Source organism: Panulirus ornatus, chromosome 11, assembly GCF_036320965.1.
Source record: "Panulirus ornatus isolate Po-2019 chromosome 11, ASM3632096v1, whole genome shotgun sequence".
NCBI lineage: Eukaryota > Metazoa > Arthropoda > Malacostraca > Decapoda > Palinuridae > Panulirus > Panulirus ornatus.
This window is the reverse complement of record NC_092234.1, coordinates 58,918,358-59,039,348: the sequence shown is the minus strand read 5'-3', so window position 1 is coordinate 59,039,348 and position 120,991 is coordinate 58,918,358. Positions and strand designations below refer to the sequence as shown.

General features: G+C 41.3%; 2 protein-coding genes across 10 annotated transcripts; one reads left to right on the top strand and one right to left on the bottom strand.

The window, feature by feature from the left end:
* Positions 1-343: 343 nt before the first annotated feature.
* LOC139751579 (uncharacterized) lies at positions 344-119,492 on the bottom strand. 9 transcript variants are annotated; one of them, XM_071667164.1, is made up of 12 exons: positions 119,391-119,477; positions 118,558-118,603; positions 106,174-106,302; positions 94,468-94,602; positions 87,890-88,021; positions 86,791-86,905; positions 81,525-81,631; positions 63,456-63,579; positions 38,242-38,307; positions 24,839-24,989; positions 19,533-19,706; positions 344-5,746 (listed from the first exon to the last, which is right to left on the bottom strand). In XM_071667164.1, exons 3-12 carry the CDS (start codon positions 106,231-106,233, stop codon positions 5,701-5,703), a joined length of 1,110 nt encoding a protein of 369 aa, XP_071523265.1. In that variant the 5' UTR covers positions 106,234-106,302; positions 118,558-118,603; positions 119,391-119,477; the 3' UTR covers positions 344-5,700. The 9 variants fall into 9 exon arrangements, with proteins under 9 accessions (XP_071523265.1, XP_071523266.1, XP_071523267.1 ...); XM_071667165.1 differs by having other exon boundaries at positions 119,439-119,466; XM_071667166.1 differs by lacking the exon at positions 118,558-118,603 and having other exon boundaries at positions 119,439-119,492.
* On the top strand, positions 6,725-10,875 carry LOC139751581 (uncharacterized). The gene has a single exon (XM_071667173.1). The coding sequence runs from the start codon at positions 9,275-9,277 to the stop codon at positions 10,256-10,258; it is 984 nt and encodes a 327-aa protein (XP_071523274.1). The 5' UTR covers positions 6,725-9,274; the 3' UTR covers positions 10,259-10,875.
* Positions 119,493-120,991: the final 1,499 nt, after the last annotated feature.

The window sequence follows — 120,991 nt, the reverse complement described above, 5'->3', positions numbered from 1 at the left end:
ACATATACTCCTAAAATCTTCCACAAAGCATCTCTATCAACCCTATCATATGCCTTCTCCAGATCCATAAATGCTATATACAATTCCCTCTGTTTTTCTAAGTATTTCTCACATACATTCTACAAAGCAAACACATGATCCACAAATCCTCTACAACTTTTGAAACCACACTGCTCTTCCCCAGTCTGATGCTCTGTACGTGCCTTTACCCCTCAATCAATACCCTCCCATATAATTTCCCAGGAATACTCAACAAACTTATGCCTCTGTAATTTGAGCAATCACCTTTATCCCCATTGCCTTTGTATATTACTCATTTGAAAAGTTAAAAAAATTCAACAGGCTAAGTGTAGTACAGTATATTAAAAATAACAGTGTTTTTCTCTCTGAAAATTGCTACAAAATATACATGGTTAATTTGGAAATCACTAAATAAACAATTCAAGGAAGTTACAAACACATTACAATCTCATTCATTCAAGACAGGCACCTTAGCCTTCATGAAGCCATTCATTTATTTCTAATTCTGTGTACCCAAAAGAATGATAAAACTTTGATATTTTATGGAAGCATATGTACAAACGAGGTGACTCCTTCACACATCTGACTTTAAAACTATCATTTAGAATTCTTCAGCAAATCTGTTAAGTATTACTCTTGGGTATCTAATACTTGAAGGCATAAAGATGATGCATATCTACAGTTTTAGGGAAGATTCTTCATGCTTCATCCTACTGTGAAAGCAAGAGAAAACATCAAGATTTACAGGAAGATGAAAGACATGAAAATGTGTTTGTGAATAAAAATCTATTTTACACATATCTATATATATGAATCTATTTTGAAGAGCATCTCATAATATTGATAATAAAGACAGTAACATTACTGGTTAGGCAAATAATATACTGCTGATGTACTGATATATTCAGCTCCTGAAGTAACAATCATACAGAATTCACCCCATTAGGAAGTATTTCATGCATAGTTTAAATCTCTTATTAAAGTATCTCATCCTATAATCTAGTTTTCTCAGTCTCAAAGAATCATCAACATATGATCAAAGAATCATCAACATATGAAAAATAAGAACTCAAGAAAGTTTCATATCTACCACGTTTTTTCCTAATTAAGGCAAACTACTTTGGATCAGAATGAGTTTCTGTCAATCATCTAAACCAGGTGGCAAACAAATAACTGCATTTGGTGTTGAGTATTGGTTGTACAAGAAATAATGAAGATTTACAGTAAAATTTTTCAAATTAATACAAGCATTTAGAGAAAAAATTTATGAGGGACTTACTATGTGGTATTATCACCTATATCCAGCTAATATATATTTTTTACAAATAAATAATCATAGTATTAATTTAGTTGTACTCTATATATTCAAGCTCTTAAGTGTTCACCACAATTATTCCTAAGCAATTAATCTTTGGCACTTTTCCAATGACTCAGACAGGGAATGGGATGGACTACTGTGTTACTGGAGGAAGTAGAGGCAAAGGAAGCAGGAATAAGCTGTTTGAAATACTAAGCACTGAATAAACTGAACTGAGCTTGCACTCACAGCACTCTATATATATATATATATATATATATATATATATATATATATATATATATATATTTTTTTTTTTTTTTTTTACCATTCGCCATTTCCCACGCTAGCGAGGTAGCATTAAGAACAGAGGACTGGGCCTTTGTGGGATATCCTCACCTGGCCCCCCTCTGTTCCTCCTTTTGGAAAATCAAAAAAAAAAAAAAAAAAAAAAAAACGAGAGGGGAGGATTTCCAGCCCCCTGCTCCCTCCCCTTTTAGTCGCCTTCTACGACATGCAGGGAATACGTGGGAAGTATTCTTAATCCCCTATAAAACTCCAACAGCCAGGACCGAAACTGGGACCCCTGTGCAAGAGGCGAGAATGCTAACCACTAGGCTATGGGCCTGGCTTAATAGGAAATAACTATTCGAATAATAAGTACTCGAATACCCTTCATCTCATGTTGGTGAGCAACGGGGTCTACACCGGTCATTCCCAACAGGCGCACATAGCCAGCAGATAGCATTTTACCGAACCTAACTGTACAACGCGGAGGTATATGAATACGAACATAGTGCATAGAAACGCGAACCCTCATAGAACATACAAACCATTTCAATACACCCTCTTCTGCTCTCTCAATCACACTCTTTTTGTTAACACACATCTCTCTTACCCTTTCATTACTTACTCGATCAAACCCCCTCACACCACATATTGTTATCAAACATTTCATTTCCAACATATCCACCCTCCTCCGCACAACCCTATCTATAGCCCATGCCTCGCAACCATATAACATTGTTGGAACCACTATTCCTTCAAACATACCCATTTTTGCTCTCTGAGATAACGTTCTCGCCTTCCACACATTCTTCAATGCTTCTAGAACCTTTGCCCCCTTCCCCACCATGTGACTCACTTCCACTTCCATGGTTCCATTCGCTGCTAAATCCACTCCCAGATATCTAAAACACTTCACTTCCTCCAGTTTTTCTCCATTCAAATTTACCTCCCAATTCACTTGTCCCTCAACCCTTCTGTACCTAATAACCTTGCTCTTATTCACATTTACTCACAGCTTTCTTCTTTCACACACTTTACCAAACTCAGTCATCAGCTTCTGCAGTCTCTAACCCGAATCAGCCATCAGTGCTGTATCATCAGCAAACAACAACTGACTCACTTCCCAAGCCCTCTCATCCACAACAGACTGCATACTTGCCCCTCTCTCCAAAACCCTTGCATTCACCTCCCTAACAACCCCATCTATAAACAAATTAAACAACCATGGAGATATATATATATATATATATATATATATATATTTTTTTTTTTTTTTTTTTTTTTTTTTTTTTCATACTATTCGCTATTTCCCGCAATAGCGAGGTAGCGTTAAGAACAGAGGACTGGGCCTTTGAGGGAATATCCTCACCTGGACCTCTCCTCTGTTCCTTCTTTTGGAAAAAAAAAAAAAAAACGAGAGGGGAGGATTTCCAGCCCCCCGCTCCCTTCCCTTTTAGTCGCCTTCTACGACACGCAGGGAATACGTGGGAAGTATTCTTTCTCCCCTATCCCCAGGGAATATATATATATATATATATATATATATATATATATATATATATATATATATATATATATATATATATATATATATATACATTTTTTTTTTTTTTTCATACTATTCACTATTTCCCGCGATAGCGAGGTAGCGTTAAGAACAGAGGACTGGGCCTTTGAGGGAATATCCTCACCTGGACCTCTTCTCTGTTCCTTCTTTTGGAAAAAAAAAAAAAAAAAAAAAAAAAAAAAAAAAATATATATATATATATATATATATATATATATATATATATATATATATATATATATATATATATTTATTTATTTATTTAAATAAATATTTATTTATTTTGCTTTGTAGCTGTCTCCCACGTTTGTGAGGTAGCGCAAGGAAACAGACGAAAGAAATGGCCCAACCCACCCCCATACATATGTATATACATACACGTCCACACACGCAAAGATACATACCCATATATCTCAATGTACACATATATATACACACACAGACACATACATATATACAAATGCACACAATTCACACTGTCTGCCTTTATTCATTCCCATCGCCACCTCGCCACACATGGAATAACATCCCCCTCCCCCTCATGTGTGCGAGGTAGTGCTAGGAAAAGACAACAAAGGCCACATTCGTTCACACTCAGTCTCTAGCTGTCATGCAATATTGCCCGAAACCACAGCTCCCTTTCCACATCCAGGCCCCACAGAACTTTCCATGGTTTATCCCAGACGCTTCACATGCCCTGATTCACTCCATTGACAGCACGTCGACCCCGGTATACCGCATCGATCCAATTCACTCTATTCCTTGCAGGCCTTTCACCCTCCTGCATGTTCAGGCCCTGATCACTCAAAATCTTTTTCACTCCATCTTTCCACCTCCAATTTGGTATCCCACTTCTTGTTCCCTCCACCTCTGACATATATCCTCTTGGTCAATCTTTCCTCACTCATTCTCTCCATGTGACCAAACCATTTCAAAACACCCTCTTCTGCTCTCTCAACCACACTCTTCTTATTACCACACATCTCTCTTACCCTTTCATTACTTACTCGATCAAACCACCTCACACCACATACTGTCCTAAAACATCTCATTTCCAGCACAGCTACCCTCCTCCGCACAACTCTATCTATAGCCCATGCCTCACAACCATGTAACATTGTTGGAACCACTATTCCTTCAAACATACCTATTTTTGCTTTCCAAGATAATGTTCTCGACTTACATTTTTCAACACTCCTAAAACTTTCGCCCCCTCCCACACCCTATGACTCACTTTCACTTCCATGGTTCCACCCGCTGCCAAATTCACTCCCAGATATCTAAAACACTTCACTTCCTCCAGTTTTTCTCCATTCAAACTTACCTCCCAATTGACTTGTCCCTCAACCCTACAGTACCTAATAACCTTCATCTTATTCACATTTACTCTCAGCTTTCTTCTCTCACACACTTTACCAAATTCAGTCACCATCTTCTGCAGTTTCTCACCCGAATCAGCCACCAGCGCTGTATCATCAGTGAACAACAACTGACTTACTTCTCAAGCTCTCTCATCCAAAACAGACTGCATACTTGCCCTCTTTCCAAAACTCTTGCATTCACCTCCCTAGCAACCCCATCCATAAACAAATTAAACAATCATGGAGACATCATGCACCCCTGCCACAAACCAACATTCACTGAGAACCAACCACTTTCCTCTCTTCCTACTCGTACACATGCCTTACATCCTCGATAAAAACTTTTCACTGCTTCTAACAACTTGCCTCCCACACCATATATTCTTAATACCTTTCACAGAGCATCTCTATCAACTCTATCATATGCCTTCTCCAGATCCATAAATGCTAAATACAAATCCATTTGCTTTTCTAAGTATTTCTCACATACATTCTTCAACGCAAATACCTGATTCACACATCTTCTACCACTTCTGAAACCAAACTGCTCTTCCCCAATCTGATGCTCTGTACATGCCTTCATCCTCTAAATCAATACCCTTCCATGTAATTTCCCAGGAATACTCAACAAACTTATACCTCTGTAATTTGAACACTCATTTTATCCCCTTTGCCTTTTGTACAATGGCATTATGCAATCATTCTGCCAATCCTCAGGCACCTCACCATGAGTCATACATACATTAAATAACCTTATCAACCAGTCAACAATACAGTCACCCCCTTTTTTAATAAATTCCACTGCAACACCATCCAAACCCACTGCCTTGCTGGCTTTCATCTTCCACAAAGCTTTTGCTACCTCTTCTCTGTTTACTAAATCATTCTCCCTAACCCTCTCACTTTGCACACCACCTCGACCACCTCTGTTCTTGACACTACCTCGCTATCGCGGGAAATGGCGAATAGTATGAAAAAAAAAAAAATATATATATATATATATATATATATATATATATATATATATATATATATATATATATATATATATATATGTATAGTGAAAGAAAGGTACTTTTTTCTCTTGTATGTGTTTCAGCAGTTTTCTTTTTTCTTTATTGTTGTTGTTGTGGGCATCTTCAGACAATCAGCAACCATCCTGATTATTACTGTGTCCATGGCTGGAAACCAGTGGCTGGAGGGGTGGGATACCTGTAGCAAAATACAAACTTGTAACAATATATGGGAAAAGAAAAATAAAGGACTAATAAGAGGTTTATAGCTAAGATAAAGGTACAAAAATGTACTTTCCTTTTAATACCTACCTGTTTTGCCTGTCTTTATTAGGTCATGCGAGGAAGAGACAAAAAGACTTTTTTGCAAACACACAGTCTCTAACTCATATTAATACATAAGGTACTGAAACTTGACCCTCCCATTCACAACCAAGCCCCAAAAACTATCCTATGGTTTATCCTGACCATTTATATGCTCTAGTTCAGCCCATAAACAGCATGTCATCCCTTACATAGCACATCACTACAATTCCTTTTACTCAATACATGTCACTCAACCTCCTCAATTTCCAGACCTTAATATGCAAAAGCCTCATGGACTCCATTCTTCCATCTCCTTAGCCTCCTGTTCCCTTTCTCCCTCTGCTTCTAACAAATATATCCTCCTTGTCAGTTTCTCTTCACTCATCCTCTCCATATATCCAAACCATTTCAGCACACCTTAGTCAGCTTTTCCAGTCAGAGTACACTTACTACCACATCTCTCAATAACAATACACTTCTTACACGATCAACTCTCCTCGTGTCACAAGTCCTCAGACATCTTATTTCCAGTCGGTCCACCCTTTGCTTTTCCTTTGCATTTACAGCCAATGACTTGCATATATACAACCCTGTTGGGGCTACTATGCTTTCCAACATATATATCTCTGCTTTTATGGACACAGACCTCTCCTTTCACACAATCCTTAAAGTATCCATTACCTTCATCCACTTTTCCCTCATGTGACTCAATGCAGACCCCATTTCATCTCTGCTGTACCATATTGCTTTCCTGTTGTTCATATTAACCTGACTCTTCTTTTACATAATCTGCCACCAACCTCTCAAGTTTGTCTCTAAAAGTGTGCTACTACTGCAGCAGCATCCAAAAACAGCAAATGATTTACCTCCTAAATCCTCATCAACTTGACAGTGCACACCCACCCATTGCTCCATGACTGTCTCATCTACTTCTCAAACAACCTAGTGCTTACATGGATCTACAATCGTTTCTTCCTCTGTTATTTTTTGGAAAACAATACAGGGAAGGGTGATTTATAGCCCCCTGCTCCTACCTCTTTGAGTCACCTTCAACACAAAGGAAATACATGAACAATATTATTTCTTCCCTAACCCCAGAGGTAGTTGATGGGATATCTGATCACTACCTTGAGGAGGTTATGGTGAAGATTTGTAGAAGTTTTTGGATATGAAGAAACTATCATTAAGAAAGTGATAAGGGTGAGTGAGCATGGAAAAGGAACTTGTGTAAAGAAATACCACGAGAGATTTAGTGAAGAATGGCAAAAGGTGAGAATAATTGAGGCTAAGGGAGTGGGTGAGGAATGAGAGGTACTTAAGAAAGTAGTGTTTGCATATGCAAGAGATGTAGCATGTGGAAGGGTAATGATTAGTGGGATGAAGTAAAGTTGCTACTGAGAGAGAAAAGTGAGGCATTTGGGGGTTACTTACAGGGAAGGAGTGCAAATGATACGGAAATGTATTAGAGAACGAAACAGGTCAAAAGAAAGGTGTAAGGGATGTAAAAGAAGGCAAATAAGAGAATAAAAATTTGGAATGAAAAATAATGAGCAAAAGAAAGAAAACAAACAGGAGCATCAAAGAAGGAGGTAAAAGGGAAAGTGGTAACATGTAGCAATGAAGTGATTAGATGAAATGAGTATTTTGATGATGAGTATTTTGATGGACTTGAATGTTTGATGATATGGTGGCAGAGGTAGGGTGTTTAGGTTAGAGAAGTGCGCAACGTGAGAGAGTCATAGACAGTTGTTTGGTAAAGAGAAAAGAGGTGGTGAAAGCTTTATGCAAGATGAAAGGTGGCAAGGTGGCTCCAATGCATGGCATTAAAGTTGAATTTATTAAGAAATGGGGTGACTGGATGGCATTAAAGTTGAATTTATTAAGAAATGGGGTTACTGGATGGCATTAAAGTTGAATTTATTAAGATATAGGGTGACTGGATGGCATTGCAGTTGAATTTATTGAGAAAGGGAATGACTGTGTTGTTGACTAGTGGGGATTTTCAAATATGTATGAATTATGATGAGGTGCCTGAGGATTGGTGTAATGCATATACAGTGCCATTGTATAAAGGAAAGGTGAATAAAGGCGAGTGTTAAAATTACAGAGGTATAAGTTTTGAGTGTTCCTGGTATGTTGTATTGGAGAGTGGTGATTGAGAGGCTGAAGGCATCAGACTGGGGAGGAACAGTGTGGTTTCAGAGGATGTGTGGATTAGGTGTCTGCTTTAAAGGAGTGAAAAATACCTGAAGAAACACATGGATATGTATGTGGCATTTATGCATCTGGAGAAGGATATATTACAGAAGATAGAGATGCCTTGTGGAAGGACATGGTATGGGAGGAAAGCTATTAGAAGCAGACAAGTTTTTATCAACAGTGTAAGGCATGTATATGAATAGGAAGAGGAGTGTGAGTGGTTCCAAGTGAAGGTCAGTCTGTGACAAGGGTGTTTGATTTCACCATTGCTGTTTGATTTGTTTATTGATAGGGCAGTGAGGGAGGTAAATGCAAGAGTCTTGGAGAGAGAGGCAAGTATGCAGTCTGTAGGGGATAAGAGGGCCTGGAAAGCATATCAGTTATTTGCTGATTATACAGAACTAGTGGCAGATTCAAAAGAGAAACTGCAAAAGTTGCTGACCAAGTTTGGAAAAGTGTGTGAAAGGAGGAAATTTGAGTAAATCTGAATAAAAACATGGCTCTTAGGCAAAGCAGGGTTGATGAACAGGTTAGTTGGGATGTGAGTATGAATGGAAAAGAATAGAGGAAAAGAGGTGTTTTAGATACCTGAGAGTAGATATGGCAGGGAATAGACCCATGAAAGTGAAAGTGAATCACAGGGTTTACATGAGTTTACATGAAAAAGACAAACAACAGGAGGCCTGACTGGCCCAAAACTGGGTTGTCTCAAAAAAAGTTTAACTTGACAAGAAAATGTAACTCTGCTCAGCAGTTTTTAAGCTCTCACCAACGCCTTGCTGCTGCACATTAGCCTTCTAGTGTCCCTGTTACTGCTGTCATTTATACAGTTCATTTCTAGCATTTTTCTTAGAATATACTTGACATTATAAAACATTCGTCTAAATGACTTTTGAAGGTATTAATAGCCTTAGCATTCACTACATGTGATGGTAACTTATCCCAGTGCTCAACACACCTATAGGAAAAGAAGCTTTTTTCCCCACATCCGTACTACATCTTTTAGCTTCTGAGTTTTATTCCATTTTTCCTGGTAAGAGTATTTTCTTGTATTTTGAAAAGATGTTCATGATTTATTTTATCAAACTTGTCTAGAATTTTGAACACTTGAATTAAGTCACCACGAAGTCTATGTTTTTTAAGGGAGAAGAGATCCAATCATTTCAGCACACGTTCCTTGCCTTCTACCTCATGGGATGAGGCATCTGCGCCGCCCTGGAACATGGTGATGGTCGCTTTGGCTGCTTTACGTGGTGATGTGGAGAAATTGAAGGAGGAAAGGAACTTAGGCCCCAGTCGGGGGGCTGATGACGCCGCGGCGGCCGCCGATGTAAACATTGGCCTTTCTAGCCAGGTGGTGCCTCCCTCACGCTCGCCCATGGGTTTTTTGGGCTTTACTTCAGCTGAGCATTACCTTTCCAGTGATGATTGTGTCTCTCAGAATGACGGGCGGCCTTACAGTGTTCTCCTGCAGTGCGCCAGGGCTTACAGTCCTGTGGATGAGGTGTCTGATGGCACTGACCAGCATGTTGCCGATATGGTTAACCATGTATTTGCTCACGGCTTGCGAGAGGAGGAGTATAAGGAGATTTTGGAGGATGCTGCAGCCAAGAGGCCAGATAACTGTCATGCCTTAGCACCCGTGGATTGCAACTTGCAAGTTTTAGATGCACTGAAGACTGATGCCAAGAAGGCAGACTTCCGTTTGAAGGATGTTGGGAAAGACATTATTACGGCTGCCCCAATTCTGACTAAGTCACTCACAGTGCTTGACAAGATCGCCCAGACTAGCCAACCACATGTTGCCCAGGAAGTGGGCATGCTTAACGGTGCCCTGGCACTCCTGGGTCATGCTAATCACAAGAATAATGTGGCTTGCCGGTTCATCATCAAGCACGAAATTAACCACAAGTATGCTCACCTCTGTTCAGACAAGGTGCCCATGACTCGTCTTCTGTTTGGGGATGATGTCTCACTCTCAGCCAAGCACACTGAGGAGTCTGAAAAGTTAAGGAGTAAGATTGCTCCAAGGAAACCGCTCTCTACCTTGAAGTTTGGTCCTGGCAAGTTTAGGGGCTCTTCTGGGAGACTCCCATACAGGGGTTTTATGGCCAGGTTTCATCCATATGGCCAACGCACGCATGGTCCCCTGAGTGAGCACCGGCAATCCTTCTCACAGCAGGGTCCTGAGACAAAAAACTCCTGAGGCCGGGGTCACAATCCCTGGCAGTAACTGAGGTGAGTCATCCTTTTCAAGCTGGCAGACTTCACTATTTTGTACATGAGTGGCATGCTATTACCAGTGATCCAAATATTTTAGATATTATTTGCTGAAGTGGAGTATGTGTTTAATGTCGAGGAAAAGGAAATTGTCTGCCAGGAAATTGTACAGCTTTTGAGTCTGGGGGTTATCAAGGAGACCCAGAGACAGGAGGGGCAGATTCTTTCCCCTATTTTCTTAAGACGGAAGAAGGATGGTGGGTTTAGGATGATCCTTAATCTGGAAAAATTTAATAAATTTTTAGAGTACAAACACTTCAAGATTGAAAATTTTGAGCAGGCGATTCGTCTTGTTAACAGCGGTGTCTTCATGGCCTCTGTCGATTTGCGGCATGCCTATTATTCTGTTAAGACAGCTGAGGAGCAACAACGCTTTCTGTGTTTCAAGTGGCAAGGAAAAATTTATCAATTCACGTGTCTCCCTAATGGGGTTGCGGATGGTCCCCGTCTGTTCACTATATTAATGAAACCTGTTTTTGCTGTACTTAGAAAGGACATATCATCACGAGTTTCATTGATGATACTCTTATCTGTCACTGCACTTTTGATGGATGTTGTGAGAGTGTGCGTGCCACTGTTGACTTGCTCAAGAAGTTAGGTTTCTGTATTAACAAAAGCAAATCTGTCTTGGTCCCCACTAAGCGCTTGGAGTATTTGGGGAACATTATAGATTCTGAGACTATGACAGTAACATTACCTGATCGTAGGATACACAAGATACTACAATGCTGTGAGGAATTGTTACATAGAGACAGAGCCAAAATTCGGAATGTGGCCAGAGTTGTTGGGCTATTAGTTGCAGCCGTTCCAGCAGCAGAGATGGGGAAACTGCATTACAGGCGGTTAGAATGTGCTAAGATTGCTGCGTTAAGAGTCGCAAAAGGTAACTTTGACAAGTGGATGGTGGTCACTCATGAGATGAGATTGGACTTGCTTTGGTGGGTATCTCACATTGCACTGCAAAACACAGATTTTTCGGAAGGGTACAGAATTGGATCTGTATACTGATGCATCAAATTTAGGTTGGGGTGGCCACCTCAATCAACAAAAAGTTAATGGGAGATGGTCATTATCAGAATCTGCCTTGCACATTAATGCAAAGGAACTCAAAGCCATCTCCCTGCTAGTGCGCTCATTTGCATCTCTTCTCAAAGGACGACATGTTCGGGTGTTTTGTGATAACACGACGGCGGTGACCTATGTCAATGAAATGGGCGGCACACGGTCCTCACTGTGTAATGACATTTGCCGTGACCTTTGGGAGTGGTGTGCAGTGAATGATATCTGGCTTACCTGCTCTCATGTACCGGGTAAAGTCAGTCTCATGGCAGACGCTGCATCTCGGACATTCAATGACAGGCATGAGTGGAAATTGAATGAAGAACTCTTTAGGGCCCTCTCTGAAGTATTTGGGGTTCCGAGCATTGATCTCTTTGCTTCTAGACTGAATGCTCAAGTGACTCATTTCTGCTCCTGGAAACCTGACCCAGATGCAGAACATTTTGATGCCTTTTCTATCTGCTGGTAGCAGTTTGAACTAATCTACCTTTTCCCACCCTTTGCGCTGATTGCCAGGTTCTTTTCTTTCAAACTGTTCGCCATTTCCTGCATTAGCGAGGTAGCGTTAAGAACAGAGGACTGGGCCTTTGAGGGAATACCCTCACCTGGCCCAATTCTCTGTTCCTTCTTTTGGAAAAAAAAAAAAAAAGGGAGGATTTCCAGCCCCCCGCTCCCTCCCCTTTTAGTCGCCTTTTACGACACGCAGGGAATACGTGGGAAGTATTCTTTGTCCCCTATCCCCAGGGTGCCTACAGAAAATTCTAGCAGAGTCAGCGAAGGGGTGGATGGTATTGCCTCTCTGGCCATCCCAGCCCTGGATGGGGACTCTACTCACTTTGCTGGTCAAGGAACCACGGCTGATTCCGAGGGGGGCACACGTCTTGCGTCACCCATCGACGGAGGAGGAACACCCCATTCTCCGACACACCCGACTGATGGCTTGCCTCTTATCTGGCAACGTCTGCGAGACAGAGGCATTTCTCAGGCAGGTACGGACATCATCCTTGCCTCCTGGAGACCTGCAACTGCGGGGCAGTACCAGCCACATATTAACAGGTGGTTACAGTTTTGTGGTAGCCGGAAAATCGATCCCTTTGCTCCCACTGTAACTAATATTGTGAATTTTCTGTCTGTCACTTTCCACAGAGGTGTTAGTTATACTTCAATCAACACTGCCAGGGGTGCACTCTCCTCCCTGGGGATTACTGTGGATGGTTGCAGTGCAGGCAGCCATCCTCTTGTCACCAGGTTCTTAAAGGGAGTTTTTAACTTGTGGCCGTCTGTCCCTAGGTATACAAGAACTTGGGATGTTCAGCAGGTGCTACAGCATCTGCGTGCCATGGATCCTTTGTCCTCCCTCTCTTTAAAGGATTTAACACTGAAGCTTGTGATGTTGATGGCACTTACGCAGGCTGCCAGAATACAAACTTTGCTTTGTTTGTTGCTGAAGAATATTAGTTTTAGGCAGGCTTCTGTTTGTGTTTGGTTAGGGGAAACTATTAAACAGTGCAGGCCAAAGTTCAATGTGCAGGTTTGTGACCTTTAAAGCATATTCTACTGACATTAGATTGTGTGTGTGTGAAACTCTGAAAATGTATATTGCTAGGACAGAGGAGTTCAGAAATTCTGCACATCAAGAGAATGGGAAGTTACTCCTAAGTTTTATCAAGCCCCACAAGCATGTAACGAGGGACACTGTTGCAAGGTGGATTCGAACAGTGCTTTCTCTGTCGGGCATAGACTCCAGCCAGTATTCAGCGGGCAGTGTTCGGCCTGCAGCTGCATCGAAAGCCAAAGCCATGGCTCTACCGATTGGACACATCATGGCAAGGGCTGGGTGGTCCAGGGCTGCCACTTTTGCCAAGTTTTATGACAAGGAGATTGTCCCGAGTCACGATCCTTTCCAAGATGCTGTCCTTCAAAAGTCTGTTCATTTTGTTTGCATAGATGTTGTCTCTTGTCACCTGGTCCATGGCTATGTAAATTTCTTACTATATTGCAGTTGGTTACTGCTTGTATTATTTCTCCTCTCTGCATGTCTACAGTACGACACCCATATGGCTTCAAAACCTCATGGGAAAGCGACCTCTAGCAGAGGTGTGATTTGCTGACGTAAAATTAATGAAGTACATGAGACTTACCGTAGGTCAGTTGAAATGTGCTTCAAATTTTATGAAGCAAATCACCTCTGCTAGAAGGGAGCTTTCACATGCCCACCTCTCCCACCCTACGCTCTGTAGCGTCTTGTGGCTTACATATTTCTAGCAGTGCAAAATGTTCAGTTACTTTCATGTGGTTGGTTGTACTCTTTAAAGTCGGGTGGCGTGAAGCGGCAAAGCGTATCTCATGTGAAAGCTCCCTTCTAGCAGAGGTGATTTGCTTCATAAAATTCGAAGCACATTTCAACTGACCTACGGTAAGTCTCATGTACTTCATTAATTATGCAGTCTGTTGGGGATGAAAGGGCCTGGGAAAAGTCAGTTGCTGTTCCTGCCAATGATACAGCACTGGTGGCTGCTTCAAGTGAGTAACTGCAGAAGTTGGTGACTGAGTTTGGAAAAGTGTGTGAAAGGAGAAAGCTGAGAGTAAATGTGAATAAGAGCAAGGTTACTAGGTTCAGCAGGGTTGAAGGGCAATTTAATTGTGATGTAAGTTTGAATGGAGAAAGGTCGGGGAAGTGAAGTGTTTTAGATATCTGGGAGTGGACTTGGCAGTGAATAGAACCATGAAAGCAGAAGCGAGTCACAGAGTTGGGAGGGGCAAAGGTTCTTGGAGCGATGAAGAATGTGTGGAAGGAGAGACTGTTATATCAGAGAGCAAAATGGGTATGTTTGAAGGAATAGTAGTTCCAACAATGTTATAGGGGTTGTGAGGCACAGGCTACAGATAGGGTTGTGTGGAGAAGGGTGGACGTGTTGGAAATTAAATGTTTGTGGACAATATGTGGTATGAGGTGGTTTGATTGAGTAAGAAATGAAAGGGTAAGAGAGATGTATTTAAAATAAAATGAGTGTGGTTGAGAGAGTAGAAGAGGGTGTGTTGAAATGGTTTGGCCATATGAATGAGTGAGGAAAGGTTGACGGAGAGGATATATATGTCAGAGGTGGAGGGGACAAGGAGAAGCGGGAGACCATATTGGAAGGTGGAAGGATGGAGTGAAAAAGATTTTGAATGATTGGGGCCTGAACATACAAGAGGATGAGGTGTTCAAGGAATAGAGTGAACTGGAACAATGTGGTATACTGGAGTTGACTTGCTGTCAGTGGACTGAACTAGGGTATGTGAAATGTCAGGGGTAAACTATGGAAAGGTCTGTGGGACCTGGATGTGGAGAGGAAGCTCCATTTTAAGAGCATTACACATGACAACTAGAGACTGAGTGTGAATGAATGTGGCTTTTTTTGTCTTTTCCATGCGCTACCTTGCTGAAGTGGGGGGCAATGATGCTGTTTCCTGTGGTGAATAATGTTCGTAAGACAAGAGAACAAACGGGAACATTGGTGAAGGGGGCAATGGGAGAAATAATTACAGGCAGTGATGAAGTGAGGAACTGGAGTGAGTATTTTGAAAGTTTGTTGAATGTCTTTGATGAAAGAGAGACAGATGTAGGTGTTTTGGTTGGGGTGGTGTGTGAAGTGAGAGGGTCAGCGAGAATGGTTTGGTTAAGATAGAAGAGGTAGTGAAAGCTTTGCAGATGAAATCTGGCAAAGCAGTGGGTTTGGATGGCACTGTAGTTAAATTTGTTAAGAAAGTGGGATGACTGTGTTTTTGATTGGTTGGTAAGAATATTCATTGTATGTATGGATCATGGTGAAGTGGCTGAGGATTGGCAGAATGCATGCATAGTGCCATTGCATAAAGGCAAAGGGGATAAAGGTGAGTGTTTGAACTACAGAGGCCTAAGTTCGCTGAGTATTCCTGGAAATTATACGGGAGGGTATTGACTGAGAGGGTGTAGGTATGTACAGAGCATCAGATGGGGGAAGAGCAGTGTGGTTTCAGAAGTGGTAGAGGATGTGGGGATCAGGTGTTTGCTCTGAAGAATGTGTGAGAAATCCTTAGAAAAACAGATGAAACTGTATGTAGCAGTTATGGCTCTGGAGATGGCATATGATATGGTCGATAGAGATGCTTTGTGGAAGGTCTTTAGAGTATATAGTGTGGGAGGTAAGCTGCTAGAAGCAGTGAAAAGTTTTCACCAAGGATGTAAGGCTTGTGTATGAGTAGGAAGAGGGGAGAGTGATTGGTTCCCAGTGAAGGTCAGTCTGCATCAGGGGTGTGTGATGTCCCCATAGTTTTTTAATTTGTTTAAGGATGGAGTAATTAAGGAGGTAAATGCAAGAGTCTTGGAGAAGGGGGTGAGTATGCAGTCTGTTGGGAATGAGAGGGCCTTGGAAGCGAGTCAGTTGTTGTTCGCCAGTGATACAGCTCTGGTGGCTGATTCAAGTATGAAACTGCAGAAGTTGGTGGCTGAGTTTGGAAAAGTGTGTGAAAGGAGAAAGTTGAGAGTAAATGTGAATGAGAGAAAGGTTATCAGGTTCAGTAAGGTTGAGGGACAAGTTAATTGGTATGTAAGTTTGAATATAGAAAAATTGGAGGAAGTCGAGTGTTTTACATATCTGGGAGTGGAATTAGCAGCTAATGGAACCATGGAAGTTGAAGTGAGGTACAGAGTGGGAGAGGGGGCGAAGGTTTTTGGAGCGATGAAGAATGTCTGGAAGGAGAGATGGTTATTGCGGAGAGCAAAAATGGGTATGTTTGCAGGAAAAGTAGTTCCAACAATGTTATGTGGTTGAGGCATGGGCTATTGATAGGGTTGTACAGAGAAGGGTAGATGTGTAGGAAATGAAATGTTTGAGGACAATGTGTGTTGTGAGTTGGTTTCACTGAGTAAGTAATGAAAGGGTAAGAGAGATGTGTGGAAATACAAAGAGTGGGTGAGAGAGCAGAGGATGGTGTGTTGAAATAGTTTAAACATATGCAGAGAATGAATAAGGAAAGATTGGCAAAAGAGGATATATGCATCAGAGGTGGAGGGAACAAGAAGTGGGAGACCAAATTGGAGGTGGAAGGACAGAGTGAAAAAGATTTTGAGTGATCAGGGTTTTAATATACAGGAGAGTGAGAGGTTTGCAAGGAATAGAGTGAACTGTAATGATGTGGTATACTGTGGTCGAAGTGCTATGAACAGACTGAACCAGGGTATGCGAAACGTCTGGGGTAAACCATGGAAAGGTCTGTGGGTCATGGATGTGGATAGGGAGCTGTAGCTTTGGTGCATTAAACATGGCAGCTAGAGACTGAGTGTGAAGTAACATGGCCTTTCTGTCTGTTTTCCTGGCGCTACCTTGCTGATGCAGGGGGTAGAGATGCTGTTACCTGAGGGATGAAGTAGTGCCAGAAATGTTTGAAGGCAAGCATGTATGAATATGTACATGTATATATATATCTACATGTCTATGTATGTATATGTGCACATATGGGCATTTATGTATATATATGCGTATAGGAGTGGATAGTCCATTCTTCGTCTGTTTCCTGGTGCTACCTTGCTGACATGGAAAACAGCGATCAAGTATAATAAAAAAAAAAATATAGAATATATTCTATTTCTTTTTTCATTCATATTCTCCATTTCCCGCATTAGTAAGATAGCATTAAGAACAGAGGACTGAGCCTTAGAGGGAATATCCTTACTTAGCCCCTTGTTCCTTTTTTTTTTGAAAAGTAAAAAACGGGAGGGGAGGATTTCCAGCCCCCCACTCCCTCCCCTTTTAGTCGCCTTCTACAATACACAAGGAATACGAAGGAAGTATTCTTTCTCCCCTATCCCAGGGATAATATATATACCCTTTTCAAAGCCAGGTATCCAATATATTGATCAGCCATATAGGGAAGGATGAACAGCTTGATTGACTGCAGCCCAACTGCCACAGCCAGGATTCAAACCTATGTGGGCTTGACCCACTAACCCTTAACTCTACTCCCCATGCAACTTACATGCAACTTTTCTTAAATGTACTTCTGATCACTATTCCCTTTCAACAAATAGCTAACAGCTTTTCTTTGTCTTCATTTAAACCAGGGACCCCTAATCCCAATACTATTCCCTAAACTGCCATTTCACTCACCCTTGCATTTAGAACCCTTGGCATTATAATTTGACTTCTTGCATCACAAATACATAAGCACTCAGTCAGCTCCTCCCAAATGCATTCCTTTCTTCTTAACACTTCTCACTTCCAAGTGATAGGCACTAACAACAAACCATCTCTCAATGTCTACTTGTATTCTAACACACACCAACCCCAAACTCACTTCCTTGCGCTCTCTGACAGTTCCACGTCATTTCTCATTAGGGATGTTGTTCCTTACTTTGCTCTTGTTCTTTCACCCAAGAATTTACCCCCTGAATATTCCTAAACAACTCTACCCTCTTTCTCTTCTACAATGTCTGTTTTCATGAAAGCAAGAACATCCAGGTTTCTCTCTTCAGACTCATCACTTATCTCTCCATCTTTTTCAACTTGATTATAACCATGCTTATATAGATTTGCAAGCCTAAGGATTCATGGTCAAAATTCTTGCTTGGCTTCTTGTCTTCCTACTTTTAGTAAGTGATAAAACAAGAAAGAAGAATGTCCAAACCCTCTTTTCTGCCCCTCTAAGTTGCTTTCGAAACATTCGAGAATGTGGGTTATCTTCTTTTACATTTATCACCAAGCTTAAAACAATGTGCATACATTCACTGGGCAAAGTGATTTACATGGGAAAATCTGACAATGGTATTTTTCTTCTTTTCATGACAAAGGCTACAGTTATAGACAAAAGTCCTCATCATGGCCAGGCTTTGAATGACAAAAAGGGGACAGGAAGAAAACAGATGAAAAAGAAATGTTCAAAAAAATAAATAAAAAGAGCATAAGATAATGACAGTGATGATAAGAGATAAAGAAAGGGAGGATAAGTGTATGATGTTTGCAATCAGATGTAATAAGACTAGCAATCCTGACAAAGATGGTAAAAGATGATACAAGGTATCTCTTCAACAATCTTAAGTCAGGATTGTGGTTCTTCTTTGAGTTGGTGGGTGTTGTCTGTAACCTACTACCTGCTAGTGAGCAATTCTAAAAAACAACCTTAGAGTGGGTTATGAAATTCAAAATATGATACAAATGCATCCCTCTTCATTTTCAGTGAAAATACAGCCTTTATGTAGTAATTAACAAAATATGCAGATGTGGCTGTTCTTTCAAATGAACCAAAAGAGGAGTCTGGTAGAACAGTACACCACAGTGAAAATGTGTATTGGTAGAACAGTACACCACACTGAAAATGTGTATAGGAGGATGATGTTGCAAGAAATTAAAAGAACATAATGTTATTGTTCTTCAGATACACAGACAGTTCCAAGTTGATATGAGAATGATTGAAAAATTAAATGTACTCAATAAATTCAAGTATTTGGGAGTGATTATCAATGAAGTTATATAGAGGTGCATCAAGAGTTCTGCTGACTGAGGGATAATTTATGTGGTTTCCCAAGTACCTGTGTATGATGGAGTGCTTGTTCTATCTCTTAAGTATGGACATCAAAACTTTGTTTTCCTAGTTCCAGACACTGAAAAGGTAAGAGCAGTTGGAACTTAGCATACTACGAAATCATGAAAAGATAGTGAATAATGTGAAAGAAAGGGACAGAGCTAATAGCTTTCTACAATGGTATGGAAATGTACACATATAATATCACAGGTAGGTAAGGAAGATCTATAGCAGTGTGGTTGTATGTATAAGGAAAAAGGTGGACCCCAAGGAGATGGTGGGATTCTCTGAAGTAACTTCTGAAGGCTAAATGTGTTTCATATGAAAATGAAAATCTGACAAAATGGTTTTATCGTAAGCAGAGGCATTTTGTTTATGAGGGTGGGAGTGCTGATGGCAAAGCAGGTTTCCCATGGTAAGTATTAAAGTGAACACAGACATCATGAATCAAGAATTGTCCTTATAATGAGGAAGAATTTGCTCACTTTTTCAAAATGCACATAAGCTGGGAATATATGACATTAAGCTGGAAGGTCATTTGCACTTTATCTACCCCATATAAATGGAAATGGAGTTAAGATAACACAGAATTTTCAAACCTGACTGTTGGTCTTGGTCCAGAAGGTAATCCTGGTTGTGTGGTTTGTGAGGGTAAAGATGGAGGTGGACCAGAGCTATGTGGACCAGCTTGAATGGTGTAATTAGTAGGATACTGCTGAGCTGCAGGATACTGATGAGTGAACCCACCTGGTTGGCTACTGGGAACTCTATACCTGAAAAAAATCACAAGGCTCAAAAAATATAGGTTCATCATTACTCCAAAGGAGATTGTGTATTCCTAACAACTCACAGAAAACAAGATGAATTTGTCATTTTGAAAATACATTTGGCAATAAGCTGACAGAGTATTTATCCTGCTGCTTCAATTAACAAACATTTTCATGTTCAGCAAATGAGAAAGTTCATGTCTAAACAAACAATAAACATAAAATATATCCAAGAAAAGCATGTTTCATCTGTTCATCAGTGTTACGTACAAAATTTCCTTCCAGCATTACAATTCTCGCACCTCCCCACCCACATTCAGGATAATCCTTCGAAACACATTTTCCCATTCCACCCTTCTATCTTACATACAGTCTTGCTTTGCAAAGAATTTCAATGAACTAACTAGTCATAATAATATCACATTTTCTACACATCATCACTATATTCTATCATGAATTTATCATGAAATTCATTTGTATCACCAAGTCTAATTTCTCATTCTCACAGCCTATCCATTCTCTATACTCTAAACTCACATCTCAAAACTTTTGTACATGTACATGTAGGTGGAGTCTCTCAAAACCTTTGTAAAGGTTAGTGAAGTTTTGTAAAGTAGGTGGAGTCTGGAGTTTTGAAACTGCAGGAATGCATTAAGAGGTCTTTCTAAGTTAAATTTTCTTTGCTCTTTTCACTGCTTCTGTATGTACTTAATGGGTTTTGGGTAACCAAAGATTATTATACCTAAGTCTTTTTCCTCATTTACCTTTGGCAGTTGAACAAAAATTCATACTGTAGTTTGCCTTATTGTTTTTGCTACTAACATGCAAAACTTTGCATTTATCTATATTAAAATTCATTTACCACCTATGAGCCAAGTCATTGGTTTGTTTATGTCAGTATGAAGCTGTATATGTTCAAGTTCAATTGTACATTTATTTTCCAGCTTTGTATCCTTGAGAAATTTTCATATCTTGAAATGCTGCCCATTATACATATCATTGATTAATATTGGGAAGAGAACTGGTCCTTAAGGCACTTCACTTTTTACATCTAATCATACTGAGGCTTAACTATGAATCACAACTCTATTTCTTTTTTTGCTTCTTTCATTGTCCTCAGATAAAACTTATCAGGGCCTGCTGTTTTATGTTTTCATTCCATCTACTGCTGATAGTATGTTTCCAGCTTTTGAGTTAATCAAATCAGTTGAAGAATGTTCTCTATTGTCAATGATACTAGATTTGGGACATGCATTGTGTCTTCAATTGTAAATACAGATACAGAAAAAGTAATTAAAGATTTTTGCCAAGCCTTCATTATATTGTATCAAGTCACCATCTTAAATGATGTACCAACTGACTGGTTAATGACTCTCTTGCTTCTAATGTAACTGTAAAACTCTATAGGGTTTCCTTTGCTATTTTTAACAATATATGCTTCACATTAAAGTTCATTTCATTGTATAACTCTTTTACTTTCTCTAGGAAAATATACATAACTTACTGTATAATGTTTGCAATTAAGCTCTTTGAATGTCTTATGAGCTACTTTCTTAGAAAACAGACTTTTCATTTCACCATTCCATCACCTTGGCTTTGTTTTGGAAATAAACCATCTGTTACATATTTGCATGAATGTTCCCTGTACTGCTCTAAAGACTTTACTGAAGCTTTTCCAAGATATGTTCCTGTTGTTTTCATTGATCATACCGTCCGAGGTTTGCCCGTCAAGAGCAATACAAAGATCATTACAATTTGCATGTTTAAAATTGGGTATTTTTTTTGTGGCTGTCCTGTTGACCAACTTTACATGCAGAGTTGAAAGTGACCTCAAAAGTAATTTGTCAGTGATCATTTGTACCAAACTTTTCTCCAACTTCAACATTATTAATTACATCCTCATTTGTATTCTAAACTAAATCTAATATAGTCTCATCGTGAGTAGGTTTCTTGACCACTTAGATTCGGGCACTATTGAGCAAATTTAGGTCCACACCAAGAGCTACTAAAAAGGGACTCTTCCCATTTAAAAGCTGCATCTCCAGGCAGGAATACAGGGGAGACTCCTTTGGTGGAAGGAAACAAAGGACACATGTTAGAGGACCCTTCTTGAAATGTGTTGTGGTCACAAGTGGTGTGCCACTGAATGAATTGCCAAAAGTGGACTCTTCCCTGAATATTTACAAGGGGACCTAAAGAAAGTTTGAAGTTAGTCCAAAACATGTTTGATGAAATTCAATTTAAGTAAATGTAATGAGGATGGGACATAGGAAAATACAGCCCTGATATGAGTATCATCATGCAGGAGATCAGCTGCAAAAATCTGAGTGAAAAAGACTTGGGAGTCAACACCTTCTCTAACCTGTTGCCAAAGTCCCACCTTAGAAGAACAGTAAAGGGAACAACCTGTCTGCTGGTAAAACTTAAAAATGCATTCAAGCACAAGGATAAGGAAAGATTCAGCAAATTGTTCACATCCCACATCAGTACAACACTGCAATGCTTCTCAAGTTTTGTCACTGCACTTACAGCCAAAGAATTAACAGAAACATTCAAAGAAGGGTAACAAAGATGGTATAGAATCAAAAGAGCTGAGTTACAAGGAAAGGTTTGAAGCCTTAATTATGCCCATCATGAAAGAGAATAGTAAAGGGTGACCATTAGGTTTTCAAACCAATCTGATGAAGATAACAGTGAACAATTCTTCAACAGTACAAGGATAGAATTAAGCAAGAAAGTCATTAGAAAAGTTGTAAAAAAGTGTTTTATTGTATAAAAGAGGTATATGAATTGAACAGTCTGAACAATGAAACTGTAACTATGGAGAGCATACCAAAGTTTTACAAGTTGTTTGATAGTAAAGAAAATTCAAGTGATTGGAAATAAAGGAGACAAACTGTCAGATGGCAAATATTATAACTACATTAAAGTACATTAGAAAGGAAATATTCAGCAAGCTATTTACATCCTTTATTAGGCCAGAATTAGAACATATTCCTCAAGTTTGATCACCCTTAAAAAAGCCAAAGAATTAACAGAAAGTGTCCAGAGGTGGGTAACAAAGATGTAGCAGAATGAAAAGAGCTGAGTAATAGGGAAAGGTTTGAGGCCTTAATTCTGCCCACCATGGAGGAGAGAAGAGTAAGAGTGACATGTCACAATCTTTAAGTTTTTAAACTAGTCTGGTGAAGTCAACAGCAAATAGTTCTTTGACAGATTCAAGGATAGAACAACCCGAGACCTTAACATGAAATTGAGCAAGCAACTCATAAAAAGAAATGTAAAGAAGTATCTTAATAGTAAATGAGTGGTAAAGGAATGGATAAACTGAAAGATGAAATTATCAATGTGGGCAACATAGAAAAGTTTAAAAAGTTGCATGACAGCTGAAAAAATTAAAAAAAATGGGGCACCACAAGTGTAGAACTCCTCACACAATACAAAGAGATAAGTGCAAGTAGGTAATTACCAATGGTCTGTGGGACTCGGAAATTAATCTACCAAGGGAAAATGATATCACAGAAATACAGAAAATAGGAAACTACAGAGGGGTCTTAATGCATGAAAATGCAAAAACCTACTACATCTATGATACAAGGACTAAGCAGAAGCACAGTCTGGAACACAAAAAAAGAGAAAATGAAAGAAATCATACATTAGATCATCACTCTAAGGGGAGGAGAAATTAGACAAGTGTGTGGAAACATGTTGACCAAATAATTGAGTTACATGGCAATGAAAAAGAAAGTAAAAGAAAGGAATTATATTTGATGAAGAGGATTTATATAAAAATGAATGAAACTGAATCAAGGAAGCAGCTTACACAAGAGTAAAATTAAAATTTTCCTCTGGTACCTGAGATGGCAAGGTCAATTGGATGCCTTAATTGTGGCTATCTCATAAATTACATAGCTGGATCACACTACAGAAACCCTCCACTGACCACAAACCCATTGTGGTAACTCTATACCAAATCCATCCAACCTGTGCATCCACTAAATAAAACATACACAATCTGAAGGAAAGCAAATTGGCGAGCATTTACACAGTATGTCATTTAAGCTCCAAAACTTCACTCTAGATCACTTCCCATCCCTACATCATGCCATCTCAAGATATATCAACATTACCAGCCAAGCCAGCTAAAGGCACATGTAACATGGATAGATGAATAAATAGAATTCAAACTTCTCCCTTAAAAGTTGCATATCTCATTAAACAAACAAGCCAGCTCAGACAAAACCAATCACCATCAATACAAACCACATAAATCCAAACTCTAAACAACACCATCACCAACCTAATCACCAAAAGGCACACAGCAAACTGGCACTCCCTCCAGAACACAATGACCAGTAAAACCCATAGCATCTAACTCTGGTGCTTATCAAAGATCCCCCCCCCCCACACACCAACCTAGCCTTCATACATGAAGCATTTCTGACCCAATCAAAAGACATCCTCTCTCCCAAAGAACACAAACATACTGATGAAAACAAGTAAAAAATCAGCCACAGACCAATACATTTTTAAACAGGAAAGTCATTAAAAACTACACAAAATCCATCTTGAAAGAACTACTTACTCATCCTTCACTCCCAGTGACATGTTAACTAAAACCTTAAAGAAGTCTCCTACAACAGACCTGGCAATATATCAGACTTTTCACTCACCTTTCCTTAAAAAAGAAAAAAAAAATACAATAAACAAGATATATGATGAATAAAGGCATGGCAGATGAGAGAAACAACAACATCCAACAAAATAGTTGTGCAGTGATCACTACAAGCTAACCTTGCCAATCAGGGAAAAATCTTGTCATAGGTAGGAACATGTATGTAGGAGGGATTTGTGGGAAAAAAGTACTCTTACCACAAGCTGTAAGACATGCATCCACACTCTCCAACCCTCAGTTACATCCACACTCCCCTTCACATCTAAATCAGTAAGGGTTCAAGCAGATGTAAAGGTAATAATATATTTTTTGTGTATTTTCTTACTTTTGGTTTCTAATCTATAATTCAATAAAGTAAAAAAACACACACAATAATGGAATTTCTGGACCATGGCCACTATTTAAGGGTTAATGGATACAATACCTTACATTACATATAAATATATAAAAAGAGATACTTTACCCTTGGTATCCCCGGGAATACTGTGAAGTTTGGGTCTGTGGTACACTTTGGGACACACCAGTGGGTGTTCCAGGCAAACTGGTGGGTGGCATAGGATTCCGGGAAGGAATGCTGCTAACAACCTCAGATCCACCCCCAAGATAATGTTGACCTGAAAAGAAAAAAAAATCTTGCCAAAAGAAAAAACTTCAATTCCCCAGATTCTTCTGATCTTTTTTTTTTTTCTATCTTCCATATAATTCTGAAACCCCTTCTGAAACTTTTCCTTTCAATTCATTTTCAGTCTTGCATAAAGGTGTCAATGTCTTAAGAAATATCTCTTCCCTACTCTAATCCACAATCAATATTACTATATGAAGTTCATTATGAAAACATTATTTAATTTTTTGCACTCTTCTATTAGACAATTTCACACTGCACTTATGCCAGTAGTTAATTCTGCAGTCTCAAGACCCATTGCCTAGGGATCCTGCAGTCTGTAGGCCACATTCCATGTGAGAGCAGGATAAGGTGTGATCCTTCCAGATGAAAAAGACCTTGATCATTTAATCAAATTGTCCTTTTCACACTACAACGATGATAAAGCCTTTGCGAAGGTGCTTTCCAACTCATGGTCTACCCACTTGCAGGTATAGTCCAGGAATACCTGTGTGCCTATATAGGTATATACAGAGTCCACGAGAAATCCAGTCTGCCTCCCCTTATATTTTCAAAAGTGACGTTACATACATTTTAGTACTTAGTCATCTCTCCTTTGGCCTTGATAACCATCTGAAGATGTTTGGGGCATGGAATTAGCAAGGTTCCTAAAGTTTCTAGGTCCATGGGGTATTGATCTCCTTAAAGATGTGAAGCACTGATAAGGTGCTGCAGAAAGCAGCCACCTGCTTGTCCATTCTGAGCCCCTTGTGCACCTAGAAATCTCATGTTAAATCATATTTTCTTGCTTCTAAGCAAGACTTAAGACTTTCTCCTCCTCAGAAAGGTAAAACCCAACCATCCTGAAGTACAGGTGGAAGAAATAAAGCACATAGAAATAAAATTTCCAAAATGAAGTGGCAGCCAGAGGGAGTAAAGAAAGAATATCCTACCCTCAAGATAAAATGAGGCATACAAAGGCAGTTTGCCATTTCTCACACTGATAGTAACATTAGTCTTTATGAAAGTACCATATGTTTGTACCCACAATAAATCTTAGCCATGGTCTGCCTATGAAAATATTTGGGAGGCAATGTTTTTTGCGTACACTGAGATACACATACAAACTCCAAAGGAGTCCACTATCTCTCTACAACTGTAAGTTGTTCAGTGGTGGAGCTCCTGGAAATGGGGTGCTAGAGTATAACCAGGACCTTCTCAAGAAAGGAGACCTGGGGAATTGTAGATCCATGTATATATGAAATCTGGTAAGGTGGCAGGTTTGAATGATATTGCAGTGGAATTTATTAAAAAGGGGTGACTGTGTTGTTGGTTGGTTGGTAAGGATATCACTGTATGTATGGACCATGGTGAAGTGCCTGAGGATTGGCAGAACGCATGCATTGTGCCAATGTACAAAGGCTGAGGGGATAAAGGTGAGTGTTCAAACTACAGAGGTATATGTTTGTTGAGTATTCTTGGGAAATATGGGAGGGTATTGATTGAGAGGGGGAAGGCATGTACAGAGCATCAGACTGGGGAAGAGTAGTGTGGTTACTGAAGTGGTAGAGGACGTGTGGATCAGGTGTTGCTTTTAAGAATGTATGTGAAAAATAATTAGAAAAACTAAAGGATTTGTATGTAGCAATTGTGGAGAGTGACTGGTTTCCAGTGAATGTCACTCTGCAGCAGGGGTGTGTGTGATGTCCCCATGGTAATTTAATTTGTTTATGGATGGGGTGGTTAGGGAGGTAAATGCAAGAGTTTTGGAGAGAGGGGTGAGTATGCAGGCTGTTGTGGATGAAAGGGCTGATTCGTGTGAGAAACTGCAGAGGTTAGTGACTGAGTTTGGAAAAGTGTGTGAAAGGAGCAAGTTGAGAAAATGTGAATAAGAGTAGTATTGAGGAACAAGTTAACTGGGATGCAAGTTTGAATGGAGAAAAATTGGAGGAAGTGAAGTGTTTTAGATATCTAGCAGTGGATTTAGCAGCAGATGGAACTACAGAAGTGGAAGTGAGTTACAGGGTGGGGAAAGCGGTGAAGGTTCTGGGAGCGATGAAGAATGTGTGGACGGCGAGAACATTATCTCGGAGAGCAAAAATGGGTATGTTTGAAGAAATAGTAGTTCCAACAATGGTTACGAGGCATGGGCTATAGATAGGGTTGTACAAAGGAGGTTGGATGTTTTGGAAACGAAAAGTTTGAGGACAATATGTGGTCTGAGGTGGTTTGATTGAGTAAGTAATGAAAGGGTAAGAGACATGTGTCGAAATAAAAAGAGTATGGTTGAGAGAGCAGAAGAGGGTGTGTTGAAACGGTTTGGACATATGGAAGGAATGATTGAGGAAAGATTGACTAAGAGGATATATGTGTCAGAGGTGGAGGGAACAAGGAGAAGCGGGAGACCAAACTGGAGGTGGAAGGATGGAGTGAAAAAGATTTTGAGCGATCGGGGCCAGAACATACAGGAGGGTGAGAGGCGTGCAAGGAATAGAGGGAATTGGAACGGAGTGGAATATCGGGCTCGACGTGCTGTCACTGGACTGAACCAGGGCATGTGAAGTGTCAAGGGCAAACCATGGAAAGGTCTGTGGGGCCTAGATGTGGATAGGGAGCTGTGGTTTCGGTGCATTACACATGACAGCTAGAGACTAAGTGTGAACGAATGTGGCCTTTTTATCTATATTCCTGGTGCTGCCTCACTGAAGCAGGGGATAGCGATGCTGTTTTCCTGTGGGGTGGGGTAGCGACAGGAATGGATGAAAGCAAGCAAGTATGAATATGTACATATGTATGTATATAATGTCTGTGTATGTGTATGTTTATGTATGTATATGTTGATATGTGTAAGTATATGTGCGTAAGTGGGTGTTTATGTACATATATGTGTATATGAGTGGATGGACCATTCTTCATCTGTTTCCAGGCACTACCTCACTGATGCAGGAAACAGCAATTATGCATAACAAAAATATATAAAATACCCCAGGATGACTCTGTGTGAGAGTCCTGGTGTTACCCAGGACTTTTCTAAAGGCTGCTCTTCTTCCAGGGAACTGTAGACTTCTTTGGAGTGGTAAACTCTTCAACAAAACTGTACATACACTGAAGCAAGGCATATGAAATGGTTGGGGGAAATTATGGAAAGATCTGTGGGGCTTCATTGTGGACAGGGGTCTCTGGTTTTGGTGCATTATTTATGATGGCTAGAGAGAGGATGTTAATGATTGAGGCCATTTCTTCAACTGTTTCTGGTGGTATCTTGCTGACATGGGAAATGGCAAACATTTATGAAAAAAGAGGATATATCTGTTAGAGGTGGAGGGAACAAGGAGAAGCGGGAGACCAAACTGGAGGTGGAAGGATGAAGTGAAAAATATTTTGAGTGATTGAGGCCTGAGCTTTAGAGTGAAAATCCTCACTTGGCCCCCTTCTCTATTCCTTCTATTGGAAGAGTAAAAACTGGAGGAGGGGATTTTCAGCTCCCCACTCCCACCACTTTTAGTCGACTTCTATGACAAGCAGGGAATACATGAGAAGTATTCTTTTTCCCCTATCCCTGGGGATAGGGGAGATGCTATTTCATGTGTGGCAGGGTGTCGACGGGAATGGATGAAGGCAGCAAGTATGAATATGTACATGTGTATGTATACGTTGAAATGTATATGTATGTATATGTACGTGTGTGGGCGTTTATGTATATACATGTGTATGTGGGTGGTTTGGGCCATTCCTCATCTGTTTCCTTGCACTGCCTCACTAACATGGGAGATGGTGATTAAGCATAATAAAATAAATGTGAAGCGTCTAGGGTAAACCATGGAAAGTTCTGTGGGGCCTGGATGTGGAAAGGGAGCTGTGGTTTCGGTGCATTATTACATGACAGCTAGAGACTGAGTGTGAACGAATGTGGCCTTTGTTGTCTTTTCCTAGCACTACCTCGCACACATAAGGGGGGAGGGGGTTGTTATTTCATGTGTGGCGAGGTGGCGATGGGAATGAATAAGGACAGACTATGAATTATGTACTTGTGTATATATGTATATGTGTGTGTGTGTGTGTGTGTGTGTGTGTGTGTGTGTGTGTGTGTGTATATATATATATATATATATATATATATATATATATATATATATATATATATATATATATAAATATATATATATATATATATATATATACGTTGAGATGTATAGGTATGTATATTTTGCGTGTGTGGACGTGTATGTATATATATGTGTATGTGGGTGGGTTGGGCCATTCTTTCAACTGTTTCCTTGCGCTGCCTTGCTAACGCGGGAGACAGTGGCAAAGCAAAATAAATGAAATTTTTTTTCTTTTTTTTTTGCTTTGTCGCTGTCTCCCGCGTTTGCGAGGTAGCGCAAGGAAACAGACGAAAGAAATAGCCCAACCCACCCCCATACACATGTATATACATACGTCCACACACGCAAATATACATACCTACACAGCTTTCCATGGTTTACCCAAGACGCTTCACATGCCTTGATTCAATCCACTGACAGCACGTCAACCCCGGTATACCACATCGCTCCAATTCACTCTATTCCTTGCCCTCCTTTCACCCTCCCGCATGTTCAGGCCCCGATCACACAAAATCTTTTTCACTCCATCTTTCCACCTCCAATTTGGTCTCCCTCTTCTCCTCGTTCCCTCCACCTCCGACACATATATCCTCTTGGTCAATCTTTCCTCACTCATTCTCTCCATGTGCCCAAACCATTTCAAAACACCCTCTTCTGCTCTCTCAACCACGCTCTTTTTATTTCCACACATCTCTCTTACCCTTACGTTACTTACTCGATCAAACCACCTCACACCACACATTGTCCTCAAACATCTCATTTCCAGCACATCCATCCTCCTGCGCACAACTCTATCCATAGCCCACGCCTCGTAACCATACAACATTGTTGGAACCACTATTCCTTCAAACATACCCATTTTTGCTTTCCGAGATAATGTTATCGACTTCCACACATTCTTCAAGGCTCCCAGAATTTTCGCCCCCTCCCCCACCCTATGATCCACTTCCGCTTCCATGGTTCCATCCGCTGCCAGATCCACTCCCAGATATCTAAAACACTTCACTTCCTCCAGTTTTTCTCCATTCAAACTCACCTCCCAATTGACTTGACCCTCAACCCTACTGTACCTAATAACCTTGCTCTTATTCACATTTACTCTTAAATTATATATTTATATCTATATATAAATATGAGAATATAAATATAAATATAAATATAAATATAAATATGGGCATGAGAAGAAAGATCAAGAGAGGCAAGTGTTTTGGGAGCAGCTGAATGAGTGTGTTAGTGGTTTTGATGCACGAGACCGGGTCATAGTGATGGGTGATTTGAATGCAAAGGTGAGTAATGTGGCAGTTGAGGGAATAATTGGTATACATGGGGTGTTCAGTGTTGTAAATGGAAATGGTGAAGAGCTTGTAGATTTATGTGCTGAAAAAGGACTGATGATTGGGAATACCTGGTTTAAAAAGCGAGATATACATAAGTATACTTATGTAAGTAGGAGAGATGGCCAGAGAGCGTTATTGGATTACGTGTTAATTGACAGGCGTGCGAAAGAGAGACTTTTGGATGTTAATGTGCTGAGAGGTGCAACTGGAGGGATGTCTGATCATTATCTTGTGGAGGCTAAGGTGAAGATTTGTATGGGTTTTCAGAAAAGAAGAGTGACTGTTGGGGTGAAGAGGGTGGTGAGAGTAAGTGAGCTTGAGAAGGAGACCTGTGTGAGGAAGTACCAGGAGAGACTGAGTACAGAATGGAAAAAGGTGAGAACAATGGAAGTAAGGGGAGTGGGGGAGGAATGGGATGTATTTAGGGAATCAGTGATGGATTGCGCAAAAGATGCTTGTGGCATGAGAAGAGTGGGAGGTGGGTTGACTAGAAAGGGTAGTGAGTGGTGGGATGAAGAAGTAAGAGTATTAGTGAAAGAGAAGAGAGAGGCATTTGGACAATTTTTGCAGGGAAAAAATGCAATTGAGTGGGAGATGTATAAAAGAAAGAGACAGGAGGTCAAGAGAAAGGTGCAAGAGGTGAAAAAAAGGGCAAATGAGAGTTGGGGTGAGAGAGTATCATTAAATTTTAGGGAGAATAAAAAGATGTTCTGGAAGGAGGTAAATAAAGTGCGTAAGACAAGGGAGCAAATGGGAACTTCAGTGAAGGGCGCAAATGGGGAGGTGATAACAAGTAGTGGTGATGTGAGAAGGAGATGGAGTGAGTATTTTGAAGGTTTGTTGAATGTGTTTGATGATAGAGTGGCAGATATAGGGTGTTTTGGTTGAGGTGGTGTGCAAAGTGAGAGGGTTAGGGAAAATGATTTGGTAAACAGAGAAGAGGTAGTGAAAGCTTTGCGGAAGATGAAAGCCGGCAAGGCAGCAGGTTTGGATGGTATTGCAGTGGAATTTATTAAAAAAGGGGGTGACTGTATTGTTGACTGGTTGGTAAGGTTATTTAATGTATGTATGACTCATGGTGAGGTGCCTGAGGATTGGCGGAATGCGTGCATAGTGCCATTGTACAAAGGCAAAGGGGATAAGAGTGAGTGCTCAAATTACAGAGGTATAAGTTTGTTGAGTATTCCTGGTAAATTATATGGGAGGGTATTGATTGAGAGGGTGAAGGCATGTACAGAGCATCAGATTGGGGAAGAGCAGTGTGGTTTCAGAAGTGGTAGAGGATGTGTGGATCAGGTGTTTGCTTTGAAGAATGTATGTGAGAAATACTTAGAAAAGCAAATGGATTTGTATGTAGCATTTATGGATCTGGAGAAGGGATATGATAGAGTTGATAGAGATGCTCTGTGGAAGGTATTAAGAATATATGGTGTGGGAGGAAAGTTGTTAGAAGCAGTGAAAAGTTTTTATCGAGGATGTAAGGCATGTGTACGTGTAGGAAGAGAGGAAAGTGATTGGTTCTCAGTGAATGTAGGTTTGCGGCAGGGGTGTGTGATGTCTCCATGGTTGTTTAATTTGTTTATGGATGGGGTTGTTAGGGAGGTAAATGCAAGAGTTTTGGAAAGAGGGGCAAGTATGAAGTCTGTTGGGGATGAGAGAGCTTGGGAAGTGAGTCAGTTGTTGTTCGCTGATGATACAGCGCTGGTGGCTGATTCATGTGAGAAACTGCAGAAGCTGGTGACTGAGTTTGGAAAAGTGTGTGGAAGAAGAAAGTTAAGAGTAAATGTGAATAAGAGCAAGGTTATTAGGTACAGTAGGGTTGAGGGTCAAGTCAATTGGGAGGTGAGTTTGAATGGAGAAAAACTGGAGTAAGTGAAGTGTTTTAGATATCTGGGAGTGGATCTGGCAGCGGATGGAACCATGGAAGCGGAAGTGGATCATAGGGTGGGGGAGGGGGCGAAAATCCTGGGGGCCTTGAAAAATGTGTGGAAGTCGAGAACATTATCTCGGAAAGCAAAAATGGGTATGTTTGAAGGAATAGTGGTTCCAACAATGTTGTATGGTTGCGAGGCGTGGGCTATGGATAGAGTTGTGCGCAGGAGGATGGATGTGCTGGAAATGAGATGTTTGAGGACAATGTGTGGTGTGAGGTGGTTTGATCGAGTGAGTAACGTAAGGGTAAGAGAGATGTGTGGAAATAAAAAGAGCGTGGTTGAGAGAGCAGAAGAGGGTGTTTTGAAGTGGTTTGGGCACATGGAGAGGATGAGTGAGGAAAGATTGACCAAGAGGATATATGTGTCGGAGGTGAAGGGAACAAGGAGAAGAGGGAGACTAAATTGGAGGTGGAAAGATGGAGTGAAAAAGATTTTGTGTGATCGGGGCCTGAACATGCAGGAGGGTGAAAGGAGGGCAAGGAATAGAGTGAATTGGAGCGATGTGGTATACCGGGGTTGACGTGCTGTCAGTGGATTGAAGCAAGGCATGTGAAGCGTCTGGGGTAAACCATGGAAAGCTGTGTAGGTATGTATATTTGCGTGTGTGGACGTATGTATATACATGTGTATGGGGGGGGGCATTTCTTTCGTCTGTTTCCTTGCGCTACCTCGCAAACGCGGGAGACAGCGACAAAGTATAATGAAAAAAATAACATATATAAATACTCCCCTCCCATTTTAAATTTTCCAAAAAAGGAAACAGAGAAGGGGGGTCAGTGAGGATATTCCCTATAAGGCTCAGTCCTCAGTTCTTAACACTACCTCACTAAAGCGGGAAATGGCGAATTTGTATGAAAATATATGTGCAGTCTGTTGTGGATGAGAGGGCTTTTTCAGCACACAAATCCTCAAGCTCTTCACCATTTCCATTTACAATACTGAACACCCAATGTACACCAATTATACCCTTAACTGCCACATTATTCACCTTCACATTTAAATCACCCATCGCTAAAACCCAGTCTCGTGCATCAAAATTGCTGACACACTCACTCAGCTGCTCCCAAAACACTTGCATCTCATGATCTTTCTACTCATGACCAGGTGCAAAGGCACCAATAATCATCCAACTCTCTCCATCCACTTTCAGTTTTACCCATATCAATCTAGACTTTAATTTCTTACACTCAATCACATACTCCCACAACTCCTGCTTCAGAAGTAGTGCTACTCCTTCCTTAGCTTTTGTCCTCTCACCAACCCCTGACTTTAATCCCAAGACTTTCCCAAACAACTCTTCCCCTTTACCCTTGAGCTTTGTTTCACTCAGAGCCAGAACATCCAGGTTTCTCTCCTCAAACATACTACCTATCTCTCCTTTTTTCTCATTTCTGTTACATCCACACACATTGAGACACCCCAATCTGAGCCTTCAAGGAGGAGGAGCACTTCCGCTTGACTCCTTCTGTTACTCTTTTTAGAAATCTAAATACAAAGAGGGGGTTTCCAGCCCCCCTGCTCCTGCCCCCTTTAGTCACCTTCTACGACATGCGGGGAATACGTGGGAAGTATTCTTTCTCCCCTATAAAAATACTGTCTGACAGCATTTACCCATCATGATATGAATTTTCATCTTCTGTTATCTCGTCCACATCAGGGTCTAATACAATGCAAGAACTATAACTAACATTATTCCTGTGTCTTAAGTGGGTGGTGAGTGTTTTATGGGGAGGCGATCCATACACATTTTCAAACACAGTTAATGCATTATATTTTTACCATGTACCTAAGTAAACATATCAAGGAGTTATGGCTTCATTTGAAGCTTTTTTACATAGTTAACAGTCATCTAATGCATGAAGTGAATGAGTATGAATTTTGACACTTTTCATAGCTCATTTCTTCTCATATGTAATCAAATATGCTGTTTAAAAAGATGGTTTGGTTAGGGAAGGCATGCAAGTTAAAAATACAAAGCAACAATGAGTATATTGCATAATGCTTCATACATTCAAGAGAATGTTGCATTTTCATAATTTTCATTTTGCTAAGACAGAAAAATGAAAAAGAAAGAAGGATAATGCAATCTGTATTTTTCCTTCCTGAGGAATAAGGAAGAAGTTTATTCTGTTTAGAATCCTTCAAAGAAATAATTTACATACTTTATCAAGAAATATTTCAGCATTAAAGCCACAACTTTAAGCCTGGTTTCCATACATAGTAAACAAATGTCAAACTGCTGCCCTATTGATCAAGCTCTTAACTTTTATGGGGATGAGAAGGGAAGAGTGATTCCAAAATTGCGATTTCCTATCTCAAAACAATCTAAGAGCAATACCTAATTTTGCTAAAGCTTTTACAGAAACACCCTCATTATTTCAAAACTTTCCCCAAGCATTCACTGTTTAGGCCTTAAATTTGCCATGTTTGGGAAGGAAACACCAACATCCTCAAGAACTCAACCTACATAACTACCTCTATTCTGTGGATTTGTATTAGTGACAAGAGTTATATGATTTATCAGATACAGCTCACTCAAATTACAGAGGTATAAGTTTGTTGAGTATTCCTGGTAAATTATATGGGAGGATATTGATTGAGAGGGTGAAGGCATGTACAGAGCATCAGATTGGGGAAGAGCAGTGTGGTTTCAAAAGTGGTAGAGGATGTGTGGATCAGGTGTTTGCTTTGAAGAATGTATGTGAGAAATACTTAGAAAAGCAAATGGATTTGTATGTAGCATTTATGGATCTGGAGAAGGGATATGATAGAGTTGATAGAGATGCTCTGTGGAAGGTATTAAGAATATATGGTGTGGGAGGAAAGTTGTTAGAAGCAGTGAAAAGTTTTTATCGAGGATGTAAGGCATGTGTACGTGTAGGAAGAGAGGAAAGTGATTGGTTCTCAGTGAATGTAGGTTTGCGGCAGGGGTGTGTGATGTCTCCATGGTTGTTTAATTTGTTTATGGATGGGGTTGTTAGGGAGGTGAATGCAAGAGTTTTGGAAAGAGGGGCAAGTATGAAGTCTGTTGGGGATGAGAGAGCTTGGTAAGTGAGTCAGTTGTTGTTCGCTGATGATACAGCGCTAGTGGCTGATTCATGTGAGAAACTGCAGAAGCTGGTGACTGAGTTTGGTAAAGTGTGTGAAAGAAGAAAGTTAAGAGTAAATGTGAATAAGAGCAAGGTTATTAGGTACAGTAGGGTTGAGGGTCAAGTCAATTGGGAGGTGAGTTTGAATTGAGAAAAACTGGAGGAAGTGAAGTGTTTTAGATATCTGGGAGTGGATCTGGCAGCGGATGGAACCATGGAAGCGGAAGTGGATCATAGGGTGGGGGAGGGGGCGAAAATTCTGGGAGCCTTGAAGAATGTGTGGAAGTCGAGAACATTATCTCGGAAAGCAAAAATGGGTATGTTTGAAGGAATAGTGGTTCCAACAATGTTGTATGGTTGCGAGACGTGGGCTATGGATAGAGTTGTGCGCAGGAGGATGGATGTGCTGGAAATGAGATGTTTGAGGACAATATGTGGTGTGAGGTGGTTTGATCGAGTAAGTAACGTAAGGGTAAGAGAGATGTGTGGAAATAAAAAGAGCGTGGTTGAGAGAGCAGAAGAGGGTGTTTTGAAATGGTTCGGGCACATGGAGAGAATGAGTGAGGAAAGATTGACCAAGAGAATATATGTGTCGGAGGTGGAGGGAACGAGGAGAAGAGGGAGACCAAATTGGAGGTGGAAAGATGGAGTGAAAAAGATTTTGTGTGATCGGGGCCTGAACATGCAGGAGGGTGAAAGGAGGGCAAGGAATAGAGTGAATTGGAGAGATGTGGTATACCAGGGTTGACGTGCTGTCAGTGGATTGAATCAAGGCATGTGAAGCGTCTGGGGTAAACCATGGAAAGCTGTGTAGGTATGTATATTTGCGTGTGTGGACGTATGTATATACATGTGTATGGGGGTGGGTTGGGCCATTTCTTTCGTCTGTTTCCTTGCGCTACCTCGCAAACGCGGGAGACAGCGGAAAAAAAAAAAAGCTCACTGGCAAATGACAAAAGCTCTTCCTCCCATCTTCTAATGTTCCCTTTCTATTTTTTCAGTGTTGACTTTTATACAACAATTAGTGGTTGATGGCAGCACAAATGTAAAATAGAAAGCATGCATGAAAGACATCAACACCTTACATTTTGAGAGAACATGTAAGAATGATTAACTGTAGGCTGAAACAGAGTCCAGATTAATAGGATACAATAATGTGATGTCTCCATGGTTGTTTAATTTGTTTACGGATGGGGGTGTTAGGGAGGTGAATGCAAGAGTTTTGGAAAGGGGCAAGTATGCAGTCTGTTGCGGATGAGAGAGCTTGGAAAGTGAGTCAGTTGTTCGCTGATGATACAGCGCTGGTGGTTGATTCATGTGAGAAACTGCAGAAGCTGGTGACTGAGTTTGGTAAAGTGTGTGAAAGAAGAAAGTTGAGAGTAAATGTGAATAAGAGCAAGGTTATTAGGTACAGTAGGGTTGAGGGTCAAGTCAATTGGGAGGTACGTTTGAATGGAGAAAAACTGGAGGAAGTGAAGTGTTTTAGATATCTGGGAGTGGATTTGGCAGCGGATGGAACCATGGAAGCGGAAGTGAATCATAGGGTGGGGGAGAGGGGGCGAAAATTCTGGGAGCCTTGAAGAATGTAAGGAAGTCGAGAACATTATCTCGGAAAGCAAAAATGGGTATGTTTGAAGGAATAGTGGTTCCAACAATGTTGTATGGTTGCGAGGCATGGGCTATGGATATAGTTGAACAGAGGAGGGTGGATGTGCTGGAAATGAGATGTTTGAGGACAATGTGTGGTGTGAGGTGGTTTGATCGAGTAAGTAATGTAAGGGTAAGAGAGATGTGTGGTAACAAAAAGAGTGAGGTTGAGAGAGCAGAAGAGGGTGTTTTGAAATGGTTTGGTCATATGGAGAGAATGAGTGAGGAAAGATTGACCAAGAGGATATATGTGTCAGAGGTGGAGGGAACAAGGAGAAGTGGGAGACCAAATTGGAGGTGGAAAGATCGAATGAAAAAGATTTTGAGTGATCGGGGCCTGAACATGCAGGAGGGTGAAAGGCATGCAAGGAATAGAGTGAATTGGAACGATGTGGTATACCGGGGTCGACGTGCTGTCAATGGATTGAACCAGGGCATGTGAAGCGTCTGGGGTAAACCGTGGAAAGTTTTGTGGGGCCTGGATGTGGAAAGGGAGCTGTGGTTTCGGTGCATTATTACATGACAGCTAGAGACTGAGTGTGAACGAATGGGGCCTTTGTTGTCTTTCCTAGTGCTACCTCGCACACATGAGGGGGGAGGGGGTTGTTATTCCATGTGAGGCGAGGTGGCGATGGGAATGAATAAAGGCAGACAGTATGAATTATGTACATATGTATATAGGTATATGTCTGTGTGTGTATATGTGTACATTGAGATGTATAGGTATGTATATTTGTGTGTGTGGACGTGTATGTATATACATGTGTATGTGGGTGGGTAGGGCCATTCTTTCGTCTGTTTCCTTGCGCTACCTCGCTAACGTGGGAGACAGCGACAAAGCAAAATAATAATAATGATAATAATAATGCCATGTGGAAAAAAGTCAATGAATGGATGCAGCTGTTTTGATATGTGGCTAAGATTGACAACAGCCATGCAGTTCTTACTGGTTCACAGTTTAGTGCACTGTAGTCATGCAGCACTTAAATGTTCTAAACAATAAATGTCTTCCATGTCTGTTATTTAGTCTTTAATAAATTTTCATCTTTTAAGACAAGTTTGTTAGAACTATACTCATGCCATACGAATCGTTATTGAATGCTCTGAGTATCACTGGTCACATAATTATCAGTGAGAAACCAATTACTGTACCTTCATATAAGCCAAAAGATGACATGATGTCTTGGTATACACTTGGATCTTCAACATTTGACGAAACTAAAATAAAAACCAAACAAGCAAGAAATTCACAAGGGAAAAACAATTTTGTTGTAATCATTCTACATATCATTTTCAGCTGTGCAATTAAGAAAAAGAATAAATACAACATGCAGTTATCCTTCTTTACATGTAATGGGAAATATCTACCCACTTTGCCTTACTACACTTGTACTGTTTCAAAATGTAATTTACACTTATAATATATTTCAGCAAAAGTAACAAATCCTGTAAGTAAAATTCACTTCAAATTGGGAGACTATTTTTCTTTTTATATGAACTGTTGTATTTTCAGGGATGATTTATCCAAACAATGGCTAAGTCTCGAAAACAAATCTTAAAAACAGGAAAATCAAATGTGCAAATGCCAGTGCAATAGAACTAATGCAAGTGCAGTAGAACTAAGCATACTGTTACTTTAAGCTTTAACATGGCCTTTACCTCAATAGTGTTAATTAAACAACTGTACCATCAAACCAAATGAAACAAAATACCATTTTCTCATGAAGAACAGTAAAATTCTTTGGGACAAAGTCGTCATCATAAATAACACAACTTCAGCCATGCTTACTACCCTCAATCACCTACCCAGTCACCCAGACACAGTCACCTACCCACCAGTCTATCCAAACCCAATGACAGATATTACAGGATGTACCTCTCTAATCCGGCGCTCTGTGGTCTGGCAACTCCTATGATCTGACACGTTTTGAATATGCCACCATTAGTTTGTGGATCTACCACCAGGGTGGCACTGTTAGTGGTGATAAGGCTCCAAAATCTGTCTACAATGCAGCCAAGCTAAATAATAGTCCTGTTAATCTTTTATATTAATTTTTTGCTGAAAATGAAATCCAGAAAGGTTTAAAGTTTAAGAAAACTTTGAAAGGTGCCAGGAGTACAGAATCAGACAGTGCACTTGTGAAGCTCCGACGTAACAAACGTGTGAGCATTTCTGGGGAGATGCTTATTGAGCAGGCCAAAGTTTTTCATAGAAAACTAAAGCTAAACTATAACTGAATATATGCAAGGATGGTTGTGCAAGTTTAAGTGGAGACATGGAATGTCAGCACATAGTGTGTACAAAGAAAAGTGTAGTACTGACATGGAAGCTTGTAATGTAAGGTCGCATCAAAAGAATCAATAAAAACTCCAATTCTCTATCATACAATTAACAGCAATATGTGTAGGGAAAGAGCGTATGAGCCGGCTGCCTAACTGGGACTGATGCACCGTGGGCTGGTTGCCTTGATGATAATAAAAAACAATTGTAACAAGAGTTGTCCAAAGCCTACTACCAAACAATGGTCGTTCCATACATTAACTACTTGTCACAAAGCTGAGGCAAAGTTTGTGGATGAATTTGCACAGTTAGTGGCAGCGGAAAATTTAGCCCCATAACAAGCATAAAATGCTAATGAATCTGCCCTGTATTGGCGTCGTATGCCACAAAAAACACTTGCCCAAGATATTGAGGAGTCTCCATCTGGGAATATTTCTGATATAAACTGATGTAACAATAAAACTCTTGTTTGAAAGATTTAATGGTTGTATTGTTTCCTGTTTTAAGCTTTGTTCTACCTTTGATAACACAGTAATATGTATGTGGAATGAGCTGGCAAGACTAGGGGTCAAGAATATGTTTACACAGACAGTTCCCTTAGGGGTAAATTTCTGTTTTCTGGAATTTTTTGATCCAGCAATGGCCAGGTCCCAAGGTTGCCGGATGAAAGAGGCACAACCTGTAGTTTACAAATAAAAAGAAATTCAATGGCATTTGAAAGAAATGGTAACATCCACCATGTTCTTACTGTAGTGATGTAGTTTCTTTTATATTTTCATACTTACAGCCATTTCCAACATTAGCAAGGTAGTGCCAGTAACAGATGAAGAAAGGCCTCATCTGCTTACATCTATTCTCTAGCTGTCATGTGTATTGCTTCAACACTACAGCTCCCAGTCCACAACCAGACCCTACTGGCCTTTCCATGGTTTACCTCAAATGCTTCAGATGCCCTCGTACAGTCCATTGACAACAAATTGACCCCTATATACCACACTGTTCTAATTTACTCTAACCTGAACATGCCTTTCACCCTCATGCATATTCAGGTCCTAATCACTCAAAATCTTCACTCCAACCTTCCAACTCCAATTGGTCTACCCATTCTCCTTGTTACTCTGACACATAAACCCTCTTTGTCAACCTCTCACTCATCCTCTTTATATGTCTAAACCATCTTAACATACCCTCTTCAGCTCTTTCAACCACACTCTTTTTATTACCACACCTCTCTCTCACCCTTTCATTACTTAATAGATTAAACCACCTCACACTGCATACTGCCCTCAAACATTACATTTCCAACACACCTACTCTCCTCCACAGTCTTATTTATAGCACATTCCTTGAATCTATATAATAATGTTAGGACTACTATTCCTTCAAACATACTCATTTTAACCCTCCACGATAATGTTCCTTCTTTCCACACATCCTTCAGTGCTCCAAAAACCTTTGCCCCCTCACCCATCCTATTACTGACTTCAACTTCCATGATTCCATTCACTGCTATATCCACTCCTAGGTTTCTAAAACACTTCACTGGCTCCAAGTTTTCTCCATTCAAACTCACACCCCAACTAATCTGGACCTAAACTCTGCTAAACCTAATAACCTTACTCTTATTCATATTTACCCTCAACTTCCTCCTTTCACACATCCTTCCAAACTCAGTCACCAACTTTTGCAACTTCACTCTCAAATCTGCCATCAATGCTGTATTATCAGCAAACAACAACTAACTTACTTCCCAGGACCTCTCATCCCCTATAGATTGCATACTTATCCCTCTCTCCATGACTCTTGAATTTACCTCCCTCACCAACCCATCCATAAACAAATCAAATAACCAAGGTAAAATCACATACTGCTGCTGCAGATCAATCTTCACTTGGAACCATTCACTCTCCTCTCTTCTTATTTGAACACATGCTATACATCATTGATAAATACTTCTCACTGCTTCTAGCAGTTTTCCTTCCATACCATATCTTCTTATGATCTCCCACAAGGCATCTCTCTCAACTCTATTATAAGCTTTCTCTGGATTCATAAATGCCACATACAAATCAATCCATTTTCTAAGCATTTCTAACATATTCTTCAAAGCAAACAACTGATCCACACATACTGTACCATTTCTGATACCACACTGTTTCACCCCAATCTGATGCTGTGTACATGCCTTCACTATCTTAAACAATATTTTCCCATTCAACTTCCCAGGTACACCCAACAAACTTATACCTCTATAGTCTGAACACACCTTTATCATCCTTGTCGATATACAGTGGCACTATACATGCATTCCATCAATCCTCATGCACGTACTCATAATCTATACATACACTGAAAATCATAACCAACCAATCAATAACACAGTTACCCCCTTTCTTAATAAATTCAACATCAGTGTCATCCACTCCAGACACCTTGCCACATTTCACCATACTTAAGGCTTTCACCATCTCTTCTCTCTTTACCAAATCACTCTCCATGACTCTCACTTCACATCCCACCCCAACCCAAACACCCTACCTCTACCATACTGTCATCAAATACATTCAGAAGGCCCTCAAAATACTCACTCCATCTCCTCCTCACTTCATCATAACTGTTACCCCTTCCCCTTAACAGCCTTCACTGATGTTCTTACTTGTTCTCTTGTTTTTCACACAATATTAATTCCCATCCAAAACATCTAATTCTCCCCAAAGTTCACTTATATTCACTCACACCAACTCTCATTTACCCTCTTTTACAAGCCCTTCACATTCCTCTTTACCTCCTGCTGCTTTCTCATATATTTATTTATTATATTTATTTTGCTTTGTCGCTGTCTCCCACGTTAGTGAGGTAGCACAAGGAAACAGATGAAAGAATGGCCCAACCCACCCACATACACATGTATATACATACACGTCCACACCCGCAAATATACATACCTATACATCTCAATGTATACATATAGATACCCACACAGTGAGTGAGGAAAGATTGACCAAGAGGATATGTGTGTCGGAGGTGGAGGGAACAAGGAGAAGTGGGAGACCCAATTGGAGGTGGAAAGATGGAGTGAAAAAGATTTTGTGTGATTGGGGCCTGAACATGCAGGAGGGTGAAAGGAGGGCAAGGAATAGAGTGAATTGAATCGATGTGGTATACCGGGGTTGACGTGCTGTCAGTGGATTGAATCAGGGCATGTGAAGCGTCTGGGGTAAACCATGGAAAGTTGTGTGGGGCCTGGATGTGGAAAGGGAGCTGTGGTTTCGGGCATTATTGCGTGGCAGCTAGAGACTGAGTGTGAACGAATGGGGCCTTTGTTGTCTTTTCCTAGTGCTACCTCGCACACATGAGGGGGGAGGGGGATGGTATTCCGTGTGGCGAGGTGGCAATGGGAGTGAATGGGGGCAGACAGTGTGAATTGTGTGCATGGGTATATATGTATGTGTCTGTGTATGTATATATATGTGTACACTGAGATGTATAGGTATGTATATTTGCGTGTGTGGACGTGTGTGTGTATACATTGTGTATAGGGGTGGGTTGGGCCATTTCTTTCGTCTGTTTCCTTGCACTACCTTGCAAACGCGGGAAACAGCGACAAAGCAAAATAAATAAATAAAATAAATAAATAACCCACACAGACATATATATATATATATATATATATATATATATATATATATATATATATATATATATATATATATTTCCCTTTTTTTAAAGGGAAAGTAAATGTTTATAGTTGTGTTACTGGAGTGATAGTTTTCATACATGGTGTTTTGACAAGAAAATAGTGAAATTGGAGAAAAAATGTAGCTTAAGACATTGAAGCTATTGACGTTTGTGTAAATAAATTATACATTTCCTTTTTCCATAGCCAGAGGTTGAACCATTATGTGACATTCATTTTTTCATTCATTTCAAGCTAGAAGTTTCAGTTTTCTAAATTGTTTCTTACATTTTTCATATGTATATATATGTAGGTTTGCGGCAGGGGTGTGTGATGTCTCCATGGTTGTTTAATTTGTTTATGGATGGGGTTGTTAGGGAGGTAAATGCAAGAGTTTTGGAAAGAGGGGCAAGTATGAAGTCTGTTGGGGATGAGAGAGCTTGGGAAGTGAGTCAGTTGTTGTTCGCTGATGACACAGCGCTGGTGGCTGATTCATGTGTGAAACTGCAGAAGCTGGTGACTGAGTTTGGTAAAGTGTGTGGAAGAAGAAAGTTAAGAGTAAATGTGAATAAGAGCAAGGTTATTAGGTACAGTAGGGTTGAGGGTCAAGTCAATTGGGAGGTGAGTTTGAATGGAGAAAAACTGGAGGAAGTGAAGTGTTTTAGATATCTGGGAGTGGATCTGGCAGCGGATGGAACCATGGAAGCGGAAGTGGATCATAGGGTGGGGGAGGGGGCGAAAATTCTGGGGGCCTTGAAGAATGTGTGGAAGTCGAGAACATTATCTCGGAAAGCAAAAATGGGTATGTTTGAAGGAATAGTGGTTCCAACAATGTTGTATGGTTGCGAGGCGTGGGCTATGGATAGAGTTGTGCGCAGGAGGATGGATGTGCTGGAAATGAGATGTTTGAGGACAATGTGTGGTGTGAGGTGGTTTGATCGAGTGAGTAACGTAAGAGTAAGAGAGATGTGTGGAGATAAAAAGAGCGTGGTTGAGAGAGCAGAAGAGGGTGTTTTGAAGTGGTCTGGGCACATGGAGAGGATGAGTGAGGAAAGATTGACCAAGAGGATATATGTGTCGGAGGTGGAGGGAGCAAGGAGAAGAGGGAGACCAAATTGGAGGTGGAAAGATGGAGTGAAAAAGATTTTGTATGATCGGGGCCTGAACATGCAGGAGGGTGAACGGAGGGCAAGGAATAGAGTGAATTGGAGCGATGTGGTATACCGGGGCTGACGTGCTGTCAGTGGATTCAATCAAGGCATGTGAAGCGTCTGGGGTAAACCATGGAAAGCTGTGTAGGTATGTATATGTGCGTGTGTGGACGTATGTATATACATGTGTATGGGGGGGGTTGGGCCATTTCTTTCGTCTGTTTCCTTGCGCTACCTCGCAAACGCGGGAGACAGCGACAAAGTATAAAAAAAAAAAAATATATATATATATGTATGTGTGTGTGTGTGTATATGTGCGTATGTATGTGTATGTGTGTGTATGTGTATATGTGTATATATATGTATATTATCCCTGGGGATAGGGGTGAAAGAATACTTCCCACGTATTCCTCGCGTGTCGTAGAAAGCGACTAGAGGGGACGGGAGCGGGGGGCCAGAAATCCTCCCCTCCTTGTATTAACTTTCTAAAATGGGAAACAGAAGAAGGAGTCACACGGGGAGTGCTCATCCTCCTCGAAGGCTCAGAGTGGGGTGCCTAAATGTGTGTGGATGTAACCAAGATGTGAAAAAAGGAGAGATAGGTAGTATGTTTGAGGAAAGGAACCTGGATGTTTTGGCTCTGAGTGAAACAAAGCTCAAGGGTAAAGGGGAAGAGTGGTTTGGGAATGTCTGGGGAGTAAAGTCAGGGGTTAGTGAGAGGACAAGAGCAAGGGAAGGAGTAGCAATACTCCTGAAACAGGAGTTGTGGGAGTATGTGATAGAATGTAAGAAAGTAAATTCTCGATTAATATGGGTAAAACTGAAAGTTGATGGAGAGAGGTGGGTGATTATTGGTGCATATGCACCTGGGCATGAGAAGAAAGATCATGGGAGCAGCTGAATGAGTGTGTCAGTGGTTTTGATGCACGAGACCGGGTTATAGTGATGGGTGATTTGAATGCAAAGGTGAGTAATGTGGCAGTTGAGGGAATAGTTGGTATACATGTTCAGTGTTGTAAATGGAAATGGTGAAGAGCTTGTAGATTTATGTGCTGAAAAAGGACTGATGATTGGGAATACCTGGTTTAAAAAGCGAGATATACATAAGTATACTTAAGTAAGTAGGAGAGATGGCCAGAGAGCGTTATTGGATTACGTGTTAATTGACAGGCGTGCAAAAGAGAGACTTTTGGATGTTAATGTGCTGAGAGGTGCAACTGGAGGGATGTCTGATCATTATCTTGTGGAGGCTAAGGTGAGGATTTGTATGGGTTTTCAGAAAAGAAGAGTGAATGTTGGGGTGAAGACGGTGGTGAGAGTAAGTGAGCTTGGGAAGGAGACCTGTGTGAGGAAGTACCAGGAGAGACTGAGTACAGAATGGAAAAAGGTGAGAACAATGGAAGTAAGGGGAGTGGGGGAGGAACGGGATGTATTTAGGGAATCAGTGATGGATTGCGCAAAAGATGCTTGTGGCATGAGAAGAGTGGGAGGTGGGTTGATTAGAAAGGGTAGTGAGTGGTGGGATGAAGAAGTAAGAGTATTAGTGAAAGAGAAGAGAGAGGCATTTGGACGATTTTTGCAGGGAAAAAATGCAATTGAGTGGGAGATATATAAAAGAAAGAGACAGGAGGTCAAGAGAAAGGTGCAAGAGGTGAGAAAAAAGGGCAAATGAGAGTTGGGGTGAGAGAGTATCATTAAATTTTAGGGAGAATAAAAAGATGTTCTGGAAGGAGGTAAATAAAGTGCGTAAGACAAGGGAGCAAATGGGAACTTCAGTGAAGGGCGCAAATGGGGAGGTGAAAACAAGTAGTGGTGATGTGAGAAGGAGATGGAGTGAGTATTTTGAAGGTTTGTTGAATGTGTTTGATGATAGAGTGGCAGATATAGGGTGTTTTGGTCGAGGTGGTGTGCAAAGTGACAGGGTTAGGGAAAATGATTTGGTAAACAGAGAAGAGGTAGTGAAAGCTTTGCGGAAGATGAAAGCCGGCAAGGCAGCAGGTTTGGATGGTATTGCAGTGGAATTTATTAAAAAAGGGGGTGACTGTATTCTTGACTGGTTGGTAAGGTTATTTAATGTATGTATGACTCATGGTGAGGTGCCTGAGGATTGGCGGAATGCGTGCATAGTGCCATTGTACAAAGGCAAAGGGGATAAGAGTGAGTGCTCAAATTACAGAGGTATAAGTTTGTTGAGTATTCCTGGTAAATTATATGGGAGGATATTGATTGAGAGGGTGAAGGCATGTACAGAGCATCAGATTGGGGAAGAGCAGTGTGGTTTCAGAAGTGGTAGAGGATGTGTGGATCAGGTGTTTGCTTTGAAGAATGTATGTGAGAAATACTTAGAAAAGCAAAGGGATTTGTATGTAGCATTTATGGATCTGGAGAAGGCATATGATAGAGTTGATAGAGATGCTCTGTGGAAGGTATTAAGAATATATGGTGTGGGAGGAAAGTTGTTAGAAGCAGTGAAAAGTTTTTATCGAGGATGTAAGGCATGTGTACGTGTAGGAAGAGAGGAAAGTGATTGGTTCTCAGTGAATGTAGGTTTGCGGCAGGGGTGTGTGATGTCTCCATGGTTGTTTAATTTGTTTATGGATGGGGTTGTTAGGGAGGTAAATGCAAGAGTTTTGGAAAGAGGGGCAAGTATGAAGTCTGTTGGGGATGAGAGAGCTTGGGAAGTGAGTCAGTTGTTGTTCGCTGATGATACAGCGCTGGTGGCTGATTCATGTGAGAAACTGCAGAAGCTGGTGACTGAGTTTGGTAAAGTGTGTGGAAGAAGAAAGTTAAGAGTAAATGTGAATAAGAGCAAGGTTATTAGGTACAGTAGGGTTGAGGGTCAAGTCAATTGGGAGGTGAGTTTGAATGGAGAAAAACTGGAGGAAGTGAAGTGTTTTAGATATCTGGGAGTGGATCTGGCAGCGGATGGAACCACGGAAGCGGAAGTGGATCATAGGGTGGGGGAGGGGGCGAAAATTCTGGGGGCCTTGAAGAATGTGTGGAAGTCGAGAACATTATCTCGGAAAGCAAAAATGGGTATGTTTGAAGGAATAGTGGTTCCAACAATGTTGTATGGTTGCGAGGCGTGGGCTATGGATAGAGTTGTGTGCAGGAGGATGGATGTGCTGGAAATGAGATGTTTGAGGACAATGAGTGGTGTGAGGTGGTTTGATCGAGTGAGTAACGTAAGGGTAAGAGAGATGTGTGGAAATAAAAAGAGCGTGGTTGAGAGAGCAGAAGAGGGTGTTTTGAAGTGGTTTGGGCACATGGAGAGAATGAGTGAGGAAAGATTGACCAAGAGGATATATGTGTCGGAGGTGGAGGGAACGAGGAGAAGAGGGAGACCAAATTGGAGGTGGAAAGATGGAGTGAAAAAGATTTTGTGTGATCGGGGCCTGAACATGCAGGAGGGTGAAAGGAGGGCAAGGAATAGAGTGAATTGGAGCGATGTGGTATACCGGGGTTGACGTGCTGTCAGTGGATTGAATCAAGGCATGTGAAGCGTCTGGGGTAAACCATGGAAAGCTGTGTAGGTATGTATATTTGCGTGTGTGGACGTATGTATATACATGTGTATGGGGGGGGGGGGGTTGGGCCATTTCTTTCGTCTGTTTCCTTGCGCTACCTCGCAAACGCGGGAGACAGCGACAAAGTATAATAAAAAAAAAAAATAATATAGGGAAAATGATTTGGTAAACAGAGAAGAGGTAGTGAAGCTTTGCGGAAGATGAAAGCCGGCAAGGCAGCAGGTTTGGATGGTATTGCAGTGGAATTTATTAAAAAAGGGGGTGACTGTATTGTTGACTGGTTGGTAAGGTTATTTAATGTATGTATGACTCATGGTGAGGTGCCTGAGGATTGGCGGAATGCGTGCATAGTGCCATTGTACAAAGGCAAAGGGGATAAGAGTGAGTGCTCAAATTACAGAGGTATAAGTTTGTTGAGTATTCCTGGTAAATTATATGGGAGGGTATTGATTGAGAGGGTGAAGGCATGTACAGAGCATCAGATTGGGGAAGAGCAGTGTGGTTTCAGAAGTGGTAGAGGATGTGTGGATCAGGTGTTTGCTTTGAAGAATGTATGTGAGAAATACTTAGAAAAGCAAATGGATTTGTATGTAGCATTTATGGATCTGGAGAAGGCATATGATAGAGTTGATAGAGATGCTCTGTGGAAGGTATTAAGAATATATGGTGTGGGAGGAAAGTTGTTAGAAGCAGTGAAAAGTTTTTATCGAGGATGTAAGGCATGTGTACGTGTAGGAAGAGAGGAAAGTGATTGGTTCTCAGTGAATGTAGGTTTGCGGCAGGGGTGTGTGATGTCTCCATGGTTGTTTAATTTGTTTATGGATGGGGTTGTTAGGGAGGTGAATGCAAGAGTTTTGGAAAGAGGGGCAAGTATGAAGTCTGTTGGGGATGAGAGAGCTTGGGAAGTGAGTCAGTTGTTGTTCGCTGATGATACAGCGCTGGTGGCTGATTCATGTGAGAAACTGCAGAAGCTGGTGACTGAGTTTGGAAAAGTGTGTGGAAGAAGAAAGTTAAGAGTAAATGTGAATAAGAGCAAGGTTATTGGGTACAGTAGGGTTGAGGGTCAAGTCAATTGGGAGGTGAGTTTGAATGGAGAAAAACTGGAGGAAGTGAAGTGTTTTAGATATCTGGGAGTGGATCTGGCAGCGGATGGAACCATGGAAGCGGAAGTGGATCATAGGGTGGGGGAGGGGGCGAAAATCCTGGGGGCCTTGAAGAATGTGTGGAAGTCGAGAACATTATCTCGGAAAGCAAAAATGGGTATGTTTGAAGGAATAGTGGTTCCAACAATGTTGTATGGTTGCGAGGCGTGGGCTATGGATAGAGTTGTGCGCAGGAGGATGGATGTGCTGGAAATGAGATGTTTGAGGACAATGTGTGGTGTGAGGTGGTTTGATCGAGTGAGTAACGTAAGGGTAAGAGAGATGTGTGGAAATAGAAAGAGCGTGGTTGAGAGAGCAGAAGAGGGTGTTTTGAAGTGGTTTGGGCACATGGAGAGGATGAGTGAGGAAAGATTGACCAAGAGGATATATGTGTCAGAGGTGGAGGGAACAAGGAGAAGAGGGAGACCAAATTGGAGGTGGAAAGATGGAGTGAAAAAGATTTTGTGTGATCGGGGCCTGAACATGCAGGAGGGTGAAAGGAGGGCAAGGAATAGAGTGAATTGGAGCGATGTGGTATACCGGGGTTGACGTGCTGTCAGTGGATTGAAGCAGGGCATGTGAAGCATCTGGGGTAAACCATGGAAAACTGTGTAGGTATGTATATTTGCGTGTGTGGACATATGTATATACATGTGTATGGGGGGGGGGGGTTGGGCCATTTCTTTCGTCTGTTTCCTTGCGCTACCTCGCAAATGCGGGAGACAGCGACAAAGTATAATAAAAAAAATAAATATATATATATATATATATATATATATATATATATATATATATATATATATATATATATATATACCCATGTACATAATTCATACTGTCTGCCTTTATTCATTCCCATCCATCACCACAAATGGAATAACAACACCCTCCCGCCCCTCATGCGTGCAGGGTAGCGCTAGGAAAAGACAACAAAGGCCACATTCGTTCACAGTCAGTCTCTAGCTGTCATGTAATAATGCACTGAAGCCACAGCTCCCTTTCCACATCCAGGCCCCACAGAACTTTCCATGGTTTACCCCAGACGCTTCACATGCCCTGGTTCAATTTATTGACAGCACGTCGACCCTGGTATACCACATCGTTCCAATTAACTCTATTCCTTGCATCCCCCAATCATTTGCATTTCTACCCAGTAAGTAATTCTTAAATGCCTCCCTTTTCTCTTTCATTAGCATCTTTACTTCTTCATCCCTCATCCACCACTTATCACCCTCTATAATCTGCTCATCTCCCACCTTTCACATGCCATATGCATCTCTTTCACATGCAAGCAGTGCTTCCCTAAATACCTTCCATTCCTCATCCACTCCCCTTGCTTTATTTACTCTCACCTTTAGCCATTCTACACTCCATCTCTCCTGTTATTTCTTCACACAAGTCTCTTTTCCAAGCAAACTTACTTTCACCACTCTCTTCTCCCCGATAATGATTCCTTCTTTCCAAAAACCTCTACAAAGCTTCATTCTTGCCTCCACAAGATAGTGATACGACATCCCACCAGCTGCCTCTCTCAGCACATTAACATCCAAAAGTCTTTCTTTTACATACCTATCAATTAATATGCTGACCATCTTTCTTACTCATATAAGTATACTTGAGTATGTCCCTTTTTAAACCAAATATTTCAATTCTCCAGTCCTTTTTCAGCACAAAACTCCAAAACCTCTTCACCATTTCCATTCAAAATACTGAATACCCCCTAATCAGGTCCTCAACTGTCACATTACTTACCTTCACATTCAAATCACCCATGACTAATACATGGTCTCTTGCATCAAACCTGTTGACACTGTGACTCAGATGCTCCCAAAACATTTCCCTCTTATGATCTTTCTTCTCATGGCCAGGTGTATAAGCACTAATAATTCCATCTCTCACCATCCACTTTCAGATTTACCCACATCAGTCAAGAATTCACTTCCTTACACTCTTTCACACAATCCTGCAACTCCTGCTTCAGGAATAGTACTACTCCTTCCTTAGGTCTTGTTCTCTCACCAACCCCTGACTTTACTCCTAAAATGTTTCTAAACCATTCTTCCTATTTACCATTGAGTTTTTTCTACAGCTCAGCATTCTTCAATATTTTTTGGGTATTTACAATAAAACATGGAAATAAAAGAGAACTGAACAATGAAATTCAATGAATACACATGTAATGCACATAAAATAATACAGTAGCCTCTATCTTTTCTAGCATGCACATGCATGAAAATATTTGCATACATGCAATGTCTACAATAACATTTACCTTATTTTCATTACTTACATACTGTCTCCTTCAATAATTCCTCCACTTAATATCTATCATTCAATATGGGAGGGGACGATAATACACAAAGTGGTTAGTAAGATGGTGAAGAAAGGTGAAACTGCTGTGGAGTGGATCTGTAAACTGTGTATGGAAGCATGGAAATATGTTCAGGTCCCTTATTTTTGGAAAAAGGCAGTAAATGACTCGCTATATAATAGAAAGGGGTTAAAGTAACAATATGAATTACAGAGGAATAAGACTCATTCGAATAACAGCTTAGGTGTTTGAAGGATAGTGACTGATCATTTTAAAAGGACTTGCAAGTCCCTTGTTGGTATAGAATAGTGTAGGTTCTAGAAGGGAAGAGCTGTTTAGATTAGATTTTTGCACTTAAATGTAGAAAAAAAAAAATTTGTACATATTCACCATTTCCTGCATTAGCGAGGTAGTGTTAAAAATAGAGGTCTGAGCCTTAGAGAGAAAAGCCTCACTTGGCCTCGTTCTCTGTTCCCTCTTTTTGGAAAAGTAAAATCTGGAGGGAATTTCCAGCCCCCCTCCCACCCCTTTTAGTCGACTTCTACAACATGCAGGGAATACATGGGAAGTATTCTTTCTTCCCTATCCCCAGGGATATGTAAATATATATATATATATATATGATGATAAAAGAATATGACATGGTGGGTCATGCTGGCTACACACACAAGCAAACCGGGGGAGGAGAAAAGCCCTTTAACCATGCCTTCCACTTCAACTTTGATGACATTTTTGCCGAGTTTGACAGCTTCCCAGGCTTTGGTGGTGGCTTTGCCAGAGACTTTGTTAACTTAGGTGGAATAGACTGGAAGCTACCATAGTTGTTTTATGCAGGTAATCACTCTCTGGGTTGAACAAGAAAAGGAATCAACTAGAATAGTTGGTTGCTTGGATGTTTATGAGAATATAGTGTAATGTAGAAAATGTAGCTTAGACATTGAAGCTTATTGATACAGTGGTGAAATTGATGAGAACTGCTATTGACGTTTGTGTGAATAAATTGTACATTTCCTTTTCCATAGCCAGAGGTTGAACCATTATGTGACATTCATTTTTTTCATTCATTTCAAGCTAAAAGTTTGTTTTCTAAATTGTTTCTTACATTTTTCATATGTATATATATGTATGTGTGTGTGTGTGTGTGTGTATGTGCGTATGTGTGTGTATGTGTGTGTGTGTGTATATGTATATATATATGTATATCATCCCTGGGGATAGGGGTGAAAGAATACTTCCCACGTATTCCTCGCGTGTCGTAGAAAGCGACTAGAGGGGACGGGAGCGGGGGGCCGGAAATCCTCCCCTCCTTGTATTAACTTTCTAAAATGGGAAACAGAAGAAGGAGTCACGCGGGGAGTGATCATCCTCCTCGACGGCTCAGAGTGGGGTGCCTAAATGTGTGTGGATGTAACCAAGATGTGAAAAAAGGAGAGATAGGTAGTATGTTTGAGGAAAGGAACCTGGATGTTTTGGCTCTGAGTGAAACGAAGCTCAAGGGTAAAGGGGAAGAGTGGTTTGGAAATGTCTGGGGAGTGAAGTCAGGGGTTAGTGAGAGGACAAGAGCAAGGGAAGGAGTAGCAATACTCCTGAAACAGGAGTTGTGGGAGTATGTGATAGAATGTAAGAAAGTAAATTCTCGATTAATATGGGTAAAATTGAAAGTTGATGGAGAGAGGTGGGTGATTATTGGTGCATATGCACCTGGGCATGAGAAGAAAGATCATGAGAGGCAAGTGTTTTGGGAGCAGCTGAATGAGTGTGTTAGCGGTTTTGATGCACGAGACCGGGTTATAGTGATGGGTGATTTGAATGCAAAGGTGAGTAATGTGGCAGTTGAGGGAATAATTGGTATGCATGGGGTGTTCAGTGTTGTAAATGGAAATGGTGAAGAGCTTGTAGATTTATGTGCTGAAAAAGGACTGATGATTGGGAATACCTGGTTTAAAAAGCGAGATATACATAAGTATACTTATGTAAGTAGGAGAGATGGCCAGAGAGCGTTATTGGATTACGTGTTAATTGACAGGCGTGCGAAAGAGAGACTTTTGGATGTTAATGTGCTGAGAGGTGCAACTGGAGGGATGTCTGATCATTATCTTGTGGAGGCTAAGGTGAAGATTAGTATGGGTTTTCAGAAAAGAGGAGTGAATGTTGGGGTGAAGAAGGTGGTGAGAGTAAGTGAGCTTGGGAAGGAGACCTGTGTGGGGAAGTACCAGGAGAGACTGTGTACAGAATGGAAAAAGGTGAGAACAATGGAAGTAAGGGGAGTGGGGGAGGAATGGGATGTATTTAGGGAATCAGTGATGGATTGCGCAAAAGATGCTTGTGGCATGAGAAGAGTGGGAGGTGGGCTGTTTAGAAAGGGTAGTGAGTGGTGGGATGAAGAAGTAAGAGTATTAGTGAAAGAGAAGAGAGAGGCATTTGGACGATTTTTGCAGGGAAAAAATGCAATTGAGTGGGAGAAGTATAAAAGAAAGAGACAGGAGGTCAAGAGAAAGGTGCAAGAGGTGAAAAAAAGGGCAAATGAGAGTTGGGGTGAGAGACTATCAGTAAATTTTAGGGAGAATAAAAAGATGTTCTGGAAGGAGGTAAATAGGGTGCGTAAGACAAGGGAGCAAATGGGAACTTCAGTGAAGGGCGTAAATGGGGAGGTGATAACAAGTAGTGGTGATGTGAGAAGGAGATGGAATGAGTATTTTGAAGGTTTGTTGAATGTGTCTGATGACAGAGTGGCAGATATAGGGTGTTTTGGTCGAGGTGGTGTGCAAAGTGAGAGGGTTAGGGAAAATGATTTGGTAAACAGAGAAGAGGTAGTAAAAGCTTTGCGGAAGATGAAAGCCGGCAAGGCAGCAGGTTTGGATGGTATTGCAGTGGAATTTATTAAAAAAGGGGGTGACTGTATTGTTGACTGGTTGGTAAGGTTATTTAATGTATGTATGACTCATGGTGAGGTGCCTGAGGATTGGCGGAATGCGTGCATAGTGCCATTGTACAAAGGCAAAGGGGATAAGAGTGAGTGCTCAAATTACAGAGGTATAAGTTTGTTGAGTATTCCTGGTAAATTATATGGGAGGGTATTGATTGAGAGGGTGAAGGCATGTACAGAGCATCAGATTGGGGAAGAGCAGTGCGGTTTCAGAAGTGGTAGAGGATGTGTGGATCAGGTGTTTGCTTTGAAGAATGTATGTGAGAAATACTTAGAAAAGCAAATGGATTTGTATGTAGCATTTATGGATCTGGAGAAGGCATATGATAGAGTTGATAGAGATGCTCTGTGGAAGGTATTAAGAATATATGGTGTGGGAGGCAAGTTGTTAGAAGCAGTGAAAAGTTTTTATCGAGGATGTAAGGCATGTGTACGTGTAGGAAGAGAGGAAAGTGATTGGTTCTCAGTGAATGTAGGTTTGCGGCAGGGGTGTGTGATGTCTCCATGGTTGTTTAATTTGTTTATGGATGGGGTTGTTAGGGAGGTAAATGCAAGAGTCTTGGAAAGAGGGGCAAGTATGAAGTCTGTTGGGGATGAGAGAGCTTGGGAAGTGAGTCAGTTGTTGTTCGCTGATGATACAGCGCTGGTGGCTGATTCATGTGAGAAACTGCAGAAGCTGGTGACTGAGTTTGGTAAAGTGTGTGGAAGAAGAAAGTTAAGAGTAAATGTGAATAAGAGCAAGGTTATTAGGTACAGTAGGGTTGAGGGTCAAGTCAATTGGGAGGTGAGTTTGAATGGAGAAAAACTGGAGGAAGTGAAGTGTTTTAGATATCTGGGAGTGGATCTGGCAGCGGATGGAACCATGGAAGCGGAAGTGGATCATAGGGTGGGGGAGGGGGCGAAAATTTTGGGAGCCTTGAAAAATGTGTGGAAGTCGAGAACATTATCTCGGAAAGCAAAAATGGGTATGTTTGAAGGAATAGTGGTTCCAACAATGTTGTATGGTTGCGAGGCGTGGGCTATGGATAGAGTTGTGCGCAGGAGGATGGATGTGCTGGAAATGAGATGTTTGAGGACAATGTGTGGTGTGAGGTGGTTTGATCGAGTAAGTAACGTAAGGGTAAGAGAGATGTGTGGAAATAAAAAGAGCGTGGTTGAGAGAGCAGAAGAGGGTGTTTTGAAATGGTTTGGGCACATGGAGAGAATGAGTGAGGAAAGATTGACCAAGAGGATATATGTGTCGGAGGTGGAGGGAACGAGAAGAGGGAGACCAAATTGGAGGTGGAAAGATGGAGTGAAAAAGATTTTGTGTGATCGGGGCCTGAACATGCAGGAGGGTGAAAGGAGGGCAAGGAATAGAGTGAATTGGAGCGATGTGGTATACAGGGGTTGACGTGCTGTCAGTGGATTGAATCAAGGCATGTGAGGCGTCTGGGGTAAACCATGGAAAGCTGTGTAGGTATGTATATTTGCGTGTGTGGACGTGTGTATGTACATGTGTATGGGGGGGGGGTTGGGCCATTTCTTTCGTCTGTTTCCTTGCGCTACCTCGCAAACGCGGGAGACAGCGACAAAGTATAAAAAAAAAAAAAAAAAAAAAAATATATATATATATATATAGAGAGAGAGAGAGAGAGAGAGAGAGAGAGAGAGAGAGAGAGAGAGAGCAGAAGAGGGAGTTTTGAAGTGGTTTGGACACATGGAGAGGATGAGTTAGGAAAGATTGACCAAGAGGATATATGTATCGGAGGTGGAGGGAGCAAGGAGAAGAGGGAGACCAAATTGGAGGTGGAAAGATGGAGTGAAAAAGATTTTGTGTGATCGGGGCCTGAACATGCAGGAGGGTGAAAGGAGGGCAAGGAATAGAGTGAATTGGAGCGATGTGGTATACCGGGGTTGACGTGCTGTCAGTGGATTGAATCAAGCATGTGAAGCGTCTGGGGTAAACCATGGAAAGCTGTGTAGGTATGTATATTTGCGTGTGTGGACGTATGTATATACATGTGTATGGGGGGGGGTTGGGCCATTTCTTTCGTCTGTTTCCTTGCGCTACCTCGCAAACGCGGGAGACAGCGACAAAGTATAAAAAAAAAAAAAAAAAAAAATATATATATATATATATATATATTTTTTTTTGCCGGTTTCCCGTCGCCCACATGTGCGCGAGGTAGTGCTATGAAAAGACAACAAAGGCCACATTCGTTCACACTCAGTCTCTAGCTGTCATGTATAATGCACCGAAACCACAGCTCCCTTTCCACATCCAGGCCCCATACAACTTTCTATGGTTTACCCCAGACGTTTCACATGCCCTGGTTCAATCCACTGACAGCACGTCGACCCCGGTATACCACATTGTCCCAATTCACTCTATTCCTTGCTAGACTTTCACCCTCCAGCATGTTCAGGCCCCAATCACTCAAAATCTTTTTCACTCCATCTTTCCACCTCCAATTTGGTCTCCCACTTCTCATTCCCTCCACCTCTGACACATATATCCTCTTGGTCAATCTTTCCTCACTCATTCTCTCCATGTGACCAAACCATTTCAAAACACCCTCTTCTGCTCTCTCAACCAAACTCTTTTATTACCACACATCTCTCTCACCCTTTCATTACTTACTCGATCAAACCACCTCACACCACATATTGTCCTCAAACATCTCATTTCCAGCACATCCACCCTCCTGCACACAACTCTATCTATAGCCCATGCCTCGCAACCATATAACACTGTTGGAACCACTATTCCTTCAAACATATCCATTTTTGCTTTCAAAGATAACATTCTCGACTTCCACACATTTTTCAATGCTCCCAGAACTTTCACCCCCTCCCCCTCCCTTCCAAAACATCTTTTTATTCTCCCTAAAATTTAATGATACTCTCTCACCCCAACTCTCATTTGCCCTCTTTTTCACTTCTTGCACCTTTCTCTTGACCTCCTGCCTCTTCCTGTTATACATCTCCCAGTCATTTGCATTATTTCCCTGCAAGAATCGTCAAATGCCTCTCTCTTCTCTTTCACCAATAATCTTACTTCTTCATCCCACCACTCACTACCCTTTCTAATCTGCCCACCTCCCATGCTTCTCATGCTACAAGCATCTTTTGCGTAAGCCATCACTGCTTCCCTAAATACATCCCATTCCTCCCCCACTCCCCTTACGTCCTTTGTTCTCACATTTTTCCATTCTGTACTCAGTCTCTCCTGGTACTTCCTCACACAAGTCTCCTTCCCAAGCTCACTTACTCTCACCACTCTCTTCACCCCAACATTCTCCCTTCTTTTCTGAAAACCTCTACAAATCTTCATTTTCGCCTCCACAAGATAATGATCAGACATCCCTCCAGTTGCATCTTTCAGCACATTAACATCCAAAAGTCTCTCTTTTGTGCACCTATCAATTAACACGTAATCCAATAATGCTCTCTGGTCATCTCTCCTACTTACATACATATACTTATGTATATCTCTCTTTTTAAACCAGGTATTCCCAATCACCAGTCCTTCTTCAGCACATAAATCTTCAAGCTATTCACCATTTCCATTTACAACACTGAACACCCCATGTACATCAATTATTCCCTCAACTGTCACATTACTCACCTTTGCATTCATATCACCCATCACTATAATCCGGTCTCGTGCATCAAAACTACTAACACACTCACTCAGCTGCTCCCAAAACACTTACCTCTCATGATCTTTCTTCTCATGCTCAGGTGCATATGCACCAATAATCACCCATCTCTCTCCATCCACTTTCAGTTTTACCCATATCAATCTAGTGTTTACCTTCTTACACTCTATCACATACTCCCACAACTCCAGATTCAGGAGTAGTGCTACTCCTTCCCTTGCTCTTGTCCTCTCACTAACCCCTGACTTTACTCCCAAGACATTCCTAAACCACTCTTCCCCTTTATCCTTGAGCTTTGTTTCACTCAGAGCCAAAACATCCAGGTTCCTTTCCTAAAACAAACTACCTATCTCTCCTTTTTTCTCATCTTGGTTACATCCACAAACATTTAGACACCCCAATCTGAGCCTTCGAGGAGGATGAGCACTCCCCGCGTGACTCCTTCTTCTGTTTTCCCTTTTATAAAGTTAAAATACAAGGAGGGGAGGGTTTGCAGCCCCCCGCTCCCGTCCCCTTTAGTCGCCTTCTACGACACGTGAAGAATGCGTGGGAAGTATTCTTTTTAGTTTTTCAAAATAAGTAACAGAGGAGGGGGCCAAGTGAGGATATTCCCTCAAAGGCTCAGTTCTCTGTTCTTAACACTACCTCACTAATGCGGGGAATAGCAAATAGTATGAAAAAAATTTAAAATAAAAAAATTTATATTTCTTTTCTTTCATACTATTTGCCATTTCCCGCATTAGCGAGGTAGTGTTAAGAACAGAGGACTGAGCCTTTGAGGGAATATCCTCACCTAGCTCCCTTCTCTGTTCCTTCTTTTGGAAATTAAAGAAATGAGAGGGGAGGATTTCCAGCCCCCCCCCCCCCCCCATCCCCTTTTAGTTGCCTTCTACGACATGCAGGAATACAAGGGAAGTAATCTTTCTCCCCTATCCCTGGGGAAAATATTCGCTCACACTCAGTCTCTAGCTGTTATGTGTAATGCACCGAAACCACAGTTCCCTATCCACCTCCAGGCCCCACAGACCTTTCCATGGTTTAACCCAGATGCCTCACATGCCCTGGTTCAATCCATTGACAGCATGTCGACTCTGGTATACCACATCGTTCCAATTCATTCACCCTCCTGTATGTTCAGGCCGCAATCGCTCAAAATCTTTTTCACTCTATCCTTTCCCCTCCAATTTCGTCTCCTGCTTCTTGTTCCTTCCACCTCTGACACATGCCCTCTCTGTCAATCTTTCCTCACTCATTCTCTCCATATGTCCAAACTATTTCAACACACCCTCTTCTGCTCTCTCGTCCACACTCTTTTTATTACCATGCATATCTCTCACACTTTCACTACTTACATGATCAAACCACCTCGCACCACATATTGTCCTCAAACATTTCATTTCCATCACATCCACTCTCCTCTATGCAACCTTATCTATAGCCTATAGCCCATGCCTCACAACCATGTAACATAGATGGAACTACTATTCCTTCAAACATACCCATTTTTACTCTCTAAGATAATGTTCTCTCCTTCCATGCATTCTTCATCACTTCCAGAACCTTCACCCCCTCCCCCACCCTGTGACTCACTTCCACGGTTCCATCCGCTGCTAGGTCCACTCCCAGATATCTAAAACACTTCACTTTCAACAATTTTTCTCCATTTAAACTTACAGCCCAATTAACTTGTCCCAAAACATCTAATAACTTGTTTGCCTCTCTTCCTCAACAAGGAAAACCATGGGCTTGAAAGAATATATGATACATCTAGGGCCCCCTGTTTTTCAAACAAAAAACCTTATTCACAACAAGAAGCATGACAGGAAATGGGAAAGAAGAGGTACAAGGATGCTCAATGACCCCAATCTTTAAAAGCACATCCATTCCTAGGGCTAAATGATGAGAAATTGAGACACAAATTATCAAACTTGCCAAATGTCCCAAGCTCCAACAGATATGCTTAAAAATGTCACCTAGACTCCTGAATGGAAAAAAAATATCAGATAACATAACCTCTAATATGTAAAAAAATTTAAAATGGCAGACACAGTTAAATGCCTCACACATCAAGTTGAACCAAACACAAAAATAAAATAAATTTGTTCTATAATCCAATGGTTACAAGAGAGTATTTTTCACTGACTCTATAGGCACTAAATCTCTTGAAGACCTTTGTCTTCTGAGACATCTTAACATAATTGTAACGTCCACCTGATTATAATGCAGCTTTGCCTTATAACAAAGGAGCTAAGCTCATACAAAAAAAAATGTGTAATTTTCTAATATTGCAATATGATGGACTTTTTATATGGTTTCCAAAGTTCCCCAAATTGTGTGTGGAAAAATAAAGCACAAAGATTACATCCAAAATAGGGAGCATTTGCATCTATGCAATATACTAAAATTATGATGATTAATCATCCAACAGTGGAAATTCATCTACATAACTAGCAGAAAGAGCTTCAGTATTCATATGCAGAGCATGGGAATCACAAAGTTTCAGGCTTCCAACCAGAGACAGCAGCTGCCTTTCAATGATTATTACTCCTAACAAAGAGTTTTGCATTTCATATACTGCTTATTTCTGCTTCATCTGAGGACCACTGAGTCATGTAAGTAAGGCTGAGATTTGCTCCAAGGTCTGCAAGGATTTCTCTACTGATCTTTCCTCAGCTTTAATCTAAATCCCAGCTGATTCCAAAGACTATTCCTCAAGTATATCAAAATCTAAACAAAATAACTTTTATAAACTTGTTCTTTGTTTCCCAACTCAGTTCGGGAGCAACTGAAACAAATGACAGAACCTTCCAGGATAAACCCTCTCTCAGCTCCTTCCTCTGTTCTGTCAAAACACAATTATTAAGTTCTTCCTGTATAAATGGGAAAGCATGGGGTCTCATACAAATTCCAATAGTGCAATTCAAAACATGAGAATACACAGAAAGAGAGAGAGAAAATCGAACCAAAACTCCTTGAAAAAGCGTCAGGAGAGAAGGATCAATCATCATAACATATATTCTCTATTTTCTGTTACTATGAACAACATACTATGAAGCCTGAGAGTCAACAATGACTTTATTCAGCATATCTCCCCTAAAACACTCTTGAATCAAGTTATGCAATATATCCTTCTTCCTTACTACCTTCCATAAAGAGGAGGAAGAGGGTTAATTAAGAATTATAAAAACTTTCTAGATTCTAATTCCAAACATAATGATATAATCATCCAGCTGAATCGCCTCATAATACTGTTATTGTTTCTAAAACCTCTAGGAAATTACCTCCTTTCTTTCCCTTTCAGGAACTAAATTACATTCAAAAGGAAAATTAAAAATTCTCTCTACCAAATGACCCCTCTTTTTTTCTCTCTCAACTAGTTTGCTAATACTTGCAATCACTATAATTTCTAGACCCTGAAGTCTCACTTTTGGAAGGGTGCTTTCCACCTCAAAGGTCACAAAAAACATCCATAAAAAATGAAAATAATTTTTTTTTTTGTTTTGTTTTGTCGCTGTCTCCCGCGTTTGCGAGGTAGCGCAAGGAAACAGACGAAGGAAATGGCCCAACCCACCCCCATACACATGTATATACATACGTCCACACACGCAAATATACATACCTACACAGCTTTCCATGGTTTACCCCAGACGCTTCACATGCCTTGATTCAATCCACTGACAGCACGTCAACCCCGGTATACCACATCGCTCCAATTCACTCTATTCCTTGCCCTCCTTTCACCCTCCTGCATGTTCAGGCCCCGATCACACAAAATCTTTTTCACTCCATCTTTCCACCTCCAATTTGGTCTCCCTCTTCTCCTCGTTCCCTCCACCTCCGACACATATATCCTCTTGGTCAATCTTTCCTCACTCATTCTCTCCATGTGCCCAAACCATTTCAAAACACCCTCTTCTGCTCTCTCAACCACGCTCTTTTTATTTCCACACCTCTCTTATCCTTACGTTACTTACTCGATCAAACCACCTCACACCACACATTGTCCTCAAACATCTCATTTCCAGCACATCCATCCTCCTGCGCACAACTCTATCCATAGCCCACACCTCGCAACCATACAACATTGTTGGAACCACTATTCCTTCAAACATACCCATTTTTGCTCTCCGAGATAATGTTCTCGACTTCCACACATTCTTCAAGGCTCCCAGAATTTTTGCCCCCTCCCCCACCCTATGATCCACTTCCGCTTCCATCCGCTGCCAGATCCACTCCCAGATATCTAAAACACTTCACTTCCTCCAGTTTTTCTCCATTCAAACTCACCTCCCAATTGACTTGACCCTCAACCCTACTGTACCTAATAACCTTGCTCTTCTGTTGGGGATGAGAGAGCTTGGGAAGTGAGTCAGTTGTTGTTCGCTGATGATACAGCGCTGGTGGCTGATTCATGTGAGAAACTGCAGAAGCTGGTGACTGAGTTTGGTAAAGTGTGTGAAAGAAGAAAGTTAAGAGAAAATGATAAATGTAATAAAATAAATTTTGAACAAAAAAGGATTCCGCAGTTCTTCAACTACCTAAGACTGATCGTAAGTTTAATAAACTAATGAAAACTTTACTAAAGGTCCAGCTAAACCAAACACATCACACAGGAATAATCTAAAAATGGATCACTCTGAATGTGGGTCAGAGGCAACTAGTAATGAATGTGACACTGTATATCAAGTTCCTCAAGTGAATCTTCAGCATACTGCATCAATAGTATCAATTACAAAAGAAGACAATCTAGCAAATAACAATAACGGGTGGTAATGATAATTCAGGGATAAAGGTGAGGTGGCAATGATACTCCCTAGTTAAAAAAGACATAGAAATGATACTCCTTAGATAAAGAGGTGGCAGTGATACTCCCTAGATAAAGAGCAGGTGGCAATGATACTCCCCAGATTCTGAGCAGGAGGCAATGATACTCCCTAGATAAAGAACAGGTGGCAATGATACTCCCTAGATAAAGAACAGGTAGCAATGATCCAAGATACAGAGCAGGGGGAATGATACTCCCTAGATAAAGACCAGAAGGCAATGATACTCACGAGATATAGAGCAGGTGGCAATGATACTCCCTATATCAAGAACACGTGGCAGTGATATTCGCCAGATAAAGAACAGGTTGCAATGATACTCGCTAGGTAAAGAAAGGGAGGCAGTGTTACTCCCTAGATAAAAATCAGTTAGCAATTATACTCCCAAGATAAAGAAGAGATGGCTATGATACTCCCTAGATAAAGAACATAACTCTTTTACAATATGGGGTCACAGTAAATTTCATTAACCGTCTACTAGTAAAATCTATTTCATGACATACACTCAGTGACTGTGACACAAGCTTGGTGATTATGACACAAGCTTGGTGACTGACCATTCTGAACTGATTCCATGGTATGTAGGGGGGTAAGCAACCCAGCAGTCTCAGCTCACAACAACTCATGATGCACAAGCAACATGGGTCAAAAGTTAAATCAGGTGGTTAGTGGCAAAAAAACTTACTCATGGCCTACGAAGGCACAGTAAACTAACTGGTGCAGTGCAAGCTTATTCATGGATTCTATAATTGTTCATGTAAATCTATTGCTCTTTATATTTAGGATGCCTGTAGAGAGCAAGCATGTCTACTGGGAACTTAAGTTAAAAGTACATCTGTAATATTCAATCAGTAAAGAGTTATAGAATTCTGTTTAAGACCTAACCTTCACTGTGGATGGATGCAGATGAAGCAGGGGTTGGTGTGCTAACAGATGGTTGTTGCTGACTGGTTGATGCAACATGCTGCTGCTGCTGCTGCTGCTCAACAGGCTGCTCAACATGCTGCTGCTGTGGAAAGAGTACCATGTAATGAAAATTACATTCACCATGGAATATTCTTAAAAAAGACTTTCATTCATACTTTAAATCATCTTTTCAGAGTTCAGGCATTAAGTGTTTAGCAACAAATCCTCCCCTCCCTACTTTTCTTTCAGATCTTCCATTTATCCCATCATTTTTTTTCAGTAAGATTTTCTAGTAAGTGATTATGTGAGAATCACTACATATTCCTCTCACACCTCATCTTTATGAGGTTTAATTCTACTTATCTTCTTCTATGCTTTCTTTGAAGGAATTCCATTCCATTTTTCCTTCAAGCTCTTCAGTCCTTTCATTCCTCAATGCTAATGACTTTCTTTGCTATTCTCTTTTTACATATACATATATATATATATATATATGGTGACTGAGTTTGGAAAAGTGTGTGGAAGAAGAAAGTTAAGAGTAAATGTGAATAAGAGCAAGGTTATTAGGTACAGTAGGGTTGAGGGTCAAGTCAATTGGGAGGTGAGTTTGAATGGAGAAAAACTGGAGGAAGTGAAGTGTTTTAGATATCTGGGAGTGGATCTGGCAGCGGATGGAACCATGGAAGCGGAAGTGGATCATAGGGTGGGGGAGGGGGCGAAAATCCTGGGGGCCTTGAAGAATGTGTGGAAGTCGAGAACATTATCTCGGAAAGCAAAAATGGGTATGTTTGAAGGAATAGTGGTTCCAACAATGTTGTATGGTTGCGAGGCGTGGGCTATGGATAGAGTTGTGCGCAGGAGGATGGATGTGCTGGAAATGAGATGTTTGAGGACAATGTGTGGTGTGAGGTGGTTTGATCGAGTGAGTAACGTAAGGGTAAGAGAGATGTGTGGAAATAAAAAGAGCGTGGTTGAGAGAGCAGAAGAGGGTGTTTTGAAGTGGTTTGGGCACATGGAGAGGATGAGTGAGGAAAGATTGACCAAGAGGATATATGTGTCGGAGGTGGAGGGAACAAGGAGAAGAGGGAGACCATATTGGAGGCGGAAAGATGGAGTGAAAAAGATTTTGTGTGATCGGGGCCTGAACATGCAGGAGGGTGAAAGGAGGGCAAGGAATAGAGTGAATTGGAGCGATGTGGTATACCGGGGTTGACGTGCTGTCAGTGGATTGAAGCAAGGCATGTGAAGCGTCTGGGGTAAACCATGGAAAGCTGTGTAGGTATGTATATTTGCTTGTGTGGACGTATGTATATACATGTGTATGGGGGGGGTTGGGCCATTTCTTTCGTCTGTTTCCTTGCGCTACCTCGCAAACGCGGGAGACAGCGACAAAGTATAATAAATAAATATAAATATATATATATATATATATATGGGTTAAACTGAAAGTGGATGGAGAGACAGGTGATTATTGGGGCATATGCACCTGGGCATGAACAGAAAGATCAGAAGAGGCAAGTGTTTTGGGAGCAGCTGAATGAGTGTGTAGTAGTTTTGATGCACGAGACTGGGTTATAGTGATGGGTGATTTGAATGCAAAGGTGAGTAATGTGGCAGTTGAGGGAATAATTGGTGTAAATGAGGTGTTCAGTGTTGTAAATGGAGATGGTGAAGAGCTTGTAGATTTATGTGCTGAAAAAGGACTGGTAATTGGGAATACCTGGTTCAAGAAGAGAGATATACATAAGTATACGTATGCAAGTAGGAGAGATGGAGAGAGAGCGTTATTGGATTATGTGTTAACTGATAGGCGCACAAAAGAGAGACTTTTGGATGTTAATGTGCTGAGAGGTGCAACTGGAGGGATGTCTGATCATTATCTTGTGGAGGCGAAGGTGAAGATTTGTAGAGATTTTCAGAAAAGAAGAGAGAATGTTGGGGTGAAAAGAGTGGTGAGAGTATGTGAGCTTGGGAAGGAGACGTGTGAGGAAGTACCAGGAGAGGCTGAGTGCAGAATAGAAAAAGGTGAGAGCAAAGGATGTAAGGGGAGTGGGGGAGGAATGGGATGTATTTAAGGAAGCAGTGATGGCTTGCCCAAAAGATGCTTGTGGCATGAGAAGCGTGGGAGGTGGGCAGATTAGAAAGGGTAATGAGTGGTGGGATGAAGAAGTAAGATTATTAGTGAAAGAGAAGAGAGAGACATTTAGATGATATTTGCAGGGAAATAGTGCAAATGACTTGGAGATGTATAATAGAAAGAGGCAGGAGGTCAAGAGAAAGGTGCAAGAAGTGAAAAAGAGGGCAAATGAGAGTTGGGGTGAGAGAGTATCATTAAATTTTAGGGAGAATACAAAGATGTTTTGGAAGGAGGTAAATAAAGTGAGTAAGTCAAGAGAACAAATGGGAACATCAATGAAGGGGGCTAATGGGGAGGTGATAACAAGTAGTGGTGATGTGAGGAGATGGAGTGAGTATTTTGAAGGTTTGTTGAATGTGTTAGATGATAGAAAGGCAGATACACAGTGTTTTGGTCGAGGTGGTGTGTGAAAAGAGAGGGTTAGGAAGAATGATCTGGTAAACAGAGAAGAGGTAGTAAAAGCTTTGCAGAAGATGAAAGCTGGCAAGGCAGCAGGTTTTGATGGTACTGCAGTGGAATTTATCAAAAAAGGGGATGACTGTGCTGTTGACTGATTGGTAAGAACATATAATGTATGTATGACTCATGGTGAGGTGCCTGAGGATTGGCAGAATGCATGCATAGTGCCATTGTACAAACAAAGGCAAAGGGGATAAAGATGAGTGCTCAAACTACTGAGGTACAAGTTTGTTGAGTATTCCTGGGAAACTATATGGGAGGGTATTTGCGTGTGTGGACGTGTATGTATATACGTGTGTATGTGGGTGGGTTGGACCATTCTTTCATCTGTTTCCTTGCGCTACCTCGCTAACGCGGGAGACAGCGACAAAGCAAAATAAATAAATAATAAATAAATAAATAAATGAATAAATAAATAAATATATATATTCTTTTTCTTTTTCTTTCAAACTATTCGCCATTTCCCGCATTAGCAAGGTAAAGTTAAGAACAGAGGACTGGGCCTCTGAGGGAATATCCTCACCTGGCCCCCTTCTCTGTTCCTTCTTTTGAAAAAAAAACAAAAAATAAAAACAAGAGGGGAGGATTTCCAGCCCCCTGGCTCCCTCCCCTTTTAGTTGCCTTCTACGACACGCAGGGAATACGTGGGAAGTATTCCTTCTCCCCTACCCCCAGGGATATATATATATATATATATCATCCCTGGGGATAGGGGAGAAAGAAGACTTCCCACGTATTCCCTGCGTGTCGTAGAAGGCGACTAAAAGGGGAGGGAGCGGGGGGCTGGAAATCCTCCCCTCTTGTTTTTTTTTTAATTTTCCAAAAGAAGGAACAGAGAAGGGGGCCAGGTGAGGATATTCCCTCAGAGGCCCAGTCCTCTGTTCTTAACACTACCTTGCTAATGCGGGAAATGGCGAATAGTTTGAAAGAAAAAAAGAATGGTGGCTGATTCATGTGAGAAACTGCAGAAGCTGGTGACTGAGTTTGGTAAAGTGTGTGAAAGAAGAAAGTTAAGAGTAAATGTGAATAAGAGCAAGGTTATTAGGTACAGTAGGGTTGAGGGTCAAGTCAATTGGGAGGTGAGTTTGAATGGAGAAAAACTGGAGGAAGTGAAGTGTTTTAGATATCTGGGAGTGGATCTGGCAGCGGATGGAAACATGGAAGCGGAAGTGGATCATAGGGTGGGGGAGGGGGCGAAAATTCTGGGAGCCTTGAAGAATGTGTGGAAGTCGAGAACATTATCTCGGAAAGCAAAAATGGGTATGTTTGAAGGAATAGTGGTTCCAACAATGTTGTATGGTTGCGAGGCTTGGGCTATGGATAGAGTTGTACGCAAGAGGATGGATGTGCTGGAAATGAGATATTTGAGGACAATGTGTGGTGTGAGGTGGTTTGATCGAGTAAGTAACGTAAGGGTAAGAGAGATGTGTGGAAATAAAAAGAGCATGGTTGTGAGAGCAGAAGAGGGTGTTTTGAAATGGTTCGGGCACATGGAGAGAATGAGTGAGGAAAGATTGACCAAGAGGATATATGTGTCGGAGGTGGAGGGAACGAGGAGAAGAGGGAGACCAAATTGGAGGTGGAAAGATGGGTGAAAAAATTTTGTGTGATGGGGGCCTAACATGCGGAGGGTGAAAGGGGGGCAAGGAATAATGAATTGGAGCGATGTGGTAACCGGGTTGACGGCTGTCAGTGGATTGAAAAAGGGAGTGAAGCTCTGGGGAAACCAGGGAAAGCGTGTAGGTATGAAATATTTGCTTGTGGGGACGTATGTAAACATTGTAGGGGGGGGGGTTGGGCCTTTTCTTTGTCTGTTTCCTTCGCTACCTCGCAAACGGGGGAGACAGCGACAAAGTATAAAATAAATATAAATATTATATATAAAAAAGGGGTTAAACTGAAAGGGGAGGGAGAGACAGGTGATTTTGGGGGCATATGCACCGGGCATAAACAAAAGATCAAAGGGGAAAGTTTTTTTGGAGCAGCTGAAAGTGTTTTATTTTGATCCCGAGACTGGGTTTAGGAGGGGGTATTTGAATAAAAAGGTGAGAATTGGCGTTGGGGGAAAATTTGGGGTTAAAAAAGGTTTCATGTTGAAATAGATGGGAAGAGCTTGAAAATTTAGTGCTGAAAAAGGACGGTAATTGGGGAATCCCCGGGTTCAAGAAGAGAGAATACATATTAAAACATCAAGTAGGAAGATGGAGAAGAGCGTTATGTTATGTTTAATTATAGGCGCACAAAAGAGAGATTTTGGATTTAATGTGCTGAGAGGTGCAACTGGGGGGGAGCTGACATTATCTTTGGAGGCGAAGGTGAAGATTTGTAGAGATTTTCAGAAAAGAAGAGAGAAGTTGGGGAAAAGAGGGGTGAGAGTATGTGAGCTTGGGAAAGACTGTGGGGAAGTACCAGGGAAAGGCGATGCAGAAAAAAAAGGTGAAGCAAAATGTAAGGGAGGGGGGGAGGAATGGGAGTATTTAAGGGAAGCGTGAGGGTTGCCCAAAAGTCTTGTGGCATGAAAAGGGGGGGGAGGTGGGCAGATTAGAAAGGGGATGATGGTGGGTAAAAAGTAAATTATTATGAAAGAGAAGAGAGAGACATTTTTGATGATATTTCAGGGAAAATAGTGCAAATGACTTGGAGATGTAAATAGAAAAGGGAAGGTCAAGAGAAAGGGGCAAGAAATGAAAAGAGGGGAAATAGAGTTGGGGTGAGAGAGTATCATTTAAAATTTTTGGGGAAAACAAAGATGTTTGGGGAAGGAGTAAATAAAGTGAGTAAGTCAAGAGACAAATGGGGAAAATCAATGAAGGGGGCTAATGGGAGGTGATAACAAGTAGTGGTATGTGAGGAATGGAGTGAGATTTTGAAGGTTTTTTGAATGTTTTAGATGAAAAGAAAACGATATACAGTGTTTTGGTCAGGTGGTGTGTAAAAGAGAGGGTTTTGGAAGAATATCTGGAAAAAAGAGAAGAGGATAAAACTTTGGGGAGAAGAAAACTGGCAAGGGGAGCAGGTTTTTATGGAAAATGCATGGAATTTATCAAAAAAGGGGATGACTGTGCGTTGACTGATTGGGAAAACATATAATGTATGTAACTCATGGTGAGGTGCCCGAGGATTGGCAAATGCATGCATAGTGCCATGTACAAACAAAGGGAAAGGGGATAAAATGATGCCAAAAATACTGAGTACAATTTGTTGAGTATTCCTGGGGGAAATAATGGGAGGGTATTTGCGTGTGTGGACGGGGTGTAATACTGTGTATTGGGGGGGGTTGGACCATCTTTCATCTGTTTCCTTGCCTACCCTCGCTAACGCGGGGGACAGCGACAAAGCAAAATAAAAAAATAAATAAATAATAAATAAAAAATAAATAAATAAAAATAATATTTTTTTTTTTTTTCTTTCAAACTATTCCCATTTTCCCCATTACAAGTAAAGTAAGAACAAGGACTGGGGCCCTGAGGGAATATCCTCCCGGCCCCCCTTTTCCCGTTCCTTTTTTTAAAAAAAAAACAAAAAAAAAAAAAAAAGGGAGGATTTTCCCGCCCCTGGGTATCTCCCCCTTTTTTTGCCCTTCAGACACCCGGGGGAAAACGTGGGGAAATATTCCTTCCCCAAAACCCCCCCATAAATAATTATATAATATCATCCCTGGGAAGGGGAGAAAGAAGACTTCCCCGTATTCCCTCTGTCAAAAAGGCACAAAAGGGGGGGGAGCAGGGGCTGGGAAAACCTCCCCTTTTTTTTTTTTAATTTTCCAAAAGAAGGAAAAGAAAGGGGCCAGGTGAGGATATTCCCCCCCCCGGCCCAGTCCCTGTCTTTAAAACACCTTGCAAAGCGGGGAAAAGGGGAAAATTTGAAAAAAAAAGAATGTGGTGATTCATTGGGGAAAAATGCAGAACGGGGGCTGATTTGGTAAAAGGGGTGAAAGAAGAAAGTTAAGATAAATGTGAAAAAAGCAAGGTTATTAGGTACAGTGGGGTTGGGGGTCAAGTAAATTTTGGGGGGTAAAGTTTGAAGGGGAAAAAAAACTGGGAGGAAGTGAAGTGTTATTAGATATCGGGATGGATCGGGAAAGGGATGGAAACAGGGGAAGGGGAAAGTGGTTTCAAAAGGGTGGGGGGGGGGGCAAAAATTTCGGGACCCTTTTGAAAAAATGTGTGGAAGTCGAGAACATTATCTCGGAAAGCAAAAAGGGGAAATGTTTGAAGGAATAGGGGTTCCAACAATGTTGTATGTTCGGGTTTTTGGGTTTAGGGAAATAGAGTTGTACCCCAAGGGGATGGAGGGGTGTTTGGAAATGAATATTTGAGACAAGGTGTGGGGGTGAGGGTTTAAACAGAAAGGGTAACAAAGGGGTTAAGAGAGAGGGTGTGGAAAAAAAAAGAGCTTTGGTTGAGAGAGCAAAAAGAGGGGTTTTAAAAAGGGTTCGGCAAAAGGGAGGAATGAGTAGGAAAGTTTAAAACCAAAGAGGATTTATTTTGTGGGAGGTGGGGGAACGAGGAAAAAGAGGGAAAAAAATTGGAGGTGGAAAAAAAGGGAGGGAAAAAGATTTTGTGTATGGGGGCCTAAAACATGCAGGGGGGTGAAAGGAGGGAAAGGGAAAATAAAGTAAATTTTGGGACGATGTGGAATCCCGGGGGTTGACGTCCCTGTCAGGGATTGAATCAAGGAAAGTGAAGCGTCCTGGGGAAAAACCTTTGGAAAGCTGTGTAGGAAAGTAAAATTTGCGTTTTGTGGACGTATTTTAATACATGTGAAATGGGGTGGGTTGGGCCATTTTTTTTCGTCTGTTTCCTTCGCAACCTCGCAAACGCAGGAGACAGGGGCAAAAAAAAAAAAAAAAATAAATATTTATATTTTTTTTTTTTTTTTTTTTTATACTTTGTCGCTTCCCCCGCGTTTGCGGGGGAAGCGAAAGGAAACAGACAAAGAAAGGGGCCCAACCCCCCCCCAAAAAAAAAAAAAAACCCTGTACAAACACACTCCACACACCAAAATTAAAATACCAAAAACAGCTTTCCATGGTTTAAACCCCCGACGCTTCACAAAGCCCCTTTCTTCAATCCAATGACAGCACGTCAACCCCTGTATACCACATGACTCCAATTCACTCTATTTCTTGCCCTCCTTTCACCCTCCTGCATGTTCAGGCCCCGATCACACAAAATCTTTTTCACTCCATCTTTCCACCTCCAATTTGGTCTCCCTCTTCTCCTCGTTCCCTCCACCTCCGACACAAATATCCTCTTGGTCAATCTCTCCTCACTCATTCTCTCCATGTGCCCAAACCATTTCAAAACACCCTCTTCTGCTCTCTCAACCACGCTCTTTTTATTTCCGCACATCTCTCTTACCCTTACGTTACTTACTCGATCAAACCACCTCACACCACACATTGTCCTCAAACATCTCATTTCCAGCACATCCATCCTCCTGCGCACATCTCTATCCATAGCCCACGCCTCGCAACCATACAACATTGTTGGAACCACTATTCCCTCAAACATACCCATTTTTGCTTTCCGAGATAATGTTCTCGACTTCCACACATTTTTCAAGGCTCCCAAAATTTTCGCCCCCTCCCCCACCCTATGATCCACTTCCGCTTCCATGGTTCCATCCGCTGACAGATCCACTCCCAGATATCTAAAACACTTCACTTCCTCCAGTTTTTCTCCATTCAAACTCACCTCCCAATTGACTTGACCCTCACCCCTACTGTACCTAATAACCTTGCTCTTATTCACATTTACTCTCAACTTTCTTCTTCCACACACTTTACCAAACTCAGTCACCAGCTTCTGCAGTTTCTCACATGAATCAGCCACCAGCGCTGTATCATCAGCGAACAACAACTGACTCACTTCCCAAGCTCTCTCATCCCCAACAGACTTCATACTTGCCCCTCTTTCCAGGACTCTTGCATTTACCTCCCTTACAACCCCATCCATAAACAAATTAAACAACCATGGAGACATCACACACCCCTGCCGCAAACCTACATTCACTGGGAACCAATCACTTTCCTCTCTTCCTACACGTACACATGCCTTACATCCTCGATAAAAACTTTTCACTGCTTCTAACAACTTGCCTCCCACACCATATATTCTTAATACCTTCCACAGAGCATCTCTATCAACTCTATCATATGCCTTCTCCAGATCCATAAATGCTACATACAAATCCATTTGCTTTTCTAAGTATTTCTCACATACATTCTTCAAAGCAAACACCTGATCCACACATTCTCTACCACTTCTGAAACCACACTGCTCTTCCCCAATTTGATGCTCTGTACATGCCTTCACCCTCTCAATCAATACCCTCCCATATAATTTGCCAGGAATACTCAACAAACTTATACCTCTGTAATTTGAGCACTCACTCTTATCCCCTTTGCCTTTGTACAATGGCACTATGCACGCATTCCGCCAATCCTCAGGCACCTCACCATGAGTCATACATACATTAAATAACCTTACCAACCAGTCAACAATACAGTCACCCCCTTTTTTAATAAATTCCACTGCAATACCATCCAAACCTGCTGCCTTGCCGGCTTTTCATCTTACGCAAAGCTTTTACTACCTCTTCTCTGTTTACCAAATCATTTTCCCCTACCCCGCACTTTGCACACCACACTCGACCAAAACACCCTATATCTGCCACTCTATCATCAAACACATTCAACAACCTTCAAAATACTCACTCCATCTCCTTCTCACATCACCACTACTTGTTATCACCTCCCTATTTGCGCCCTTCACTGAAGTTCCCATTTGCTCCCTTGTCTTACGCACTTTATGAAGTCTGTTGGGGATGAGAGAGCTTGGGAAGTGAGTCAGTTGTTGTTCGCTGATGATACAGCGCTGGTGGCTGATTCATGTGAGAAACTGCAGAAGCTGGTGACTGAGTTTGGTAAAAGTGTGTGAAAGAAGAAAGTTAAAGAGTAAATGTGAATAAGAGCAAGGTTATTAGGTACATAGGGTTGAGGTCAAGTCAATTGGGAGGTGAGTTTGAAAATGGAGAAAAACTGGAGGATGTGGTGTTTTTTAGATATCTGGGAGTGGATCTGGCAGCGGATGGAACCATGGAAGCGGAAGTGGATCATAGGGTGGGGGAGGGGGCGAAAATTCTGGGAGCCTTGAAGAATGTGTGGAAGTCGAGAACATTATCTCGGAGAGCAAAAATGGGTATGTTTGAAGGAATAGTGGTTCCAACAATGTTGTATGGTTGTGAGGCGTGGACTATGGATAGAGTTGTGCGCAGGAGGATGGATGTGCTGGAAATGAGATGTTTGAGGACAATGTGTGGTGTGAGGTGGTTTGATCGAGTAAATAACGTAAGGGTAAGAGAGATGTGTGGAAATAAAAAGAGCATGGTTGAGAGAGCAGAAGAGGGTGTTTTGAAATGGTTTGGTCACATGGAGAGAATGAGTGAGGAAAGATTGACCAAGAGGATATATGTGTCGGAGGTGGAGGGAACGAGGAGAAGAGGGAGACCAAATTGGAGGTGGAAAGATGGAGTGAAAAAGATTTTGTGTGATCGGGGCCTGAACATGCAGGAGGGTGAAAGGAGGGCAAGGAATAGAGTGAATTGGAGCGATGTGGTATACCGGGGTTGACGTGCTGTCAGTGGATTGAATCAAGGCATGTGAAGCGTCTGGGGTAAACCATGGAAAGCTGTGTAGGTATGTATATTTGCGTGTGTGGACGTATGTATATACATGTGTATGGGGGGGGGGTTGGGCCATCCTCCTGCGCACAACTCTATCCATAGCCCACGCCTCGCAACCATACAACATTGTTGGAACCACTATTCCTTCAAACATACCCATTTTTGCTTTCCGAGATAATGTTCTCGACTTCCACACATTCTTCAGGGCCCCCAGAATTTTCGCCCCCTCCCCCACCCTATGATCCACTTCTGCTTCCATGGTTCCATCCGCTGCCAGATCCACTCCCAGATATCTAAAACACTTCACTTTCTCCAGTTTTTCTCCATTCAAACTCACCTCCCAATTGACTTGACCCTCAACCCTACTGTACCTAATAACCTTGCTCTTATTCACATTTACTCTTAACTTTCTTCTTCCACACACTTTACCAAACTCAGTCACCAGCTTCTGCAGTTTCTCACATGAATCAGCCACCAGCGCTGTATCATCAGCGAACAACAACTGACTCACTTCCCAAGCTCTCTCATCCCCAACAGACTTCATACTTGCCCCTCTTTCCAAAACTCTTGCATTTACCTCCCTAACAACCCCATCCATAAACAAATTAAACAACCATGGAGACATCACACACCCCTGCCGCAAACCTACATTCACTGAGAACCAATCACTTTCCTCTCTTCCTACACGTACACATGCCTTACATCCTCGATAAAAACTTTTCACTGCTTCTAACAACTTTCCTCCCACACCATATATTCTTAATAATTCTTAATAATATATATATATATATATATATATATATATATATATATATATATATATATATATATATATATATATATATTGAAGCTTATTGATACAGTGGTGAAATTGATGAGAACTGCTATTGACGTTTGTGTGAATAAATTGTACATTTCCTTTTCCATAGCCAGAGGTTGAACCATTATGTGACATTCATTTTTTTTTCATTCATTTTAAGCTAAAAGTTTGTTTTCTAAATTGTTTCTTACATTTTTCATATGTATATATATGTATGTGTGTGTGTGTGTGTGTGTATGTGCGTATGTGTGTGTATGTGTGTGTGTGTGTGTGTGTATGTATATATATATGTATATTATCCCTGGGGATAGGGGTGAAAGAATACTTCCCACGTATTCCTCGCGTGTCGTAGAAAGCGACTAGAGGGGACGGGAGCGGGGGGCCGGAAATCCTCCCCTCCTTGTATTAACTTTCTAAAATGGGAAACAGAAGAAGGAGTCACGCGGGGAGTGATCATCCTCCTCGAAGGCTCAGAGTGGGGTGCCTAAATGTGTGTGGATGTAACCAAGATGTGAAAAAAGGAGAGATAGGTAGTATGTTTGAGGAAAGGAACCTGGATGTTTTGGCTCTGAGTGAAACGAAGCTCAAGGGTAAAGGGGAAGAGTGGTTTGGAAATGTCTGGGGAGTGAAGTCAGGGGTTAGTGAGAGGACAAGAGCAAGGGAAGGAGTAGCAATACTCCTGAAACAGGAGTTGTGGGAGTATGTGATAGAATGTAAGAAAGTAAATTCTCGATTAATATGGGTAAAATTGAAAGTTGATGGAGAGAGGTGGGTGATTATTGGTGCATATGCACCTGGGCATGAGAAGAAAGATCATGAGAGGCAAGTGTTTTGGGAGCAGCTGAATGAGTGTGTTAGCGGTTTTGATGCACGAGACCGGGTTATAGTGATGGGTGATTTGAATGCAAAGGTGAGTAATGTGGCAGTTGAGGGAATAATTGGTATGCATGGGGTGTTCAGTGTTGTAAATGGAAATGGTGAAGAGCTTGTAGATTTATGTGCTGAAAAAGGACTGATGATTGGGAATACCTGGTTTAAAAAGCGAGATATACATAAGTATACTTATGTAAGCAGGAGAGATGGCCAGAGAGCGTTATTGGATTACGTGTTAATTGACAGGCGTGCGAAAGAGAGACTTTTGGATGTTAATGTGCTGAGAGGTGCAACTGGAGGGATGTCTGATCATTATCTTGTGGAGGCTAAGGTGAAGATTAGTATGGGTTTTCAGAAAAGAGGAGTGAATGTTGGGGTGAAGAAGGTGGTGAGAGTAAGTGAGCTTGGGAAGGAGACCTGTGTGGGGAAGTACCAGGAGAGACTGTGTACAGAATGGAAAAAGGTGAGAACAATGGAAGTAAGGGGAGTGGGGGAGGAATGGGATGTATTTAGGGAATCAGTGATGGATTGCGCAAAAGATGCTTGTGGCATGAGAAGAGTGGGAGGTGGGCTGTTTAGAAAGGGTAGTGAGTGGTGGGATGAAGAAGTAAGAGTATTAGTGAAAGAGAAGAGAGAGGCATTTGGACGATTTTTGCAGGGAAAAAATGCAATTGAGTGGGAGAAGTATAAAAGAAAGAGACAGGAGGTCAAGAGAAAGGTGCAAGAGGTGAAAAAAAGGGCAAATGAGAGTTGGGGTGAGAGACTATCAGTAAATTTTAGGGAGAATAAAAAGATGTTCTGGAAGGAGGTAAATAGGGTGCGTAAGACAAGGGAGCAAATGGGAACTTCAGTGAAGGGCGTAAATGGGGAGGTGATAACAAGTAGTGGTGATGTGAGAAGGAGATGGAATGAGTATTTTGAAGGTTTGTTGAATGTGTCTGATGACAGAGTGGCAGATATAGGGTGTTTTGGTCGAGGTGGTGTGCAAAGTGAGAGGGTTAGGGAAAATGATTTGGTAAACAGAGAAGAGGTAGTAAAAGCTTTGCGGAAGATGAAAGCCAGCAAGGCAGCAGGTTTGGATGGTATTGCAGTGGAATTTATTAAAAAAGGGGGTGACTGTATTGTTGACTGGTTGGTAAGGTTATTTAATGTATGTATGACTCATGGTGAGGTGCCTGAGGATTGGCGGAATGCGTGCATAGTGCCATTGTACAAAGGCAAAGGGGATAAGAGTGAGTGCTCAAATTACAGAGGTATAAGTTTGTTGAGTATTCCTGGTAAACTATATGGGAGGGTATTGATTGAGAGGGTGAAGGCATGTACAGAGCATCAGATTGGGGAAGAGCAGTGCGGTTTCAGAAGTGGTAGAGGATGTGTGGATCAGGTGTTTGCTTTGAAGAATGTATGTGAGAAATACTTAGAAAAGCAAATGGATTTGTATGTAGCATTTATGGATCTGGAGAAGGCATATGATAGAGTTGATAGAGATGCTCTGTGGAAGGTATTAAGAATATATGGTGTGGGAGGCAAGTTGTTAGAAGCAGTGAAAAGTTTTTATCGAGGATGTAAGGCATGTGTACGTGTAGGAAGAGAGGAAAGTGATTGGTTCTCAGTGAATGTAGGTTTGCGGCAGGGGTGTGTGATGTCTCCATGGTTGTTTAATTTGTTTATGGATGGGGTTGTTAGGGAGGTAAATGCAAGAGTCCTGGAAAGAGGGGCAAGTATGAAGTCTGTTGGGGATGAGAGAGCTTGGGAAGTGAGTCAGTTGTTGTTCGCTGATGATACAGCGCTGGTGGCTGATTCATGTGAGAAACTGCAGAAGCTGGTGACTGAGTTTGGTAAAGTGTGTGGAAGAAGAAAGTTAAGAGTAAATGTGAATAAGAGCAAGGTTATTAGGTACAGTAGGGTTGAGGGTCAAGTCAATTGGGAGGTGAGTTTGAATGGAGAAAAACTGGAGGAAGTGAAGTGTTTTAGATATCTGGGAGTGGATCTGGCAGCGGATGGAACCATGGAAGCGGAAGTGGATCATAGGGTGGGGGAGGGGGCGAAAATTTTGGGAGCCTTGAAAAATGTGTGGAAGTCGAGAACATTATCTCGGAAAGCAAAAATGGGTATGTTTGAAGGAATAGTGGTTCCAACAATGTTGTATGGTTGCGAGGCGTGGGCTATGGATAGAGTTGTGCGCAGGAGGATGGATGTGCTGGAAATGAGATGTTTGAGGACAATGTGTGGTGTGAGGTGGTTTGATCGAGTAAGTAACGTAAGGGTAAGAGAGATGTGTGGAAATAAAAAGAGCGTGGTTGAGAGAGCAGAAGAGGGTGTTTTGAAATGGTTTGGGCACATGGAGAGAATGAGTGAGGAAAGATTGACCAAGAGGATATATGTGTCGGAGGTGGAGGGAACGAGGAGAAGAGGGAGACCAAATTGGAGGTGGAAAGATGGAGTGAAAAAGATTTTGTGTGATCGGGGCCTGAACATGCAGGAGGGTGAAAGGAGGGCAAGGAATAGAGTGAATTGGAGCGATGTGGTATACAGGGGTTGACGTGCTGTCAGTGGATTGAATCAAGGCATGTGAAGCGTCTGGGGTAAACCATGGAAAGCTGTGTAGGTATGTATATTTGCGTGTGTGGACGTGTGTATGTACGTGTGTATGGGGGTTGGGCCATTTCTTTCGTCTGTTTCCTCGCGCTACCTCGCAAACGCGGGAGACAGCGACAAAGTATAAAAAAAAAAAAAAAAAAAAATATATATATATATATATATATACACACACATGTACATATTCGTACATGCTTGCCTTAATCCATTCCTGGCATCACTCTGACCCAAAGGAAACAGTATTGCTACCTCCTACTTCAGCAAGGTAGCACCAAGAAAACATAAAAAAGGCCACATTCATTCACAATCAGTCTCTAGCTGTCATGTGTAATGAATCAAAACCACAGCTCCCTATCCACATTTTGGCCCCACAGACCTTTCTAAGGTTTAACCCAGACATTTCACATGCCATGATTCAGTCCACTGACAGCATGTCAACCCCAGTATACTACATCGTTCCAATTAACTCTATTCCTTGCACACCTCTCACTCTTAGTTGCCTTTTTCCACATTAGCAAGGTAGTGCCAGTAATATATGAAAAAAGGCTACATTTTCTCACATCAATTCTTCAGCTGTCATGTGCACTAAACTAAAATCAAAGCCCTCTATCCACAACCAGGCCCCACAGACCTCTCTGCTTCACATGCCTTGTTTCAGTCCATTTACAGCACACTGACCCAAGTAAACCATATGATTCCACTTCAGTCTATCTTGTATATTCCTTTTACACTCCTGCATGTTCAGGCCCTGATCACTCAAAATCTTTTTCACTCTATCTATCCATATCTCTGACACCTGTTCCCTCCTGAAATTCCCGGCAAAAGTCTCCATGATTATTGAACTCCAGAGTTACTTCTTAGTCTTTAGTCCTCATCCTTAACAGGGCACTGAGAGAGGTCAACTCTAGTGCAGTGTTTGCAGAGGGTCCTACCTCATGTTCCTACTGGCTACTTCTACCTAATGCTCATGCCTAATGTTACGACCTACTACTACCACTCCATTCTTCCCTCTCTAATTTGGTCTCCCCCTTTTCCTTGTCCCCTCAACTTTTGACACATACCCTCTTTGTCAACCTCTCCTCATTCACCCTCTCCATATGTCCAAACCTTTTCAGCACATCCTCTTTATCTATCTCAACCAACTCTTTTTATCATCACACCTCTCTCTTAACCTTTTATTACTTACTGACCAACCTCCTTTACCCCATATACTGTACTCAATATTTCATTTCCAACAAATCCACCATCCTCTGCAAATCCTCATCTATAGTCCATGCATTGCATTCATACAACATGGCTGAGACGACATTACCCTCAAACTTACCCATTTTGGCCCCCTAAGATACCATTCTCTCTTTCCACATATTCTTCAATGCTCCCAGATCCTTTGCACCTCAGTCATCCAATGCCTCACTTCCGCTTTCATGGTTCCCTCTGCTGCCATGTCCACTCCAAGGTATCTAAAACAATTCACTTCCTCTAAATTTTCTCCATTCAAACTCACATCCCAACTACCATCACTCTACCCTGCTAAACCAGGCTTATATTCACACACTCTCAATATCCTTCTTTTACACCCTCTTCCAAACTCAGTCACCAACTTCTGCAACTTCTCACTTGAATCTGCCACCAGTGCTGTGTCACAAGCGAGCAACAACTGTCTTACTGCGTAAGCCCCCTCATCCCCTGCAGATTGCATATTCACCCCTCTCTCCAAAACTCTTGCATCTACCTTCCTCATCACCCAACCAATAAGCATATTAAACAGCTATGGTGACATCACACATTGCTGCTACAGACCAACCTTCAATTGGAACCACTCAATCTCCTCTCTTCTTACTCATATAAATGCCATACATCCTTGATGAAAACTTCTGAACTCCTTACTTACATGGAATAAGCTGTCATAATTCAGTGCATTCTGACACTGAATGAACAAAATTTTTGATACTTGTGCTATATCCCAACCTTACTGTACTGATATTTTGCCTTACTTATCTTATAATAACTTTCCAGATTTTTTTTTTTTTTTTTTTTTTTGCTTTGTCGCTGTCTCCCGCGTTTGCGAGGTAGCGCAAGGAAACAGACGAAAGAAATGGCCCAACCCACCCCCATACACATGTATATACATACGTCCACACACGCAAATATACATACCTACACAGCTTTCCATGGTTTACCCCAGACGCTTCACATGCCTTGATTCAATCCACTGACAGCACGTCAATCCCGGTATACCACATCGCTCCAATTCACTCTATTCCTTGCCCTCCTTTCACCCTCCTGCATGTTCAGGCCCCGATCACACAAAATCTTTTTCACTCCATCTTTCCACCTCCAATTTGGTCTCCCTCTTCTCCTCGTTCCCTCCACCTCCGACACATATATCCTCTTGGTCAATCTTTCCTCACTCATTCTCTCCATGTGACCTAAACCATTTCAAAACACCCTCTTCTGCTCTCTCAACCACGCTCTTTTTATTTCCACACATCTCTCTTACCCTTACGTTACTTACTCGATCAAACCACCTCACACCACACATTGTCCTCAAACATCTCATTTCCAGCACATCCATCCTCCTGCGCACAACTCTATCCATAGCCCACGCCTCGCAACCATACAACATTGTTGACACCATTCCTTCAAACATACCCATTTTTGCTTTCCAAGATAATGTTCTCGACTTCCACACATTCTTCAAGGCTCCCAGAAATTTCGCCCCCTCCCCCACCCTATGATCCACTTCCACTTCCATGTTTCCATCCGCTGCCAGATCCACTCCCAGATATCTAAAACACTTCACTTCCTCCAGTTTTTCTCCATTCAAACTCACCTTCCAATTGACTTGACCCTCAACCCTACTGTACCTAATAACCTTGCTCTTATTCACATTTACTCTTAACTTTCTTCTTTCACACACTTTACCAAACTCAGTCACCAGCTTCTGCAGTTTCTCACATGAATCAGCCACCAGCGCTGTATCATCAGCGAACAACAACTGACTCACTTCCCAAGCTCTCTCATCCCCAACAGACTTCATACTTGCCACTCTTTCCAAAACTCTTGCATTTACCTCCCTAACAACCCCATCCATAAACAAATTAAACAACCATGGAGACATCACACACCCCAGCCGCAAACCTACATTCACTGAGAACCAATCACTTTCCTCTCTTCCTACACGTACACATGCCTTACATCCTTGATAAAAACTTTTCACTGCTTCTAACAACTTGCCTCCCACACCATATATTCTTAATACCTTCCACAGAGCATCTCTATCAACTCTATCATATGCCTTCTCCAGATCCATAGATGCTACATACAAATATTATATCTCAAACACATTACAAGAATGTTTGAAACAAGCTACATATTTTTGAATGAAATACCTGCAACACCATCATACAACAAAGAAAATTATCATAATGATAGGAGGGCATACATTAAGAAAAAAGTAATATAATACAACCTGTTGCTCTGATTGCTGAAGGGGATCAAATTCTTTTGATGAAACATTCAGCTGCATAGCTGCTGGTGGAGCAGGAGATGCTGCAGCTGCCACACTACTGATGAGTCCTGCAATGCAGTAAATTTAAAGTTATTTTGGTTAATCAAAAGACATTAAAGAAAATTTCATCATCAGCATTGCTAGTTCTCAGAAAATACATACTGTACATATCCCTGCGTGTTGTAGAAGCGACTAAAAGGGAAGGGAGCAGGGGGCTGGAAAGCTTCCCCTCCTATTTTTTAATTTTCCAAAAGAAAGAACAGAGAAGGGGGGCCAAGTGAGGATATTCCTTCTAAGGCACAGTCCTCTGTTCTTAACGCTACCTAGCTAACGCGGGAAATGGCAAATATGCATGAAAAAAATAGATATAATACACAACATAATTCAGAATGAATACTATTCACTTTCAAAACTGTCCACTATCCACACTATTTGAAGCACACGTTTCTAATATATGAAGGAATCCAAAGAATCTTTGTCAATAATTTCAAGTGGGAAGTGAGTCAATTGTTGTTCACTGATGATACAGTGCTGGTGGCTGATTCAGGTGAGAAACTACAGAAGTTGGTGACTGAGTTTGGTAAAGTGTGTGAAAGGAGAAAGTTGAGAGTAAATGTGAATAAGAGCAAGGTTATTAGGTTCAGATGGGGTGATGGACACATTAATTGGGAGGTAAGTTTGAATGGAGAAAAACTAGAGGAAGTGAAGGGTTTTATATCTGGGAGTGAACTTAGCAGCGGAGGAACTATGGAAACAGAAGTGAGTCACAGGGGGAGGGGCCAAAGGTTCTGGGAGCATTGAAGAATGTGTGGAAGGCAAGAAAGTTGTCTCAGAGAGCAAAAATGGGTATGTTTGAAGGGATAGTGGTTCCAACAATGTTATATGGTTGCGAAGCATGGGCTATAGAAAGGGTTGTGCGGAGGAGGGGGGGACGTGTTGGAAAGGAAATGTTTGAGGACACTATGTGGTGTGAGGTGGCTTGATCAAGTAAGTAATGAAAGGGCAAGAGAGTTGTGTGGTAATAAAAAGAGTGCAGTTGAGAGCAGAAAAGGGGGTGTTGAAATGGTTTAGACACATGGGAGAGAATGAATGAGGAAAGATTGACAAAGAGGATATATGTTTCAAAGAAGGGAAGAAGGAGAACCATGAGACCAAATTGGAGGTGGAAGGATGGAGTGAAAAAGATTCTGTGCGACCAGGCCTTGAACATATACAGGAGGGAGAAAGGCGATCATGAATAGAGTGAATATGAACGATGTGGTATACCAGGGTCGACATGCTGTCAATGGATTGAACCAGGGGATGTGAAGCATCTGGGGTAAACCATGGAACAGTCTGTGGGGCCTGAATGTGGAAAGGAAGCTGTGGTTTCGGTACATTACACATGACAGCTAGAGACTGAGTGTGAATGAATGTGGCCTTTTCTGTCTGTTCCTGTGGCTAACTTGCTATTTTGTGTGGTAGGGTGGCGATGGGCATGGATAAAGGCAGCAAGTATGAATATGTACACGTATATATATGTATATGTCTGTGCATGTATACATTAAAATGTATATGTGCGTGTGTGGGTGTTTAAGTATATGCATGTGTATGTGGGTACTTAGGGCCATTCCTCGTCTGTTTCTTTGCACCACCTCACTAATGCGGGAGATGGTGATTAAGTACAATAAATGTAGTATAAAAATAACTACATGGAACCATGGAAGCGGAAGTGAATCATAGGGTGGGGGAGGGGGCGAAAATCCTGGGAGCCTTGAAGAATGTGTGGAAGTCGAGAACATTATATCGGAAAGCAAAAATGGGTATGTTTGAAGGCATAGTGGTTCCAACAATGTTGTATGGTTGCGAGGCGTGGGCTATGGATAGACTTGTGCGCAGGAGGGTGGATGTGCTGGAAATGAGATGTTTGAGGACAATGTGTGGTGTGAGGTGGTTTGATCGAGTAAGTAATGTAAGGGTAAGAGTGATGTGTGGAAATAAAAAGAGCATGGTTGAGAGAGCAGAAGAGGGTGTTTTGAAATGGTTTGGGCACATGGAGAGAATGAGTGAGGAAAGATTGACCAAGAGGATATATGTGTCGGAGGTGGCAGGAACGAGAAGTGGGAGACCAAATTGGAGGTGGAAAGATGGAGTGAAAAAAATTTTGAGTGATCGGGGCCTGAACATGCAGGAGGGTGAAAGGCGGGCAAGGAACAGAGTGAATTGGATCGATGTGGTATACCGGGGTTGACGTGCTGTCAATGGATTGAATCAGGGCATGTGAAGCGTCTGGGGTAAACCATGGAAAGTTGTGTGGGGCCTGGATGTGGAAAGGGAGCTGTGGTTTCGGGCATTATTGTGTGACAGCTGGAGACTGAGTGTGAACGAATGGGGCCTTTGTTGTCTTTTCCTAGTGCTACCTCGCACACATGAGGGGGGAGGGGGATGGTATTCCATGTGTGGCGAGGTGGCGATGGGAATGAATAGGGGCAGGCAGTGTGAATTGTGTGCATGGGTATATATGTATGTGTCTGTGTGTGTATATATATGTGCACATTGAGATGTATAGGTATGTATATTTGCGTGTGTGGGCGTGTGTGTGTGTACATTGTGTATGGGGGTGGGTTGTGCCATTTCTTTTGTCTGTTTCCTTGCGCTACCTCGCAAACGCGGGAGACAGCGACAAAGCAAAATAAAAAAAATAATAAAAAAAAAATAACTTAAATTGGTAGGCATGTAAAAGAGAGACTTTTGGATGTTAATGTGCTGAGAGGGGAAGCTGGAGGAATGTCTGATCACTATCTTGTGGAAGTGAAGATGAAGAGAGAATGTTGGGGAGAAAAGAGTGGTGAGAGTAAGTAAGCTCGAAAAAGAGACATGCGTGAGGAAAAACCAGAAAAGATTAAGTGAAGAATGGAAAAAGGTGAGAGCAAATGACATAAGGGGAATGGGGGAGGAATGGGATGTATTTAGAGCAGTGATGGTTTGTGCAAAAGATGCATGTGGTATGCGAAAGGTGGGAGGTGGACAGATTAGAAAGGGTAGTGAATGTTGGGATGAAGAAAGAGTGTTAGTGAAAGAGAATAGATAGGCACTTGGACAATTTTTGCAGGGAAGTAGTGCAAATGAATGGGAGATGTATAAAAGAAAGTGGAAGGACGTTAAGAGAAAGGTGCAAGAGGTGAAAAAGAGGGCAAATGAGAGTTGGGGTGAGAGAGTATCATTAAATTCTAGGGGAAAAAAAAAAGATGTCTTGGGAAGGAGACGTGTGAGGAAGCACCAGGAGAGGCTGAGTGCAGAGCATAAAAAGGTGAGAGCAAAAACAACCCCCTCTCCCCTCGTGTGTGCGAGGTTGCGCTAGGAAAAGACAACAAAGGCCACATTCGTTCACACTCAGTCTCTAGCTGTCATGTAATAATGCACCGAAACCACAGCTCCCTTTCCACATCCAGGCCCCACAAAACTTTCCATGGTTTACCCCAGATGCTTCACATGCCCTGGTTCAATCCATTGACAGCACGTCAACCCCGGTATACCACATCGTTCCAATTCACTCTATTCCTTGCATGCCTTTCACCCTCAGTAATGTATGAGTGAAATAACCAAGTCACCCAAGCATCGTTGTCTGCACTTTGGCTATGTTGTTCTGTATTACTGTGACTCTTGCTATGTCTTACTGTGACTCTTCAGTGATCTCAATGAGGTACAAACTTTGATATCTTTAGCTTGTTTGTTGCTCTGTGCCCTCATATATGGCCTTTAAGCTTGAAACTAATGAAGCTTGTTATGTTACTCTAAGGAAGGCAAGGAAAGTTATTTCTATAAAGCAGAAAGTTGAATTCTTTAATTGCCTTGCAAATGGTGAAAATGCTGCTGCTGTTGGGAGGAATTCTGGTGTTATTGGTCAAAAGTGTGAACCATACAGAAAACTGAGGCAACATTTAGTGCTGCACAGCTGGCTGTCTGCTTTGTGGGAGAACTAAGGCCAAGTGCAAACCTTCAGGAGTGATGTACTGCCATCATTCTATACAGTATTATTTCTTTATTCCTCTTCTTTTCAGTTTTGTACACCATTTCTTTATACTGTTGAGGAATTAATATGTTGTTTGTAAGTTATAAGATGCTGATGTTTTTATTCTGAAGTATTCATTATAGGATTTGAGGTATGTCTCTCGAGGACCATGCCCCTAATCACACTATCTGCCATGAGTCTAGTCCTTCACCAATGGTGGTTTTGCCAACCACAGGGTTTTCCAGGAACTTGAACTCCACTATTGCCAAGGGTCCTCTGTAGTGTAGCCTTGAAGCAGTAGGAGCCCTGTGGTTATATAACTAATGTTCTTTTAATGTTAACAGACTGTGCCTACAAGTGGTCAAACCATGAGTGAAAAGTTGCTTTTGGCAAGGCTGTAACATTGTCAATGGTACGAAAGGAGTTCAGTCTTGCTGAGTACCTTCTTGATCAAGAGATCATTATTTCAGTTTTCCTGTGTAAAGTGCAGCCTGCCTTACCCACATCTGGACTGCTGGCATCCTGTTCACAAAGATACAATCTCTTCTTGCCACACATAACACTCGACAACACTTAACTCACACAACTCTTCTTCATAACAAGATTCTCATGAAGTGAATGCTATGCACTTGCCCTGCCTCTTGATAAAATGGGTATTAGGTGGGATCATTAGACAGAAGCATTAGTTAGAAACATTAAGTAGAAGTACTAGATAGGAACATTAGATGGGAACATTTGGAAGAAGTAGTAGGTTGGAACATCAGGCAGGAACATTAGACAGACACTTTAGGCACTTTAGAAGTAGTAGGTTGGAACATTTGATAAACACATTAAGTAGAAGTGATCAGTAGGAATATAAAGTAGCTAACCCCGAAAACACTGCGATAAAAGTGCCCTCTGCCAGTGGCCCATTAAGGGTGAGGCACAAAAGGCTAAGATGCATCACTGGAGTTCATCAGTTATGGTGACTTTTGCCATGGCCACCAGCTTCAGGGAATACTGAAGGGAACAGGCATCAGAGATAAAGATAGATAAAAGTGTAGCCTCAAAACTACACAAACCCCACAAAAGTGGTCCTGAGATTATATCATAATGATATCTATAAATTAATACATTTATCAAATCTATGTAACTTCTCACTTTTTCTAAGAGATTACTTTACCTACCTTTAGAGAAGCTTTCGGGACATTTATTCTCAAAACTTTATCAGATGTGTTTCTCTAGAGGTAGACTAACCAGTATCAGCATTTCCAGCTGTTTTGGAAGTAACATCAGCAGACACATCCAAGGCATCAAGAAGAGCAGTTACACGGTCACGTATAGCACGAAGTTCTCGCCTTACATCAGATGTCTGTGAACAGTAAATTTATGTAATAAATCATCTAACCACTTCTCAATACCCTACTTGCCATCTCTTGCTACAAAGAAAATTACTGTTGAAACATAAAACCTTCTCACAAAATGCCATCTCACAACATTCCTTGGGTTCCTCCATCTCAGCAGCAGTCTCATATAGTGTTTGTATTCTTTATTCTATCCCTCTACTTTTCCTTTGAAGTGGTTCTAATTAGCTACTCATACACATAAAATCTAGTCAAAAGTTTTATTTCACTATATAAAGAATGTTCTTGCTCTATATACAAAAACCATTACTGGGAGAAAAGGAAAGTCATTATATCTCCAATAACGTCTTCTACAGATGACCAAGCATAACCAGCAAATACTCTCCTACCAAAGCAATTATCTTGTTAACTCTATCCAAATAAGTAATGACCCCTTGAAATATCAAAGGACATATCACCTAACCAATTCTACACAAATGAGCATTAAATCCATAATCTGTTCCTAATCTCATACACAATGAAACCCAACCAACTGACTGAATGACAAATCCTAAGCATAACACAACACATGATACCTAGCCTATTTAGTTCAAGTGCATTACAAAAACTTTCATATGACATAAACAGCCCTTCTCACTCCGTTCATCTGTGTAAATAGTGAAATAGTGGCACAGCACAAGTAGTACTACAACAATTCTACACAGATGAATAGGCAAACCTCAGTATATAACACCATATAACATCCAGACAACTCCATTCACTTTAATATTTAACCTTTAATATAACACGGCAAATTACTTCATGCCAGTTATTGAAAAAAATCTGACCCTCAGTTTATCTCAGCAAATAACATCTTACTAACTACAATCAGTTCTCTGATCAAACCCATTTTCTTTAGCTAAGAACACTGTCCTTACAAGAGGTCATTCATCAGTACCTCTGTACCTTTAATCTGTTAAGTGTCTCTACCCCATCACTGAAAATTAACTCACAGACACACATGACTCTTGAACCATAGTCCTCTTGCCATTGAGAAGTATAGACAACTTCAGGATACGACTACACTGAATAGCAAAGGCCAAGTCAGAGCTGTCAAAGATAGTCACCAAATCTCCATCTTCATCCTGCAAACAGAAAAGAAAGGGAGTTTACTAACAAGCTCTATGACTTTATGTTTTAAAGGATAAAAAAAGAAATTATAAGATTTGTTCATATTTAGGAAGCTAAAGTATAAGCAATATAGTTTAAAGGTTTCATGCAACTGACAAATGCAAATTTTGAAGGATGAAATACTATTTCTTTACCATATACAGAGCCCTCTTAAGAATCTGAGAAAGGACTTGCAAAGTTAGGGGTGTTAAAACGCCAATTCAGGCTTAAAAATGAGGTTTATCCATGAACATGTCAAAACATATGAGGCCATCAAATGGTTGTTTACAAGACAGGACTCAGTGACAAAACAGCAAACCACCCAAGCCTGTGATGTCTTGGTGTGGAAATGAGGTTGCATCTATCCTGTTTTCAACCCTATTCACTGACTATCCAAAGGTGTCTGTGCCTCATGGCTGTTACTGTCAAGAATTACGAGATGGTTTTTCAAAAGGGAAAGAAGGGAAGAGAACATAACTGGATCTTCATATGTATCACCCTGTGATAGAGAACAGAATTTTCATTCTTCAAAACAGACTTCTCTAACCTTTGGACAGAGGCCTCTGAGTGTGTAAGAACATACCCATGTGATGGAGGAGAGATTAAGAAAAAAGTAAAGAAAACTGAAGAATTGACCTACCCTTCACAACAAATGACCCCTTCTTTATGCCATCCTCTTCAGACTATCACAACCATTGCCACAAAAGAAAGGTCATCTAGAAATAAACAAAGGTATCAGTAAATGAGAGAGCTTGGGAAGTGAGTCAGTTGTTGTTCACTGATGATACAGCGCTGGTGGCTGATTCATGTGAGAAACTGCAGAAGCTGGTGACTGAGCTTGGTAAAGTGTGTGGAAGAAGAAAGTTAAGAGTAAATGTGAATAAGAGCAAGGTTATTAGGTACAGTAGGGTTGAGGGTCAAGTCAATTGGGAGGTGAGTTTGAATGGAGAAAAACTGGAGGAAGTGAAGTGTTTTAGATATCTGGGAGTGGATCTGGCGGCGGATGGAACCATGGAAGCGGAAGTGGATCATAGGGTGGGGGAGGGGGCGAAAATTCTGGGGGCCTTGAAGAATGTGTGGAAGTCGAGAACATTATCTCGGAAAGCAAAAATGGGTATGTTTGAAGGAATAGTGGTTCCAACAATGTTGTATGGTTGAGAGGCGTGGGCTATGGATAGAGTTGTGCACAGGAGGATGGATGTGCTGGAAATGAGATGTTTGAGGACAATGTGTGGTGTGAGGTGGTTTGATCGAGTGAGTAACGTAAGGGTAAGAGAGATGTGTGGAAATAAAAAGAGCGTGGTTGAGAGAGCAGAAGAGGGTGTTTTGAAGTGGTTTGGGCACATGGAGAGAATGAGTGAGGAAAGATTGACCAAGAGGATATATGTGTCGGAGGTGGAGGGAACGAGGAGAAGAGGGAGACCAAATTGGAGGTGGAAAGATGGAGTGAAAAAGATTTTGTGTGATCGGGGCCTGAATATGCAGGAGGGTGAAAGGAAGGCAAGGAATAGAGTGAACTGGAGCGATGTGGTATACCGGGGTTGACGTGCTGTCAGTGGATTGAATCAAGGCATGTGAAGCGTCTGGGGTAAACCATGGAAAGCTGTGTAGGTATGTATATTTGCGTGTGTGGATGTATGTATATACATGTGTATGGGGGGGGGTTGGGCCATTTCTTTCGTCTGTTTCCTTGCGCTACCTCGCAAACGCGGGAGACAGCGACAAAGTATAATAAAAAAAATAAAAATCAGTAAATGAAAGGATATATCACTTGGTTCTCTCCTGTTTCTTGTTTAGGAGAGTAATAATACATGTGGAGATGATTTCCAGCCTCCCACTCCAGCCTCTCTTAGTCGCCTTCTTTGACAAGTAAGGTATATATGGGCAGTGTTTTCAAATGCCAAAGATCACTTGTGCCAGTCTAATTCCATGAGGGGTTCCCTATGAAAGCCATTGTAAAAAGCCACTATCCTTAAATCATGAACTCAAGTGGACAGCCTTGGTTGTCAGAATGCTAACTTCCTCATCCAAATGGAAACACATCTAGCCTGTAAAGGCTTAAGGGACGAGGAAGAGAAAACTACATTCTCCCAAGTAATCTCCCTAATGACCAAGAAAATTTTGAGGGTCTTGATGAACACAAAAAGATAATGTTCACTAGGTGCAAATGTTCAGAATTGTATAAAAACAGGCTTACAACTAAATCTTACAGTCATCTTTTCACAAAAAACTTTGGAGTCAGATTAATCTTTATCCATGAAAGACTATCTTGAAATTTCAGTAGGTTCCTATGCTTTCCATTAACTCCTCTTCTTGATCATAAAGTTATGAGGAAGGGTGTTTTCATATGAAGGCATGTGGAGCAATACTGCCTGTTCAAGAAACAGGTAGTAAAAGATTCAAGAGATTCAACGGCTTCCATCACGAATGAAACAAGCGCTTACGGTCTCCTCAGAAAAAGTCTTAACAATCTACTCCAAACAAAGCTAAACACATTAATGTTAAGTACCACAGCCATAGGCTCCTGTAAGTCACTCTTATATGATGTGTTACTGGCTTCACTCTTCTGAAGTAAAAGATGAGACAAAAACTTTACATATTGCTTCACTTACAACTGATTCATAGGATTCTCTCAGAAAGACCCAAAAAGATTACCAAACCATATGATACTGTCTGAGTGGAAGAGAGAACATCAAGTAATAATCACAGGTTCAGTATTCTCCATACTTTTGTCTACACATTACAAAGGATTCAAACATGGTGATTTTAAAATACAAAACTTGATGTTGGATCTCTTAGACGGTGATGATTCCAAGGACTTTCACAAGGAAACTAAAATTTCTGCGGTAACCTCTTGCACCAAAGATGTGACTCACTTTTTCACTTGTAAAGTCACAATCTTGAAAACCAATCAGTATGAGAATGTCAAGGCTGTTTATTGGAGTAAAAAGATAATATAAACCCAAACATTCCAATCCAAGGTAATGGCAATGGCCCTTGCATCCTCAAAATCAAAAATTGGAGAAAAGGAAGTTGGTAAGTGAGTCAACCTCTGAATATAAAGGAGCCACTGGAAAAGCAGTTGATCCCACAATCTTCTTAAAACTGCAAACTCTGCAAACGAAATGTTGCTTGATTAAACTGTTTCTTAGATGCTGCTCCAATAACAGTATGATTTGCCATTTCTTAAGCAGAGAGGAAATTCACTCATTAGTCCCTACACAGCTCTTGGTGTTGTTCATCAAAATCGGACCCTCAACTTGCTTCAAAGTGTTCTGAAAGATAAAAAGCCAGGGAACCATCACTTCTCTCCTGTTGATATGCCAATAACTCTGAGCCTCCATCCATCTTCCTGCTTCCATGTGACCCTCTAACGAATGATAGCTCCTCCTAGAGTTCAAATTTTTTTTATTAAACCATAATGAGGTTCACAGTCTCTCAAAGCCATAGATCTCAGCGACTTTTCCTTCCTGGGCCACAACTCACATCTAAGCAAAGCTATCTTGAGAAATCTTGTAATGCTTTCCTTTGTTTTACCCATAAGAACTTGTTTCACACATTGCCACTCAATTGACTTATAACTCTGGTGACAAGAAACTATAAATCTGAAGGTTCAGCTAGAGAAATCCCATCAACATTTCAACAAATGACTAAACAACATAATCTTATTCTTTTTCTTACTATTTAGCACACAAAGAGATGTATTAAATTATTTGACATCGAGGATCCTAGTCTTCCCTGCATGACAATATGCAAGACTGTCTTCTACACCAAATTCCATGTCAAACCTTGAATCTATGACTTCTCTAAAATAAAAAAATATAGAACAAATAGTGGTTATATTGATCCATCAAAACAAAGTCTAAGGGCATTATCATATTGGGGCCAGCTAAGGTCTGTCTCTGTGTACACTTATTCTCGGGATACAATAAGTCCTCATGATTCTCATCACAGAAAACACACGGATGAAAGACACTGTTCACAAGCTGACATCTCTGAAGGCCAGATACAAAGAAGGCAGTACAAAAATGACATCAAGAAATGGACAGCAGTTTCACACAACACCAGTCAGCAAGTACAAATGAATGGAAGGTTGCTGCAGGGCCACTGAGTCCTGTGAATGGGCACCTGCTGGCCTCATATGTTTTGTGACAGTCACAGGGGTGAATCCTCATGGATCTATCTCATTCTGAGGAAGTAAGATACCATTCTAATCCTTAATGAGGAGGTATTCTCTCAGATGCTCTTAAGGCTCTGTCCATGGATGATTATTAATGCAACTTCAATGTACTGTGTGTGTGGACAGAAATAGGTAAAATCAAGGTATTAATGCTATTCATATATTAATCATAGTCAACCTTCATTTACTGTACCTTCAGTGCTAACAACTTCAACTAACACACAATAAGACTAGTCATACTTACCTTACGTCAACCATGGCCAGCACAGTGAAGTGCTAGCATAGTGCTAAATGACCCTATAATCCCTTCATGAGCATTAGGAAAATCTACCAACAGCATATGACTGATTAAAAGTTAGCCCTGCCCAATGAAATACATGAGTCTTTCCAAGCCAAAGCTGCTAGATTTTGCTGCTTTAAATATTAGTATTCATTTATGCATCAGGTAACAGGCACGCTAGCTCAAGTTTTCTTGATTTAATTCATAGTTTGAACTGACTGCACTACACAACCAAGAACATAGACATGAAACACTATTGAAAGTGTCTTATGATAAATGGGAAGTACTGTGGAACCTATCTTTAATGCCTGACTTGATGATTTTTTTGTAATCACTAACTCTAATCCCAATCACATGGAGGGGAATAAACAAATACAATCACATAGACTATTCACATAATTCTTCAAATTCTGTCCTTTGACATTCATCATTCTTCTCTCTTATATTTCATACAGATCTAGGGATCCATCTATTTTGTAGTATGCAACAATGGACATTATACTTACATCTAATTCATATGCACCTTCTGTATGGTTAATCTGCAGATATGGGGTCTCCATCCCTAAGCCTGCATGCTGGCAAAAGGGCAAAGATACCAAATACCCTTGTGCAAATTTTCTAACTTACTATCTTCTTATATGTTTTGTCACAACCTTGATATCATACAATGCAAAGTAAGAATTCAAGAGCATTCACAGATATTTATATCTGTAATTCTATTGTCCACTTTCTACTTCAGCAAGGCAACCTACAAATGCAATTATTCATGCACAGTTATTCCTAAAGGCTTTTGTAAATCCCTCAGCACCATCCCTTCTCTCACACACACTCCATCATTATGTTCTTCAACCTAACCTTAGGTCATTTCTTTGTATGAAAATATCACTCACAACTACTCTTAGTTTTACATTTGATCATATGAAAGGGGACAGGTCAAATGCATCTTCACTAAACCAGGGTCAGGTCATTAAACGTACTTATCAATATGAACAAGTTACCAAATATATTACTTGTGATAAATTGTGTACCAACAATGGGTGCAGGGATGATAAGAGTGTAAGGAACAATACTTGTTACCTCATTCCTAAAGGTTTGGTCATTAAAAATAACTCACCACCATTGTACACTATATACATGTTTGAGGACAATAAGAGGTGTGAGGTGGTTTGATCGAGTAAGTAATGAAAGGGTAAGAGAGATGTGTGGTAATAAAAAGAGTGTGGTTGAGAGAGAAGAAGAGGGTGTACTGAAATGGTTTAGTCACATGGAGAGAATGAGTGAGGAAAGATTGACAAAGACGATATATGTGTCAGAGGTGGAGGGAATGAGAAGTGGGAGACCAAACTGGAAGTGGAAGGATAGAGTGAAAAAAATTTTGAGCGACTGGGGCCTGAACAACTGGGTGTGTGTGTGTGTGTGTGTGTGTGTGTGAAAGGCGTGCAAGGAATAGAGTGAATTGGAAACGATGTGGTATACCGGGGTCGATGTGCTGTCAATGGATTGAACCAGGGCATGTGAAGCGTCTGGGGTAAACCATGGAAAGTTTTGTGGGACCTGGATGTGGAAAGGGAGGTGGTTTTGGTGCATTATACATGACATCTACAGACTGAGTGTGAACGAATGTGGCCTTTGTTGTCTTTTCCTAGCGCTACCAAATGCGTGCGCGGGGGGAGGGGGTGCTGTTCCATGTGTGGCAGGGTGGCGATGGATGAAGGCAGCAAGTATGAATATGTACATGTATATATATATATATATATGTATATGTCTATGTATGTATTTGAATGTATATGCCGAAATGCATGTGTGTGTGTGTGGGCGTTTATGTATATGCATGTGTATGTGGGTGGGTTGGCCATTCTTTCACCTGCTTCCTTGCACTACCTTGCTAATGCAGGAGACAGCGACTAAGTATAATAAAAAAAAATAATAATATATCAATTTGGAAGATAAAGACGTCATACTTTGTACTTCAGAGTAATATCATCATCAGGAGACAGTGAACCACGGAAGACTCGTTGCATCATGAGGATCAGTTCATCATATGTCATATCTTCATTGTGGATGGGAATTCGTCTGATGTCCTCCCCAAGCTGAGCCTTGACAAAAAAAATAATAATAATAATAAGTGTTTTGTTACCTAGGTGAAAAACTCTTCAATTTACATCTAAATACTGTATATCCCAATAAATAACATATTGGTTCTCCTTGTGAATATATATATATATATATATATATATATATATATATATATATATATATATATATATATATATATATATATATATATATATATGCTCTGTGGAAGGTATTAAGAATATATGGTGTGGGAGGAAAGTTGTTAGAAGCAGTGAAAAGTTTTTATCCAGGATGTAAGGCATGTGTATGTGTAGGAAGAGAGGAAAGTGATTGGTTCTCAGTGAATGTAGGTTTGCGGCAGGGGTGTGTGATGTCTCCATGGTTGTTTAATTTGTTTATGGATGGGGTTGTTAGGGAGGTAAATGCAAGAGTTTTGGAAAGAGGGGCAAGTATGAAGTCTGTTGGGGATGAGAGAGCTTGGGAAGTGAGTCAGTTGTTGTTTGCTGATGATACAGCGCTGGTGGCTGATTCATGTGAGAAACTGCAGAAGCTGGTGACTGAGTTTGGAAAAGTGTGTGGAAGAAGAAAGTTAAGAGTAAATGTGAATAAGAGTAAGGTTATTAGGTACAGTAGGGTTGAGGGTCAAGTCAATTGGGAGGTGAGTTTGAATGGAGAAAAACTGGAGGAAGTGAAGTGTTTTAGATATCTGGGAGTGGATCTGGCAGCGGATGGAACCATGGAAGCGGAAGTGGATCATAGGGTGGAGGAGGGGGCGAAAATCCTGGGGGCCTTGAAGAATGTGTGGAAGTCGAGAACATTATCTCGGAAAGCAAAAATGGGTATGTTTGAAGGAATAGTGGTTCCAACAATGTTGTATGGTTGCGAGGCGTGGGCTATGGATAGAGTTGTGCGCAGGAGGATGGATGTGCTGGAAATGAGATGTTTGAGGACAATGTGTGGTGTGAGGTGGTTTGATCGAGTGAGTAACGTAAGGGTAAGAGAGATGTGTGGAAATAAAAAGAGCGTGGTTGAGAGAGCAGAAGAGGGTGTTTTGAAGTGGTTTGGGCACATGGAGAGGATGAGTGAGGAAAGATTGACCAAGAGGATATATGTGTCGGAGGTGGAGGGAACAAGGAGAAGAGGGAGACCAAATTGGAGGTGGAAAGATGGAGTGAAAAAGATTTTGTGTGATCGGGGCCTGAACATGCAGGAGGGTGAAAGGAGGGCAAGGAATAGAGTGAATTGGAGTGATGTGGTATACCGGGGTTGACGTGCTGTCAGTGGATTGAAGCAGGACATGTGAAGCGTCTGGGGTAAACCATGGAAAGCTGTGTAGGTATGTATATTTGCGTGTGTGGACGTATGTATATACATGTGTATGGGGGGGGTTGGGCCATTTCTTTCGTCTGTTTCCTTGCGCTACCTCGCAAACGCGGGAGACAGCGACAAAGTATAATAAAAAAAAATATATATATATATATATATATATATATATATATATATATATATATATATATATATATATATATATATATTTTTTTTTGCTTTGTCGCTGTCTCCCGCGTTTGCGAGGTAGCGCAAGGAAACAGACGAAAGAAATGGCCCAACCCACTCCCATACACATGTATATACATACGTCCACACATGCAAATATACATACCTACACAGCTTTCCATGGTTTACCCCAGACGCTTCACATGCCCTGATTCAATCCACTGACAGCACTTCAACCCCGGTATACCACATCGATCCAATTCACTCTATTCCTTGCCCTCCTTTCACCCTCCTGCATGTTCAGGCCCCGATCACACAAAATCTTTTTCACTCCATCTTTCCACCTCCAATTTGGTCTCCCACTTCTCCTCGTTCCCTCCACCTCCGACACATATATCCTCTTGGTCAATCTTTCCTCACTCATTCTCTCCATGTGCCTAAACCATTTCAAAACACCCTCTTCTGCTCTCTCAACCACGCTCTTTTTATTTCCACACATCTCTCTTACCCTTACGTTACTTACTCGATCAAACCACGTCACACCACACATTGTCCTCAAACATCTCATTTCCAGCACATCCACCCTCCTGCGCACAACTCTATCCATAGCCCATGCCTCGCAACCATACAACATTGTTGGAACCACTATTCCTTCAAACATACCCATTTTTGCTTTCAGAGATAATGTTCTCGACTTCCACACATTCTTCAAGGCTCCCAGGATTTTCGCCCCCTCCCTCACCCTATGATCCACTTCCGCTTCCATGGTTCCATCCGCTGCCAGATCCACTCCCAGATATCTAAAACACTTCACTTCCTCCAGTTTTTCTCCATTCAAACTTACCTCCCAACTGACTTGACCCTCAACCCTACTGTACCTAATAACCTTGCTCTTATTCACATTTACTCTTAACTTTCTTCTTTCACACACTTTACCAAACTCAGTCACCAGCTTCTGCAGTTTCTCACATGAATCAGCCACCAGCGCTGTATCATCAGCAAACAACAACTGACTCACTTCCCAAGCTCTCTCATCCACAACAGACTTCATACTTGCCCCTCTTTCCAAAACTCTTGCATTCACCTCCCTAACAACCCCATCCATAAACAAATTAAACAACCATGGAGACATCACACACCCCTGCATTCACTGAGAACCAATCACTTTCCTCTCTTCCTACACGTACACATGCCTTACATCCTCGATAAAAACTTTTCACTGCTTCTAACAACTTGCCTCCCACACCATATATTCTTAATACCTTCCACAGAGCATCTCTATCAACTCTATCATATGCCTTCTCCAGATCCATAAATGCTACATACAAATCCATTTGCTTTTCTAAGTATTTCTCACATACATTCTTCAAAGCAAACACCTGATCCACACATCCTCTACCACTTCTGAAACAACACTGCTCTTCCCCAATTTGATGCTCTGTACATGCCTTCACCCTCTCAATCAATACCCTCCCATATAATTTACCAGGAATACTCAACAAACTTATACCTCTGAAATTTGAGCACTCACTCTTATCCCCTTTGCCTTTGTACAATGGCACTATGCATGCATTCCGCCAATCCTCAGGCACCTCACCATGAGTCATACATACATTAAATAACCTTACCAACCAGTCAATAATACAGGTACCCCCTTTTTTAATAAATTCCACTACAATACCATCCAAACCTGCTGCCTTGCCGGCTTTCATCTTCCGCAAAGCTTTTACTACCTCTTCTCTGTTTACCAAATCATTTTCCCTAGCCCTCTCACTTTGCACACCACCTCGACCAAAACACCCTATATCTGCCACTCTATCATCAAACACATTCAACAAACCTTCAAAATACTCACTCCATCTCCTTCTCACATCATCACTACTTGTTATCACCTCCCCATATATATATATATTTATATTCATTTTGCTTTGTCGCTGTCTCCCGCATTTGCGAGGTAGCGCAAGGAAACAGAAGAAAGAAATGGCCCAACCCACCCCCATACACATGTATATGCACACACATCCACACACGCAAACATACACACCCATACATCTCAATGTACACATATATATACACACCCAGACACATACATATATACCCATGCACACAATTCACACTGCCTGCCTTTATTCATTCCCATCGCCACCTCGCCACACATGGAATACCATCCCCCTTCCCCCTCATGTGTGCAAGGTAGCGCTAGGAAAAGATAACAAAGGCCCCATTCATTCGCACTCAGTCTCCAGCTGTCATGCAATAATGCCCGAAACCACAGCTCCCTTTCCACATCCAGGCCCCACACAACTTTCCATGGTTTACCCCAGACGCTTCACATGCCCTGATTCAATCCACTGACAGCATGTCAACCCTGGTATACCACATTGCTCCAATTCACTCTATTCCTTGCCCTCCTTTCACCCTCCTGCATGTTCAGGCCCCGATCACACAAAATCTTTTTCACTCCATCTTTCCACCTCCAATTTGGTCTCCCTCTTTTCCTCGTTCCCTCCACCTCCGACACATATATCCTCTTGGTCAATCTTTCCTCACTCATTCTCTCCATGTGACCAAACCATTTCAAAACACCCTCTTCTGCTCTCTCAACCACGCTCTTTTTATTTCCACACATCTCTCTTACCCTTACGTTACTTACTCGATCAAACCACCTCACACCACACATTGTCCTCAAACATCTCATTTCCAGCACATCCATCCTCCTGCGCACAACTCTATCCATAGTCCACGCCTCGCAACCATACAACATTGTTGGAACCACTATTCCTTCAAACATACCCATTTTTGCTTTCCGAGATAATGTTCTCGACTTCCAAACATTCTTCAAGGCTCCCAGAATTTTCGCCCCCTCCCCCACCCTATGATCCACTTCCGCTTCCATGTTTCCATCCCCTGCCAGATCCACTCCCAGATATCCAAAACACTTCACTTCCTCCAGTTTTTCTCCATTCAAACTCACCTCCCAATTGACTTGACCCTCAACCCTACTGTACCTAATAACCTTGCTCTTATTCACATTTACTCTTAACTTTCTTCTTTCACACACTTTACCAAACTCAGTCATTACAATATAATGCAACACTGTGAGTTGGGTGATTTTTTATTTCATGGTCATATACTTCAAAAACTTTAAAATGACAGTGTTAAACATAAAGGGGTAATGTTCTTCTTGATGTTCACCTAAGAAACACTGCATGTTGCCTATTAAATAATGAAAACATATTTTGATGATGTTCTCAAGACACATCAGTGCCATACATCACATTAATAATCCTGAAGTCCCAAAGTTTCTGTTTGCAGTTTGTAGTAAGTACAGCTTTGTGTTTTTGAACCAATTTGCAGTGATACATTACATGATTACAGTATGAAGTTTTCCTTTTTCATAAGTGAATTATCTTCAGAATTCTGTGTCAATTCTATTTACTAATCACACACGGTACGTTAAGCCACAACAGTACAGTAGAAGTATCTCTCTCTCTCTCAAACACACACACACTATGGACTGCCAAGAATCAAACTATTTAAAAATGGCCCACTTGCATAAAAGTATGGCCACCCCAGATCTAACACATTCAAGAGTCCTTCAAAGCACTTACTCCATCTCCTCTTCAACTTATCTTTGCTTGCTGCTATTTCCCCACCTATTCCTTTCACTGATACTCCCAGTTGTTCTCTTGTTCCTTACATTATTAACATCTTAAAAAAAAAATCTACTTATTCTCCAGAACTTAACTAATACTTTTTTACCCCAACTCGCATTTGCCTATTTTTCCATCCCCTTCACCTTCCTCTTGTCCTCCTAGTCTTCCCCTTTACATCTCCTAATCATTCACATTACTTCCCTGTAATTAATGCTGATACAACTCTCTCTTTTGATATTTCATCAACAACTTGGCTTCCTCAATCTTTTCTCACTTCCCATATGCCATACATTTCTTTTGCACATGTAAGCGCTACTTCCCTAAATACCTCACAAACTTCAACCATTCCCATAGTTTCATTTTATCTCACTTTTTGACATTCTTCACTCAATCTCTCCTGGTATCTCCTAACACAAGCCTCTTTTGCAAGCTTAGTCACTTTCACCATACTCCTCCCACCCATATTATTTTCTCCTTTCTCAAAGCTTCTACAAACTTTCATCATTGCCTCCACCAAGAAGTGATCAAATTTCCCACCAACTGACCCTCCAATTGCATTCACTTTCAAATATCTTTTTAGCATACCTATCAATCAGTACTTAATCCAATATTGCATGTTTGTCATTTACCCTAGTTATCTAAATATACTCTACTTCCCTCTTTTTAAACCAAACTTTCCCAGACACCAGCCCTTTTATCAGTACACAGTTTCACCAGCAGTTTACAATTTTCTTTCCCAATGAGTACCCCACGCACCCTAATTATACCCTCAAGTGCCATACCATACATCCTTGCAATCAAATCATCCATTGTTAATATTCAATCCTTCAAATCAAAACTGCTGACTCACTCCCTCAGTTTTCCCCAACACTCTTGCTCCTCTTGTCAATGTGAGCATAAGCACTATCAGTCACAAACATTTTATAATCTACTTTCATTTTTACCCACATCAGGATGGGGCTCAATTCCTTACACTCTTTCCCATTACAACAATTCCTCCTTCAACAAAAGTGCTACCTGTAACAATACTTATGTTTATTAGTCTAACACAGCATGTTTTCTATAAGCATACAGCTATTTTGTCGACACCCAGAAGAATGTAAGTGATCTTTTTTGAGAATATACTGAGCAAGGTAACATTGGTTACACTCTTCAAAAAAAAAGCTCATGTAAGATGCATAAACCAGTACAAAAACATGGTGACAGCAGTGAAATCATGTCATCGCAGACCAGAATGACTGAGGGAAAAAACAGGACAAGGGCTCCTGTTCAATTGATCTGAGGTGAAATCAAGAGGTGACATAACAACATGGTGCAAATGGCAGCTTCATAACTCTCTATCCCCAGCAAAGTAAGCCTAACAGGTGACAATGAACAAGCTTGGAAAACCTTTAAGAAAAATTATAACGTCAAAGTTCTGAAACAGGTTTTGAGAAGAGATCTGATGAGGAAAAGGTCACACTTCTAACCCTGAAAGGAGATGAATCACTTGACAGGTATAATGCATTCGAGTTTCCAGCACCAGTGGATAACCAGCCTGACCCAGCTATAGAATGTACTTGACAAATCTGATGCACATTTTGTCCCATAGAAGAATGTATTGGCAGACACGTAAAGATTTTGAAATTGTGGGCAACAAACAAGAGAATCTTTAGATTAATTTATCACAAGACTCAGGATTCTGTGCAGGATATGTAAATATGGAGATCAGAAACAAAACGTGATAAAAGATGAATCAGTATATGAATCTCTTCATGAAAATTTTTTGAAGATGATGACCTTAATTTTGATGTAGCTATAAAAATCTGTGTGGCACATCAAGCATCAAAGAAGATGGTGGAAGTACTTCAAGGTGAAGGACCAGAAGCCATCAACACAGTGACTGAAGAAACTTATGAAGAAGACAAATGAATTGAAGAAATCCAGCATAAGGACCACAGCTGGATACAAAGCCATTAGGGAATGCAAGTATTGTGGTAACAAGCATATTTGGAAGAAAGATGAATGCCCAGCATATGGTAAGACCTGTACCAAATGCAAGAAGAATCAATTTGCAAGTGTATGCAGATTAAAACTAATGAAGAGTTCTGGGAGAAGTATGGGCTATGATATTCAAGGGAATGCAATTGCAGAGGTCGACCCTAATGTCCAACATGTTATGAAGCTTTCAACACGATGCAGCATCAAGGCCATCATGACATCTAAGAGGGTATGTGATAAGAAGGCATAAGTGAGTGTTATTCTTCAACATATAATATCTGACAAGTAGTCAAACACCTGTGATACAGTGGCGTACGTGTGAAATTCTACCAAGACAAGCCCACTAAGAAAGTGCAGAATACTGTCAATTGTTGGACTACAAAGATATATTCTGTACAGTTCTTTGTTGCAGAACAGGATATTGTACCTGATATGGTTAAGAGAGCATCAGTACAGATGAATCTGATAACTGTGAATTAGGAGAACACTAGTGCAGTTCAAGATGTCTTCTTAAATTACAGTGACGTGTTTTCAGAACAGCCAGAGATATTACCTGGTGCTGTTAAGCTAACATTTGATTCATCATCTAACCCAGCAGCAATAACATCATGCAGACTGCCAATCAGTATTAAACAAAAGGTTCATAATAAGCTTAGTGACTTACAGAACATTGAACTCATGGCTAAAGTCGATGAACCAACAGAGTGGGTAAGTCATATGGTTGCTGGAAGCAAGAAATCAGGTGATATTAGAATTTGCATTGATCTACAAGTACTAAGTAAAGACCTGAAAAGAGAAATGCATCTACCAATGACTGATGATGCACTACCTGACTTTTTAAAGGCTACACTGTTCTCAAAGTATGATCTGAGAAATGATTACTGGTGTTATGCATTAGATGATAAGTCAAGCTATCTTACTACACTTTAGACATCACTAAGAAGGTATCGGTGGTTAAGATTACCATTTGGCTTAGCTATGAGTAGTGAAATATTCCAAAGAGATTGAATGCAGCCATGAAAGGTCTGAAAGAAGTTGTAAGTGTACCTGATGACATTAGTTTGTGGCATTGGCGAAAAAGAACAATTAGCTAATGATGAAAACGATAATAATTGTGTAAACTGTTAGAGACGTAGGACACAAGGGATCAAGCTCAACAAATGTAAGACAGAATTGAGAATGTCTGAAATATCTTTTCTAGGACATATAATATCAGGTATGGTTTGAAACATGATCCTATTAAGACAGCATCCACTGTAAAGATGAAAACTCAACAAAATGAGATTGAGGTACATAGATTAGCAGGCATGGTGAATCACTTAGCTAAATTCATACCTAAATTGTCTGATGTTATGGAACCCATAGTAAACCAGCTAATAGAGATATTTACTAGCAACAGAAAAGAGTACAAGAGCAAGCTCTAGACAAGGCCAAGCAATTAATAACATCCTCTCCAGTGTTAGCTTTCTATGACCAAAACAAACCATTTGTTATGCAGTCACACTAATAAGAGAGGGTAAGGCACTACATAGATTAGCAGGCACGGTGAATCACTCAGCTAAATTCATACCTAAATTGTCTGATGTTATGGAACCCACAGTAAACCAGTTAATAAAGATATTTACTAGCAATGGAAAAGAGTACAAGAGCAAGCTCTAGATAAGGCCAAGCAATTAATAACATCCTCTCCAGTGTTAGCTTTCTATGACCAAAACAAACCATTTGTTATGCAGTCACATTAATCAGACAGGGTAAGGTGCTATGCTTATGCAACCAATACCTTATGCAAGCAGAGCACTGACTCCTACAGAGACAAGGTACTAGGTATACACAAGCAGAGAGGAAGAGATATTTGCAATGACATATGGAAGACTGACCAGAGTACTAAGTGACCACAAACCTCTGCAAGTACAAGGCACAGTGAGGACAAGGTTGCATGAGAGGTCATAAGAAGTGATAAAAGATTCTGGGACTGTATGATGCAGCAAGCACCACTTGTGAAAGACCAGAGAATGAAACTTGAAAGATAAAGAAAGGCCACTAGACAGTATGAAAAGAGATGTACAATATGGTAGAGGGTTAGAGACAGACTTAGGTTTGGAGGACAATGAAATATAGAATATGATAAGTAGCATGCAGGACCAGGATGGGGATGAAGTAAGTTATAGAAAAGATGTTTCTAGTGCAGCTGGTGGAAGTTACAAAGTACAGTGTGAGACCAGATAGAAATGTGCTTCCAGTTTGATTTAAAGATTACATTGTTCCCAAGTTAATATTAAACTATATAACAAATATATGGTGTGGGAGGAAAGTTGTTAGAAGCAGTGAAAAGTTTTTATCGAGGATGTAAGGCATGTGTTCGTGTAGGAAGAGAGGAAAGTGATTGGTTCTCAGTGAATGTAGGTTTGCGGCAGGGGTGTGTGATGTCTCCATGGTTGTTTAATTTGTTTATGGATGGGGTTGTTAGGGAGGTAAATGCAAGAGTTTTGGAAAGAGGGGCAAGTATGAAGTCTGTTGGGGATGAGAGAGCTTGGGAAGTGAGTCAGTTGTTGTTCGCTGATGATACAGCGCTGGTGGCTGATTCATGTGAGAAACTGCAGAAGCTGGTGACTGAGTTTGGTAAAGTGTGTGGAAGAAGAAAGTTAAGAGTAAATGTGAATAAGAGCAAGGTTATTAGGTACAGTAGGGTTGAGGGTCAAGTCAATTGGGAGGTGAGTTTGAATGGAGAAAAACTGGAGGAAGTGAAGTGTTTTAGATATCTGGGAGTGGATCTGGCAGCGGATGGAACCATGAAGCGGAAGTGGATCATAGGGTGGGGGAGGGGGCGAAAATTCTGGGGGCCTTGAAGAATGTGTGGAAGTCGAGAACATTATCTCGGAAAGCAAAAATGGGTATGTTTGAAGGAATAGTGGTTCCAACAATGTTGTATGGTTGCGAGGCGTGGGCTATGGATAGAGTTGTGCGCAGGAGGATGGATGTGCTGGAAATGAGATGTTTGAGGACAATGTGTGGTGTGAGGTGGTTTGATCGAGTGAGTAACGTAAGGGTAAGAGAGATGTGTGGAAATAAAAAGAGCGTGGTTGAGAGAGCAGAAGAGGGTGTTTTGAAGTGGTTTGGGCACATGGAGAGAATGAGTGAGGAAAGATTGACCAAGAGGATATATGTGTCGGAGGTGGAGGGAACGAGGAGAAGAGGGAGACCAAATTGGAGGTGGAAAGATGGAGTGAAAAAGATTTTGTGTGATCGGGGCCTGAACATGCAGGAGGGTGAAAGGAGGGCAAGGAATAGAGTGAATTGGAGCGATGTGGTATACCGGGGTTGACGTGCTGTCAGTGGATTGAATCAAGGCATGTGAAGCGTCTGGGGTAAACCATGGAAAGCTGTGTAGGTATGTATATTTGCGTGTGTGGACGTATGTATATACATGTGTATGGGGGGGGGGGTTGGGCCATTTCTTTCGTCTGTTTCCTTGCGCTACCTCGCAAACGCGGGAGACAGCGACAAAGTATATAAAAAAAAAAAAAATAACAAATACTCAAATAACTGAGGCATGAATGATTTCTTTTAGTTTAAATACTAACTTATACTACAACCCTATTATATTTTTGTAATAAACAAGTATTTTTCAAGTTGATGTACGAATATACAATACACAACTATAGCCTTCAAAAGAGAAAGGATGTAATAATATTCAAGATTATGACAGTCTACCACTGAACATTTTCTATAAATAAGCTGCTACTTTGTTGACATCCACAAGAATGTACACAACCTTTTTTGAGAATATATTGAGCAAGTCAACACTGGTCTCTCTCTCTTCCAAAGTATTAAGGCTATGTAAAATGCCTCATCCTAATCTCTGACAATACCTTTCTTTACATTCTTCTCATCCTTGTCATCCTCATCCTTACATACATACATATTCAGACATCCAAACCTATGCCTTTGAGGAGGATAAGCACTTCTTGCTTTGCTCCTTGATCTATTTCAACTTTTAGAGACTGAAAAACAGTATAAGGATAGGAGAGTTTCTGACACCATGCTTCCTCCTATTTTAGTCCAACTTTGCCTTCACATTATAATAATAGCACTACACTTAATTGTCACTCATTCTATTGACATTCTGCCATATAAAATCTACTCTAAATATGGTTGTGATACACCTTTAACAGAAAAATAGTTGACAGCAGGATGACAGAGAAAAGTAATAACTATACATGATAAAAATAATAAGGAAAGCTTAAGTGAAAAATACATATGCACATGATGAGCTCCATTTTGAGAGAGAGAGAGAGAGAGAGAGAGAGAGAGAGAGAGAGAGAGAGAGAGAGAGAGAGAGAGAGAGAGAGAATACAGTGGAATATGACTATGAAGGATACATGACACTGTTTCTATAATACTTGCTATTTTCAGGCTTATTTTTTAAGTTCAACTGTTGCAAAATCTTGTTTTATATCTCACCTTAATGATAAGCTTTCCAGACAGGTCAAGCCCACTATCACTGCTTCCAGCCCCACTCATGTTGCTGGCAATCGACTGTCGTCTCGTTTTGTCTGGTTGAGGCCGTTAATCACAGTCTTAAATTTAGTCCTGTCGGCAAAAGAGGTAGTTCAGGATTTTCTAATTTCTTATACATAATCTTTTATTATCCTTAATTGCCGTCTCTCACGTTAGCGAGGAAGTGCAAGGAAACAGACAAAGAATGATATAATGCACCGAAACCACAGTTCCCTTTCCACATCCAGACCCCACAGACCTTTCCATGGTTTACCCCAGATGTTTCACATGCCCTGGTTCAATCCATTGACAGAATGCACTATACTACACCATCCCAATTCATTCTATTCTTTGCACGCCTTTCACCCTCCTGTATGTTCAGGCCCCAATTGCTGAAAGTCTTTTTCTCTCCACCCTTCCACCTCCAATTTGGTCTCCCACTTCTCCTCGTTCCCTCCACCTCTGACACATATATCCTCTTGGTCAATCTTTCCTCACTCATTCTCTCCATGTGACCAAACCATTTCAAAACACCCTCTTCTGCTCTCTTAACCATACTCTTTTTATCACCACACATCTCTCTTACCTTATTATTACTTTCTCGATCAAACCACCTCACACCACATACTGTCCTCAAACATCTCGTCTCCAGCACATCCACCCTCCTCCGCACAACTCTATCCATAGCCCATGCCTCGCAACCGTATAACATTGTTGGAACCACCCTTCAAACATACCCATTTTTGCTTTCCGAGATAATGTTTTCGACTTCCACACATTCTTCAACGCTCCCACAACTTTCGCCCCCTCTCCCACTCTATGATTCACTTCCGCTTCCATGGCTCCACCCGCTGCCAAATCCACTCCCAGATATCTAAAACACTTTACTCCCTCCAGTTTTTCTCCATTCAAACTTACCTCCCAATTGACTTGTCCCTCAGCCATACTGTACCTAATAACCTTGCTCTTATTCACATTTACTCTCAGCTTTTTTCTTTCACACACTTTACCAAACTCAGTCACCAGCTTCTACAGTTTCTCACACGAATCAGCCACCAGCGCTGTATCATCAGCGAACAACAACTGACTCACTTCCCAAGCTCTCTCATCCACAACAGACTGCAAAACTCTTGCATTCACCTCCCTAACAACCTCATCCATAAACAAATTAAACAACCATGGAGACATCACACACCCCTGCCGCAAACCTACATTCAGGTGCCTGAGGATTGGCGGAATGCGTGCATAGTGCCATTGTACAAAGGCAAAGGGGATAAGAGTGAGTGCTCAAATTTCAGAGGTATAAGTTTGTTGAGTATTCCTGGTTAATTATATGGGAGGGTATTGATTGAGAGGGTGAAGGTATGTACAGAGCATCAGATTGGGGAAGAGCAGTGTGGTTTCAGAAGTGGTAGAGGATGTGTGGATCAGGTGTTTGCTTTGAAGAATGTATGTGAGAAATACTTAGAAAAGTAAATGGATTTGTATGTAGCATTTATGGATCTGGAGAAGGGATATGATAGAGTTGATAGAGATGCTCTGTGGAAGGTATTAAGAATATATGGTGTGGGAGGCAAGTTGTTAAAAGCAGTGAAAAGTTTTTATCGAGGATGTAAGGCATGTGTACGTGGAGGAAGAGAGGAAAGTGATTGGTTCTCAGTGAATGTAGGTTTGCGGCAGGTGTGTGTGATTTCTCCATGGTTGTTTAATTTGTTTATGGATGGGGTTGTTAGGGAGGTGAATGCAAGAGTTTTGGAAAGAGGGGCAAGTATGAAGTCTGTTGGGGATGAGAGAGCTTGGGAAGTGAGTCAGTTGTTGTTTGCTGATGATACAGCGCTGGTGGCTGATTCATGTGAGAAACTGCAGAAGCTGGTGACTGAGTTTGGTAAAGTGTGTGAAAGAAGAAAGAGTAAATGTGAATAAGAGCAAGGTTATTAGGTACAGTAGGGTTGAGGGTCAAGTCAATTGGGAGGTAAGTTTGAATGGAGAAAAACTGGAGGAAGTAAAGTGTTTTAGATATCTGGGAGTGGACTGGCAGCAGAAGTGGATCATAGGGTGGGGGAGGGGGTGAAAATCCTGGGAGCATGAAGAATGTGTGGAAGTCGAGAACATTATCTCGGAAAGCAAAAATGGGTATGTTTGAAGGAATAGTGGTTCCAACAATGTTGTATGGGTGCGAGGAGTGGGCTATGGATAGAGTTGTGCGCAGGAGGGTGGATGTGCTGGAAATGAGATGTTTGAGGACAATGTGTGGTGTGAGGTGGTTTGATCGAGTAAGTAACGTAAGGGTAAGAGAAATAGGTGGAAATAAAAAGAGCGTGGTTGAGAGAGCAGAAGAGGGTGTTTTGAAATGGTTTGGGCACATGGAGAGAATGAGTGAGGAAAGATTGACCAAGAGGATATATGTGTCAGAGGTGGAGGGAACAAGGAGAAGTGGGAGACCAAATTGGAGGTGGAAAGATGGAGTGAAAAAGATTTTGTGTGATCGGGGCCTGAACATGCAGGAGGGTGAAAGGAGGGCAAGGAATAGAGTGAATTGGATCGATGTGGTATACCGGGGTTGACGTGCTGTCACTGGATTGAATCAGGGCATGTGAAGCGTCTGGGGTAAACCATGGAAAGCTGTGTAGGTATGCATATTTGCATGTGTGGACGTATGTATATACATGTGTATGGGGGTGGGTTGGGCCATTTCTTTCGTCTGTTTCCTTGCGCTACCTCGCAAACGAGGGAGACAGCGGCAAAAAAAAAAAAAAATATATATATATATATATATATATATATATATATATATATATATATATATATATCTTTTTCTTTTCTTTCAAACCATTCGCCATTTCCCGCGTTAGCGAGGTAGCGTTAAGAACAGAGGACTGGGCCTTGGAGGGAATATCCTCACCTGGCCCCCTTCTCTGTTCCTTGTTTTGGAAAATTAAAAAAAAAAAAAAACGAGAGGGGAAGATTTCCAGCCCCCCGCTCCCTCCCCTTTTAGTCGCCTTCTACGACACGCAGGGAATACGTGGGAAGTATTCTTTCTCCCCTATCCCCATATATATATATATATATATATATATATATATATATATATATATAGGGTTGAGGGTCAAGTCAATTGGGAGGTGAGTTTGAATGGAGAAAAACTGGAGGAAGTGAAGTGTTTTAGATATCTGGGAGTGGATCTGGCAGCGGATGGAACCATGGAAGCGGAAGTGGATCATAGGGTGGGGGAGGGGGCGAAAATCCTGGGGGCCTTGGAGGATGTGTGGAAGTCGAGAACATTATCTCGGAAAGCAAAAATGGGTATGTTTGAAGGAATAGTGGTTCCAACAATGTTGTATGGTTGCGAGGCGTGGGCTATGGATAGAGTTGTGCGCAGGAGGATGGATGTGCTGGAAATGAGATGTTTGAGGACAATGTGTGGTGTGAGGTGGTTTGATCGAGTGAGTAACGTAAGGGTAAGAGAGATGTGTGGAAATAAAAAGAGCGTGGTTGAGAGAGCAGAAGAGGGTGTTTTGAAGTGGTTTGGGCACATGGAGAGGATGAGTGAGGAAAGATTGACCAAGAGGATATATGTGTCGGAGGTGGAGGGAACAAGGAGAAGAGGGAGACCAAATTGGAGGTGGAAAGATGGAGTGAAAAAGATTTTGTGTGATCAGGGCCTGAACATGCAGGAGGGTGAAAGGAGGGCAAGGAATAGAGTGAATTGGAGCGATGTGGTATACCGGGGTTGACGTGCTGTCAGTGGATTGAAGCAGGGCATGTGAAGCGTCTGGGGTAAACCATGGAAAGCTGTGTAGGTATGTATATTTGCGTGTGTGGACGTATGTATATACATGTGTATGGGGGGGGGGGTGGGCCATTTCTTTCGACTGTTTCCTTGCGCTACCTCGCAAACGCGGGAGACAGTGACAAAGTATAATATAATAATATAATAATATATTTATATATATATATATATATATATATATATATATATATATTTTTTCTTTCATACTATTCACCATTTCCCGCGATAGCGAGGTAGCATTAAGACAGAGGACTGGGCCTTTGAGGGAATATCCTCACCTGACCCCCTTCTCTGTTCCTTCTTTTGGAAGAAAAAAAAAAAAAAAAGAAAAACGAGACGGGAGGATTTCCAGCCCCCCGCTCCCAATATATATATATATATATATATATATATATATATATATATATATATATATATCTTTTTTTTTTATACTTTGTCGCTGTCTCCCGCGTTTGCGAGGTAGCGCAAGGAAACAGACGAAAGAAATGGCCCAACCCACCCCCACACACATGTATATACACACGTCCACACACGCAAATACACACACCTACACGGCTTTCCATGGTCTACCCCAGACGCTTCACATGCCTTGATTCAATCCACTATCAGCACGTCAACCCCGGTATACCACATCGCTCCAATTCACTCTATTCCTTGCCCTCCTTTCACCCTCCTGCATGTTCAGGCCCCGATCACACAAAATCTTTTTCACTCCATCTTTCCACCTCCAATTTGGTCTCCCTCTTCTCCTTGCTCCCTCCACCTCCGACACATATATCCTCTTGGTCAATCTTTCCTCACTCATCCTCTCCATGTGCCCAAACCACTTCAAAACACCCTCTTCTGCTCTCTCAACCACGCTCTTTTTATTTCCACACATCTCTCTTACCCTTACGTTACTCACTCGATCAAACCACCTCACACCACACATTGTCCTCAAACATCTCATTTCCAGCACATCCATCCTCCTGCGCACAACTCTATCCATAGCCCACGCCTCGCAACCATACAACATTGTTGGAACCACTATTCCTTCAAACATACCCATTTTTGCTTTCCGAGATAATGTTCTCGACTTCCACACATTCTTCAAGGCCCCCAGAATTTTCGCCCCCTCCCTCACCCTATGATCCACTTCCGCTTCCATGGTTCCATCCGCTGCCAGATCCACTCCCAGATATCTAAAACACTTCACTTCCTCCAGTTTTTCTCCATTCAAACTCACCTCCCAACCGACCTGACCCCCAACCCTACTGTACCTAATAACCTTGCTCTTATTCACATTTACTCTTAACTTTCTTCTTCCACACACTTTACCAAACTCAGTCACCAGCTTCTGCAGTTTCTCACATGAATCAGCCATCAGCGCTGTATCATCAGCGAACAACAACTGACTCACTTCCCAAGCTCTCTCATCCCCAACAGACTTCATACTTGCCCCTCTTTCCAAAACTCTTGCATTTACCTCCCTAACAACCCCATCCATAAACAAATTAAACAACCATGGAGACATCACACACCCCTGCCGCAAACCTACATTCACTGAGAACCAATCACTTTCCTCTCTTCCTAAACGTACACATGCCTTACATCCTCGATAAAAACTTTTCACTGCTTCTAACAACTTTCCTCCCACACCATATATTCTTAATACCTTCCACAGAGCATCTCTATCAACTCTATCATATGCCTTCTCCAGATCCATAAATGCTACATACACATCCATTTGCTTTTCTAAGTATTTCTCACATACATTCTTCAAAGCAAACACCTGATCCACACATCCTCTACCACTTCTGAAACCACACTGCTCTTCCCCAATCTGATGCTCTGTACATGCCTTCACCCTCTCAATCAATACCCTCCCATATAATTTACCAGGAATACTCAACAAACTTATACCTCTGTAATTTGAGCACTCACTCTTATCCCCTTTGCCTTTGTACAATGGCACTATGCACGCATTCCGCCAGTCCTCAGGCACCTCACCATGAGTCATACATACATTAAATAACCTTACCAACCAGTCAACAATACAGTCACCCCCTTTTTTAATAAATTCCACTGCAATACCATCCAAACCTGCTGCCTTGCCGGCTTTCATCTTCCGCAAAGCTTTCACTACCTCTTCTCTGTTTACCAAATCATTTTTCCTAACCCTCTCACTTTGCACACCACCTCGACCAAAACACCCTATATCTGCCACTCTATCATCAAACACATTCAACAAACCTTCAAAATACTCACTCCATCTCCTTCTCACATCACCACTACTTGTTATCACCTCCCCATTTGCGCCCTTCACTGAAGTTTCCATTTGCTCCCTTGTCTTACACACTTTATTTACCTCCTTCCAGAACATCTTTTTATTCTCCCTAAAATTTAATGATACTCTCTCACCCCAACTCTCATTTGCCCTTTTTTTCACCTCTTGCACCTTTCTCTTGACCTCCTGTCTCTTTCTTTTATACATCTCCCACTCAATTGCATTTTTTCCCTGCAAAAATCGTCCAAATGCCTCTCTCTTCTCTTTCACTAATACTCTTACTTCTTCATCCCACCACTCACTACCCTTTCTAATCAACCCACCTCCCACTCTTCTCATGCCACAAGCATCTTTTGCGCAATCCATCACTGATTCCCTAAATACATCCCATTCCTCCCCCACTCCCCTTACTTCCATTGTTCTCACCTTTTTCCATTCTGTACTCAGTCTCTCCTGGTACTTCCTCACACAGGTCTCCTTCTCAAGCTCACTTACTCTCACCACCCTCTTCACCCCAACATTCACTCTTCTTTTCTGAAAACCCATACAAATCTTCACCTTAGCCTCCTCAAGATAATGATCAGACATATATATATATATATTTGGAGGTAAGTTTGAATGGAGAAATATATATATATTCTATTTTTTTCTAAGTACTTAGAAAAGCAAATGGATTTGTATGTAGCATTTATGGATCTGGAGAAGGCATATGATAGAGTTGATAGAGATGCTCTGTGGAAGGTATTAAGAATATATGGTGTGGGAGGCAAGTTGTTAGAAGCAGTGAAAAGTTTTTATCGAGGATGTAAGGCATGTGTACGTGTAGGAAGAGAGGAAAGTGATTGGTTCTCAGTGAATGTGGGTTTGCGGCAGGGGGTGTGTGATGTCTCCATGGTTGTTTAATTTGTTTATGGATGGGGTTGTTAGGGAGGTGAATGCAAGAGTTTTGGAAAGAGGGGCAAGTATGAAGTCTGTTGGGGATGAGAGAGCTTGGGAAGTGAGTCAGTTGTCGTTCGCTGATGATACAGCGCTGGTGGCTGATTCATGTGAGAAACTGCAGAAGCTGGTGACTGAGTTTGGTAAAGTGTGTGAAAGAAGAAAGTTAAGAGTGAATGTGAATAAGAGCAAGGTTATTAGGTACAGTAGGGTTGAGGGTCAAGTCAATTGGGAGGTAAGTTTGAATGGAGAAAAACTGGAGGAAGTAAAGTGTTTTAGAGATCTGGGAGTGGATCTGGCAGCGGATGGAACCATGGAAGCGGAAGTGAATCATAGGGTGGGGGAGGGGGCGAAAATCCTGGGAGCCTTGAAGAATGTGTGGAAGTCGAGAACATTATCTCGGAAAGCAAAAATGGGTATGTTTGAAGGAATAGTGGTTCCAACAATGTTGTATAGTTGCGAGGCGTGGGCTATGGATAGAGTTGTGCGCAGGAGGGTGGATGTGCTGGAAATGAGATGTTTGAGGACAATGTGTGGTGTGAGGTGGTTTGATCGAGTAAGTAATGTAAGGGTAAGAGAGATGTGTGGAAATAAAATGAGCGTGGTTGAGAGAGCAGAAGAGGGTGTTTTGAAATGGTTTGGGCACATGGAGAGAATGAGTGAGGAAAGATTGACCAAGAGGATATATGTGTTGGAGGTGGAGGGAACGAGGAGAAGTGGGAGACCAAATTGGAGGTGGAAAGATGGAGTGAAAAAGATTTTGTGTGATCGGGGCCTGAACATGCAGGAGGGTGAAAGGAGGGCAAGGAATAGAGTGAATTGGATCGATATGGTATACCGGGGTTGACGTGCTGTCAGTGGATTGAATCAGGGCATGTGAAACGTCTGGGGTAAACCATGGAATGTCGTGTGGGGCCTGGATGTGGAAAGGGAGCTGTGGTTTCGGGCATTCCTGAGTGGCAGCTAGAGACTGAGTGTGAACGAATGGGGCCTTTGTTGTCTTTTCCTAGTGCTACCTCGCTTACATGAGGGGGGAGGTGGAAGGTATTCCATGTGTGGCGAGGTGGCGATGGGAGTGAATGGGGGCAGACAGTGTGAATTGTGTGCATGGGTATATATGTATGTGTCTGTGTATGTATATACATGTGTACATTGAGATGTATAGGTATGTATATTTGCATGTGTGTGTATACATTGTTTATGGGGGTGGGTTGGGCCATTTCTTTCGTCTGTTTCCTTGCGCTACCTCGCAAACGCGGGAGACAGCGACAAAGCAAAATATAAATAAATATATTCTATTTATCATACTTTGTTGCTGTCTCCCGCATTAGCGACGTAGTGCTAGGAAACAGACAAAAGAATAACCCAACCCACCCACATACATGTATATACATACACATCCACACACACGCATTTACATACCCATACATTTCAATGTATACATATACATATACATACACAGACATATACATATATACACATGTATATAATTCATACTTGCTGCCTTTATCCTTGCACCTCCAATCTGAGAGACCAAATTGGAGGTGGAAGAATGGAGTGAGAAAGATTTTTAGCAATCGGGGCCCTGAACATACAGGAGGGTGAAAGGCGTGCAAGCAATAGAGTGAATTGGAAGGATGTGGTGTACTGGGGTCAGCATGCTGTCAATGAATTAAACCACAACATATGAAGCATCTAGGGTAAACTATGGAAGGTTTGTGGGGCCTGGACGTGGAAAGGGAGCTGTGGTTTTGGTGCATTACACATGACAGCGTGAGAGTGAGTGTGAACGAATGTGGCCTTTTTGTCTTTTTCCTAGCACTATCTTGCTTGAGGGGGTGGAATGCTATTTCATGTGTGGCAGGGTGAACGGATGAAGGCATCAAGTATGAATATGTACATGTGTATATATATGTAAGTATACGTTGAAATGTATATGTATGTATATGTTGAAATGTGTATGCATGTATATGTGTTTATGTATATGTGTATGTGAGTGGAAGGGCCATTCTTCATCTGTTTCCTTGTGCTATCTCACTGATGCAGGAAACGGCGATTAAGTAAAAAAAAAAAATAATATTATACATGAATCACTACTTTCATTAAACACATTCAACAAACCTTCGAAATACTCACTCCATCTCCTCCTCACTTCATCACTACCTGTTATCACTTCCCCTGTTGCCCCCTTCACTGATGTTCCCATTCATTCTTTTGTCTTATGCACATTATTTACATCCTTCCAATACATCTTTTTATTCTCCCTAAAGTTTATGATACTCTCTCAACTCAAATCTTCTTTGCCCTCTTTTCCAATCCTTGCAATTCCTCTTGACCTCCTGTCACTTTCTTTTATACATCTGCCAGTCATTTGCACTCCTTCCTTGAAAATATCATCCAAATGCATCACTTTTCTCCACACAAATTCAGACACCCAAGTCTGAGTCTTCAAGGAGGATGAGCACTCCCTACGTGACTCCTATTTCCTGTTTTAGAAATTGAAATACACCAAGGGAAGGGTTTCCGGCCCCCTGCTCCCACCCCTTTTAGTCACCTTCTATGACACACATGGAATACATGGCAATATTTCTTTCTCTCCTATCGCCAAGGATATTTTACTTTTCCAAAAGAGGGAAAAGAGAAGGGAGCCAAGTGAGGATTTTTTCCTGAAGGATCAGTCTTCTGTTCTTCATGCCACCTAGCTAATGCAAGAGAAGGCGAATATGTATTAAAAAAATAAATAAATATACGCTGTTAATGAGTTGGCCACGATTAGGGCTTCAGTTGCACATGCCGTCTCACCTTAAAGAAAAAGATATAAGTAACAATCTTATCTTAAAATGAAACTTTGAGATATCACTAATGAATCAGGGTTAGATAAAATATGAGATTATTTTTCAATTCAGCTTCGCAACAATACTGATTTCGAGAAATGTCTGCTATATTTCATACTATATTTCAGATGCTCTTATAGTTTGTTGTGATTAGAGATGTACTAGTGAAGCATGCTTTGGAGAATTATATTCTGTTCTATCTATATCTTTGACACCTGTTCCCTTCAGAAACTCCCTGAAGGGGGATGGCCACAGCAAAAGAGTCTCCATAACTAGAGAACTCCACTGCCACTTCTTAGCCTTTAATGTCCCACCCTTAACAGGCCACTGGCAGAGGGCCAGTCTAGTGCAGTGTTTGCAGAGGCTCCTACATAATATTCCTACTGACTAAGTCTATCTAATGTTCCTATCTACTACTTCTACCTAATGTCTCCACCTAATAATCCTACCTACTACTTCTATCTATTGCCCCTACCCTTTTTCCAAAAGGTAGGACTAGCACACAGTACTCACCACAGGAAATCTAGAGTTACGAAGAATTAGCTGTGTAAGTTAAGCGTTGTCATGTGGTTTGTGTGACAGGGAGAGAGATTCTGTTTGTTTGTGGACACAATGCCAGCAGTCAACGTGTAGGTAAGGCAGAAAGAAAAGACAGCTGCTTGGGTTAGAAGTGTGCAACTTGACAACCAATGAAGTGCTGGCACATTCTGCAGCTATCACTACCCCTCCTGATACCCAACAATATTATATATATGGAGAAAATAACCATGCACTATATCAGGTAAATTGTGGGGTAATGTAAAAGTAGGCAATACAATATCCTCATCAACAAAACCTATGAAAATCTCACTTAACCATACCTAACAGCTGAAATGATAGAAAAAATATGCAAACAATACATTCGTATCCTGTTTTTTACATCCTGTACCACGTTGTCAGTGCATTTTCATAAGCATGACAAGTATATTTCAATTAATTCTTAAAAATTAAGATAAATCTTAACTGCTCAAGAGGTTAGGTGAGGTTTTCATAGATCTAAGTGATATTTCATAACTATATTACCTACTTTTACTTAAACTAACCCCTTTTCTCCTGGATATACAACAGTATTCTTGTTTGATATCAATCAGTACAACATACCACTCCAAATAATGCTCTACTGGTATTCTTACAATTACAACAAACTAGATGAAGTACTTAAAATATTTCTACCTGGTACCCAAAGCAAATTTCAACATAAAGTTAAATTGATATATTACTGAAAAACATGCTCCCAAGCTGCCCTAGTCTTATTTTCCTTTAATTACAATATGCTGTCATAATTAAACAAAATCAGCCAAATTCTTACATGACTGTGGGGATGCCTTGAAATTTCATTAATACCAAGGATGACAATACCAATCCAAAAATGGTAAAAAATTAGCTTAGCTTTGCGCTGCTATCATCTTTGGATACTTACGTATTTTGATCTGCAATGCTAGTGTAGAGTTCAGTGAATACAGTAACAGTTGTGAAGCCTGACTGGGAGCATCATATTTTACCAAGTGATACTTGTGAATGTCAGGTGTATCAGGGATAATGCAATCATAGAAGAAAAAAAAACAGATTCTTATATGTATAGTAGAAATACAACACTGAAATGACCTGTTGCTCAAAATTGGAGGGAACTTGGTCTGTCTGCAACATGTGGCATCATATGCTGATACTTTATCATGTGTGTGACAAGTTTGTTCAACTAAAATACTGAACAGTGAGATAAAGAGCAATATCTAGAAATGTTGAACAGTAAGATAAAGCTTTATAACTAAAGAGTTTCCATGAAGTCTTCATAAGTTTTGTTGATCTTTACAAGTATTTCATCACTTTTAATCAACCCCACATATTCCCTGATGTAGATAACTCTCACTACTATTATCAAACATCATTCAATTATATATGATGATCCAATCATGCTCTGCAAAACAGTCACTCAATAACCAATGCTTTTAGCACTGAACAGCTACACTAGAATTCAAATTAAAAATAATCATCCTCATATTCTTCAAAGTAATCACTGCTGGCATGAAAAAATTCTACTGACTCTCATGATTCATGATGATATGATTTCACTGACACTGTATTAAATAACTACTTTCACTTAAAGTCCAAATTCCAATATTACAGCAACAACACATCGATCCACTTTGACCAAGAAATCCCACCTGTAGCAATAAATATCCACAAGATATAGTCTTAATCACATCTGAGGGATTATACTGGCAAATGTAATGTCATGATTATTTGCCCTCATCTTAATTATAGAAAGATTATTAACCAGTTTATTTTTCACTCTTTATCATTTTCCTTAAGTCTAAATCAAATATATCTACCTTTACAATATAAAAGGTATCATTTCAATTTCTCTTCAATTCTTCTCAAGTCTATATATATATCTACAATTAAAAGTAATCCATTTAAAATCGTTTTGTGGAACGAGTATCTTTCTGATGGATCATCACGGGTAACCCGGCATCAACAATTACCTTATGACGTCCAAACTTAGTTGGCGAGATGAAGAGTCTAGGATAGCTGAGGGGGGGAGACAGACAGGGAGTGTGGCTCGGGTGGGTTAATGATGTGTCAGGCGTCACGGGACGCACCTCACAACACACTGGCTATCGCAATCTATCAGGCGTCACGGGACGCACCTCACAACACACTGGCTCTCGCAATCTATCAGACGTCACGGGACGCACCTCACAACACACTGGCTTTCGCAATCTATCAGGCGTCACGGGATGCACCTCACAACACACTGGCTCTCGCAATCTATCAGGCGTCACGGGACGCACCTCACAACACACTGGCTCTCGCAATCTATCAGGCGTCACGGGACGCACCTCACAACACACTGGCTCTCGCAATCTATCAGGCGTCACGGGACGCACCTCACAACACACTGGCTCTCGCAATCTATCAGGCGTCACGGGACGCACCTCAACACACTGGCTCTCGCAATCTATCAGGAGTCACGGGACGCACCTCACAACACACTAGCTCTCGCAATCTATCAGGCGTCACGGGACGCACCTCACAACACACTGGCTCTCGCAATCTATCAGGAGTCACGGGACGCACCTCACAACACACTGGCTCTCGCAATCTATCAGGCGTCACGGGACGCACCTCACAACACACTGGCTCTCGCAATCTATCAGGCGTCACGGGACGCACCTCAACACACTGGCTCTCGCAATCTATCAGGAGTCACGGGACGCACCTCACAACACACTAGCTCTCGCAATCTATCAGGCGTCACGGGACGCACCTCACAACACACTGGCTCTCGCAATCTATCAGGAGTCACGGGACGCACCTCACAACACACTGGCTCTCGCAATATATCAGGGGTCATGGGAAGCACCTCAAAACACACTGGCTCTCGTCATCTCGAGTGACGTCGGCCCAGGCAGGCACTACGGCCTAATTGTAAACATTGACCCAGGGGATACAGGACCTTCATTAATGATTCATAACCAGTTTTTCTCAACCTCAGAATTGATTGTATGCTACATATTCCTACATATTCACTTTGTTTATGAAAGTTCGCCATCAATCTTTTTCACCTGCTCGACAGCTTATTTATCTTAACAAGAGCTAATGTATATCGATTGCGAACTGTTTCTAATGTTAACATTTCTCGCATGATATTGAAAATCAAATATTAAAACAATACAAACTTGCTGGGGAATGGGAAAGAAACCCTTTAAGAATGCTGTCGTGAATCCACTGTAAAATACCTTCAGGAAAAAGCTTACCTACCACTGATTAAGATGGCATCGCCTCTTTTTTATATTGAAAGCTCCAGTCGCAGACAAAAGTCCACATAAAGATCGGATCTTAATTGAAATATTGAGAGAATCATGAAACGGAAAAAGAAAAGACAACGGAGAGTAACTACGAATTTTGGATGAAGTGGGAAAACTCGTTTTCAAAAATGTGTCAGGTCATAGTTGTTGGGAAAGACATGAGAAGGTAGAAAGTTCCGAACCTTCGACGGGAAAAACGCATTTGTCAAAACGGCCTACCCTTGAAATGCCGATAGTCACACAGTAATCATGTAACGCAACACCTTGTCGAATACTGCATGGTCTAGCCAGAAGTAGGGGCACACAAACAGCCAGCTCTCGAAAGCAAAAACCAAAGTAATACCTACAGAAGAGGGAGAGTGAACCAACATTGCGGCGCAGGGCAAGGGAGTCAAGTTTGGAAGTTAGCCTGGAACAGTTTATAAGTCGGGCCGCTTACGACTCGACTCAGTCAAGTTAGGATGCAAAGCTAGAACCACCCCAAATGTGAGATCCACACTAGGACAAATCAAAATTTATACAAATTGAGCAACTGTTCAGAAGAGAAGTTTTGACACTGGGACAAATTAGGCATTTATACAAATTGAGCAACTGTTCAGAAGAGAAATTTTAACATCTAAACAGGACATCCAGTTTCTTGGGGGCAAACTTAGCCATTACTGTTATGTGGGGTTTCCAAGAGAGTGGATGTTTCAGTAACACTAAGTATGTCCAATGAGTCAAGAGGTGGAATTATAAAATCGTTAAAGGAGAGACGAGAGTTGTGAAGAGTCTTCGATGGAGAGATGGATAGAAACTGGGTTTTGGAGGCATTAAACAAGATTTTGTGTACCCCACTGAGATATCCTGTCCAAGTCTGAGTTTACTTGGGAAGCTGTGTCAAGACGAGATACAGATCGAGTGAGAGAAGAGGGAGCAGAATTTGAATACGTGGATGAATGCAGTGTTGAGTCGTCAGCGTAAGAGTGCACTGGATTATTTGTGGGAAGGAAATCGTTGAAGAAAAAGGAGAAAAAGTGTAGGGGCCAGAACAGAACCTTGAGGGACACTTCTGGTGATGGAGAAGGGGGGAGCGGAGGCTGATCAATCAATCAACTACAGAGACAAT

Bases quoted from the DNA above. Each gene is read 5' to 3' on its own strand.
- LOC139751581 (XM_071667173.1), top strand. From the start codon at position 9,275: ATGGTGATGGTCGCTTTGGCTGCTTTACGTGGTGATGTGGAGAAATTG.
- LOC139751579 (XM_071667166.1), bottom strand. From the start codon at position 106,233: ATGAGTGGGGCTGGAAGCAGTGATAGTGGGCTTGACCTGTCTGGAAAG. The intron at 94,603-106,173 runs GTGAGATATAAA...TTTTTTGTCAAG, and splicing joins CTGGAAAGCTTATCATTAAG to GCTCAGCTTGGGGAGGACAT. The intron at 19,707-24,838 runs GTAAAGTATCTC...GATTTTTTTCAG, and splicing joins TATTCCCGGGGATACCAAGG to GTATAGAGTTCCCAGTAGCC.